Raw genomic sequence first — 115,964 nt, 5'->3', positions numbered from 1 at the left:
CATTATAAGTAATACCATTATTTATTCAGTAGTCACTCGATAATTTGAAATTCAAGGGACTGTGTTAAAATTATATTTATAGAGGTTTTCGATTTTCTGAGTGTATGAATAATCGAGGTAAAAAAATTAATTAAAATTATAATGAGGTGAAAATTGAATGTATATACATATATTATACATATTACATTTATTTATTATAAATACATATTATTATATTTAACAATTATTAATTGACCTATTTTTATTAAATTATTATATTTTACATATTATAGAAATCTGTTTTTTTTATTTTTATTTTTTTGTGATAAATAGTTACTGGCAACAATCTGGTCCATAGCGTTTTTTAACTTACTGATAGTAAGATTTTGATTCGAACTTAGAAGTTTGTGAAATAAAAATTCGAATTACAGAGTGTGTCCCACCGACAGACATTTTGAATTATTGAGGGGACCGGAATACATGTATTTTCTTTTAATGATAGAGGTTTTTTTCAGAAGACTTAGCCTCTAGTTAGATTTATGGAATTTTTTTTTTTTTTTGTTTTATTAGTTATAGGTAAGTTTAAATTTTAATTTTCAAACATGAAGATTGTATATGGCCGAAGACTTAGTGTGTAACTATTATGTCAATATGATTTCTATATCACTCGATTATATCAGAAACTTTAAAATATAAGTTATAAATTAAGATTCTTAGATTAACTAATCAATTTTTGGTCACATGTCCACCCAGATACCAACTTTGATGAACACACAATGAAAACTTATGTACCTAAAGGTGGAGAATTACTCCCAAAAAAATAATTTTCAACTATATGAGGTTATATTGTAAGTATAGGTATATCTGCTTTTTTTTAATCAATGTTATTAATTTATATTTTTCATATATTAAAACACTATGAAAAAATCATAATATTGACACGTGTTGAGCAATTTATCATACCTATGATTAGTTCACAAAGAGTCAAGATATTTTGAATTCTCAACTTTCAATAAAAATGGTAATATTTGGTAAAAATTTAAAGTTTAGTAAAGTTTAGGTTATTAACAATTTATTTACACCAAAAAGTTAAATTAATTTTGTCGAAAAATGGTTTTGCGTATAAATTCCTGAATTTTTTTTGGTCTTTCTGTCTCAACGCTTGAAAATTCTAGAAATTTTCAATTTTGACCTCTATAATGCACCAACAGGACTCACTTTCTCACCAGAAAAGATATTTATGTTGAAGATTAAAGCATTATTTGGCTTAAATTTCGTGTACAGACACCACTACACCAGACACCTTCCAAACAATAAAAAAACTCAAAATTATTGTAGAGTCAAGTATCAATACAATCTAATAAATCTCATAAAATAAATAACAATGAATTTACAAAAAAAAAATGTATTGTGCGAGAGACTATTACGATGTTCATTACACGTGTATTTAAATGCTCATGATAAAAAATTTAACTAATATCCATACATAGTAAAATATAGTTCTAATATATAATGAATCCTACTAAAATTAGATTTTAAGATATTGTTGTATTATGGGCAATTAAAAAACTTACTCGCCATTTGTAGTCTTTTGAGCATCACAGTCGATTATATTTATTTATAATACTAGTGGATTATCCGACATCGTAGATTTTGTTGTCCGTTAAAATTAGAGACTTTAGGATTACCTTTATGAAAACAATTATTTAAAAAAAAATTTTGATTCTCTTTAATCACCATAAATCTCAAAAAAAATTATGCAAGCACCACTTTAAAATACGAATTTTGGAAAATGTTTTCTAAACGTATACGGTGGTACCATGAAAATTTCAAGTTTCGAGCTATTTTTTTTTAGGCTCTACATTGATCAGTCAGTGAGTTAGTCAGGACTCGTTCGATTATATTAGTCATTAAATATTAAACTCATATTGATGTTTAGTTTTTCTTAAATATGGGTATGAATATACCATTTTAAGAATAAATAAATCAAATATAGGTACATTGGAAGTGCTCAAAAGTGACTTGTAGTATAGATATAGTTACTCTCAAACCTTTATTAACCGACGAAATATAAGTTATATATCATATTATCATCATGATTTTCGTTTTTTTTTAAATAATTTTATTTATGTCGTAGTTTGAATTATTTACAAAATGAACTGATCATAATCACGATTTGTAAGATAAAATATTAAAGCTGAAAAACTTTCCACAAACTGATATGAAAAGCCGAGCTATTAATATAGTAGTAAATCAACAAATTAAAATCTTCCTTTTGTAAAAAAGTTCGAGCCGTAAAGCAAATGTACATTGTACAAACTTATTATAATAAATATTATTAGGTATTATTTTTATTTATGTCTCGTAACTACCTGTGTTTTTTTAATAAAAAAATATTATGTAATATGCATATATTTTTTTTTACTTGAAATAGTACAAACTATCTATCATGTATGTAAATTTTATTATTATCTGAAATAGCACAAACTGTCGTGGTTTTAATTTTTTTAAGTGTCCTATAACTCCGTGACACTGATGCATACACCATTCTACGAGCTTAAATGTTTTAAATGTTGCCTATCCACAGTTCCTTTTTCCAAGGATCATGGTTTAATACAATATAGTAAATATGTCTCTTGATGTTTTTTGTAAGACATTAGACAGTGTAACTATAGTACCTAACCATGTCACATTGTGCTCATATTTTTCACATGGAGATTTTTGTTTTTCATGGTCATCGTGGGTGTGCACATGGCAGCCATAATTATTTAGACATTGTTACACACTTACACATAACTTTTCTATCCGAGCTCAGTGATTTATCTAAGTTACTGTCGATTGGTATCGCACAAGTCGTACGTTGTATCTACTTTAATTAAAATGTTCGAATTTTACAATAATAGTTTTTGAACGTACATCGGAAAACTATGTTACTCTAATGTAATAGATATTAAAATACTGCAGTTAACATTTAGTGGTTACTGGTTTAATATTTACTACCGTAACTCGGGGAGTTTTAAACTGGTGGTCTATCGTTCATAAATTCTTAGTGCCTGGCATGGGTGTCCCAAGTCATTTTTCTATATTTAAAAAATAAATGAAACATTTTTTTGTACGTTTTAAAAGTAATCGATGTTTACTAAATTGATGCGTTACAAATAATCCTTTGGAATAAACAAATTTAAAGTTCTAGGGAGATGCCCACCATGGGCACCATGCCTAAAGGCAATTTTGATAGTTACGTAGGGGTCCATGAAGTAGCTGAAAGTACCTAATCTAAAAACTGAATAAATTTAGAAATCAAAAACTGAATACTTATTTAACAATACATGATATTTAACTATGTTTTACATTTATATTGTGAACTTTATTGAATGAATATTTATTATTTTTTCGTAAACGCAAACAGTCGTCGAGCATAACGCAACTAAAAAGTCGAAAGACTTAGACAAACCGGTCGTTATTTGGAGTAGATGGTAGCGTATTTTTTCTTTTTCTTTTTCAGTTGACTGTTTTTGTGATTGAGATATAAGACACAGTTATGTCATGACAAAATGTACGTGTTATTGTTGTAGTAAGTACTATATTGTATTATAGTATATAGTAAATAAACGACCAAATGGGCAGTACCTACAATACAATATAATTTCATTGGGTGTCCCTCTATCAGTATAGTGGAGTATGTTTAGCTTAAATCGTTTATGAGATTTATAATATAATATGATCAAGGATGTGTGTGCGTCATGTGTGTGTCGTTTTGTATTGACGACAATATTGTCATTCTATGTATTTATTTTCTCGGAAACACATGTGGTGTGGTGCAAATACACCCTTGTTATATCTAATACAATATATACTAATACTTATACTAATACAATATTATAATATATGGTCACTATTATTCCAACATCTGATCAAAGATCGGAGAGAAACTGTAAATACGCAGCTGTGTGGACCATGGACGCATGGTTATAACAATAAAATATATTATGTTGTTACACTCCAAAGAATGGTGAACGCAATAAAAAGAACACTATTTCATTAAAGTATTCAGACGACGCAGGACGTCAATGGTGAAATTAAAAATTCTGCCATTGGTCACATTTTATATTATTTATTTTATTTCATTTTTATTAAATATATGGTCAGGCGCCTTTTTACAGTAAATATACAATTTGTACAGACCCAGTTAAATATGACTATCTTAGAAATAACAGGATAAAGTAAATAATAAATTAGTAGATACAATTTAAAACAAAACCAAGAAAACATTACATAATAGTCTTATTCTCTTGTTACTATAAATTTTCAAAACCCCATACCTATTATAAATGAGGAATCTGCATTTGCACTAGACAATAAGCGCCTCACTGGGGCTCATTTTAGATGCTATTATGTGTTCATAATCAACAGCAGGCACTTTTTGAATTCAGAACCTAGCAAGTGGGACAGTTAAGGTACTTGGTGCTCACGCATTTAGATTTTAGACACTAGACTCTGGAAGACGGAAGTTAACGCTCTGCAAAATACGTACTTACTTTGTTCAAGCAAGAATTATTATATTTTATTATTTTAAACATTTGGTGAAAATTTCAAGTGTTTACAGTGATTAGTTTTTGAATTACAATCATATAAAAAAATCAATTTGGTCGAAAACTGGTTTTACGTAAAAATTCCTGTTTTTCTGTCACTTTTTTTTTGTTTTTCTTGATTTTTTTGATAACTGTTGGAATATGTTTACTTTTGACCTCTATAATGTACCAAGGATATTCACTTTTCCATCGGAAACCACCCCCCAAAGTTTGAAATTGAATCATTATTTTTGACTAGTTATGCTGTAGGTACACAAAAAAAAAAAAAAAATACACACATCATTGTAAAACCAATACATTCATCACTCCGTTCAGAATCTAAAAAAAGGGTTTTTATTTTTGTATTTTTTAATGAAATTTATTATTATTTTATTAATTAAGTTGTTGAGAATGCCAAAATAGGCGTATTTTATCATGGTGTTGAGTATTTAGCTATGACTGTAAATATTTTTAACCTATAACCATTTATTATAGAATAAATTATTAAAAAATGTATTAGTATTAATTTTATTTTATTGTAATCAATGCTATAACCTATTTATTATTTATTTTCATATTTCTCAATAATTGCATTACAAATTTCAGTTATTTTATCATTAATTTTTTAAATCGTATTTTGCAAAATATTTTCATGCTTTTAGCAAATAATAATATCAACCAAGAAAACTATCTAAAAAAGCTCGAATAAGGGTCTTAATTTAAAAGGTTCACTTACCATAAAGGTATGGTTACGTCCCAGCAGTTACTCCTATGTCTATAAATAGTTATCAGTATTCAAATTTTAAGCATATTTTTAGACTCATTTTTACATAATTAAAAATGAATTACTGTCTAATAAAAAATAATTGCAAGCGAAGTATCTTAAATTGTACCTATGTTTAAAGTAAGATTTTTAATTCCCTAACTGTAGTTTATTTTTATCTATAATAATTCACTATATATAGGTAGTAGGTTCTATCAAGGAATTTGTTTACTCAAACTGGAATGAAAAACGTAGAGCACCAGGATGTTTGCACTATTTCATTAGCCTGTACATTTTTTTTTCACCTAGTTGAGCTAATGAATTTCTTGTACAGTTGTTTATAATATATATGGCCATATTGTAAATAAGGTCAATAATTAACACACTACCCGGTAAATTTGAATCATAAACACAAACAAATTATTGTGTGTGCAGTATTTTTTTTTCTATCAACTATTATTACTAAAAACTGTATAATATTAATAAAAAATAAAACAATTAATTAATTAATTTTTTATAATTATATATAAATTATTATTATCACCAATTTATTATATTGTAAATATTTTTAAACAATGATAAATACTTGTATTATACTAAGATTATTTAGATTTGTCTTATTACCTATTTGTACATAATTGATGATCGATGCAAAGTAATAAAAGTAATAAAAAGAAGTGTGTAAAAACGGGCGTATATCGATTGAGCCGAAACTACCTCTTTACCTGTAAAAAATCCATTGATTCCGCGGGTTATCGACTCCACCGAAATTAATTGCATCAGTTTTCATATATCTTAATCAATATAACCTATACAATTGTTGACATATTTTGTTACACGTAGGTATATTGATATTATTAGAAATGCATAATATTAGGGAATGCTCAATTCAACAAAGCACATTCTAATAATATATTTTTATTTACGCATATATTAAATTTAAAGATTCAAATTGATACATATATAATAATAAGAGGGCTCGATGATAATAAAATAAGTAAAAATAAAAATTATGAAAGAAAAAATAAATATTATATGGAACAATAGAACATTTTTGAAGAATATTTAAATAAAAAAATTGATAGATTTGAGTATATAAAACTGGCATCAAAGCACTATTCTGAAAAATAAATCAATTAATATATTATTAGGTATTACATTTTAATTACTATTTACTATTATTTATTTTATTTTTACTATATTATTTTTGCTGTTTTGGCGTTAGCTAAATACATTTTAAAACATATTATTATTTTACTATTTTAATAAATCTTATTTACGAGAATGTTTGAATTGTTTTTTTGAAATGTTTATATTTAATTTTAAAAAAAATATGGTAAACTAGGTGATCTTATACCTACACTATTGATTAAAAAAAATACAGTCAGTGGAATCAACATAAACAAATATCCACCGAAATTGATAGCTGGCGGAATTAATAAATAAAAAAGCTCTCTGGAATTGATAGCCGGCGGAATTGATATTAAAACGGTGGAATCGATAAAACCCCGTAAAAACAGATAAAAACTTTTCAAATCTATGTAAATGCATGTGTATACCAATTTATCATCCATCAATTTTAGGATAAAATAGGTAGGTAGGTATATAATTATTAATTGTTTTGATAAATTCATAACAATATACAATTAAGTAAAATTAATACCATTGTTTTAAAATATTCAGGAAATAATAAATAGTTAATAATATTATAATTGTAACAATTTTTTTTGTTTTTTTTTCATCAACTGTATACTATTTATTATTTATTAATAATAGTCCATAGAAAACACGAAAGAAGAAAAATGGAGATCTGGAAATGTTATTTGACAAGCCGAATATTAGATTATTTCTGAAAGCAAAACGTCTGGAGTGGGCTGGTCACGTTTGGCGAGCTGCCATAAATCTTACAAGAAATGTCTTAACAAAAAAATCTCCCCCAAAAAACGACCAAGAGGAAGACCTCGTCAGGGATGGTCAGACAGGGTAAATAAGGATATTTTAGATGTTGAAAACTCAAAATGACTGGAAGACGCGATAGACCGTAATGGATGAAGAAACTTGGTGGAAGTATGCAAAAGGCCTCAACGGCCTGTATAACATTATATTAAAAAAAGTTGATAGAAAAATCCAATGCTACATAAACAAATTATTTGTTTGTATATGAGATTCAAATTGGCTGGAATTCAATGTGTTCTTTTTCCGGTAGTTGGTATTATACAATATACATTATATTGTAAATTTTCACCCGTAACATATATTATTCCATAGACCTTGTACTACTAAGTACTAGTCAAGAACTGTGTATAACAAAAGCGTTTCGAATGGCGTGTAAACATCTTGCAGTAATAAGCCCAGCCCGACGAAAAAATGTAATTATATATATATCTATATATCTTAACGTACTACCCCGCACTATCATTTGACATGCGTTTTGAGTAAACGAGTAAACATATCATTTTTTAATGAGTAATATTTAGATAATTCATTTGACTTGCACATTTGGCCTATATCTATGAGTGAGTAGTAAATGAACATCAGAGTGAGTTTCCAAAAATCGTTGTCACGATACATTCGGCAACCACCGCCGGATGCAACTTGCAAGCGCACGCACATGTCAATACAGTGAAAAATAAAATATATTCCTATTTTAATATCTATAAATCTATAAAAACTACTTAAATGGTAGTAAGTTTAATATACTTCACGAAGTCCTATTGTAATCTCAAAAAAAATGTCGAATTTATAAACTTCTAGATTACTCCTTAGAAATAGCTTTTTTATTGATTTAAAATTAGATGTGTTCAAAATAAATAAAAATGTTATTATATTATGGAATTTTTGAATAAACCATTTGAATTTTAATATCTTTTAAAATTGAAAATTGAAAATCGACTTCCTAAAAGCCTAGATGTATTTTCAAAGAATTTATGTATTATATATTAAACAAATAATATCGAACATTTAGAAGTATATTATTTAATTTACCACTAATTATTGATCTAAAACGTATGAAAAAATATGTGTAGGTACTTTGTTTCCTTTTTTGTCAATTATCAATTATCGTATTAAATTTTGTTCAAATGCGGACCTGTTTTGTGCCGTGCCTAAGATTTTGGCATATCCACGTCACATAAGTTTTAGAACCTGTATGTGATCAATCACTGATCATACATCTAGTTCGATTAATGGCTCAACTGAACTTATTTTATTCTGTGATTATATGCGTGATATCTTTAGAATTGTGTACAAATTAGGTCGGTTCACTACCGTTCGAACTTTGGAAGTGCCGCTGATAACTTTATTTTAATTTTCGGAGGTAATGAAAGTTGACGCTGTTCCCAGTTAGAATAAGGACCACGCTCTGCTACCAAAAATGTGGTGCCATGTCTTTCCTACAACATATATTGGGGTCATCGGCTCCGTCCCCAACATATCACAACTCGTTTCCGTTGACCACCATATTGCATTGTAGATACGGCACGGCGCAACATATTATTGTTTAGTGAAATTGAATAGATCACATGAAGGCGTGTCGCGTGTAGCAAGATAGTGTGACGCAATATTAACGCAAACTAGGTTAGCGTCTCCCGTTTCTTTTGTTTATGTTGGCTTTACTGTTTTGCGTCATCAGACGTAGATTTCAATCTAGTGTGCATACGGTGGGTTTTATTGATCGTTTTATCGCACATATAATACATATATGTGTCTATTCGTAACGAAACACAGTGTGTTACTGTTACAAATGCAAAATCGTGTTTTGATGGATGGCTATACGAAATCATTAAAAGCAAAATTCATTGACGTAACTAAAGGGATGCTACCATAGGCGTATCTAGGGGGGCAGTGGTTGCTTGGAACCTCCAGTGAGAATATTAGCTATCCACACTATTTATCAAATTGAACTTGTGGCGAATAACAATAATTCTTAAATAATCACGTTTTATGAATATGTATATTAATTTTACAATGATGTATGTCTCTTTATTACAATAGGTACACTAAAAATAATACAAAATATGCTTAGATTTTCAATTTTAAGTGTAGTTTTTGATACCAAGTGTGTCAGTTTATACTTTTTAGAGGTAAAAATGAAAATCGGGAAGAACAAAAAAAAACAAGGAAAAACTGGAAGTTTTATGTAAAATCAATATTGGTTTTAGCTGATCTTCAAAACGAATAACATTAAATACTAGAAATGTTCACTAAAAGTATATTTATATTAGTATTTTCTGTGTTTAATTAAATCATAATATTTAAAACTATTTTGAATTTTTGACGCTATTTGAGTTAATTAATATTTTTGATATTTGACATTTTTGATTTTTTTCAATAACTAATATAAAACATAATATCTTATAAGTATACTATGGAAAAGTCCAATAAAAGAAAAAACTGTGCAAAATGGCACATATAGTAAAACGCGATTTGTGTATATACCTTTTTCATTGAGTGCAACTGCCAGCTATAGTGTTCCGAACCGATGCTCGTGATAAATATAAAGGTACCCGTACCTCGATATCGAAATAGAATAGCAGTATAGAATCATACCAGTCATTTTTAAGCTGTTATTTAAGTCGTAGTGAATGTGTAATCGTATTATGCGACTGTAGAGTAGATTAGGTTAGGTAGATATAAGAAATAGCTTGATAATACATAAGGACATTTGTCTACATGTTAGTATGTTAACAATCTGTGATTAACAAAAGATGAGAAATATTGTTTTACAAAAATCTTCAACTTTATACCTACCATACTGAAAAAGCTCTAGCAATGGAATTAGAAATCTTAAAACATAAATTTGATATTACATTTACTTAAAGTCGTTTGTCATTTTTTTTTTCAAGTTTGTATAAATAATTTGAAGGGAAGATAAGAAAGAATTAAAATTTTAAAAGCTAGTGACCGATGTCAAGTAAACTTCATAATTAATTCAATTTTTTTTTATGTATATATACCTATATTAACGCTTCAAAACATAAATATATTACAGATTCCTATATTGGATATGCTTTTTATAATCCTTATTGCACCACTAGTTTTATCAATAGGTAGATAACATGGACAAAACATGAGTAGATGGGTACCTCATACCTATAACTTATGTTACACCATTGGCCATCCCTATAATTATGTTCATAGGAATATAAAATTATAAGAAAAATGGTAGCAGGAATAATGGTGCCTAACCATTATTATAAAATACACAGAATATATTATAATAGGTACCAATCAAATATAACACAATTCAGTTGTTCTTCTATGAAATATGCATAGGCAATACTTATAATAAATTAATAGCTATTAACTATATAGATTAAGTTAATATTATATAAACGTGTAACTTTTCTGTTTATAATATATAAATATATAATGTGCCAATGTGCGGGTAATTAACTATAGCCTAATAATTAATTCGATAATTATAATTAAACTATTTAAGTATTAAAAGTACTTGATTAATATTTTATGATTTGTGAACTGTGTAGTGTGTATATTTATTTCCCATATTTTTTTATGTTATGATAGAATTGACAGATTTGGATGAACACGAGGAGCTTCAGTCTAGATACGTCAATGGGTATATTGTCTGGCAAAGTATCATAAGTACATTCAATTCGTCAATTGTAATTTATTTAACATAATTTTTTTTTTTATCAACATAAAGAAGACAAAATCAATTAACTTTATAAGAAAAATCTTTTAATTAGCTGTCTAACCTCTTTTACTGCAATGCACAAAATTAATTCTATATATATATTGGATAAGGATATTATATAAGGGAAGTTTATATAAATAGAAAAAATTAAAGAAAATTAATTTTAATAATCTTTTAATAATTTTAAATTTAGAATAAAAGCGGACCTGCAGATTCTAATGACAAAAACAAATTATTAAGTAGCAATAACTAGCAACTAGTGTGGAAATATTCAATACTTTAAACACCAACCATAAGTCATAAATTCGATGAGTGAACATGGATAATATTATATTTATTGTATCTATTAGACTATTTGAGTAAACAAAAAAAAAATATGTAGTATATATGGCCAGAAATATAAATATAAATTTTGAATGTGGTGGTGCTAGTTTAAAAAGGTTAGGTACAACTACATTTAAGTATAAGATTCTGAGCAAAAATTAATGTATTGATTTTGCAAAGCTTATTTATTTTTGTGTTTAGAATCACGTTAATTATTGCCGTTTTAGGGCAGTAAAAATACTTCAATTTTAAACTTTTAAGTGGTTTTTTGTAAAAATGGATCTAGGTAGTGATTGGTGGGTGGTGGGGATGAGGCAAAAGTAAAAAACTCTTGGTACCTACTTTACATAGTTTTAAAAAAATAAAAATAAATGCTTGGGCAAAAAGTTTGAACTTTAATACAAAAGTTTAGAAAAGATATTATTAAAGGTATCAGTTAAAAAGTATTAAAGGTATATAAATACGATTCATTTTGACAAAACTGACCAAAAACTATGACAAAATCATGAAAATTTGCAACTAAATAAAATTGTATAGTTAAACATTTTTAAAATATTTAAATTTAAAACTAGAATTGAAAATTAAAAACAAAGTTTCTCAAAACTAGTTCACACTAATCAAAAATCTAAAAAATATATGAACAGTTTTTTTTACAAAAATTTAAGTACAAATTTGTCAAAATTCAAAATTCAAATGAAGAATAATAATTTTACAAATTTTTTGTAATTTAAAAAATATTATTTTGCAAGCACTTGAAACTTTCAAATATGTTGTTAGATTTTAAATACACAAATACATTTTTTGATACAATTTTTCAAGCAAAAATCAATTACTATATTAATATGTAGGTACCTATTAAAGTCGTCAATCATTTTAATAGCAACAATATCATAAACTGTAGGCTGAGAGTTTGTCTTTTAGCAATTTTAGATTTTATTCATATTATATAATTTGTATATTTAGGTTGTACAGATTGTTCTTTGTGAAGTACGAAAAAAAATAGTTTTAAAACACTGTTATAAAAACATGAAAATGATTTGAAAATCAAATGTATTCTTATAATATAATAATATATATTAAATAAAATAACATAAACCATAAATATTTAATCAAAAGCTTTTATTTATATAAAAATTAATTTTAACACATAATCTCCTCGGTTTCAAAAGTTATTTTACATCTTGGGAGATCCTGAAAATAAAAAACAAAAATTAATAAAAATACTTAAATATAATTTTAATAAGTACATTTAAGCTTTCCGCCGAAAAAATCAAAAAGCAATAGATCTCTTACATTAACGATAAACAACATTGATATTAGAAACAACAACGGGCCTTATTATCTAGTAGTTAAATTATATAGAACCCTCACTTACAAATAATATATTGTAGCTATGAAGAATAAGCTAAATAGCAGGAATGTTATTGTTCAACTAGCTGGGAGAAGCTTGGGCTGCAACCCAAATGTTTTAAAAACTTCCACCTTAGGCTTAGTGGATAATGTAATGGAGTATTGCGCTCCAGTTTGGATGAGAACCCACTGTAACAAGGTCAACGTACAATTAAATCAAGCTATGGAAATCATGACTGCCATGATCTAAAGCAGGCAAAAGTGATGGTTACCAGTTCTCTCCAACATTTTTTTACCAGAATTTCGTAGGTGAACGGCAGTATCGTATATTCTTGAAAAAATTGAAAACAAGAAGTAGATACCTACTAGTTTATTAGTTTACAACAATGTTTTCTGTCACCTAGATAAAAGGCTTAAATCAAAACACCCAATATGGAACATAGCTATAGGCAAGTGTCACCCCTTCAGAAATGGTTAAAGCAATGCAATGAATCCAGAATTAAAAATAGCTTCCTATTTGACAGTCAGATTTTGAGGCGCCTAGACCAATTTATACAATGCTAAACAGGATCCAAACTGACTAGGGAAATGTAACAATCTATTACACAAATAGGTTTTTCAGAAGTATCTGCTTTCATATGAAGGAAAGAACAAACAGTGAAAGAATTAGTGCTGGAGTGTTCTAAAACCAAATTTTAAAGAGGAATTGAAAACATTTGTAGCTGTAATTTTGAAGTCATAGGTTGGATGCACAAGCTGATTGTGAACTTATACATTTTTCTAGCTTATACCTTTTTGCTTACACTACTATTTCTACCATGATTATAGTATTTTGTTCATTATTTTATGTTATTATTATTATTTATTTCTGTTATTTACTTTTATTTGAATTATGTGTATATTTATATTTATTGCAATAGTATTACTTAATAATTTTACCAAAGTCATAAGCAATAAAAAAATGACATTTACAATGTAATATTTATTTTATTAGTAACGGTCAAGAGGGGGTGATAGTGCGATACACTGGAATGTCATGTCTCTAAATTTTATGATTTACATGTTCTATCGCCCCACTTAAAATAATTTATAAATGTTATCGGTTTATACCCAGATTTCAATTAGAATTTTTCATATCATTTTTGATTTTAGTTTTTATTTAAATTAGTTTTACAATATTATAATGAAAATTGATATTTATTAATTTTATAGTATTAATAAAGTAATTAATTTTTCAATAAGAAATAACTACCTTTTAGTTTGCCTGTTTAAATTGTGACTACTAATTGGGAAATCTAAACATAATTTCTTAGAATTTTATGGTAATAATAAGATTTTTTTAGTGTAAAGCAGTGGTTCTCAACCGGTGTGCTACGGCACAATACTGTGCCGAGAGATCAACTAGGTGTGCGCGGGAAGTTTCTGATATTTGTAATTATGACAGTAATTTATTTCATTAATTTTGTGTTGAGTGTGAATCAAAAACTTGTGATATATAATAATGTGCCATGAACCAAAAAAGCTGGTGTAAAGTCTAAAGTTACAATCTTTTTGATTAATTTATCAAAAGATAATAAATATAGTAAATATAATTTGTATTTAAAAAAAAGTTAAGATTTGTGTATGCTTTCTGTATTATGAGTATAATGCATACTAAACGGAATTCATAAATTGTAAGTAGATAAATATTTTAAACATTAAAGTTATATGTATATTATTCATTTATATTATATATTTAGTATTTCCACATTATAAATATAATATTTGTTGTATTTCAAATTTCAAATATATTTAATAGAAGGTACTTAGGCAGTTAGGCAGGAAGAATATACCGACCTTAAAAATTCAAATGTATACTGAATGATAACAAAACTGTAATATAAAAAAGTTGTTAAGGAGAGGAACTCACGTTCTTCCATCAACCATTCCATCAAAAGACGTATGACTCTAAATAAGAGAACTATACAACTCAATTGCATCCCTCCACTTATTTTGATCAGCTTTGACCACTGTTAATGTCACTGTTGTATCAAGGTACTTATGGAGTTAAATATGATTCACCAGTTAATATTTTAAAATAGTTTTGGTTTATTAAATTTATTTTTCGAATTATGGCATATCAAATTGTATTAAAGAACTAGAAGCTATAAATTAGTAAGAAATAAGCTGAAATAAGTAATTTTTTAATACTTTTTAGAACATGCATATTTACAGTTTTCATATTTATTTTTAATATTTTCATCAATCAACTTGATGTAGTACATATATGATATTTAACAATAGCAGTCAATATTGAGCATGATTTACCAAACTTAATTAAAACTAATTTTATCAACACTGAAGGTACACTGTACTATGTCATCAAAAATCATTGAGATGGATGAGAATACTGGAATGAGTATACCCTACATCAGCAATATAAAAAACATTCAGGCCACAACAGCTGAACAGCCGACAATAATATTGATCCTATCCCTTTCACGGTATGACGAGAAATATGTCGAAATTACAGCATCTATACCTACCGTAAAGTAATAATATAATTTTGTATATATTTTAGGGACTAAGAAGTGTTAATTAAAACAAATAAAACAAAATATAATTACTTTTATTTATTCAAAAGAATAAAATTCAAATGTTATTGACAAACATAATATATGGTTTTTAAATACATATTGTATAGTATTTAACTTTCATATCATTAAATTAACTAAATTTTGTTAAATTTTATCTGACAGATGTTCTAGTTTTTGAACAATTCTTTCATATTATATTGTTTTTTGTAGTGTAGCATTCTAAGATTTATAAATTTTTGACATATTCATCTAAAGCGGTAATATTCATGGCTAGTCGATCCAAAATCTATATTAGTAGAATGAGAATTAGGAAAATAAAAATGTTTACTTTTATTCAAAATACATTTTATAGTGCTTTTATTAATAAGTAATTTTGATCTATTGTGGAGAAAAGTTCTTTTTATTAAAATTCATTAAAATTAAGATCTGTAATAACGTTTTCAGCTGCTCTACGTATAATTAATGAAACGGCGTTAGAGATGTTTATTATTTCCCTCTACTTACCGATGTTGTAAAATCCATTTTTATAAAACATCAGTACATTTCAATGGAAATCTATAATCGTGATTTATTAAATGTTAGAAATGTATAAATGTTTGACATTATTTGTAGGTATTTATGAAATCTGTTTAAAGTTCACTAACTGATAAAATTGTACAGCGTTGCCTTTAAATTGCCTATTATATAGTAAAACCAAATGCAGCACATGAAACAACCATATTAAATTATAATTATTTAACAACCCACACAAGGTACCTATAAGTTAAATAAATTTAAAGTAAAAAATAAAAATATAAAAATTAAAATAAGGTGTAAATAAATTAAGTTAATTTGTATAGTGTACATAATATATGTCTTACTATAATATCCTAATTTTTAATTTTTTGGTGGTGAGGATAACATTATAACCGACAAACCATTTTTTGATGCCTAGTACGCATTCCGGTATTCTTATCTATCACGATGTCAATAATACTTTAATAACAATTTATATTCTCAATACAGTGAGTACTGATGGCTTATTTTTAAATAAGTTTATGGCTGATAGAAAATTAGTGTAGATAAAAATAAGTTTGGAAACAATTACTGATATTTTACGAACAATATATAGGCTAGTAGATTTCTGAATAATATGATAACAACTGCAAAATATTTTAGTTGCATTTGATTCTAAATCTTAATAAATTATTATTATAGCAAGCACTTGTTAGTATAGGGTAAATTGTTAAAAATGTGCTATTTGATTACAATTATAAAAATATAATTACTAATATTTTAATAAATTGGTAATTAGGTACTGATAAAAATATTGCTTAAACACAAAAAGCAAAAATATAATATAACTGTGTAAATTACCTCAAATTCCACAATAGGATATGGTTTTGGCAAATTTTTGATTTCTTCAATTACTTGTTTGTGGTTTTCGGTCAAATTATCTTGATTAATCCATTTGTAGTACAAGCTGCAAATACGTGAACTCATCTCTTTGGCAGCAAAATCCTCAATTACCATATGAAAGTCATCTAGCATACATTTTTTAATATACCCAGATACTCGATCATTACGGCCAGTTCCTAAATTATATTAAAATCATATTAATTATAATTAAATTAATAGTACACACTGATAATAATTTATTATTCTAAAGAATTTACATGATTAATTTTGATGGTTAGGCTGAAACCTATTTGTAACATCTTAAATTAATTAAATAAAATAATATGATAGATAGTTATAACAATTATTACAACTATTAAATATTAATAATTATTTAGAAAATTAATAAAGAGAGGTATACAAACCATAAATCAAAATACAATCAAATACATCCTGTATGAATTTTTTTATATCTGTATACACAGCTATGCGTGAATCTCCTGAGGTACGATCAACAACCAACTTGAAAAAACAAAAAAAATATAAAAGCAACAGTAGGTACCTAGTGAAACGATAACCTGTAAACAAATGTCCACTCACATTCATTTCTGGCCAATTGTTGAACAGCGCAGAGATTATGTTAATAAAATTGACTTCATTGTTCCATTCAAATTTCTCTTTGGCTTCTAAACTCATTGTACTCAACAACAGCGGTGAACCAAAATAAACGAAATAAAGGTGAAATAGATAACAACTACAACAGTAAACCACAAATATAATAATATTTCATAGAAGTGATATATTTAAATATTTAGACAACGACAACTGATTACGCCGGTACCTACTACGTGACTGTGACTATCACAATAATAATAATTTGTCTGTGGTTTTATTATTGTAAATTGTTGCTCTTCCGTGGTGCAAGGACGTAAGGTTTACTTGTTACACGAACAAATGCGTGTCAATGATGATAGTAACTATAATAGGTATGCTGACAAATGGACTTCGAGTCATTGAGATTCCGGTAACCATTCTGATAAGAATTTATACCAGATTTTTAAAATTAAAAATATCCTTAGATGTGACGTCATATTTAATTTAATATCATATTCATTATTGTTATCATACTTATTATCTTTAAACTGGCACCAGAGTACCATCTAAGTGTACGGTAGTGCGGTACTAACACGGAACAATATAAAAGCGACATTGGATCAGCTAATCAGATTCTTGTTTACCTGTGATCTGAAATCTGAACCACTGATAAACGTAAAAACAAGCCTGCGCACCAACCTGAGTGTATACGCTTGTTTTACCCGAGTGACGGAAACACTGTCGTGTTCAAGGCCATAGTCACCTGATTTAGCCGACTCACATTTCATACATTGCCATTCCTCTACACCCTATGAGGGCGTAGCTGATACACTGTATTATATTGTATTATTCTACTAAAAAGTAATCGTTCCGAGATAATCAAAATATATAGTGGTGGATGAAAGGGGGAACGTTGGGTGACCCCAAGATTCACGAGAGCGATTTTTATATTTAATAGATACCTAGGTACATTATAACTTAATGGTAACATGCGTCATGCATAGCTAGATAACGTTAGATAGAAATACCTCTCTTGCTGTTCTGAACGATAAGCTACAGGATAATCACAGATTACATTACACACTTAATATACAATAATGTAATTTTGTCATGCTATATTTTTCATTTCATGAAAAAAAGTCATGGTATATTAGTTATGCTCTTTCACCATCTCATCATACGTGATGTGTCGTGTACTCGTGTCGCGTGAGGATGTGGTAACTTAGGTTATAATTGGTAACCATATTGACTTAAAGTTAAGCAGTAGTCAATTCTGGGTATACTTGTTTGCAACTTGGTTATTAGTTACCATAAAATGTATGTCCGGTCACAATGCTATTTAATCGACATTCGACAAGTCATACACCTGTAAATCGGGAATAGTGGGAATGGTTACTACTGATAACGGTTTTATTGATGAGGCATTGTTCAAAACTTCAGGAACGTTTCCTCATGGGTGATTAGTATAGAAAATGGATCCGTTCTATATATTATATGTTATGCTAACTCATGAGTTGAATCTTGAATATATTTTACTCTTCATGACACTTTGCAGTTTGATTTCATCTGTTGATTAGAAGCGGTAAAAATAAATTTCTTAAAAAAGGCGCTTACCATTGAATCAGCTAGCCTTTCTCCCTGGTTTAATTATCATATACCTAGTTGCATTGTGCGATTATTAAAAATCATTGGACCGGACGAGTTTTCGTTTGGAGTTAGAATAATTATAAAATACTCTTTATTTAATAATTCTAAAAAAATATTATGATTGTTTCAATTAGCGTAATTAGGATTTAATAGTTACATGACAAGGGGCTAAATTCTTAAGAAACCAAAGTTAAAAACATTAAATGCCCTCATACTCTCGTACCATGAGACATTTATGAGCATCACTAGAGTTAAGAAGTCACGGGAATTAGGTAGGGGGTCCTGTAAAATAAAAGTATGAAATGAACCATAGAGTAAAAGTGTATTTGACATTAACAATAAAATGTAAGCAATAAGATAGATATAATATATATATATATATTGTCATTATAGCATACACCTATGGTCAAAATGTGAATGTTTAAAAATGTCACCATCGATAATCTAATATGAGGAATACCATTCAATAGTAATTTTATTTTTTTATTTATTAACCCGTGGCAACATAGACCATTGGGAGAGGGGGTGGTACTGTAGGTTTTTTACAATGCCCGGGTGGGAGACTGTCAATATTAATTGTAGATCATTGAAACGATGTTTAGTTACATAAAGTTGATCTGATGTTTTTTTTTGATTCCATTTATACATGAATTGAATTATTCAAAGTAACTTCTCTTATATAACCATAAAAGTATATTACATAGGTAGGTAGCTAGATATAAAATTATTTTATATTTTATACATTAGACCCGTTACAGTTTTTATGAAACGATTAAGATTTCAACCAGGATTGGCTTGACAATAAAAATGTTTAAGGGGTGTAAACATTTACGCTGATGAATATTTAGAAATCATACTAATATACTGGGTGCCTGTGTAATGTGAAAGTGCTTAAACTCAAACTTTATAATATGATCACATTTGAAATGGTCCCAGCATATATATAAGCCTAATCAATGTGGTTCAGGTAGACAGGTAATAAGAAAATTAATTACCTTCTCTATTATTAAGAAAATTTTTCCGCATCAATAGAAATCCTCAAAAACGATTCATTACTAGGTAACAAACCTGAGTTTAACCTCTCAGCACTATATTTTATTTAACAATTTAATATGTTGTTGGTAGATAATATTCATCAGATAAAACTATCTACGATATTGTATTTAATTTTTTTTCTCTAGATCATGTACTGCAGATTTTAGTATTTATATAATCCAATATTATTGTTTTAACCAAGAGTAAACACTTGTTATATGTACGTATTTTCATTTCGTTTTGAAATATTTTTAAGTGGGATTTTATATATACTTTATAAATATTTGCGATTCTGATAAACATTTTATGTATAAATAATATAGAGAATCATAATTTAATATACAGGCCTTACCGGCTTCTCGGCAATGTGGCGTCACCACATACAGTGATATAATAATAATAATAATATATTATTATTTTTTGTTCATATGTGAATCGTACGCCGCCTACAGTGCAAAAAAAAATCCGTTCTATAATGCGAGATGGCAATCACCGTGACGATCCCTCAAAATTACCTTTTTTTGGGGTTTGTGGGTGTGTGTTTATTTTCGGATAAAGGAAAAAAATAATGCGTAGTATATTACTTAATAAATTATATTCATATACTGACACCAATGGGGTGTGTCAGACGCGGTATATATATATATTATATATATAATGCGCAGTAATATATCATTATTGAACAGGCACATGTATTATATGTATTGCAGCGCCGCTGTTATTGTTTTATAAGACATGTTTTTGATTTATCAGTTTCTTTATTTATTATATCTATATTTATTTTTAAACGAACAAATATAATAGGTGTCCACTACCCCTACATTTACAGACCCGAGTGGAGCCAAACAAAATGTGAATCTGCATGACACTTGTTCGAATCTTTTGTTCTCATGTGAATTGTGTATAGGCGCGTCGGGCGCCGTCGCATCAGCACCCTTACTGTTGCAGTGAATATTGTGGCGCCTTGAACACGGATAAACAATGTTTTGTTATTCTATATCCTTTTCATGAAAAACTGTACATTTATTTCTCATATAGTTTTTACAATATAAATATCAAACAAAAGTATTGGACATAATACACCCTAAAAGATAACTACTGACGATAATTACACACAATGTATAATGGTGTCCTCATTGTTGTGAAAGGGAGTGATCAGATTTTCTATAACTTTACCTGTATGGCTATAAAATAATATGTATTACAAAATACAGTACAGAGTACTATTGAAAATAAAAAATAATACATTCAGTATTTAAAGTACAATAATCTGTTTTTACGTGCCTATCGTAAAAGAGTCCATGGGTGATATTATTTTATAGGTACATACATAATAATATATACAACATCGCCGGGCCGTATCAACAAAAACCACCGGCCACACGCAGCCATAGTTGTCTGCGCGCCCACCACGAAAGTGGTCTGAATCGACTCGAGGATCCCGCTATACATATATAATATATCGCCGTAATAATCTAACACCCTAACCTATACACATACAGCAGTACTACTAGTGTATATAGGTATACACCTGTCATAAAAATATAAAACGTCCTCAAACGGTTTTAATTTTCGTAGTTATATATGACACATCACGCTGTGTCAGAGTTTTCTAAAATTACATCAACTGATATACCGCCAGAGATTAGTTATAACTTATAATTATTGTTAATTTACACGAATATTCTGAGGAAACTATCATTTACGGTTTCGATTCTTAAATTACCTCTGCTTTATCGTTATAATTTATAAGAGCACTGACCTGGTTGTTTTTACCTCAGTTGTACTAAACCACGTGAACACATCCTAATAAAAAATAGTGTAAGGTGACTAAGCTTATGGCTTAATAAACCCATAATTTAACCATGTAGTTAAACTGGTGTTCGATAGGACGAATACTCGTGATAGCTCAGTTGATTGCGCGTTATTGTGAATTATGATATCACTTGACGGATAGAAGTCGTGGGTTCGATCCCCAGCCGAAACCGTGCAATTCATCTAGTTCAGCTAGAATTATATAATTTGCACTAAAATAAGAACGGGGTATAATAATTTACCTTTTATGGTTGTGAGGAATAGTTAAGTTATTATATTCTTATATTGTATCAAAAATATTTCTTAATTTTTCGTCTAATATACGATATATATGTCATATTACATATAATATATTATATAGCATATTAAATATGATAATCTGACTATGTCCTCAGATAAAAAATGGTTAAAAAAATTGTTTTATTTTGTTTATTGTAATATTATAATTGAGAGTATGATACATTTTACTCATAATATAATATTAATGATCAGACCATTTTCAGTTGGAAATAAATAAATTTTTTATAAAAAAAAAAAAATTAAATCTTTGAATTCATTTAATTTAAACAGATTTAAACAAAAGCTACGTGAGTTTTATAAGTGGTTTATGCTCGCAAGAAAGATTTAAAAAAAAACATAATATGACACAAATTACAGTGTGATATACATTTTTCTTTTTAGCTGAAATATATTTGATTTGAAAACCTATTAACTGGTGTTTATAGTTATAAATTAAATAATATGACCATTGAAATTGAGGCGTGTGAAAAAAAATCCACCCTTAATTCCCGACCCGTCCATTTTTACATTCTTACAGCATAAATGCCGATATTGTCTGTCAGTTGTCTGTAGTATACGACGTACGTAACTACCTAATAAATAAAATAAATAATGAAATATCTTCTTTAAACCGTGTTACCGAATGATGGGCGTGCGAGGCGGCATGGTATCTGTTTTCGTTTTTATACGATTACGAATTCCTTAATTAAAAATGTACCTGCCTATATATAATATTATTATTTGAAAAAACAGGTTTTTCCACTTAAGCACGTTACATTCTAACCCTACTGCTCTGGACGTGTTTTTCCCGGTTAGGTTAGAAGGGTCCCCCTTCCCTTCACTTAATAGTCGAACGGTCGTCCACAAACGGTAAACAATTCAAGTTTATTAATTTAATACGATTCTATTCATTTACATACCTGCAGCTCGACCGCCATCTGTCTGCCTATAGTTAATTTGCACACTTCGCCATTTGCATATAGAACGATAGATTGGTCTGTATCTATATTATCCTTCAACTTTGTTATATTTACCTTTGACTAAATTATAAACTAACTTAGTTATTATGGTCGAAGATATTTACTAATATTATACAAAATAATCATTATAATAATGATACTATATAATAATGAATTCCAAGTTATAAAATACTAATGTAATGAATGTCATGTTATGCTTGCCTAATTATTTTATAAATCATTATCGAGTAGCTCCAGATTTACATGCTGTATTTAATAATTATGATAAGTGTTAAGAAATTAAATTCTTATGTAAGATTGTGGCTGAGTATATAGTGTCTTTAACCTATGTACTAACGTCGTTAGTTTTTCAATAATATAAAGCAGCTATAGAAATCCGTCGTAACCATTATTAATAAAAAAATAACATGGAATATTAAGTTTTAAACAATTACGAAGAAATAATCACGACGAATTCTGTCTTCTATATAATATAGTTCCATGTTATAATAATTTTTTTCTGAGAAAAAATGATTATATTTTGTCTACACAAAACAGATTTATTTTAAATGTGTGCTTAGACTATCACATTCTCGTCAATATCTGTCATATTATGTGATGACGCTATCCGTTGCTTTTCAATTGCTCTATACACACAATAATATAATATAGGTAAACTTATCAGAGTGATGGTGGTGTATAGGTATAATGAACAAACTTGCGTAATAGTTTTAAAATTATAATTAATTAATTCATAATATTTGTGGTCAAATGTTCAGAATATTGTACTATCTCCGATATTTAATAATTTATGGTACAATGAATTTTATTAGGTAGCTGAAATGATATAATACTAATATGAAATCAATTATTGTTAAATTAATTATGTAAGAACATATTGAATGTTTATAAGTTGTAGCAATTGCCATATTAAAGATGGCGTTGTATTATTATTATTGATAAAATTGTACAAATTACATATCTAACATTATTAATATTTTATATAAAATAAAATTGGTGTAATTATTCTTATTTATAATATATAATACAAATAATAATATCTCATTGCTTATAAATTCTTAAATATTGTTATTTAATAAGCATGAAACAATTTTATAATTGTAACTACATTACATAGATCTATAAAGAAATACTGAGTATAACACAGAGAGAGGTACAGTGGCCATCATTATTAGAAAAAGATAAAATACATCTATAAATATATAGATAGGTCCAATTATATTACACTGGTGTAGGTTATCTCTTTCAAACAACGTTGGAATTTGGAAATATATGATAGATTATGGGAGAAACGTAGTCCACATATTAATAAGTCTATGGTACATTATGATATATAATATATATAGTATGATCCAAGTGTAGTTATGACGTCGTACAATCCTATGCCCGTACAACGCCATTTTTTTTTTTTGGCGAGGAGAGGACGTGTAGACATATTATTGATATTTTATAGTACCCCATAGTATGACTATATTCAATTACAATAATAGAATATAAAGTGTACTACTAAACTTTGTAGCTTTTAAAGTCTTCTCTTTTACCATAATTAGGTATATTTATACATCCATACTCGCATTATACACGTAAACAACGTATGTATGATATTATGTAAGCTTGCGATGCAGTATAAATGTAAAATATATCAAAATATTTGTAATTATTACCAATTTATGAACGAGTATATATCTGAAAAATTTTAGGTGATTCCAGCGATTTGGTTCGAATAGCTGAAATTTATTTGAATAAATTATTAAAATTTAGTGGGTACGCATCTTATATTGTTCGGAGCCCTTTCTTTAATTTTGCAAATTGATTGCGGAAAACGTGAAGCAAAGTATTCGTTTACAATTGTACCATATTTTTAAATTTTCAATCATAAATAAGTAAATAACATTTCCCAAAATGAAAAATATATTCTTACTAACCCAGAGTAAAATTGCAGCATTTTATAAATTCAACATCTTTATATTTTTAAAATTAACTATAGAATAAATTATATTAATTTTATGTATTTTATGTATATATTTGTCTGAAATTCCATAAGTTTTAATTAAAAATTGATGGTATTTATAGAGATTTATCAATGTAGATTTTTTGGTCAATTCTAATTACAATTATATAAGATATTTGAGTATAGGTATAATAAATACTGCAAATTCAATGTAACCTAAGCGGTAAGTTCAATTTTTTATTTCAATTTTCAACACAGATTTTTGTTTCTGTGTAATATTTCGAAATTATATGAAATTATAATTATCTATTATACGGCGTATATACTGCGATTTAAAGCTAAGCCATTACACCTATTTTCTCTTTAAATAAAGTTTAAACTATTAAATAATGAAATTGATGATTAATTTATCATTAATTTATATATCATTTATTTTATATTAGATTTTTCATAAATATATTTTATATCACCTAATCAGTATTTCAATGTCTCAATGAAAAATCTTGATTATCATATTTAAGTAAATTATTTTCTCATCCTTTGTATTAACTTATACTTCATTATCTATTGTTTATACATATTTTGTATTTTATATAATTATTGTAGGTATATATTATTCTAGTTGTCCTTATATGCTGTTGATTATTGAATAAGCTTATTAATATATATTTAACCCATTGTTATTTTCCTCATAATTTTAACTGCATTTTAAATTGTACAATTTGTCCATAAATAAAAATTAAATAAAAATATTATGCTTATTATCTACCTAGGAAGTTGAAATTAAAGATCAACTCACAATTTTTGGTCCTAAATTTTAATATATTATTATGTAAATAAGATGTTTATTTTTAATCCATTAATTTTCTTCTTTAAATTAATAAAAAATTATTTCACCCAAAAAACATTATATTACAGATATAAATTTATTTGCATTAAACTCCGATTCACATATTTTCAATATCTAACAACTACACCGACATGACGATAACCAGTAGCCTAGGTCAGAAATATTTTATATAAGGTGGATAAGTGATGTATAAAAGGATAATATGTATTATTGTATATTGTATATATAATTACATAAATTATGCATATACATATATTATACATTAGTACATTACACGTTTATCTAATGGGTTAAAAAAAAAAGTTCAGCTATTCAAATAAACTTCGCGGGACCAAACCAAAATATTTATTTTTGGAAGTATTATTTTCATCTTTATTATATTATGCAAATACAAATAAAAACTTTTAAAAATATATCTTGTGACCGTGATTGATTTGACATCATAATAGTTGAATAAATTTATTACAACGGTTAAAATAAAAATTATTTAGGTAGGTACTTTATATTAAAATATAGAAATTATCTTTTTTTAACCATAATAATCATATAATATTATGATGGTGGTTCCAAAACAAACTAGAACCTAATATAATTTAACATTTATTTTCATATACATATGATGGTGTTTAGTATAATTATGTTCTCATCCATATAAATAGTATAATAATATTATTTTTTTTTCATTTTTTTTTTCATTAATTTATGATTTACGAACATAAAAATAAAATACATAAATTATATTTTTTTCAGTTAACTTCTTTCTAATTCTATGTGAAAAATATCCCTTATTTAGATTATAGATAGAACTCGTGACTTATTTAAATTATTTAAATTTTAAACAGGTTCATAAAGGTCACTTGATTGTTCGAGGACAACAATGTCATTCTATACTGTCACAGAATTTAGAAAACGTTTCTAAGTATATATATTATGATAGTAGCCCACAATAGGCTGACAAAGATTATATAATATAATTTATAGACATCCTACTATATCAATAGTTATTATAAATGGTTATTAAGACCTACAGAAGTAAAATTAATTCCTAATACTTATATTGTGTAGTAATAATTAAAATAATTTCAATTCTAATTAAATAGTGACTATAGTTGGTAATCGATAATGACGAAAAAATAACCTAAAATGGCAACCACGATGGCACGATAGGTATTCCAACCACTATGTTGAAATATATCGACAATCCCATGATGTAAATACTAAGTTTAAATTTAATACATGCATAAAAATCCAAAGTGGACAAAACATAAGCGGAGTAAAACGCACGGTATTATTATACGCGTCAAGTAGAAAATAATTCGGCTTTTTTAATGTTGAATTCATTCATAGTCGTAATAATAATAATAATAATAACGATACATATACACCTTTGAGTCCCACTGTCCGTCACGCCACCGTGATCGACCGGCACTCGATGTAATATAGAATGGTATTCACCTATTGGCGTATACATAATTTTTGTTTGGGGTTCGGGATCACAAAAAAAAAATATTTAAATCAGGTACCTGCACATTAAAATAATAAATAACAAGATATTGGTAATATAACATTAATATAACCACGAACAATTAAGTTTAAACAATAATTGTAGTAGGTACATAATTTAATTTTCTTTTTTTATTTATTACTTTATTAATTTCTTAAGCATCGTTATCAGCAATAGTCGTTCTACAAAATGTTATTCTTGTTAATTCTTTTAAGTTATGATTATTAATTACTGATTAGTCATTAGGGTAATAGTTTGCTATCTGTTTAATATGAAAAATAAAAATATGCTGTAATCCTAGACATATTTTTTATGTTTTCGTGTAATGTCCTAATACTATGAACACTATTTTATAAAATTATAAAAAAAAATTATGAAAAGATCTGATTTCAACATCACTTCTTGTGTATGCCCCTGTATACACTTTAGATTATAATATTATAATATAGGTAGAGCTACAACTGCATTTAAAATGCATACTAAGTGCTGAAGAAATCAATATTTATGAGTCTCAAGTGGTCAGTCCCCCTTTCTATTGATTGCATACTGATTGCGCAGTGTCAACCCGTCGCATACGTATCACTATAGGTGCTATAAATTACGGGTATGCGCTTTTGCTCCAATTTCACTTCGTTATGATGGTATCAATTATTTAGGTACAGTATCTCTATTCATTGTACATTGTATTCATTGTATACGAACTATATATAACAATAATAATAATAATATGGTTGCACGGTACATGATAACGCCACCCCCCCCCCCCCCCAAAAAAAAAAAAAACTACAAAAAAAAGGTCTAATCGGGGTAATACCCTTAGGACCCTGGTTTATGTAGCCATGTAGGTATGTAATTATATGCGAACTACTTATTTACAGCTGTAAGGCAATTCATTCAAAGTTCAATGGCATCTGTTCTACAATTCCCGTCTAAAAAATGTTGTGTTTGATATTTTGAAAAATATACAATAAGATACTTAGAATTAAAATTTAAAACTATAAGAAATAGATAATCAATTAAATAATCACAGTAACAAATTTATAATTACCAAAGAAACAAACATTCATTATAAATTCCATGAAACAAATACGAAATTAGAAGAAATCAAATTAACTAATTCAAAATTAATAGAAAATATAATATAATAAAAAATATATAATAGACTTTTTTAATAAAAATAAAACAATTTTATTAACCTATTTGTAGTGATGAAATTACCTAAACAGAAATTCCTAATACTAAATTTGCCTAAAAATGGCAAGGGAATTTAAGAAATAATGTGGAATTATACACCTATTCGCTTTTCCATAATAACGTTATATAATTTTATATTTTTAAAAAGAATATTATAAACAAAAAATTCGTATGCACTCTGAAATAAATCTTTGGCTACAATATTTAGTATACCCCAATAAATCTCCGACCACAATTAGGAAGGATTCTTATCGTTATAAGTTGTAACTAACCTCTTAAGAATAAAGTGAGGTAGTGGCGAGCTACTTTACGGACGTCACTGGTTGCGAGACGGACTGGCCGGTCAACCGAGAGTCACGTTTAAAATGCGGCACATGTGCGTGCGTGCATCAACGTACAATATATTCTTTAACTATATTGTCGTTCGGCCACCTGCCATGGTACTTATCGAACGCCCTTGTTGTAGTGTCGAATTACGTTTTAACATTCAGGCGGCCGGAGAAGCCCGAACACGCGCAGGTATCTATAGGTACGCGTTTGTGATTTTTAATGTCTTTTATCACATTATTTTGATGCATTTAATTATTATTGTTCTGATTTTTATGAAATCACTATAAGTGGTGATTGTTATTTGTTATCATATGATATGCATGACTAATTGACACAGTGTTTTACCTTTTACATTTTCAACAAATAAAAATAATGAAATAATAACAAATCTAGAGTTAACAGAGTTAATGATGTTAAATTTAAGTTATGTGTTTTAGGTCAAACAAGATTTATTTTATTATTTTTTTATTTATTTTATTTTCATGTTACATGAAAAAGATAACGTTTTACATCGTTCATTTTAAATACGTATTCCACGTATAACGACTATACCAAATAACCAATTTAAAACGTTGTCAGGTAAGACCTGGTACACCTAAGACATACAACTTAAGTCTTAAATATAGATATTGCTTCAATCATTTAAAATTCTGTTAATACTAGTTTTGTTATTATTTCATAATTTTTATTAGTTGATAATGTATCACTGTGTTAATAATTAATCATATATACCTACTCATATTAAATATTAAGAAATAACTATCACCACTGTTTATTTTGTAATGTACTCATACCAATTGATGTCACACTACTTTTTTTTTAGTTAGTAACTCAAACAAGAAAAATATGAGAAAAGTCCAAAATTTAAGATATTATTCTAAAAATAACTTAAATAAATGCAGATTTTATAATAGAAAAAATTATTTATAAATCTTCATTGGATCATCAGTGAGGTCATATAAGTGAGTAAGTAGGTGCGCATAATATACTAGTTACCTCATCCATTTCAGAAACACCTTGTAGAAGACTTAATATATTGTAACCAATAACCATTATAATCATGGAATTATTATACATTCATTTTCAACCAATTATTGAGTTATACATTTTGTTTAATTTGAATTTTAAAACTTTGAATACTACTCAAATTCGAATTGTTGTTCTAGAAACAAATTAAATCTGGGTTTGTAAAAATGTAATTTTCACTCATAAAAAATATAGGTCGGTAGTAATAATATTACCTAAAACTGTTTTTCCGATCAATTTAATTTTTAAAAATTGTACGATGTAACCAGAACTTTTTATACTTTTATATCAATTTGTTGGTGCATGACTATATGTCTATATAGATCATAGAATGTTTTTACCTATTTGATTTAATATATATAAACTTGTAATGATGAATTAAATATGTGAAGAGTAATTCTCCACGTACACATTGTATAATATACAGTCACCAAAATGTAGATACTTAATATTATTAATACATCCACAATAATAATAACAACTAGGAAAGAAGAAAGTAGGAACAAGTTCGAAGTAATAAGAAATAAGTATCCGCTAATTTTCATTCGTTTCGCATTGTATAATAGATGCAATGAATAATAATTTAATGTAGACTGCCATGGCGTGCATAATGAATTACATAGGTACACAATTTTTGTGCGTTTGATTTTTTACAGGTGCTAATATTGTGATATTCTTTGAAACCAACTATACAGGGTGATTTTTTTATCATGAACCACTCATTATTTCAAAAAGTATCAATGTTTTTTAAAATATTTTTTTACAAAGTTTCATATTGTTAAAAAAACAACGTTTTTATGAAAAAATTATATTTTTTAATATTTTTTATCCTTATAATTTTTTAAGTTTTTTACTTTTTTGAATGGCAACCTAGAGTTTTAATTTCATATTCCAAAGCAGAATATTTTTCTAAGTATTTTGATACGTAAAAATCGAATTTTGGACGAATAGTTCATGAGTTATAAGTATTTAAAGTTTAGACAAGCGGAGTAGTGGACAAACATTTTGCGGGGTAACCCCGTACCACTCCACTCCGCCAATCTAAACTTTAAATACTTATAACTCATAAACTACTCGTCCAAAATTCGATTTTTACGTATCAAAATACTTAGAAAAATATTCTGCTTTGGAATATGAAATTAAAACTCTAGGTTGCCATTCAAAAAAGTAAAAAACTTCAAAAATTATAAGGATAAAAAATATTAAAAAATATAATTTTTTTATAAAAACGTTGTTTTTTTAACAACATGAAACTTTGTAAAAAAATATTTTCAAAAACATTGATACTTTTTGAAATAATGAGTGGTTCATGATAAAAAAATCGCCCTGTAGTTTCACGCTGTAATATAAAAAATTTAATTAATACAATTATTTTTAAAATGTTTAATATAAATATTATAATATGTATTTAACTGAGATCAGCACGTAACGCGCTGCGCGTTCTCATTTTACGTAAACTCAATTCATACGTCAGCCGTACAATGAATTGAGATGTCCAATAAAATATAACAAATTGAAAATTACATTCATTAGTGCTTTATTGTTTTCCACCTAACTTAATTATATTAACTTAAGTGGCTATCGTATTATGTATATTGCAAAGAATATTTTACTTAAATATAATATAAATATCATTAGTACCATGCCTTTTAATTCCAAACTATAATAATTACACGTAAAATAAGAAGTTACAAGAACTTTGTGGAGTTACACTTTTATTTAAAAAAAAATTGTTTATGAGTTATGTGTTTCAGATTTGAAATAAATTGTAAGTAATTATTTAAAAATACTGGGTAATGACCAATATGATAACAATAAATTTAATTTGATCTATTATACATTATTAATATTATACTCGTTAATTGTTATGTACAGTAAAAATAATTAATTAATAATTACATACCAATATAAAATTATTAACTTTAACTCCTAAGTTAGGAATATGTTAATAATTAAAACATTTAATACCTAGTAAACGTAGAAAGAAACAACAAATGAAGACTGTACAAATGTATTGCAATGATCACAATATTATATGGTCGAGTAATTGTGAACATCATATTTTGTACCATTTTATTATATGTGATTGAGAGGGAGTAAGAACAATTGTCCTGCAGTATTTTGGATTTCACCTTAGTGCGTCCATTTTTCGAAATTGTATACCTTGTCTTAGTACGTCATCTGAGTTATCACTGATATTTTTGGTAGCACCTAACTGCGTCCATATTAATTTGTCATTTAATTCACTCTACCTAGATATAATATATATTCATTTTCAGAAATACTAAAACAATTCAAAAAAATAATCAAAATTCTTTTTTAATTCAATTTGTTAATCAAATTCAATATAAATTAAAATTATTGAACCAACATCGTTTTTATTCATCGTTTATTAATACTTTCACATAATATAGGTACATAACATGATACTCATTATCTAAATATGCAGGGCAGACTACAGACAACACACGCGTGGACATATATATATATATATATATAGGTATATAATATGTTTATGCATATAGTATACACCTAAGCTTATACCATACGTAAATTTTCAATTATGTGTAATATATGTAATAACTAATAACCAATAAGACGTAGGTATCATCGTGGGTGAGAACCGTCAACAGCAAACTCGAGTGAAATATAATCGAATCGTTGATGATAATCATGAATTACGGGATTGCTGATGATGCGAGGGAGGCAGTAACAATACGAGCTTTTATATCTTTTGTAACGGTGGTGGCAGCACTAACGCCTAAGTTTTCAAAAACGTAAGTAAGGAAAAATTGAGATTTTTATTTAAATTTTTTTTGTTTTCTATTCTATATTTTCTCATCTATAAATTTCAATACAATTTTATTTGTTGAGTCAAAAAGCTTAAAAGTTATTACAATATTCCTTATAAATTTAGTTGTAATAGTAGTTATTAAAAATCCATAAGCACTCGAGTTTTTTTTAATATGATGTTGCATATTCAGCATTTATGTAATTCACACGGCACTCGTAATAATTAGATACTAATATAATATAGTATAATATAACATAATATACTATAATAGATATTATTTACAAAAGTATCTATCATATATAATGACGATTGGTGGGAACTATCCATTGGTTTATAGTGAATAGACAGTTTTATTGAACATTATTATGATTTACTTAGTTAACAATAAATGACTATAAAAAAAAAATTTATTTATTGTGGATTACTAATATGAATAATAATACGAATGTATTTTGTAGTGATCTATAATTTGTATTGTTAATTATGTAAATAGTAATAGCGTACATTAAAATTGTCTACTAATTGCAGACCGATGGATAGCTGTTTCCATGAGTCGTAATATAATTATTACGTGTGCCGTGTGATGTGGCGTAAATAAATTCTGAATACGCGCCATAAAGTAACTATTATTTATGGTTAAGTATGGTAAAATGGAGGTCCCATACTGTTGAGGAAAAACCTGTGTATTAGCTGACTTAAATAAATTATCTAATTCTAACATTTCCGATTCATAAATGAAAGGCTATATAATAATATATAGCTATATATTATTATATATAGGTAGTGTATACCTAAACCTAATTTTATTTTATTTTTTTGCATTTTGAATTCACAATTTCAGAAAAAAATACGATCATCAATTATGATTTTAATATAATGCTTTAATAAATTACAGACAATATCATTGATTAGATTATATTTTGATAACAATATTAACAATTTAATTGATGTTTTAAATTTTTGGATTTTAACTTTTAAGACATGATTCAGGTATAATTGTACGAATTAACTATTTTTAAAATAAATAAATACATTATTACATTACATACAATTTCCAAACGAAAGATAGCTAAAATTTAACCATCACGCTTTAAAGAAGTTTAAATGCTTTCGTGCGATCCGCATTCTCCAAGATGACGGCTGAACACATATACCTACCTACCTGTATATAATATCATATTATATGTAATGTGTTGTCGATTAATTCTTCAATCTTCATATTTATACTCATATATTGTTTCTCCTTTGTTAATTTTAGGGCGCCAATGTTAATTATGGAAAATCGGAACGTCAAAATTCACCCTTGCATTTGACAGCTATTAATAGCCACATTGAGGTGTGCAGACTGCTGTTGAAATCCGACGCCCGGGGATATGTGATCAAACACATCAACCGTAGTACCGCGGCGGAAACGGCTGCTGATAATGGTATGTATTATGCGAATTGAATATATGTAATATGGGCTATACGGTTTACGACTATAACGTGTCTTCATATTATGATATATTTATGTTCAGGCCATTTTCACTGTGCGACATTAATCAACAACTATGTACCCAGAGAAGAAGTTACATATTACACAATACCGGAGTACACTGGCAGCAAACCAAAGTTGCCACCTCCATTGGCAGAAGTTTTTTTAAAATTTATTATGATGGTAATAATTAACAATAAAATGGATCAATATTGTATTGTTACGATTAGAGTGTAATCGTAGTGTCATCCATCCAGTGAAAGTAGTTTTTGAATTACCTTCCATTTTTCTGGTTGATTATAATGCATTAAAAATTGCCAATGTGTTGCAATTAATGAGCAGGTGTATATTTAACAAGACAGAAGAGCACACAAGTACAAAAGAAATGCTGTCTTTTAAATTTCATTATCTGGTTACTATTCTATTTGAAATTGCTAAACCCAAATAATTTAATATCTAAAGTAGGTAGGTAGATAATACGTTTATGTATTTAATAATATGTTAATTTTCCTCAGTGATATTGCAAGTAAAAATCAAACAGATCCCAAGGATGTGTTTATACAGAAAATATCCGATAACAATAATTATTGGGAACAGTTTTTTTGCGATTGCATTGTAAAGTTTTCCTTCAAGGATTCTACAAATTTTAAAAAAGTATTTTTTTTTATTTTAAAATTTATATTTTGAGCAGTTAATGCTATTTAGTTTTCAAATCAAAATGTTGAAGGTTTTATCAGTATGATTATTGACAATCAATTTCAATCATTTAGAACAATGGAGTCTTTATGTTTAAAATCTATTTATTTTTTTATTTTTTAACTCTACTGAATAGATATTTTATTGAATTAAATATCCTAATTTATGTTTTTCTATCAAAGTAATTCTAATTTTCTTTCAAAACTGTTCAATTGATTAAATAATTTTAAATATATTTATAGTCTAACTTATTTATGATTATACCAATGGCTCGATCCTCAATGATCTGTAACTAATAAACTAATCAAGTTTATCCATAAGTTATAACAATAGTAAATGTACCATATTAAACGTAAAGAAAAGTGGAGAAAGTGGATGTCGCTCTGCTGTACAGTAGGTTACAAGTGGATTACAGTAATGGATGGGTAATGATTGTAAAAAAAAATTGTGCCTATATATATATTTTATTTTTCACCAGATATTGTAAAAATATGTTAGGAGCCATGTATTTAATTTTCAAATCTTAGATTAAAAAAGAAAAAAAGAAAAACTTTTATGCATTTTCTAGCTTAAAATAATTTGCGAATTTTCGTGATTTTTACGTATGAAGTCAGCATTTAAATTTGATTGCTTGTAAAAAAATTGTGACTATGTATTTCTTTTATTTTTCAATTGCTATTGTAAAAATAATTTAGGAGCCTTGTATTACATTTTCACATATTGGATATAATAGGAAAAATTTTTATGAATTTCTAGCGTAAAATAATTTGAACATTGCCGTAATTTTTACGTATTTAGTCAAAATTGAACTTTAAATCCTTATAAAATAAAATTGTTACTATCTATTTCTTTTATTTTTCAACTGCTATTGTAAAAATATGTTAGGAGCTTTGTATTAAATTTTCAAATCTTAGATATAAAAGGACAATTTTTTATGAATTTCTAGCATAAAATAATTTACGAATTTTCGTGATTTTTACATAATATGTTGTCAAAATTCGAACTTTGAATGCTTATAAAAAAAAATTGTGACTATGTATTTCTTTTATTTTTCAACTGCTATTGTAAAAATATGTTAGGAGCCTATTATTTAATTTTTAAATCTTAGATCTAAAAATAAAAACTTTTATGAATTTCTATCTAAGATAATTTGAACATTGCCGTAATTTTTACGTATTTAGTCATAATTTGAACTTTAAATGCTTATAAAAAAAAATCGTGCGTATGTATTTTTAATATTTTTTTACTGCTATTGTTACAATGTGTTAGAAGCCTTGTATTAAATTTTCAAGCTTTTCTACCCAACAAATACATTTTTATCGATATTTATAGAAAAAAAAACTAAAAAAGTTGAAAAATTAAAATGTCAGTAAACAACTCAAAACAAATCAAAATATTTTGAAAATTTTATAAAATATATAAAATTCCTATACAAACATTCAGTGAAAATTTCAAGTATCTTTGGTCATTTGTTTTGAAGTTATACCAAAATAAGAAAATCGCTAAATGTGAAATCCAGTGAAAATCCAATGTTGTAAAAATTTAAATTTCAAATGCTCATAAAAATTTAATTTGAATTTCTGGTGTACTTTTTATTTGTGATAAAGATTGACAAACTTGTAAAGAATCTTGTATTAAGTTTTCAAATCTTAGATTTAAAAAGAAAATTTTTTATGAATTTCAAGCTTAAAATAATTTGTGAATTTTCGTGATTTTTAAATAATATGTTGTCAACACTCAAACTTTGAATGCTTATAAAAAAGAATTGTGACTATAAATTTATTTTATTTTTTAACTGCTATTGTAACAATATGTTAAGAGTCTTGTATTAAATTTCAAGCTTTTCTGCCTAACAAATAAATTTTTATCGATATTAATTTTAAAAAAACTAATAATGATCGAAAATTTCAAATGCCTATGAATAGTTCAACTTAAGTTGAAATTTTTTGAAAATTGCATGGTGGATAAAATATACTTATATAAACATTCGGTGAAAATTTCATGTATCTATGGTCATTCGTTTTAAAATTACATCAAAAACCAAAATCGATTTTGTCGAAAAATGAGTGTGCGTAAAATTTCCCGTTTTTCCCTTAATTTTTAGTTTGTTTTTCTCGATTATTTAGAAAAGTATTAAGAATTTTTTACTTTTGACCCCTCCAAGTACCAACTAGATTCACTTTCTGATTGAACGAGGTACTGAAAATCGAAGCACTTTTACTGTCCCAAAACGTGATGACAGACACAAAAAACACACACATCATGTTAAAATCAATACATTCATTGCTCAGAATCTAAAATTAGTTAACAATAGTTCTATTATTGATTTCTCTTTCAAAAAATTTATATTTTTTTTAAAAAATGTACAAGACAGTTTTATAGTAATTGTTACTTGTGTGTTTGTGCATATTATATTTGCATAGTTAGTTCTAAATAGTGACACTAGTATAAAGTAAATTAATACATAACTACTGTCTACTATTCGATTAGTATATATAATTTATATAATTAATCGTTAAATAACTAATTAGTTAGGCATAATATGATAATTGAAAAAAGTCGCATATCAATTTCTATTTTAACTAAATAAAATCCGTATTAAGAATTATTAACTAAGGTCCTTATTTGTGCTGTAAATGATGATGATTAAAATTATTCAATAATGATAAATTTGTTTAATTCTAGATGGTATCTTATATGATACAAGGGATGGATAACATGCCGCACCTTCATATTATACTAATATATTGGTTGGAAATAAACGTGCTCTGAGTGTGGAATCAACTAACAAACCATCTGTAACATGTTACATGTGGTGCATGCGAAGAAATTAATGCTTCAAATAAATGTCCCAAATGCAAGACTGTGAAATATTGTAACCGCAAGTGTCTACGCATTCATTCAGATATGCACAAAAAGGAATGCAAACGAATTCGCAAGGAGAATAAAGCTTCTAAAGAGACTACGAAATTAGCGAAATGCTTATCTAAACTAGGCATCAAATAAATTTAAGCCAAACAATAACTTAATGTAGTAGATAGGCATATTAAGATTACGCATTTATACATAAAATATTAGATTGTTTATAGGGTAATTTATAATTTATAACTAATTAGGTACTTAAAAATGTAAAATGTAGGTCATCGACTTATCGTGTTTGTACCGTACATATTTTTATTTGTCTCTTATTACTACTATTATCTTCTTACTGTATAAACACCATATTTTATTGCATAAATAATATTATTTTTATTATTTATCATGTCGAAATAGTCAAAAATTAATAATATGTAATATCCATAGATGTAGATAGCCTAGGCTAGGAAAATCTTATAATAAAGTTTTTTAAAAAAAATGCAGAATAACTTACCTATGTGAATAATATGTATTAAATAATAAATGGTTTTACTTTTATGCTCTATTGAGTATAATTAACATAATTTAGATACCTATATTAGTTATTTTTATTACTAGGGTTTGGAAGTTATAGGAGCAAAAAAAGGCAAAATATATAAAAAAAAAAATTATAAAATATGTATGAAAAAATGTGAAATATGCCAAAAAAATGTACTTATTTACCTATTTAAATTGTGTTACTTATTTATTAATATACAAACGAAAAAAATTCTAAATAAATCGATTTAAAAAAATTGTATTATTTAAAACTCTTTTATATAAAAAAAATTTAAAATATGATACGTTACTGATTGGCGTTTGAGATTTTATTGAACTTAAAAATAGTTAAATAAATATATGTTGAATAATACCTTTTAAGTTGTTTTTCGCTTTACTATAGCGTTGTATTATGTAACATTATTTAAAATTAATTGGTTAAGAATGAAAAAGAATTTAATTTTTGTAGAAAATATTAAATATGCTAAAATCTATAAAAATCGACGAAATATGCACTTTTTCTCTAAATTTATCGAAATATGCATTTTTAATTTTCAATTTTTAAACTTAACATTGTATAGCTCGGATTTTTAACTTGGCCTGCTATAATTTGAAAGCATACAGAACAATATGCAACTCTTCTAACTTCCGAAGCCTAGTTATTAGTAATTATATTACTAATAACTTATTACCATAATTTAGTCATCAGCTCATTATCTATTATATATCAATAATGATATTTTTAACCATACATTTGTCTTTGTCAAACGTCTCAAAGTTAATCTGTACCTCATTTTAAAATGGAAATTAATATCTTTTCAACCAATTTTTCAACTTGTGTTAAATAACCTCATTTAATTTGTGAGTTTGTAATCCATCATATAATTAATATGTGAATTTAATTAAATTGTATTGAAGTATCTATAAAATAATATACCAATTTTTGGTCATTGGTAAAATATGTGTATACCATCTGATAGATATTATTTAAAAAAATATTTATTGTGTAGGTACCACTTAGAAACAAAAAATTTAAATTTGTATAGTAGATGAAATTTCCAAAAAAAGCTAAAGATATATATCAACAGTGTTATATCATATATATATAGACGAATAATAGGATAATGAGCATAATATTATAGTTTAGTGATTATAGACAACACTCATTGTAATCTATATTATGGTAATTTTTACCAAATATTGAGTAATACAAAAAATATTTCATATTGTCAATTGAACATTGAATTAAACATTGGATTAAACATTTGGATATTAACTGTTGCATATTCAGCATTTATATTATATGATATTACACCTATACTGTTTATACTAACAATAATCATAAGCATAAGTACCTATCATATTACGATCGGTGGGGACTGTCCATCGGTTATTAGCGAATAGAAATATTATGTACGTCATTACAATTTATACTGTTAACAAATCATGCCTATATAATACGTTTATGTTATTATTTATATTAATAATACATAACATTAACTGATAAGATAAAATATGATTTAATATTTAGGTAGGTACTGTATTTTTCTAAAAACCAAAACTACAAATAGTAAAATTAAAAATCTATTGTCAAGGTTTTTGGTTAAAACTAATAATTGATAAATAATTGGTCTAGTAGGCATTAGCCTAGACATGTGTGTATAAACTATAAGGCGCCGCTGGCTTCTTAAAAAGACTACTAAGTGTATACAGTAATAGTAAGATAGGTAGATAGTATCTCGGTACTAGCAGGTATAATAATGGATTTCTTATGTTGTTTTTAATGTATGTTTTAGATTAAAATTCTTCGTTAATGATATAACTTCGACGGCGCGACATATTTTGATGACCCATGGGAATAGTGAGTATTGGTATGTAGGTATCTAATCGTATTGGATATCGTTTTTCTGAATTCATATTATGGGATATAATATAGGTACCCATTAGTTAAATACTTGAAGCACGCATTAAGGCGAACAAACATATGTGGCTATAATAATAATTAAATATATACCAGGTACCTACACATTCCTATTTGCCTTCGTTTTTACATTGAACATTATAACTTAAGCTATACCTAGGTATTTAGTATTTTACAAAGACAATAATATGTCGTTCGATAACTTTAAATAAACTTAAAATATGGTTGAGGAAATGATAAAATGTTACACTTATGTACAATCAAGTCCCGAATAGGTAAAAATAATCTAACAGTATAGGTACATTCATATATCTTTAGCTTTAAAATACTTATCTACACTTAACAGCCACAATTACTTACAACTTCGTACGCAGTCTTAGAACTTATTTCATTATTCTTAATAGGTACCTATCATATTTTAAGTTGATTTATAAAAACGTATTACATATTAGGTAAAAAAAACACTCAAATCTGTTTTTAAATGATATGTGATAAAGTTATCACATTTTTAAAATGTTAAAATAAAACCTGAGTGTAAACTAGTGTTCTCTTCCGTATTCTCTCGTCGGTTCTTACGATATATAAATTTTGAAGTGAATACCTACTGATGGTAGGTATGCAAAATATTAAAATTTACAAATGCCCATAACTTGCTTAAATTTAAAACATCCTACAAAGCAGATGTTTAAGCACAGATAATGTTCATAACCTTAAGTTTGATATTATAGGTAAATCCACTTTAATATCAAAGCTTATTCTCACAAAATTGTAATTGAAGAACAGTAATTTGCCAAGTTCGTTTTAAAGACAGAAACAGCGATGGCGAAACTATTCTTTATTTATTTATAATATACTATCTTCGATGAGAATCTTCTTTACAGAGGGTAAAAAAAAATTATAAAAATTTGATCTCCATTACATATTATTCACACATAATATTCTATTAATGGCGCTGACCGTGACAACACGGTGATAATCTTTATTTTTTTCCTACCATCTGTTTAGAAATTTCACTTCTCTGCGAGTACTTGCATCATGTACTTTTTATCTAATATTATATTATTCATTTTAATATTTGAAGCACGGAAATTTGTATTTAATAGTAACGAATTAGGTAGGTACCCACCATGAAAATATATATAGCAAATAGATAGACAGATATATGATAAATTCCCATAAGACCTAGGAAGTTTAGTCGCCAAGAGGAGAAAATTAAATTAATTAAATTTTGTCATTTATTATATGATAACACTCAAAAAATGAATAATGATAATCACAAATTATAAAAATAAACAAAATGGAAATCTAATTCGACGTGTATAAAATCTTTAACAATGGATTTCAATAACATATTAATAAATAATAGTGGTTAAGAATAAGTATATATTTTTATTGTGTAATTATTAATTTTTAAACTAGAGATATTTATTAAATATAACAATATTTAATCACAAATCACAAAGTAAAGTTTTTAATAACATACAATAATAATATAGCTACTAAGTAGTAAGAACATAGATTTAAATACTTTATATTTAATACCTAATTTATATACAATAATGATCTATAAATTCACTGATTTTATCATAATATATTATTTGGACTAATTGTAACAATATCATAGAAATATCATATTAGTTAATAATTTTGATAATATATACCTAATATAACTGTTAAACTGTTTATACGTCTATATGTATAACGTATAATATTAAATTTAGAACTAATTATAGTTTTATTTAACAGCTAACTCAGGATTATCTGCAATATTAATATTGCCTCTCACCGTGGTCGGTTTGTCAGTTAAAACTATTTTCACATAACAACTTGACAACACCGCCAGGGTAGACATCCCATACGAAATGCAGGAATCTACGGATCGTTCGCATGTATTCGTCGTCATTGGGTTTCACCCTCTCCCCACCACCGCATACCACACACACAAACGTTTATAATAGGGCATAGGAGATGAAGGTCACCGCGTGCATCATTGTAGGGTATATTTAAGCGTATATAGGATTTACACATATATAATGTGTATTGTATGCTTGTGGGACAATGTTTCATTTGGCTTTCAAATATTTGGTCAAAAAAAAAAAGATTATTGTTCAGCATTTTTAAATTACAAGAAAATAATCATTTATAGAGGGGTGCATCTCATTTTTTTCGGTTAGATGTGATTTTATCGATAAATGTATAAATGACCTCTTTTAGTCTACCTACCTGCGTATACCTGTTTGGTTTTCAATGCAGATAGTACATAAATATTTATGTCCTTATATAGGTAGGGGCATCAAATATATTGAAGTGTATAGGTACGTAGTACCTATATTGTGTGATATATTTTATTTTATTAGTTTTTTTTTAGCCCTGCTATAGCATATTATTCTAATATATTTATACCTATATTGTAATCAAGTTTAAATATTAAACATGCAATCTCAATCACACACATCTCTGTTATACAAATAAAAAGCATTTTTTAAGTATTTAAAATACATTGGTCAAAAAGTATGTAAATTCAAGTTATTGAAAACGTAACAAGAATGCAAATAACATAATCGATGCGTATTATTTTAGTTAGAAAATTAATTCTAAGCGTAATTCATGGATACTTATTATTTTTAGAGTCATAAATAAACCTTATAATATGAACAATATATGGTACCTATAGTAGGAGGGATAACGTTTTATATACAATTATACGTCACATAAATAGAGAGTAGATTGGGGCATTTTACATTTAATTTTCTACCCTCCGATCACAAAAATATACATTTAATTACAACTTCAGGTAGGCACCTATAATAGCCGAATGATACGTCTTTTCTTTCTTCATATACTTGTATATAGGACATATAGGTATGACTTATAGATTAGTAAAACGTGCATAACATATTTATAAGAATAATAATAATAATAGTAATAGTAATAAATTATACTTGTTATTCATAAATATTTTTTTATACCTATGTATAAATGCAGGGTTAATAAATTGTTTACAGCTATGTTATTATTTATTTATTCGTTTGTATTGTAAATAATATTATGGTTATAGGAGTTTTCAACGGCTTATGTATGTATTATCATTTATTAGGTATATATATATATATATATGTATGTATGTATGTCTGTGTGTGTGAGCGTGAGAATCGGATTTCTTACTGAAATAAATTAAAATGGGGCGGTTTCGGGTCGACTTTTAACTTCTAAGAAAACGATCCGATTCATCTTGTCATGCTAGTTTCCACAATCTCCAGCGTACCTACATTTGTGATTGACCCCCTGTAAACAAAAAAACATCGAAGGACAATAATATGGTAAGGAGAATTATAATAAATTGTTAAATACAGATACAATAATGTTAATCTTGACAGAGCACTTAAGAATGTGCCATCAAAATCAAATAACCATTTTTTAAAACTTATCTTGACAACGACGAGAGATAGAATTCCAATAATATAGCTACCCAACAGTATTTTTGTTAATGTATTATAATATACCTATAATACATAATATATAAAGCTGCGCGGCATACACTGATAATCCAACACACGTTGAACTCCGATAACAACGACAACTTTTGCGACCAGTGTTCGGAAACAAATTAATTATATTACGCAACATGTTATTACTTATTCGAAGGTACTGAAAATATAAGATAATTCTATTGGTTTTCAATATACGAAAAAACCATTAATTTTAGATGGATTACTATAGTAATCCGCGCGACCTACGCAGGGTTAAAATACACAATACCTACTTATGGTTAAAAAAAACCTAATATTGGTCACAAAGGTATTCACATCATAATAATTACTACCTATATAATGTTAGTAATTCAATTAGGTGTAGATAAACTAGTAATAATTTTTTTTCTACAATTTGTAGTACCACATTTTAATTATTAATTAATAATATGACTTCATAGTTTATAAGCACTATAGATAATTAAAATTAATAACTTTAATATTATACCAACCTAGACTACGGATGCTGTAGGCATTTATTAGGATTTTATTTTCTATTGGTTAGGTTTATATTAAATTCGTACCTACTAGGTAGGATAGATATCTATACGAAATTTAATGTTGCTGTTAGCAATTTTAAATTGTGTGCGGTACCTACTGATTTTACAGGTGTGTATTTTTTTTTCATGTCTGTGTACACAATACCAATAAGTATTCGAAACAATCCATTGATTTTCAACTTCAGTATCGTTTCTGGTGGAAAGTGAATATAAAATAGTTGTATTTTCAAAGGTTCAATATTAAAAATGACCACTTAAGTTCAAAAACAAGGGAAAACGGTTATTTTAATGCAAAATCGGTTTTGGCTTTTGGCATTGGTAATTCTAAAAACCTAACCGTAAATAAATGAAATTTTCACTGAATGGATTAGCATTTTCTATATATTATAGTGTATAAGATACACCAAATTATATACAATCAAAATGCTTAAAGCATTTGACTCATTTGAGCTCTTTATAGGTGAATTAAATTTAGCATTTTAATAGTTTTTAAATTGGTATACAAAATAGGTACATTTTAACTTTTAAATCGTTGATTTTTCCAGTTTTTGCCAATAATTAAACTGATTTTACATGTATTATACATCCGATTGAAGATATCGAATACAGATCCTTCTGTTTTGCATCGACGCCTGAAGTAGTGTTGTTTAATTTCTATAATATATATGTACAAAATTCATTTAATTACTTTCCAATATATATATATATATATATTAAGAATAAGAAAACTATTTTATTTCTTTGCTCTGTTAACTATTTATATTGAATGTGAGAAAGACAAATGGCAAACACGCCATTGTCATAAAGGTATAATTCAAAATATACCTAATATTAATTAATAATTAATTATTAATTTAGGTAATTTAAACAGTATTCGATAGAGAAACTAAAAGTCATAAGGAATTCAAGTGGAACTTTCCGCACCATACTATTATTACTGTTTAAAAGATTTTTACTGCACTCGTCATTAAAATTAATTTTGAAAGTAAAATCAGTGACCATTAATATACACAAAATCTGAATAAATAATAAACCAGTTTTAATCCGAAGTAAATGTTTTTGATTCTGATCTCAGCAGACCGCAGACGTCATAAATAACTGTTAAGTACACTCATGACTATATGATATCATAGTAGGTATATATCTAATTGGTCCGTAAACATCTTAAGAGAATGTATTGCGTACTTAAAATTTATATACAACACTACAACAGTTGATAAAAAAAAGGGTCAAGAATCCACCTTATGTATGGTTTTATTATTGTATTACCTACGTCTTCTTTGTAAGTTTACTGCTAATCATATTAGCAGTACAGAAATATAATTGAAGATATGTTTTGCTTGTATAGAAATATGGCTCATGTACAACGAGATCCAGATACAGTTATACATAGTTCGTCGTTTTAGAAGTTCTGCACATTGTAAATAGATATGAAACTTAAAATGAAAATCTAAAAAAAAATTATAGTACCTACGTGTGTAATGTAAAGGACTTATATATTTTATAATATAAGGTGTTAATTATTTCATTTACCTGATTTGTTACCTGCAAGTACCTAATAGGCAATGGTTTACCTTAAGTCCATATTTTAATTTTACGAATTGCGTCCCGTATAAAAAGGCATAAAAAGGTAAAATACTAATTGCGTCACGGGTTTTTCTTGAGCACGTCTGAATTGCGTCCCTATTACCTGTAATATCTTAAAAAGCGAAATTATCGGTTATTGTCAATTTATTATAGATTTAATAAAAACGACTATTTTAAAACTTTGATAATTTTATAGTGAGTTACGTTCTGTAGACAAACACAATTATTGTCGCAGTGCAGTGTAAACGGTTCCCTTATTCACACGTTTCACTTTTTTAAACCAAGTGTTTAACTTTTAATAACTATGGCGAGTGAAATTAAAATTATGTTTAATGAAAAACAAAGGGATTTATTTGTGATTGTTGTGTACAGATTTCGCTTCCACAAGTACTTAAAAAATAATTTAGAACGGTGGTGTTGTTAATATATTAAGCAAAACCAATATTTTTAACCTACATGTTGTAGTAACTATTACTACAGACAGTCCTAAGTCTGCATAAAAATGGAAAGGGAAATATTGTTTTATTTTATTCGGGACGCAATCAGTATGACCATTATCGTTTAAACGGGTAGGTTAAGTGGTTACCGGATGGTAGGTATCTATAATACGAAAACGAGGTGCACGCAGGCATGTCATAAGAGTAGTCATCGACTATTATTTATTTTTATTTTCTGGTGACTCTTGGATATTTTTGAAAATAAAGAGCAAAAATATAAATTATCAAACTTAAATATTATATTGTAGTTACGTGTCATTAAATAATACCAAATTTATAGCAATGTGATCTCAATGAATAGAATTATAAAAAATGTCTTTTTTTCCCCTAAGTTTATTTTTGAAGCCTTCATAGTAGGTATATTTTGCACGCTTATGATAGGCGGCTGTGCCTCATACTTTGATCACTTTTAAACTTAATGTTCCATTGAAAAATATTTTTCCTAAAAACAATTTTCATAACCTATATAGTATTTATATTAAATATAACGATACAAATGATATTACTTATAACTTATGGTTCTTAAATATAGGTATTAAATTTATTTATTTTATACTACCTACCTAGCTATTTATTATTCATTTTTTTATTTTTTTTTATCTGAAACTTCAGCAGCTATAGGTAAAGCCATTAATTTTTACAAATCTGAATATACAGCTTACTGTAATATTAAAAATTATATTACATAATACAAAATCCAAAAAAACAATTTTAACATACATACTAATCAATTTTAAACTACAAAGTTAGAAATTGTCCACAGATAACATTTAAAGTTACGCAAATTTCTATTGTGAACTTAATAGTCAATTATCTATACATTCTCGCCTTCAAAGAATAGGTACGTTGTAATTAATCATGTTTATTATATTTTAAAAACTTGATAAAAATGTAATCTATAAAAAAAAAATCTCCTAAGTTACATGGGTGACATTAACCAATACTATATAATTCAATTAGATTTATGTAAATATAAAATACAATATATTTAATATTACTAAGGTACGATGGTCAAGTTCACTTAGAAATTATGTTTATTTCAATCAACCGATGTTTCACACATCATAATGTGTATTTTGTTTATTGTCCTTTAGCTATTAATTATTTACCCTGTATGTTTATAGCAACCGGGCAGTAAAGGTGGGGAATGGTAAACTCCTACAAAAGATAGTGTTAACTCTTACAAAAGATAGTGTTAACTCCTACAAAATATAGTGTTAACTCCTACAAAAATATCAGTCTTGCAATATATTAACACATAAAATAAAAATGGTTTGAAAAATATAATAAAAATGTTAATAAAACAATAATCATTATCATTTACGTTTAAAACAAAATTTTTAAAATATAATAAAAGTGTTAATAAAATAATAGTCATAATCATTTAATCCTAAAACAAAATATGTTTGAAAAAAATAATAAAAATGATAATAAGACTATAGTCATAATTATTTAATCCTAAAACAAAAATTGTTTGAAAAATATAATAAAACAATAGTAATAATCACATACGTTTAAAATAAAAATTTCTATGTAGGAGATTACAATATCTTTGATTTTCAGGTAAAAATTTTTAAAGGTTATTAGTGTAGGAGTTTACATTTAATGATGATTCAGGTAAAAAGGTTATTCGTGTAGGAGTAGATTTGGCCGTAAAGGATGCCACACACTGCAGCGGTGGCGGTAAAATTGTGTCCCGCTTCATTTTGCCGTAACCGCCACCGCCACTGCAGCAGGGTGTGGCAACCGGCAACCTTTACACACCGATTAATTTCAAATTATCAATGACCTACTTATACAGGTGGATATTAAACTATTAAGATAACACTAGTATTCCATACCTAAAAAACGCTAGACATGTTGTCATTAGCCATAATCACATGTCTAAACAGCTTAAATTTCGATGTTCTATTAATGTAGACATTTGCAGTTGTGCTAACAAATATGTATGTAGGTATTTACCTATGCTACCTATGCAATAAAAATATCGTAAAATTAAAAGTATTCCCTTAAAAATATGTAGGTGCCTAATATGTTACTTTTATAAACTGTTTATTGTAGATATTTATTACATAGATAATATGTTATATAGTTTTTTATTTATTTACTATTAAGAACATTTTATAACATGAATGTTAATTTAAATTTTGTTCAAACAATAGGTACCTATGTACCTACATTTTGGTAAACTTTAAACATTTTATGAGGAAAATATTAATGGGATAACGTTGCACTCAATAATAATAATGAATTGCAGACTTCAGTATAAACGAAATATTCTGTTTTGAAATATTTTGCCACCAACTGATTATTACCATTACATACTCGTTGTTGTTTTATATATTTATCCTTCTATTATCCCTTAGTTTTATATATGTTATACTTAAACAGTTTGTATATGCGTTATATTATTTATCTCAATAATTAATGAACATGTACCTACATGTTTTTAAATATTCTATTATATAGTTTGGATAAAAATCAAATCATTTTCTAAAAAAAATGAGTCATATATCCATAGATAGTAATAAATTATAGTGCACGTGCATTCCAGTTATAGCTAGATTTTAAATAATAAAACATAGGTAGCTACAGCTGTGAATTTTAGTTAAACAAGCCAACAAGGTATGGATCTCATAGCATACTAAATAATTATTAAACGTGTTTTTTGTATACATTGTTTTTATTCATTATGCATTTAGAATAGGCAGGCATATATAATAAATACGACTTTAATATTCATTAAATCTTTTAAATGATGTTCTTTATGTTGTCGTAGGTATAGGTCTATTGACAGATTTTACAAGTAGCTTATTTGACTAGCAGTAAATTATTTTAATTCGTGTGTTAGCTAATTTTTTGTATTGTTAATACAAATATCTACATTGAAACAACAATTTGTAATTTTTTCAATATTAAATAATACTAAAAAATTTTATTTGGATTGTAAGTAGATTAGTTAAAAATGCTTTATTTTCTATTAAGTTTTAAACTTCCAATGATTGTTAAATGGCAGCAAAAGGTGTAGTCAACAGTCGGAGAGTTGGTGCGAAAACGTTTAACGCCGAGAGCAACCATGACTTTTGATGGATGTGTTTGTATTTAAAATAGGTATGTATAATCGTGTTTAATTCATTAGTTTTCAACATACATGTAGGTATGTATGTAGCTGATAATACCTATATACCTACTATATTCGTACACATTCAATAATACATAATTATTAATTAGGTTCAGGGATAATAATGTCTTGGGCATAAGTACTTAAATTAATCATAAAGTGTAGGATATAGATACAAACTGAGATAAAAAATTGATAATGGTCCTCATAGACCATAATTGATAAATTTGAACCCAATCTAAATGTTATCATTATCAATAAACGATTAGCCTTATTATTGACAAAGACCGATATTATATTAGTAAGCACCAGTATGATAATAAATACAATTATATTAAATTACAAGCTCAAAATCTAAAATAATATTTTTTAACCGATGATAAAATACTTAAATATAATGTTTATTTTATACGAAATGACACCGCATGCCTATATTTGGATAGTTTTTAAAAATATGATTGGAAAAAAACAATTTGTATGTTTATACACTAAACTCAAATATTGTAAACCTTGTATATATATATAAATATATGAGTGTTTTAGTTTACAAAAACTTAAACTGTTCGTATCTTCAAAAAAAAAAAAAAGAAGAAGAAGAAGAAGAGAAGTGTTCTCGACTATTTCTACATTTCCAAGCCGTTAAATAACAACGGGCGGTCATGTAGGGTAGAGATGTCGAATAGCCCTGGTACATAATTTATTATACAAGTGTATAATATATATTATTATAGTGTATACAGATGCCTTTATAACGTGGCCCCGCACAGACCGAAACATCATGACTGTCGACCATGTATTAATAATTCGTTTTTAACGAAACGTCGGCGAGCGTTTAGGTATATTCTGAGCGTAGAATAATATAAAGGTAGGCACCTTAAAAAAAGACCTGTAATGATTTCATTAGATCTAGACGCGATCGACGCCATCATGCCTCAGAACGATATGTTCGCTTTATGGATGAGCGGGTGATGGCGACGGCGATGGCGCCGCCTCAGGGTAGTCGCTTTTATTTGCAGCACCTACAACGGTCGCATATCGCAATATAATAATAATAATAATAATATTACTATAAGTATTATTATTATTATATTATTATCGCTGTGGCATCCCACTGATTTAAAACTCGAGAGGGTGAACACGATTTTACGATAAAAATCGTCAAATTACACGGGTTGTTTATTATTAATATAAGTCCTTTATTTGAGTGTACATATTGAACAAAAAATATGTGAAAAGAATTATTGATTAATGGTGTCCATCGCGCAGTGCGGATAAGTTGTCGACCGCTTCACAGTACAATAAATAATCACCCCGTGTATATATTTTCCACTGTGAGGGGATATGTGAGAAACAGATCTTATACATAATACATTATATATATATATAAACATCATATCACACAGAAGTTAAAAATCCCACGATGATTCTCTATAGATGATAACTGCAATGTATATAACGCGCTGAATACATCAAACGAAGACAGAATAATATGTTATATACGATAGATAGACTGTGATATTATGTATTATATAGGATACATAATTACAATAGTGATAATAATAATATAATACACGCACATGTTGAGACAGAATTTCAAGTATATAAAGACGCCACGGCTAGTGTTGCAGATGTCGAATGTGTCCGAAGACACGTTTCGCTGCAGGAAAAACGATCCCGAAGTCTGCATGTTCATATTGTATATAGTATATGCCTAATATTAATAAAATAGGCATTCAATGGAATTGACCTTTTTTTTAAACTAACATTTATTGAATAGATTTCAACGAATAACAGTTTGTTTGAATTTAAACTATATTATACTGTAATTTATATACTAACTATTGATATATGACCACTGCGGTTAAATAAATCGATAAATCTGTTTGCAATATGTGTTAGTCCATAACAGAGTATTTCTACATACTAAAATCTTTGATTAAAAAAAAAAATTGACATTTCATAGAATCGTTTTCCCGGATAAATAGCCTGCAGTGATCTTATTTTATTTTAAAAAAAAATGGATTATTTTTATAGTACCTTTACCTACCTTCTATAACACGACATTATCCAAAATATCATGTTTGAAATGTCACAGTTTAATAAAAATGGAATAATATGCCTATAGTTATTTAAGTGTTGTCTCAATAGCCTTGGCACTATGGCTATTCATATGTGTGTGTGCCTGTGTCTGTGTCATAAATAGATTTTGTATAAGTATAACTATAAATCATATTTATAATAATCAACTAGTGCATGTTAAAAAATCAGCGTCATTCCCAATCTCGCCCTCCCACCAATGACAACGAAATATATTGACAGTCAGTGTGTGGTTATTACCACATGTAAATTTCTTCACCTAGAAAAACAAATTCACAAATAACCCATTTCGGTTTTATAGTACATTTATAGAAAATTAAAATAGTAAAATAATATTTTTTCAGTATTCTTATCGCATCACCAGATATCGTTTACAAGTAAATTACTATTTCCAATTCCATAGTGATTAGTTGCACGCATCATTCTAAAATTTAAAAATAATAATATTACGTTTTTAAATTACTTTTTATTTTATTGACTTAAAAATAATGTATTGTGATCGGAGTTTATTTTAATTATCATAAGAATTGTGTTTCGATTAGTTATGTCTTACTGTATTTAATTATACTTCCATCGATAATTTTATAAAATAATTAGATTAACATAATATATAGCCAATATTATATATTTTGTCATTATAATATTACAATATTGTGTATGTGTTTTCCGTTTAGAACAATATGGCACATATGTATTTAATTTTGAGCAATAATTATAGTGAAAAAAAATATTGTTAACAAATTATAACTTCTATATTTTATATTAATGTGTTACAAATTTATTTTCATAGTACGTACGGTGTTATTCAGCGTTGAATAATTTTCAAGAAATGTGGAATTTTGTTTATAATTTATTAATCAAATTTAATATTTAAATGATAAAAACGTGTATGGAGAGACGGTAAATTGGTAATTAATAATGATCGACGATCAAAACCACACTACAACAATATATTATTATACTAGAAATAATGAACATTAATTTTAAAAAAACAAAAAAAAATAAATACATAAAAATGTATACGTATGTCATATATATTGTATAATAATACAATTTGTTTCTGTATTATATAAATAAGATAATAATAATATCCTGCACTTTCGTTAAATCGTTACAAACATGGCACATATATTATAGGTACTACATATTATTATATAGATATAATGCATTATTGTATTATATTTTACACGAGTTATTAAAGTGTATGTTATAGGTACCATCCCACAAATCACAACTCACACCGCCCTCCAACACCCAGCCATCAAACCCGCAGCGCCACTGTAGCTAACCCGCCGTCGAAATAAGACGCAGGCAAACAGGATTTCAACTACTGCTGGCATATTTTGGACAATCCCGCCGATGGGGGATAATCGAAATAGTGGTGGGGGTGACCACCTCGACCGCTGACGGGTCGGCAACCACGCGCAGTCGTCTCAGCATAATGCGTTCCGAGTCCGATACGTGCTGTTCTTGAACATTCGTTATTTCGTCTTCGATACCGACCGTTCTATTCGTCTACAACATTAATCGTCATGGATAATTGCGGTTCACCGCATCGGTCAGCTGCTTTGGACATCAACGATTTGGAGAAAATCCACATTTCTTCGCCGACCGATTCCGACGACTCTGACATCGCCAAATTCTATCACACCAATTCCGAGCCAGAGTTCTTATCGAGCACCACTTTATCGGTACAGTACAAGCTCCCACAGCGGAACCACACAATGGCCCACTCATCATCGAATCGCAGTTCAATGGATCGCATGGCCGCTTTCAACAAATCCGTTAGGATGAAGCACGGCACAACCGCGCTTGATATAATCGTTCCATTGAACCGTGACATAACCAGACCGTTGAACAATAGACCGACCACATCATTGAAGAGTGAAACGACCCAGCGCAACTTTACTACATCGTTGAATAATGAAACGGTTCAGCATGACACAACTACGCAGTTTAGAATTCCAGCGCAGAACGCGTTACCAGCTTCGTCATTGTATGTGCCCACGAGTTGGATGTTCCCGTCTATGCCAACGTCAGTCACCATTCCTGCGTCTTATAAGCCTCAGGTACCAACACTGCTGCATTCTAAGCTTGAATCTACTGTTCCATTACACAGTCCTCCCCCTCTGTATCTCTCACCATTACTATCCAACACTTCTCAAACTTCGACATTTTCTAAAATGTCTCAGTTTTCTACAACATCTTATCCGACAGCAACTAACACCCCACAGTCTTCCATGTCAATTTATTCAACCCAAACAAATTTACTGTTCTACAATTCCAGTTCTTCTTCACTGTCTTACACTCCTCAGTTTTCCACGATCCCCAATACATCTCAAACTTCTAAATATCATAAAAGGACTAAGCACCTCACACCACCCTATATTCCGCCATACTCCTGCCCACCCTACACCACCCAGTCTTCCATGCCAATCTACACCTCCCTATTTTCCTCGCTGACACACACATCACAAACTTCTGGGACGTCCAATACATCTCAATTTTCTACATCTTCTATAAGGTCTCAGTCTTCCACATCATCCTATAATTCAAGATATCTTACTCCGACTGACAGCACTGTGTCTTTTGTATCAAAATACTCACCTCAGACCTCCACGAATTCCAACACGTCTCAAAATTTTACACATATAAGATCTCAGTCTTCCACACCATCTTATGGTTTCCCATATTCCACGCCATCTTGCAGCTCCAAGCCCTCAATGTCAATCTACACATCTCGGCCATCTACAGAAATATACAATTTAACGACTTCTTCAGTTCGCATGAACTCGCGGTCCGCTCATTACAGCGCATCTCCAACTTATTCGCATTACACGTTCCCGCGGTCCTCGCACTACACGATGCCCGTTTCGGAAACGTACAGTACGATAACGCCGCAATCGTCTATGCAAAACTCGCTGTTCGAGAACGAGCCGTTGAACAATGTCTGGCCCACAAAAATCGGTTCCGTGATGCAGGCCTCGATGCAAAATATCTGTTCGGTGTTAGAAGCCCAATCGCAAAACTCATTGCTACCGTCCAATACCGTACCCTTGCAGAACGCATCAAAGCCGTCCACCACCACACAAGCAAGTGAGAGCGATTCGCTGCCATCCATTGCCCCACGAGCAAACGATCAGTGTGTCAATCTGAAGCCATCCAATTCGATCATGGCAGCATCCAATTCTTCTTCTAGTAACCGCAGCGAACAGTCAGCGGACAAATTTATGCCGTTATACATACATGACATCGAAAAAAAAGGTATCTATTACGACATTACGCAACAAAATATGAAAAAGGCGTGGGAATATTTTAGTAAGATGGAAATCGTTGATATCAAGCCAAATGGCGAAATCAAGTGCATCTGCCCAGCGATAAAATTCGAGGATTTGATCAAATCGTCGATCAACGATAAAATAATGCTTTTGAACCTATATTACCAGTTTCAGACTAATAGTAAGTATAAAATACACTATACAATCGCATATATAATATTACATAAATACCTATACTTGGTACTTTCTGTAACTTTTTTCTATCTTTAATTTATTCATTTATTTACCTTTATCTAAATATAAGAAGTCGATTATAATACGAATGAGTTTTGTGTGTTCGATCGAATATAGTTGCATATTTTGGCACAGTTTTCTTTTTTTCATACATACCTAATATTATATTACCTCCAATCTTTATTGGAAAACTCAATACTTGTCTATAATATATTATTAATTTTCTATCATTATGGCGGTCATAAAAACTTTTTCTGACTATTCTCCTTCGTTCTATAAATATTGTCCGGCTCAGATCAGTCATATTGTTAACTATATTTGTATAAACTCTTCATACAAAAAATGTTAAATCAGCTTTCTGTTTTTATTTTATTGATTTGAGTGACAAAATATATGGTAATAAATGATTTTACAGTAATTTAATCACTAATAATTTTAATTTTTTTTTTTAGATTTACTTTTTGAAACATCATATGATTATAACAGCACACCGCACAAAACAATCGTTACCGAGGGTATGGAAAATAACGTTCTTCAGTGGCTCATTTCCCAGCAAATGGAAGAATATGATTGGTTTTTCAATTCTCTCAGTCTTATCGAAATCGAAAATATAAATCCGACAAACATTCATAAATTTATCACGAGATCAAAAAGTAATAAGACTATTTCATTAGAAGATCAACTGAAAATCTGTTGTATGGCCAAAAAGATTAAAGAACGGCCAGTATCGTTGTTAGCTATTTTAATGGTAATTAAAATCTTATTTAATAAAATTCTGCTAATCATTTTCAGTTAAAAATTATATAAATATATTTGGATCAATTTCAGAATCTCCGAGAAGATAGAATCGATAAAAAACCATTTAAGAGCACCGTAATGCCCTTCATTATTGACATTTTACTGTTCCCTATATTCATTAAAAATGATGCATTCGAAGATGTGACAGGAAAATCTCATATCCACATAATGCGAATGTTGATAATAGAAATAATGGATTTGCTGAACGAGGATTGGGTGCCTGATATAAATAGCATCATGGAAGGTTTGCCAAACATTAAAATGGTAAGTTCTGATATTATGTCCATAAATCAATCACTCCAGGAATTCTAAAGAAAACACTTAAAGAAATATTAAAATATAAAAGAGAAAAATGCTACCTAAATAAGATAATAAGGTTAAGTTAGATAAAGTCAAATTTTTTTTTATGGCGTTAATATAAATCAACTAAATTTTTTTTTATATATTTATTAAGTAAATTTAATTAGTATTCACAAGTAGGTAACAATTATTATTTTTCAATAATTAATATGTTATAAGTATCAACTGATTGTTATTATCATTATTATTATATTAATATTATTTTTATTATTATTATTATTATTATTATATTATATTATTATTATTATTATTATTATTATTATATTTTTAACTGTATTTTTTCCTTTATAGATAACCTTCATACCTATTTACTTTAATTTTTAAATGCACTTTAAACATTTGAATAGGTACTAAATAGAAATATGTTTAAAAACTAAAATGCTCAACAATGTTGTATTCGCTGTGATTTAAATGTTTAATTTACTATTTATTTTATTTGTGCCTAAAATTGTTAAGTTAATTTAATTATTATTCTTATTAAAATTATTTGATCATTATTAATATTTAAGTTTTTTTCTCTTTATCTATCCAAACAATTTTGTATAACCTATTTACTTTAATTCAAAAACATTATTTATGTTTAAATTAGTTAATGGTCATTTTTATTTAAAAGTACACATTGTATTAACAATTTTAAATGTTAAAGTTACTTAAAATAATTTTATGATAATTTAAAATGAGTTTACTCTCATATTACCTACTATATAATTTGATATGTACTTTAAATCTTTACTTTTGAGTAGAAAATTAAAAATAGTATACAATACTATGGATAATGTTGACATGAATCAAAAGTCCCCCAAGTTCATTATGAGTCGAATTTTAGTATTCCTTACTCTAAATATATTGACTATTTTAACATTATAAATATCAATATTAATATACCAATGTATGATGTGGGGGCCTAGGTCTAGTAACTTTAGTTAAAGTTTTTCAAATTTATTTTCAAAACAAAAATTGAAAAATATCAGAAAATAGTAGAGAAACATACTACATTGCATAGCTAGGTAAGTTACATGATAGATATGAATTAGGATGTGTTCTAGGACAAATAGATATGGCAAACGACCGTTTATAAGTGGCTTTTAGGGCATGAGTCATTTAGATATTGGCTGTTTAAGCGTGAGAGAAAAATGTCCATGTTTTACAAATTCAATTTTTGTAGTTTTACATACACCTATGACAATAATATAACAATATGTCAATATATATACAATAGTTTAATTCATAAGCATACATTTAAATATTAAATATATTAAATATTTCTGTACAGTATAATTAATGAATTTTCAATTATTACATTACTAGTTAGTAAAAAATGTAATAAATAAAAATTCAATAATTATAGTGTACAGAAATATTTGGGTATATCTCTCTCAAAAATGACAAAATCTACTTTGTTTATAATCCTCTTATCAACATAATTCTTATTAACACATTATTTTTCATTTTTCATTAGTGCTATTTCTTGCTTCTAATTGACTACATATAATACACATATATCTTCAACCTGCTTGTAATTTTTAATGACACATTATGAAAGACCCAAACTTAAATGATTAACCCTCATTAATCTCTATGCTTAGTTTTCTATTAACAGCTTCAGAGTGATTTTTGGTTTTATTTTTATTGCTATAGGTATATATTATAATGGTAAAATAAGTAAATTAATAAAAGGCTTCGTGCCCAACCTATTTCATTAACGTCAGACAATCCATAATATTGTTATAAAACTATTATGTTTAGTATATGTATATTGTATATATACATACTTTTATACTGTTAGATATTTGTTCATAGATAAATGTAAAATTAAAAGAGCTGTATTAAATATTAATATAATTTTATCCTTGTGTCCATAATATGTATTTGCACCACTCGGCCGTATTTAAATGACTTCATGTCCATTTTTCCTTGTTTGATTAAGATGGAACCGCTGAATTTCTTCACATTGTATAAAATGTATACTGTATATACTATAATACAGGGTTATTCAAAATGATTCATCCGATTTAAAATGGCTATAAAATGGTTAATAATAAATTGTATCTTATCAAACTATATACCAATTAAAAGAGGGTATTACTAAGTTTTATGATATCATTAATTCATTATTTTAAAATAATCGCTTACGGTGATAAGTCAGTTTCCGCAAATATGTTGACCGGACAGAACAAAACATTTGGTATGTTGCATTTTTCAAAGTGTGAATCGATAATAACTGTGAAACGAGATTTTCGCCGTCTTTACGGGTTCGATGCACCAACTACTGAGAGCTTACGTCGATATGTACCTATAAGCAGTTTGAAGAAACAGCTAGGGTGTGTGCGCAAAGAAAAAAGCACAGGCTGACCTAGTGCATCCGATGATAACGTAGAACGAATTAGAGAGTTTTGTATGTAGTGTAACCAAAGCAGTTCACATGGAACATTTATAGATACAGTTAATTAAACTTGACATATTTTTCTTTTATTTAATGTATAACATATTGTTCTAAACCTAAAAAATAAAATAATGTAAGCACTTTAAATCGGATGAATCATTTTGAATAACCTTGTACTAAAAAAAAATTGGGATGCTTTATGAAAGTAGACCTCCTTAAGTTAGATGATTTTTGATGAGAAATTAGTGATAAGTTTTTTATATGTGTACTTAAAATTTACTATAAATAGAGAAGACGATGACGATGATGAAATGAATGTGTTTATTAGATTTGAGAGACAAGTTAGAAGTAAAATAAAAGACTTTACCGAATTAACTGTACTCAACATGACAGACAAAGACTTCAAAATTTATTTTTATTTTACAAGAGAGAGTATTGAGGTTATACACATATAACTAATGCCTATTTAATTAATTTATATTTTTATTTGATAAGTTTTGCTAGGTACTTATAATGTGTTGTTTTTTTTAGATTTAAATATTCAATTTTGGTCCTCTATTATTGTCAAATTCAAAATTCAAATGTTCCATTGAAAAAAAAATATTTGTGTTTTTATGGTATATGACTGACTGTGAAACACATTGGTTAGTTTACATTAAAACATCTAAAAATATTAAATTAATAAAGTAAGAAGTTAAATTATTTACTTTTAGAAAAATAGCAAATCAATTTAATCTATCTGATAGCACCAGTCATGATGTTATTATAAATTGTTTGCAACAAATGAACTCCCTTAATAGAGATTTTATACAATGACCAAGTGGCCAAAACATTGGAAATGTTACGTCATATGTTTAATATGTTGCACATATTGAATGTGGAAACATTCAATGCATTATGGCAAACTTCTTTTCCAAATGTTATCGGAGCTGTTTATGGCCGAGATATTGCCATATTAGCACCTTGAGAGAAGAGAAGTGTGATGCCAAAATTAGATAGGAATATGTTTTACAACTGTAAATAAGTTCCATCAGTATTGATCCAGATTTTTATAAGTTTTTATAAATAAAAAAAATGCATTTAAATACATTTAACATAATATTGCTTTCCAATCTAAATTTTTCCATTCCTCTTATATTATATGAATTAATTAAAATAATTTTTATAACGAAATATTACTTTTACTTTCTTGATTTTTATCAAGTAAGTATGGTAATTGAAATAAAAAAAGTCTGAATGTTTAAAACTTCAAGAATTTGTGTTGAGTAGGAAAATTATAAAAATATAACTCAGTAGTAGTGAGTAGGAGGGTATTTAAGCTAGCTTTAATATAAAATATTAATGAGAGAGATCCAATATCAATTGTTAATTCACTACAAAGTTTTATACTTGGAAAGGATAAAACACATTTCTTAAATATTGGTCGATAGTTCATAATATAGAAGTACAGGAATATACAAAATTATGAATAAAAATATATATTTTATTTTATTTACCCACTTAACATTGCATTAAGTGCTAATGTTAACTAAATTCGGTACCATCTAAGATTGTTATGTGCTGATTTTTGCTAAATTCGGTAAAGGTAGACTATTACAGTTAAATATTTTGGTTGAACTAGTTTTTACTTATTGTAACTAGGTAGTACTAATTGGCTACTAATGTAGTGTGGTCTTCCATTACTTTTCTTATTTCATATATGGTATGCGTCTACCCAATACAAGTTTAACCTTTTTTGAAATATTTATAAACTTTATAAAGAAATTAAAAATCTAGAAAATTTACATGCAGATCTCTGACTTGACAAGCGTTTTTATTTCAGGGAATTGTCAATGTAAACCATATAGAATATTTAATAAGATATAATATAATGAAGTTATCTTAAAGGCCGATTAAAGAACAAAACACAGTTTGTCCTAGTATCCTACCAAAATATTAAAAACTTGTCGCATTAGATTGATTTAAAAAAAAAAAGTGGGTAAGTGGGTACCGCTCTGCCGTACAGAGGTTGTCGAGTGGATCACTGTAAAGGATATATTATATTATATGAATTCAGTGATAAATCATTACATACAAAATATGACTCTGTCAGCCTATATTAAGTAGGTATATTTATTGATATTATTGTTTTAAAAGTAATATATTTTACTATAAGTAATACAAATACGTTGAATACAATTTTGCCGAAAACATTGCATTTTAAAATGCCGTTGTGTATTTAAAATATAATCACATACTTAAACAGTTTCAAGAGCCTACAAATAATATTATTAAATTGAAACAAAATAACTAGTAACTAGTAAAACTTCCTGGTTTCAATAGTGTACACTGTACAGGACTACTCACAAAAATAAGTCAAAATAATAGGAGTTATTATAAATTTACCTTTTGGAGGAGATATGGACTGTTTTTTTCCTAAAGGTATGATTGCTTCATCCATTAACTTATAATACTAATATTTATTTGCATTGTAGCCTGATTTTTTTGATAAATCATAATATTTTCTATGTTGAGTGCTTTAGTCTACACCATTTCTCATCACAAGTTTTAGGCGAAACGAATAGCACTTTTCAGTCATTTAATTTGAAATTAGCTCCCAGAGTTTAGATTTTTTACCTTTTTTTTTTTCTGATAAAAATTGAGTACTGTACGAGACACGCAATGTTATAAGAAACTTGGTAGATTCTACTGACCAGGTTCTGTCCATAAAAATAAATAAAATACATTTAAGACAAATTAAATATTTTATTTCAATGTTTTTATTGATCAGTGTGGAATATTCAGTATCGCAAGTATCAATAAAAGTGTTAGGTGTCAAATGTCCAAATATCAATTAAAGCATAACAATAATTCACATAAATTAGTTTTTTTAAACATATAATATATATTGTAACTTAGGTAGGTTATTTACCTTTATCTTCTTCAACGCTAATGTCATGATTTACTTCATTAGGAAGGAACAAATGCAGTTTGGTTCCCACGCGAATTTTTCGATTTTTTTTTTACCAAAATGTGTGTTTCACGACACTGAATACAAAAGTCTAATTCCAAAATTCTCGCAAATCATTATTTTGGAAGTTATAGCCATCCAAAGTTTGCGATTTTATGTTTATACGCATATACGCGCAACACTACTTTAATGCCGTGCACATCGCCAATATATACGCACGTTCGCTGTAGGTAAGTGACCTAGCAAGTAAACTGAACCTTAAGTAACACAAATGACTCATGTCTTAAAGTCAATAAACTTCACGGCTCCCGGAGCCTATCGGCTCCGGTCACCGGACTCGATGGCCAGATAAAATAAAATAAGTATAAGTGGCTCCCTTCGCCTGTCGGCTCCGGTCGCCAAACTCGAGGTCCTCTGGACCTCTCGTTGGATGGGGGCTCGGCCCCCAAACCCCCCGGGGCTTAAATAGCAAACCTGGGGGGGAGGGGGAGGGGGGGGGGGGGGCGACCCCTCCGGGGTCGCGGGGGGGAGAGCGTCCCTGCCCTGCGGGCAGCCTGATGACCTAACAAGTAATCTGAAACTAATTTAACACAAATGACTCATGTCTTTAAATTCAAGGGACCCCCGGTTCCCGGAGCCTATCGGCTCCGGTCGCCGGACTTGATGGCCAGATAAAGTAAAATAAGTATAAGTAGCTCCCTCCGCCTGCCAGCTCCAGTCACCAAACTCGAGGTCCTACGGACCTCTCGTTGAATGTGGGCTCGGCCCTCAAACCCCCCGGGCTAAAAAATCAAACTTGAATGGGGAGGGTTATTGAAAACAAACATTTTTTGCAATTTTAATTTTATTTAAATTTTTCAATATTTTATTAATCGTCATCCGTTCCTGTAGAAGAAGAGTCTTTATCATCATCACTTATCAAAACATCGTTTTCTTTTGAGTTATACAGCTCACCAGCAAGTTTAAAAAATTCCGTTAGAGGTTCAATGTTTAATATACGACACCTTTTCAAAAACATGTACTTTGCTAAATATCCACCATAAAACCGTTTTTTACGACAATATTGGGAAAGCGAAGCCTTGGCGTGACGCCACATTCCCTCAACATTATTAGTGTGTGCTCCGGTTTCTGGGTTTTTGAATTGAATGGAATGATTCACTGTTAAATGAACATACCCTTCATCCTCCAAACATTGATAACTCTAGTAAAACAAATTAACACAATATCACAACTCAGTACCACAATATCCCTCGGCACAGCCCACATAGTAAAAACTAAATCTACCTTCCAACAATCGCTGATAATTGTAGTCCCTGGCAAGATCCAATCATTGATTGCTCTTAATAGGGTATCTTTATCTCGCTTTTCTACGGGTATTAAAAAACAAGCCCCAGTTTCTCGCTGAACACCACCAAAAATCCACTGCCCCTCTACACGATGCCCGCGGTTATATTTTCTTCGACCAAATTTGGACTCATCAATTTCAACAACTTGTCCGACTCCACCTATTATATGAATTAATTATTTTAATACTATAAAAAAATGATTTATTTAAGTTTAAACTAACCTATCTTATTATGATTCGTAATCATAGCCTCGAAGACGACTTCTCTATGAAATGATGACCAATCTACAGCAGTATGTTGAGAAATTCGAATTTGTTTAACAATAAATGACAGTGACACGTTTTCTAACCACAAATATGCAAACGATACTATTTGGTATAACGACAAATGCGATTTATGAAAAAATGTATCTATGCGAATCGATCGATAATAGTCACATTTGTTTTTTTGTTTATTTATAGGTGCCCTACATCTCCAACTAAACCCGTCTAAAGAACGTATATCGCTGTATAATTGTAAATAATGACCATTTTTACATTTTAATACACCATCACGGGCTAACAAATTCCACGATTGCAATTTTTGTATAACACTCATTGAGACGGGGCCATTGGTTTTATGCTCAAATATATCATACAACTCAATAAAATTAATAGATGTCATTTTAAAATGATATGTTGTCGTAACTGTAACAAAAACTGTAGTGATCTGGAGTACGCTTGTAGGTACTAACATAGCAATCTTCAAAAAGTAATATTTAAAACGAAAATAAAACATTATCAGTTCTATTGCCTTTTGAAACTCGTTAATTAAAATTATAATGAGGTAGATATCTACATAAAACTAATAAGTTAAATATAACTTTTACAAAAATATAATTATAGGGTATAATCTAACATTTTTCATCAAACTACTTTAGATAATATTGTAATAAAATAAAATAACATATAAATGAGAGGCGAGAATACGAAAACGTAAGAAAGTGGGTATCTAAAGCCGGTTTGCGCGCATGCATGCGTAAATACTAAATACGTGAAATCGCAAACTTTGGATGGCTATAACTTCCAAAATAATGATTTGCGAGAATTTTGGAATTAGACTTTTGTATTCAGTGTCGTGAAACACACATTTTGGAAAAAAAAAAATCGAAAAATTCGCGTGGGAACCAAACTGCATTTATGCCTACAAATTTACCTTAAAAAAAACTATCCATATTTGTTTCAGACATCTGCCATTGAGTCATTTCATGTGAATACTGAATACTGATAATAAATTATAATAATGTTTTTAATTCAAATAACTAGAACATTGAATATTGTAAGTTCAAAGTTGTAAACTTATTTTTTGTCTTAGAAATTTATTGCATACCGTTAATTTATGTACTGTCGTCTGTCATAGTAATAACTAGTACCTACTACCTAGCTTAAATGTTAATAATTTTATATTTATATATTTTCGTTTTTCAATATTTTGAACTTGTTATTAGTGATAACTGATAAGACGTTAAAATTAGAGGGGTAGGCATCGGCATCAGTATAACTATCCATATCATCGATATGGTTCAGAAAAATGAAACCACTTTTATAAAATAGTTCCACCGGTTTGTAAAACGAATTTCTTAAATTTCACCGGTTTCAATGTTAAAGGGAAATATACACCGGTTTGGGCAAACTATTTCTAGATGATTCGATAGCACTATCACGATATCGAGTATCCCAAGAGCACGGTTTAAAATATATCTTATATATCTTATAAGGTATATCTTAAACCGTGCCCAAGAGTAACTTACTAATATCGTGTGGAATTTATTGTGAATAGTTTTACCGAACCGTTAAATCCGTGCGTTCCTTGATAATTATGATAACTCATCTGATTTTCCAACTGATGAAGCATCAGATTGATAAACAAGGAACACAAATTTTATATATCATTGCAGATTATGTTATCAGGCACTTGTTATCATATGTATATTATATAATATTTATCATGATAATTATATAATAAATAATAATGTATTTATGTAATTTTATTTATTTATTATTTAACAAAAATAACAAAATTGTTGATAAAACAAACACGACCTTATCACGTTAACGTCTTCTTATCATGTCATCGCCTAGCGCACCAGCCTATTTGGTAGGTTTGCTATCCGATACATCGAGTAGCAATCAGATTGTCCATCTGATTTTTATAATTAATCAAGGAACATCAAAAAACATCAGATTACTACACGGAATCCGTTTATGTTTGAGACGCGTTTGGGTTGCACAAACCGTTCAAGAAAAATATATTGGTATTAAGCATGATACCAATGTTAGGGTAGAATTTTAAGCTTATCAGAACCCATATATTATTATCATGTCAACAGCTGTTTGAACTTTTAATTGAATAGGTACAATAACAACATTGTAAATTTCTACAATTTGTTGTTCTCTGTAGTCTGTACTTCATCCATAGAATACAGATTAGACTTCATCAGTCTTCGGTGTTTTATTTTCAGTGCAGTACTAATTTTATTATTTTAGACAGTGTTTTCACGTACGTATTTTATTACAAAAAATATTATAAAAATTGTCTGAAATATTAAACGAGAATCAGTCGAAGAATAAACGGCAGAGAAGTAAAAACTTTAATGAACGTGAAAAAGAACTAAAACTACAGGGCACAGTGACTGTAGATTTATCGAATGATTAAAATTTAAAGAGCCGAAATCGGCCCATTAGTTTAATAAGCTGGTAACCTATATTTTAACGCCCCAATAAAACTATTGAACGTTTAACGAATGAATAAAATTTTAATCATTCGTTAGGGCGCTGACAGATCGTTAAACGTTTATCGAACGTTCATGTAACCCGGCATTAGAGTAATAAAACTATTATAAAACTATCATTGTTTCCTCTTCTGTCCAACTGTCCAAGTCTTATAGAGTATTTCTATCTATTGAGTAGCCGTTTAACATTTCTTATTCAAATTCCTATCGGATAAAATTAGCCTGTCTATTATTTCATTGCTCCGAAAACAGTGTCCTCGAATCACGATGACCCATCGAGCCTATCGAGTTGAAATGGGCATCAAACGAAGTTAGCAGTTAACATCTTATCAAGTAATCTCTATACTTGGTTTGGAATATCTTCTGATGCTCAACATGCAAACTTAAATATTCAAATACTGAATACTGATGCTCGACCAAGAGATTGGCTGTTTGAATAAAGTATACGTATTATAAAACATTTGAAATCTACCTACTAGCTTCTACTAACGATTTATATCAATGGTTCTAAAGTAAAGTTATTTAGTCATATGAAATAATGATGGGTTAATCAGACTGTCAAGTAATGTTATCAAAAAGGTTTAAGAATTTATGAGGTTTTATACCTATGGTTTTTGCAAAATGGTGTTAGATGTATAGGGACAATTTTTATGTTTGTGTTTAATGAGATGTCTAATATTTCAAATTTGTAATTTGTTAAATTTTTGTAGGTTTCATGATGACACACTGCAACAAGATATTGGTTTATGATGTTCATACTTTTATGAATATGTACTATTAAGATATATTTATCAGCTATTAAATTGGTCCTGGTGTAAGTAATATCTTCCAGTCTTGTGTCCAGTGTAGTTTCATTTGTGATATCCAGAATCTTGGTGACCAATTCCGAAAAAAAAAAATATTTTAAAAGCTCCAGTTGCCCAGAACATTAGGTATATTATATCCTATCGATTAAATTAAAACTTAATGATTTTGAACATTTAATATTTTTATTTAATTTGATTTATTTACATACTTCACAATTATAAATTACTTATTTTTCAGGGAATCTGTTTGGATCAGTTGTTAAAGTGTATTACTGTTGTCCAAGTAATATGAATGTTTGATGTGTCTATTGTGTCTGTCAGATAAATGTTGCAGCAGTATTGTTTTTTATATAATACAATATTTTATCCTTTTTTCTGTGACAGTAGTATAGACATTCCAATGTACTTTATTTCTAAGTAATGACTTTCTAAAGAAATTTTAATAAATTGTTATAAATAAAACTGAATTTCAATGCCTCAATATCTGTATTATACATGATATTATGTACAAATAGCTATACTGTATATTTTATTTAACTTTTTAAATTGTATTCAATTTTATCTAGATTCTATAATATGATAATTTATTTTTATACCATTTAATATAAACTAGTGTATTTTTATTTGTTGTATCTTATACCTTAATGCATGTAATATATAATAAATAATAGTTACAGATTAGTTTTAAATTTAATTGATACAACATACATATAAAGGTTTTCAAACTAAGTGATAATTTTATTCATATATTAAAATTAAGAGAGGATTGTTCTATTAAAGATAATATAGCTAAAACAATATTTGATCCTTTTGAAAATATTTTTAATACTTTGATGGTTTCTTAAATTATTTTAATAGTAAGTGATAGTTAGTTATAGTTTTATAGTAATTAGTAGTCTATTATTATTAGGCAATTGTCTCTGAATCCCCAACTTTAGATGAGGTCCTAATATAATTTATTTAAATTTTCTAAGTAAATTATTATAGTAGTTCATGCAAGTGATGATAGCAAGTGTAAAGATAAAATTGACAATAAAAACCAAGTTCAGAAATTTTATTTTTATTGTCTTCTTGTTATAACTCTAGTTATATTTTCAACTGAATTTGTTTTGTGACTTATTTTTAGTTAACAAATTTATATTATCATTGTCATTCACATAAGTGTCATGTGAAAGAATTATTTTTAAATTAAAGATTGTAAAAACTAGAGTGATTAACCCTGAAGATAGGACATATGGGTCTGTTAATGATATTGGTTATAGAAGAAGATATTGAAAATTATCAAAAAAAATGTATTGACCTGACTCTTATAATTTTTTTTAGACAGATTACCATTGTGTACAGTTTAATGTACAATTTGATACTTTATTTCTGATAATTTAATTTTTTAATTTTATATAGTAGAAAATATAATTATTTTTACTTTTTTATTTATTTAAAAGCTTCTCTAGATATGATCATCTAAAATTCTAAATTAAGTGTTAGGTAAAGTATTTTTTAATTTTTAATTTTATTGGTATTTTAACAGTAGATAATATAAAATTATTTTCAAATATTTACAAACTTTAATGATACAGTAGAAATAATTATGATTTTATATACTTTTATTTATTATACTTAAATATACTTTTTTTTTCTTCATTAAATACAAACCAGCTGAAGCATATTAAATTACTATTGAGATTGATAGTTTGTAATTATTGTTTGAATTTAACAATTTGACTTTACTTGACAAACAAAAGATGGTAAAAAAAATTGTCTCCTAGGGACTATTAGATTCTATGCTGACACTGAGTGATCTTTATAATATGAATTCTCTAATACTTAACATAAGATCTGGTTACATAAGATGTGACAAATTTTTGATTATCAGCAGCCGAGCAACATAATATAAAAACCTATAATGTATGCCAAGTGAAATTGTCAATCTGTGCTTGAATTGAATAGCACAATGTTTATTCATAAAATATTAAGATTTTTGATGTTGTTATCAATTTATCTCTTTCATAGAAATTTGTTTCTATCAATAAATTACCACTAGAAAAAAATCATATATTCTTACAAGATTACTTGAGTGTAAAACATTAAAATATATTTAGGTGTAACTATTAATATATTATGAAAGATTTTATACGTTTTTAAATAAAAAAGTAAGTAGGTAATATTGGTGACTGATAACATTTATTACTAATATCGATTTAAAAAAAACGATAATAAAATTTTGGAATTTTTTAACTGCACGTAAGCTGATAAATTTTCTAAATATCTAAAAAGAAGTATTTATCAAATTATAGAAAAGTGTTGCTGCGTAACAGCTGTAAGTAATATCCAATCACAACTTTTGTATATTTTTTAAAATATAACATCATATATTGATATATATAAATGCTATTGAAATGACATTAATTTAATTTAGAAAATGCAAGTATACTTACTCTATTAACAAGAGAGCATGTCGTGGACTGACGATAATCGGTTCTTACACGCATCTGACTTGGAAAAATTGTTTCGATGCTGTGTGGGAGGAGTTCTCTCGCTGAACAAAATATATGTACCTCATACAATTAGCAGATGAAGATGTGATTCTTTGTCTTGGTATAAAAGTTGTTTCCCAAATTTCAGCCGATTTAGATAAAACAGTAGGTACCGAATTCAGAATCCCACTCTTTAATGCAATAACCCAAACATACTTTTAAATTAATAATTACTATTGCAAAAACAAATTTTAAAACCAATACCTACATTTAAAATATACTATTATAAAATATGTATTATATTTTAATTGGTTACCTGTAAATGCTCCTTGCATAATTGTGTTTTAACTTAAGACGATTTATTAGATGCACAGACGTGAAGTTTATAGTTCTAGCTTCAGCTCTGCAGTCCAGTACTTTTCTAGGTATTATGGCCTCGTGTTCTATAACGGACAGCGCGCTAGCATAATAATAATATTGAAGGTAGATACATAACAACAGTTGAAAACTTGAAAATTCAAATAGCAGTTTGTTTTTGTACGTGACTAACTTATCCTCTAACAGCCTTACTAATTTTCATTGGTACCTATATTGCTCCCGTATTATCATAGAATATTATTAATATAATATAATATAATATTCTATGGTATTATCGTTGTCAATGAGGTTGATTCAGTTACTACAACAAACTATGTATGCGTAATAATAAATAATGATGATGATAATAAATGATGAAAAATAAGAATATTGGTATGTAATTATGTTATTTATTTTGTTATGTACGGTTTAAATTATAGTAATACTATTATAATTTATTATAACAATAGTAATTAATAATAATAGTATCTAGGGTTTCCAGCTACCTGTAACCTGACCTTTTTTCTGTTGTGTGTGTTTTATCGGCGGCGACGCGTAATAACACGTATAATATGTATAAAATAAATATTATAATAACAACGTAGCCGGCTGTAGAGCGAGAGGGACAGAAGTATATAGAATTATAGAAAGCGATAAAGAGTAACTAGTAAGAGAGATGATAGCGACTAACGCTTTTATTTTCGTTACGCACTGTTTTTCTGGGTAAGGGCCCCTCTGTTCACATCGCGCCATAAGAAACTACGTTTCAAAAATGTCGTCGGACAGGAAAAGCTTAAAAGAAGAAGTAATATTATAAAAGATTTCTACAACTGGGGCGACCAAAAAATAAATAAAAATGTTGTAGTATTATTATTATTAATATTATTATTATTATTTTAAGTTATTATTACCTATAGTGAAATTCAACGATTATGAAATTTCAATTAAAATTTAGTACATCAAAATAATTAGTGCACTAAGTTAAAAACTTAAAACAACACTTATAATCGCAACAGAGACGTCTCTGAGAGACCGTAAAAATACCGATAATACAGACAATACAGTACCTAATACATATTATTAGGTACACCCACCATACTTGAATATTTCATAATTATTATCGTGAACATTATTATTTTTTAAGTACTTAACTAATTAAAAATTGTTTGTTTGTATTCTATATAGGTTGTGAATCAATAATTTATTGTTTTACTTATAATAATAAATAAATATTACTTTTGACATAATATTATATTATTAGGAACATTAAACACATTGACAATACAATTATTTTAATATTTTATAGCACAATTTAAGTATAATCATTACACTATGAAGTATGAATCATAGTTAGGTATCAATTAAAAAGAAGAGTCTGCAGGTTAATTATAATTTATATTATTATCTATTGACTATTACTTCATTTTAATCATCATAGAAGTTTAATGTTTAAACATCACCATATCCAACAGTAAAAAAAATGGTATTTTCATGTTCAACAACTTAAAACTTAACGCAAAACACAAAATTTTATGTCATATCAATTTTTTACACAGCGGTGCATTAAATACCTATTAGCACGGCCGAAGCTATAGAAAACTAACAAAATAAAGATGACAATTTAAAATTAGTAAAATACAATTTAAGACTTTTTGAGTGAATATTGTAGGCCATTGAAATAATATTTAAATTTTATTAACATTTCGGGGGGGGGGGCTGCAGCCCCCTCAGCCCTCCCCTGGCTACGCCACTGATACCTATACATACATATAGTCCACTAGAAAACCGACATATATTGGTCCATCGAAACCAGATTGCAATCAGCATAACTCATAATAAAGTAAAAGAGTATTTTTTTTTTTTGATTAGTTATTAATAGTTATAACATTCCGTAAAAAAAATTAAGTGCGAGTGATAAATAGTCGTGTATGTATATATTATATGTATATTCAAAAGTAGAACAAAAAAGAATCAAGTAAGAAGACGGTGAGGACGTGAGGTTTCAAGGTGGTAAGTACTAAGTAGTATCAGTTCTAAGTTACTTATTTATTTCCTATAAATAAATCCTATTAATGGGTTTTCTCCCAGGTATTTAAATCAAAGGGGAATTGGTCGTAGATAATAAACCTAGCTAATATAGATAATAAAATAATTTGCTTTTGGCATGGGTAAGTTATACTCTGTTATACTTAATGTTATTCTATTTAAAAGTAAGATTATAATGTAATGGATGTCATATTTTAAATTTTTATTTTAAAGCGAGTTATAAGCATTACAATTTCAATGATCTCAGAATTCGTTTTAAATTAAAGTAAAAAAAAAACTAAGAGTCCTGAGATTATATATTCTTATTTTTCTCAATTATCTAATGATAACAATAATAATTTATTCGACAAAAAAAAAAAATAGCATACATACTAATTAGATACAATATACATACATAGTAATAAATTAGATTAAATTAGAATCAAAAAAATAATGATAATAATAATAAATATTTTAAATATTTTATCCCGACAAATTTAGAACCAATGAGAAAGCTGTATTTTCATATGGGTTTTATTTCGTGTACAGAATGGTAATATGCGACCGGGATACCGGGCCGCTGCTCTTACAAAACATAATTATTAATATTATTATTGTGAAATTATAATTTAAAATATTATCTGATAAGTAATAACAATAAGTATGTAATATTATTAAACAAAAAAACCCAGATTTCTGATTATTTTAAAATGTGGGACCGACCGTTGTGTTCGGGCCGTCCGGGCTTGTTGACGACTTACAAGTTTAAAAATAGAATAAAAAATAGTTATTACATGGGCCATGGCCCGTTATACCATCCATGGATAGGCAATAACGGATAAAATAATAATATTGTTATCATCGCGCTGTCGCTGACACATACACATTTCATATTATATTTTATTTTCGTTTTTCACCGTTTAAAGTATTAATAATGTAAAAATACTGATGAGGTTTTATTAATAATTGTCTCAATTATTATTTATTAACGTATTATAATTGTATACTATTCAGTATTCATATTTTATACTTTACGATTTTCAATAATGAGTGAAGAACAAAAAGCAATAGTTAACAAAAGGAAAGGAGGTGCAGAAAAAGCAAGATATAAAAACAAAAAGCTGTTGTTCGCCTCAGCAAAACAATGTTTGACACTAAATAAACTATTTAAACCGCAAAAACAATCTCTAAATAAAAAAGTAAGTAAAATAAAATGTATTTATTATGCTGTTCAATTAACAGGCAATAACTAATGTTTTAATTTTTTAAATTTAAATTGTACTTCATAATGTTTATTTTTTAAATTTATTATTTTTAAAGTATTAATAATTTCAATACAGAAATTATAAATATGGTTAATGAAAAATTATGTGTAGTAGTTACTATACAAGATTCAAAAGGGAAAAGGGTTTCAAACCATGTTGGAAAATATTTTAACTAAAAATGGACTTCACATTAAAAATTGTATAGGGAATGCTATAGATGGATCAGCAAATATGCAGGGAAAATATAATGGATTTTTTGCTTGGCTATCTAAATCATCACCCAATCAAGTGCACGTGTGGTGTTATAGTCATATTTTAAATTTAATTTTAGTTGATGCTACAAGTATAACACTACCAGAAGCTTCATTATTTGTTTTATTAAACGATATTGCTGTTTATTTTAAAAAATCATACAAACGTATGGATATCTGGAAATCAATCATTGGGGAAAATGACAAAAGACGATTATCAACGATTAGAAACACACGCTAGTGGTCCAAAGAAAAGGCATTATACCGAATTTTCGGAAACAATGGTGCCTTGTACATTACTCTAATTATAGCGTTAAATACTACTGAGTTGTCAGAATCCTTTAATTATGATATCAAAGTGAAGGCCAGAAATTTTAAAGAATCCCTTTTACAATACAAAACTATTTTAACAGCATTTATTTTTATAAATATATTCAAAATTCTTGGTCCATTATCTAGATATCTTCAGACCAAAGGTATAAATTTGATAAAGGCCCAGGAGTTAGTCAATTGTACATTTTACACAGTTAAAACAAATTTAATAACATTTTGGAGATGTAAAATTAGAAGCCGATAATTTTATAAAATATTTAAATGAACAATTTGATAAAAAACATGATATGGATGTATTAATTGAAAATTAATTTCCAAAAATAAGATGTCGCCTTCGCAAAAAATTATTTGATGAAAACAATAAAGATGAACCAATATTATGAATATTATGCCCTGAAAAAAAATATAGCGTTGAAGTGTATAATGTAATTTTAGATCAAACCATATCTAGTATAGAAAAAATGTTCAACTAATAAATCTTCTTTGTATAAGGATTTAAATTTTTTGTCGCCCAACAATTTTGAAGATTTGCAAAAACAAAATTTACCACCGAATGCTTTATAAAAATTGTATGAAGTTTTATGTAAATTTAATTCTGATATAAGTTATGATCAACTAAGACTGGAATTGCATAGCTTTATTAAAAATTGGAATGGATTAAAAAAATCATTACCAGAATCATTTGATATGCAATTAAATGAAAGTGAAGGTGAAAATTAAATTGAAGAAAATAATGTAAAAATAACACTGTTATTAAATTAGAATGTAAATCTTGCAAGAATTGTGTGGTATTGCTTGACCATTATTGACATTGCCGTGTACTCGAGTAAGTATACAGTTAGAATGTACAAAAAATGTGTATGTATTTTATTTTAAATACCTATCTAACTAAATTTGTATTCAAATTATTAATACAGGTAGCATGCGAAAGATAATTTTTTCTATTAAAAATAATTAAAACTCGTCTGAGAAATTCAATGGGTGAAGATAAATGAAGATAAATTGGACGCATTTATGATGATGGCAGTCGAAAAAAATGTTTTATTTAGTATTGATGATCATGATATTATTAATAATATGTAAAAACTAAAAGTGATTTCTTAAATAATAAACTATCTTATTAAAATCAAATTGATTGGAGTTTAAATGATATACATAACATTTACTTGAGATATACTCTAACTAACAAATTTTAAATTTACAATAGTTATTTTATTTTGTTATATATCAATTAATTTTAAAGCAAAATTGTTTTTACATAATATATATAAATAGGGCCGTTAGTACACTGAAGGCCTTTAAAATTATGATTTTCCCGGGCTGTTTTTTTCTCCCAGTCCGCCACTGTATTTAATTTATAACATAAATATTTAAAAGTCCCTTGCTTTTATAAGATTCCATGTAATAATAATCATATTTTAAAATAAATTATATGAATTATATTTGTTAATTTATTGCGTAATTATTATTATTAGTATGGTAACATGGTATAAGAGTTCAGCGTTCAGCTATGATAATGGTTGTAGAGAGCGCTTGTATGCGACTTTTTATCAGATTTGATAAAAACATTCGGCACCGCACCACCGCTCAGTACTGTGAATTGTGATAATGTGATCCATTCCATTCCATTCCACACGCCGTTGTGCAACCATTGTATCATTTGTGATTTGTATCTATAATCTATATCCGTGCTATATACACCTAACCTACACAATAGTTTTTGAAGGAAGATATTCTATCAAAGAAAAACTCGAATTTTCTTCTATTTCAAAATCTTTTCCAGGAATAAATATGCATTGTGAACGTCAAGTCCTAGATGAATCAAGTAAGTAGAATCAGATATAAAAAATATCTATGGATATAATAAATACCTACTAATTAACAGATAATAATTTACGTATTATCCATATAAAATGTTGGTTAAGAATAATAAATTAAAATATGATCATAATATAATTGATATTTATGAATTTACAGAAAATTATTTAAGTAGTATCGATAGTCTGATAGTGTAGCAACAAGTCTGAAATGCCATCAAAAAAGTTTGTTTTCACTTTTTCTGGGATCGTGGATGAATGGAAAACAATTCAATCACAAGAATAAACAATAAAATGATTGTCAAAAAAAAAAATGAATGCAAAACTCCTGGTTTTTAAATTTAAATTTTTTAATTTGAAGTAATATTTATAATTTATATGATTATACATACATATATTATGTTGATTGTTTATTTTAGATTGTATTATATTTTGTCAAAATCTAATTGTACTTCCATTATAGCTGAACATTTTTGGAAACACACTATAGTTTACCATGTTGTTTGTCATTCAAAAGTGCAAAAGTTTCTCCTGTTAGATATAACTATGTAGTAGTTGTTGCACAATGTACTGTTTGTTGATCACATTTGAAAAGGAATTATAGCTGAAAAACCATCGGAGAACTTGAGGTAATATTCTATTATCAAGGACTAAATTTGCTATTAGTTTTAATTTTTAATGTTAGAAAATATTGATTTTTAGAGTGCTAATGAATTGGATTTACACTGGCAATTATAACGAAGAACATACAATATCACGATTTTGACAAATTTTAGGAGTTACGATAAGTGCACAGCATGCATTGTTAAGGAAGGCATTTAAGGTTTCAATGAACAAGACTAGATAAAAAAAAAAACAAAAAGCCACAAAATATTGTAATTAAATAATGTTTATATCAACTATCCAACTATTGTCTATCGAATAAGAATATAATAATAATTCTACTAAATCAGATATAGTTTAAAAGTTATATAATTTTCAGCAATGAAAGAATTAGACCTATTATTAAATCAATTTGATCTGTGTGTTTTTAAATTTGTTTAAATGTTTTTTATTAACTCAACTTAACTCAATTTTAAATTATAACTTATTTGTCCTGACTGAATATTGGTTTGGTTTATTATATTAGTTATGTTAAGACATTAAAAAAGTGAGTTAGTGGGTACCTCTATACAATAGGTGTCTGACTATGTTTTAATATAATCAAACAACTTTAGAAACTGTATATTTTATTTAACTTTTTTTTTTGAATGCCTACGAATAATGTTTATAAAAGTTGATAAAATTTGCATTTTCTTTTGAAATTGTTATAAAACTAGAAAATAAAAATAAGTACCTAATAAACAAAATAAATTAATATTATTTGTGAGGAAGCTTATGATATATAACCAATATTTTTTTTTTATTAGATTTTGACTGATGTTTCAGAACAAATTAATATTTATTAAATTATAAATTGAAATGTGTATTGTGTATAGTTTAAATACTCAATAATCATATTATGAAGTTAATCAAATACTAATTTTAATGAACTGAGTTAAGTTATTCCATGTTTACCAATTGAATTAAATTTATGATCTGTTAACTATTAAATTCTAATTTATAGATCTTGTGTTCTGTTAACTTCACTTAATTTGAGTTATTAATTTTCATCGACTTGCCCAGTTTTCTTAAAAAAGTATATTGAGGTCATCAATAGTCTGTCTTAAAAGTTCTCAATTGTCATCTTCCTGACAATTTGCACATTCAATGAGTCTTCAAATCAATTTAATTATTTCTTACATATAATCTATGAGCTATTTATACTTTGCATATATTTTGATGAGTGTTCGTGGTTTAATGAATTTGTGATAAATTTTAGTCATTTAATCTACATTTTACAATTTTTTTTTTTTTGCATCAATTAAATGATAATATTTAGGTTAATCAAAACATTCAATTCAACACAGGTCATAATCTATTAATCAGGTACATACAAATATTCAAAATCAGTTTATGAACATGATATACGCTTGACATTGATAATCTAATTTCTTCCTGAGCCCTGATTTAAAAAATTTAAAGATGTTCAAATACATAAACAAGATTACTTTACATCAGTCATAGTAATTTTTCAAATTTAGAAAATTCTTGACAGGGAATTATAATTTTAAATGTTATCAATTTTCGAATTGCTCATAATATTAAGTATATTAAAATTTACTCAAAATATTAAATATAATATGCTCTAGCCGATGATGAGTAAACTTCATTAAAATCAACAATCTTTACATTTTTATATTGAACCATTATGTCAAATTGTCAAATATTGTGTAGACAACCATCATCAATATAATATTATTTAATATAGTAGAGAATAGTTCTTAACAACTAATATATTAAGATAGGTTAGACCAGTGAACCGAGATGTGCTGATGTGACTTAAGTGTTTTATATAACACCGTTACACATGAATGCAAGAAGTGTATTCTTAAAGTATTGAACAGGCTTACCCATATTAATGTTCTTGAATAATAATTATCATAAATTTATTATATGTATGTACAGTTAAAATAATATGTTCTAGATTTAATGTATGTACATTGTACATCAACAAATTACACAAAAATAATTGATCCTGTAGAAAGGTTTAGAATTAATATAAATCAGTAATGTAATAATGTCTGAAAATGTTTTCATCAAAAAATTAATTTATCTTAAAAATATTGTGTCAAACAATCCAATAATAATTATTACTTATTAATAATCTGAATTTAGTATAAATCTGTTTACAAATATATTTTAACTAGGAAAAATTATATTCATGTATCAAGCTTTAATATGTTTATTTACATAAAAATTAAAAATTAATAATTAACGTTTTGACAAATGGCACATTGATTTGGATCGCATCCATCAATGCTTCCTTGACATTTAGATATATTATCATAACCTTGTCTTTTTCTAATGCAATTTTTAATGACATGTCCAATTACTAAAATAATTAGTAAGCTGGTAAAACCCAGAAATCCAAAGATCACAGTTTTTGATATTACACAATAGTCATTGTTTTCAAAAGAAAAAATACTTTTATCTGAGGAATGTAAATTATCCCAGCGTATGGTCTTTAATACCGATTTTTGGGGATGATTCTGTAAATAAAATATATATGTATGTTATTATATTATCATATTTTGTACTACATAAAATGCCATTATTTATTATTATTCATCATATTTTAAATCACATTGTATTGCATATTATAAACTATATCTTTAGCTAAAGGTACCATATTGTATAGAGAGTAAGAAACTAGTTTTTATAGTTAGTAATCTCTGTAGGTAACTATTAAACCGATTAAAAAAATACTTTCACTAATACAATATACAAAATTTATACCATCTTTGATTATTATGATTTAAAGTCATAGAATTTAACCCTAAATGTTTGCTCACAAATGAATTTTGTATCGATTGATGAAAATTGAATATTTTTTTTACAGACTTACAGGTTTGTTATTGGCTACAGAAAATGAAATAGTTTTTATTATAATTATATTTATTTTTTTATCTTTCATGAAACATCCAATGCTGTTATGAGTAAACGGTAAATGAATTGTTCTAGATTAAGTACTCCTAAAAACTGAACGATCATACAACATGTCTAAAAAATATCATTTCCCACAAAACTTTTAAATATTGACTATTCTTAATTCTGTAATTATTTACAATATCTTATAAATATTATATGTGTTTTCTGATAATCGTTACAGTGGAGCCAATAGAGGCATAGAGTAGGTAATACTCTATGAGTGATTGATATTTGAAACATTATGCTTTAAACATTACACCATTTAGTTTGCAGATTATTTACAGCTAAAAACAAACAAAAATAATAACAACATTTCAAAAAGATTGGTGGCAAAAACATTATTCACTAAAAAAATATAAAAATGTTAAAGGGTACACTGGGGTACAGCGTAAAATGTAAATTTATATATATATATATAGTGGTGTATGAACACTGATCAGTGTTTTTTGTACCTACGTCGATTGAGCAAAAACAATTTTATAAAAATATTCCAAAAAAAAAAAATTAATTATGATGTACGTAAAACGATTTTTGAAAAGTGACCTGAAGATGTTGGTTTACCCGGTAAGAATTTTGGAGCCAGAATGCCCCTAATTATAATTCTTTTAAATTTAAGCAAAGAGGATGAATGTATTGGTTTTATAATGATGTGTGTTTTTTTTGACAGTCACCAACATTTAAGATAGTAAAAAATATGTATCAATTCTTGATATCAGTATCTTTTCTGATAGAAAACTGAATCTAGTTAGTAGACAAATTCACAGCAGTTTTTGAAAGTGTCTTGAAAAACAAAAAAGAAAGGCGGAAAAGCTGTTTATTTTGACGTAAAACCAATTTAAAAAAAATTGATTTTATTTTTACTCTCAAATATATAATAAATTATATAACTCAAAAACTATTAACTGAAAATACTTGAAACTTGAAAGTATCTCCAAATATTTATATATTAGCTTTTTTTAGCTATTTATAGATTTTTTAAATTTAGTTAATTTTTTTTTAAATTATTCTGGAAAAGAACTTTTTCACACAAAAAAAAAGCTTGACAATTTAATGCGTCTTTCCTTATAAGATTTTCTAATGAATTCTCAAAAACATTAATGATAAATTGGCTCGATTATTTTGTATATTAATTATATTATGCTTTATAATTAAAGTTTATAAAAATCTCAACAATTTCCAAATATTTTTCAGTTAGAAATTAATAAATATTTTTCTTATTGTAGCTAAAATTAGAAATCCTGATTAATGATTCCTCTTAAGTTTTTATCAAAAACAAAAGTGATTAAGTGGGTAATCCTCTGCTGTACATTAGGTGTCTAGAGAGTTACTATAATGGATGTGTTAAATTTTAATTCAATAATATTATAAGATCATTGTACCTCTAGCTGCCTACAATATTACTAATTAGTTTATTTTATGATATAATAAATTAAACTGATTTAAGTATTTTATTTTACTACTGGGCATATAGGTGTATAAAATTTAAATTAACCTATTCTAAAAGTTCAAAATACCTACGAAAAAAAATGTTATAAAAAATTATTGTAACAAAAATAATAGAATCTTAGATAGAGTTATCTTTGGTTTTAATATGGAATTCCGTCCAAACTTTAACTTAAAATAACTATAAAAAAACTGTGTTTAAATAGATTTTTGGTTACAGAATAAACTACTTATAAGGGACCTTATTTTTAAATTTTCAATCCTTTGCTATTTAAATTGAACATGTTATACATTTTTAAATACGAAACTATTAACAAATTTTCAATTTAATAAATGCCGTTGAATCTGACGCTTAAAAAAATAATCGTGCTTATGAATTTTTAATTATTTTTTATTGCTATTGTACCAATATATCATGAGGATTTAATTACATTTTTAAGCTTTTTGACCCAACCATTAACATTTTATTGAATAAAAAAAAAAAACAGCTCAAAACGAATCAAAATATTTTGGAAATTATAAAATAAACATATAGTGTAAATTTCAAGTACTTATCTATGTCAGCGTTTCTCAACCTGTGGTACGTGGAAAGCTCATACATGCGGTACGCTAAGAAAATCTCGCTTTATGAAGAAAACTGGAATGGATCATTTTTCGCATTAAATATTACTTGCTTCATCTGATATCAATAACAATTATTGTGAATATTTAATTTTCCGTAAATTGTGCATATAAACGTAACTCCGAAACTATCAAAAATGTTGTAATTCTTAGAGAAATAGTTTCCATACCTACATGAAATATGAAAATTAATGATTACGTTTTTGATGAGCAAAATAAAAACATTATTTGGTTAAGTGGTACACCATCAGTTTCAAACTGCAGTGTAGGTAGTTGAGACTTGAGAACCACTGATTTATGTTATTCGTTTTAGAATTACAACAAAATAAGAAATCGAGAAAATTTGAACTTCGGACGCTCATAAAAAGTTACTATAGAATTACGTTCAACTTTTTTTTAATTTTCTCGAACAGCATCTAGATTAGGACTTCTAATAGATTATAAAGAGTACCTACACAAAGTAGAACCAATAAATAAGTGCAACAAATTTATCAAAATCCCAACATTAATGCATACTCAATGAGTCATGAATTAAGAGATTGATTGTGAAATCCATAGGTACCTACATGGAAATCAAATTAAATTTCAAAGATAGCTCTGGAAGGAAATATAAACGGGAAAAGGCCTATAAGTAGTTGCCCTAGACAACGCTGGATAAATAGAATCCACAGTGATCTAACCAAATTCACATAGGGGATTCATTTTAGTGGACAGTACGGATAGAGTTGGATAGAGGCAAGTAACCTACAGGCGAGTCAAAATAAGTACTTTGAAGACCGTAAAAACTGATAAAAAGGAAGTCACAGTGTTTGTAGCTTATAAATTAAAAATTACTTGACCGATTATGAACATTTTTTAGAGAATAAATAATAGCTTTGACCCCATTCGAAAAAATTAAGAGTGCTATATTCAATCCGAAGTTAATGATTTGTCCATCTCCGTGGAAATAGTTCACAAAATGAGTAAATAGAGATAGTTACACTAAAACAAATATACAGTGACGTAGCACTAGATTTTATAAACGTTTATTATTCCTGGGTGAAAGTCTGGTTACATAGTTGGTATACTACCTAATGGCTTAAATAATAAAATAAAAATGTCATTTATACTACATACTGATTGTTCGTCAACGTATACATAAGGATACAAATTTGGATTCCTCAATACGTTCATTGATTTATCTACTGGTTTATCAACATTTCTATCTAACGAATGTGGATTGGACAATACTATTTGTATATAAATACAGAAAAATATGAGGATACGACACATTTTATAATACTACATTTGTAGAATTAGGCCTTGTTATAAACAATATATTATACTAAGCAACGAATAGTTGTTGAGTTCAGTAGTATCTATTTGTATGTTCTGAGCACCTTTTTTACAGCGGGCATTTCTACATGTTCCACCGTGTAACACAAATTCTCAAAAACCCTAATGTATGCTCTGAGCACCTTTTTTACAAAGAGATTTCTACACACGTTCACTGTGTAACACAAAATCTCAACAAGTATAACACATTATAAAACTGTGTACCTGTATCGTCTGTTACACAAAAATATTTTGAATAAAATTTCAGGTTTGATGCAAATTAATGTAAGTATATAATCATTAATAATTAATAATCTTTCTCCCCCTTCCACACTTATCAATTAGGTCACGTATTTACTTTTTTGCATTTTTTTTATTTTTAAATAATTTTAGGATAAAATGTTGTTATATATTTTAGCAATATTATGATAAACACTCTAACAATTATAACACTACTTTAACAAACGTAATTCATCAGAATGAAAAAAAAAAAAAATCGTTAAGAATTTAAAGACCGCTAGCTACAATAATATGATTTCGCCGGTTGTTTCAAAGTCAGTATTCGAAATTCGACCGTATGGCAAAAAAAGTGTAACAATTGGATTGCTTGTTAGCAAAAAGATTTCAATCGTTATATTATTAGAATGTAAAATAACTAAAAAGATTTTAAACCTTGTTCTAGAACAATGGCTTACATTAATGTGTGAAAATAATTACAATGCAATTATCGATAATCTGCAAACTCGATGTAAACGTGTAAGAATAACTGACAATTTAATTTATTCAGTTAATGTGAAACAGTCTTCAATTATATTACATTCTAATGAAAATTATATTACTATATTATTATATTACTATATCACATATCGATTTACACCGTTTGAAACAATTGTAACACTGTATTGATTTATATATTATTGAAAAACAAAAAAAATTGTCAAGTCATAAAAATACTTTTGATACAGCATATTCACTAATCATGGCAGATGTAAACGGGTTACCTTATTATTCAGAATTATGACTTAAGTTATAGTAATATGGAGTCTAACGATATTTCTTTTATGTATGAATTATTACAGTATCATTATAACTCACTATCAGATATGATATTGCAAGACTTAGTAGTCTAGTAACTATATTTCCCTTTTTATACTTATTATGTATGAATCTATAAATATGTACATTATATTTTGATATATATATATATGAATTATATCCTAAACGTAATTATGTCGAGGTTTACTACATTGCTTTACATATGTTTTATGTCAAGGTTATGTTTTATATTAATTTTACATGAATAACAATATTTCTGTATGGTACATTAAAATAATTATTCATATGAGTAGTGATATAATATACTATTATTATATATCTACCTACTATCAAGGAGGCGTGCTACAGTATTCTTTTTATCGCAGGCGTTGCCCACTACTATTACTATTATTATTGGTCTCAAATAATAAAAAAATATAGTCGCACATAATTTACCATCTCTATCAAACAATATAATTTTACACTTTCCGTTTCAGTGTGCTTCAACTGAAATATAAATTGAACACTCAATACAAAATAGCAAGACACTTTTAGAGGCAGTACGTAAATCCACTCAATATATTTTAGCTACAAGTTATATCTGAATAAATAATAATAATAATAATAAAAAAATGTCATTTGTTAGCTCATTAAATAGTAGTAACGAAGAATCGATGATCGAAAGTGATGTAAGTACAAAATAATATGTTTTTTATATAATTTATATTTATTAGTTATATTTTGGAGATGATTAAATACAATATTTTATTTTGTATAATACTGAACTATGTTGGTTCGGTATTATAGTTAAATATGTAAATACATAGGTGTAGCGTATATATTTTTACTAGATTTTTAGTTACCAAGTTTTATTTTTATTTCAGAACGATTATAATTATGAGAGTATGAATAACGAGGTTAAATTGGTGAAAAAACAAAACATACGTAGTAATAATAAAAAACAAGTAAAATCAAATAAAAACGAAAAACAATGGAAATTTTATGAAAAATCATAAAATGTTTTGTGTTTATAACTAAGGATTAAAAATACAACACTAAGTTTTCCATAAGTTTTCCTTCAAGTAGCTACAGAGAAAACTCGAAGCATCACTATAGGAAAAATTTTAAGTGCGTTTGAATTTTAAATTTTTACTAAATAGCGTTACGATAACGATTTATCCTCAAACGGTTTTAAATATTTGTTATTATTCAAAAAGTATAAGTCGTAGATACTTGAAAATTTTATCAGTTATTTAGATTGGCATTTTATTAATTTTCAAAATATTTTGACTTTTTTTGAGATATTAATAGACGACTGAAATTTTCAATTTGTCTGAAAATTTTTTTTTGAAGTGTCGATAAAAATTTTTGGTCCTATCAAAATACTTGAAAATTTAATACAAAGTTCCTCATAAGTTATTCTTATAGTGATTAAAAAATTATTAGAATACATAGGCACAATTTTTTTTTATTAGTATTTGAAATTTTGAAGTCAAATATTGACTTAATACGTAAAAATTACGGCAATTTTCAAATTATCTTAGATCGAAATTCATAAAAGTTTTTCTTTTTAATTCTAAGATTTGAGAATTTAATACAAGGCTCATAATATAGTTTTGCAATAGCAGTTGAAAAATAAAAGAAATATATAGCCACATTTTTTTTTACATGCATTCAAATTTTAATTTTGACAACATACGTAAATATCACGAAAATTCGTAAATTATTTTATTCTAGAAATTCATAAAAAATTTTCCTTTTATACCTAAGATTTGAAAATTTAATACAAGGCTCCTAAAATATTTTTACAATAGCAGTTGAAAAATACAAGAAATGTATAGTCACATTTTTTTTTTACAAGCATTTAAATTTAAATTTTGACAACATACGTAAAAATCACGAAAATTCGTAAATTATTATAAGCTAGAAATTCATAAAAAATTTTCTTTTTAAATCTAAGATTTGAAAATTTAATACAAATTCCTTACAAATTTGTCAATCTTTATCACAAAAAAAATGTCCACCGGAAATTCAAATTAAATTTTTATTAGCATTTGAATTTCAAATATTGACAAAAATTCGTCAAAACCATGAATATTTGCAAATTATTTTGTAGTTCAAAATTCATAATATTGTTTGTATTTATATCTAAGGTTATAAAATTTAACACCAAGTTTTCCATAAGTTTTGCTTCAAATAGCTATAGAGAGAATTTGAAGTGTCATTATAGGAAAAATGTTTTGAGCGTTTGAGTTTTAAATTTTTATGAAATTGCGTAATGATAACGATTTATCCTCAAATCAGGTATTCTCATATCTATGATAATATAAGGTATTATGAATTATGATAACTACATGATAACTACACTAATCGATTAACCATGCCTTATGCAAAATGCGACTTAATTGAAAAATAAAATATTTATTTCAAAATATAATATATGACAATATTAAAATATAATATATCCTAGACTAGAATCATCTCCGTTCAGAATCGTTTTTCGTATACAATGATACCTATCATTGCATTCAAATTTAATCCCATCCATTACAGTAACCTACTGTACAGCAGAGCGACATCCACGACTTACTCGCTTTTTTTTTTTTTTTTTAATAATCATATTACCTACAGTTAGATTAAAAAAAAAAATTATATTTTTTTTATAGATGGAAAGAAGCTGAATGTAGTCTTAAAGTAACGATAACCGATCAAGCAAAACATCAAGAACTTAAGAATAATTTATCAATCATAATTTATCAGAGGTTGTACAAACAATATGCACACGCTTTATGTCTGATCCAAAGAGGAAGATAGTAAGATCTAAATTATCAAAGAAATAATAATGTATTTATTAATGACGGTAGAAAAAAAATTGAATATATATATATATAAATTTTTCAGTTTAAATATACTTGTGTTATGAAACATATTTATACATCACTCACATTATATATTTATACATAGTATTTTATTTATGTATGTAAAAAAAAAAATGATTGTATATTTATTTTAAAATGTAATAAAAAGTAGTGTAGGTACATGAGTTAGTATCATGAAACGTAAAATAAAAAAAATAATAATATAAATTATATAATTGATAATAATACATATATACATTACGGATTATGTCTCGAGTGTTCAATCCATGGTATATCGTCTTTTTTCCAATCGTGTAAGACAAATCCGCAGGAAAAACATTCTACAACATCTTTTACTCCTCTGAATATGAAACCACAATCAGCCAATAAATATTTATTTTGAGGTATATTTGATGGTAATATATCATACGTTTTTAATCTGTATGTAAATGTTATGTATTCCGGATATGCTGGGAATGATTTGCTTCGTACTAAAGAAACTAATGAAGAAATGTCATTGCTAGTTTTTTGTAAGTTCATGTTTTGAAATGACATTGAAAATCAAAACGTATTACTATAAAAAATATATTCTTAAGAGATACGAAAATAAACATAAAACACAACTTGGTTTAATGATAGTTAATTAGTTACTAGAATGTAAAGAAAATTAATTTTGTCACTAAAGAATTACAGCTCTGTGTAGCCAACATGTGTAAGTAATAAAGTAATTGTAAATTGTTACTTTTAGTAGTCAGATTGTTACTTTTAAAACCAATATCTATTATAATTGGATTACAAAAACATCGTAAAAATTCGTTAACAAAATATCGTAGTATATTCGACCATTGTATAATCTAACGAACGTTGAAGTATTTCTAAACTCTATTGCATATCCGTATGATAATTTAAATTTAGATTTTTCAAAAATCTAAAAAAAAATTTTCATTATTTTTGTGTAACAGACGATATAGGTACACAGTTTTATAATGTGTTATACTTGTTGAGATTTTGTGTTACACAGTGAACGTGTGTAGAAATCTCCCTGTAAAAAAAGTGCTCAGAACATACAAATACATACTACTGAGTTCTAAATAAGTACTGTTAGAAACAAAACAATTGTTATAAAAATAAACATAAAAAACAAAATTAAACTTAAATTTGAGCTTCATAATTATTGGTCAGAGCCGTCAGAGGTATTCTAAAAATTTCGGATTTGTTTTGCAAAACAAAAAAATACGAGACATACCTATCAACTTAACTAGTTAACCAACATCAATATATTATTTTGCTTTGAAACACCTTTACCAGATACTTTAAATGTTTCTAGATTTTTTTTTTTTTTTTATGTATATTTGAATTGAATAATAATAAATATATTATTGTAACCGTCGAAACTAAAAGTAAAGGTTTGAAATAGGTAAAAAAAAATTAAAATTATTTTTTATTCATAGTTAACATACATTATTTAAATTAGGTATAATCATTATTAATACAAAATCCATTCTTTAAACATTTACCTACCTAATATATTCGTATATTTTAACACTAGAAAATACGAAATTGAAGAAAACAATGGTCATAAACTTTAACTGTTATTGTCATTTGTTGCTTTATTGGTTGTTAACATAGCAGGGAATTAAAAATTATTTGTTTCAGCAAATCACCGTTTATTATTACACGTATAGACAAACATTTTATAGACGAATTGACAGGTGGGTAAATCTATGCTTGGGATTTTACTTAAGGAGGTATTTAATTTTAATTGAACATAAAAATTAATGTTATAACTTATAATAAATTGCATATTATATTATTATTATTGTAATTTATCTTTCACAAGTTGGACATATCTAATATTCACACTTTTTTTTTTATTTAAACTGAAGTAGTCTTTGCCTGATCCACAACTATAAATAAAATTTATTTTTGATTTTGAATTTGATGGTTGTAACCGTGTATTACATTTTCCTGTTGATTCGTGTAAGACTTTTAAGGTTGATGAACTGATGAGTAATGTCTAACATTTCGAGGAGGTCATTTCCAGATATCCATCATTATGCTTTCAAAATATTTAGAAATAATTAATAAATATACATTTTATTATTTATCTGTAAACGAATCAAATGATTTATTTTTGATTTTAAAATACTTTGATGTAAGATATTGAAACATCATGTATGTATCTAACTATATTATTAAATCTATAGTATTTTTTGTTAATTTCAACTCAACTTGTGAGAAAATAGATTTTTTTTACTAATTATTTTATTGTTTATATTTAGGTATATTAACTTACTATCAGTAGACAAGAAGTAAATCCTATCAAACTGTCCGATGTACATCTCAATGGACTGCCACTCAACAAAACGGTTATCTAACTGAAAAATACGTGTGTCATGTGTGGCTCAAATAGATCATAAACTCAATAAAAATTATATGTTTTGTAAACGTATAAGTTGAACGAAAATCACAATGTTTAGTTGCCTATGCGTGTAATCTTAAAGATTAAATACTTATGGATTCTTATTATTTACTTTGTGATACGTGTACAATAATATTATTCTTGAAGGTTTACTCATTATTTGAAGAGAAAAAATTGTCTCGTTGAATTTATTTATGATGTGTTATGAACTTATGAGTAATAACTAATACTGTAATATACGTTTCAAAAATACTCTATTCTTCTATCTCTTACCTTTGACCTGTAACTTGTCACATTAAAATTTTCAGGGGAATTGTTCTTAACTTTATAATGAAAAAATAATAATATTTATATTGTTTAGGTAATATTAAATCTACTTACGTGTTTTGCTAGCTTCAAAAATCAATATTTAAGTGTTAAAATACGTTTAAAAAAGTAGGTAGGTATAGTGGTATAGAGTGTGGTATAATCACAAAACGAACGGAAATGGAGAATTAATTGCAAAGATTAGTATAATTATTAGATAAATCTATTGATATTATTGTATAAATATATCGTTACTTAGTAAATTGTTTCCTATTCGATCACCGGCTCTGCAAAGAATCGTTCTCGCCCTCTATCGAACAAAACGAGAATACTGATATATAAGATTACACTACAAGAGTGCGCTACTGGTATCGCAATTTATTCACATCTGTTGATATATTATTTTTTTTTTTATTCGTTTATGAATTATTTAAATTATTATGTGATCCATACAATTTTTTGATGAATTGGCTTATATTGATTTTAACGATGGAACATTTAGTCCCCAAGGCTTATTATAAATGATTAAAAATGTTGACAATGGTACTCGAAATGGCCAAGTCGTTAATAATATTAATGAATTTTATTAACAATTTTAGGTTTTCGATTATTATTATAATCCCAAAAGAGCTACGGTTATCCTTATCATATCAATCATACAGTTAGATATAACATCGAGCTATTTTAGTCGTTATCAATACATTTATTTTGTTTAATGATCAGTGTACGGGTGTCGAAGAGCGAAGATCAAGATTAACTGATGATGATGATTTCGATTTTTAAGGAAATAATAATCTATCAATTGCACATATTATAAGCTTATGAAAATTGAAAAATATCTAAAAAGTATTTTAGCCGACAAATATTTTGCCCAAAATGTATTTTAGGCGAAAAGTATTTTGGCTAAAATGTATTTTAATTGTCAAATTTGCCGAATACCAGGTAACTTTGAAAAAATTCACCAGATGTAATCAAAAAATCAACTGAGTATAGCTAAATCCACATGGTTAAAATATGGTTTATATTTTAATTAATTATTTATAATAGGAATGTGTTTATGATTGTCTTATCATGGATACTAAGCTGGTTGAATTATATTATCTATCTCCGATATTATATAATTTTATATTGTTATTGACAGAACAGTTTGACATAATATGTACTGTATTAAATAAGTTTAATTTGTGTCAAATTAATATTAGGTCCTATATTCTAGATTATAGCACAAATTCTACTCAATTTGACTAATTTTAGTATAAATTTCCAGACATGGATTGAAAACACGTATGGTTTTGTATGATTCTTCTGCCAAAGTCAACTCATTTTTTTTATATATATTATATATACCTTTTACAACAATATGGTTTTTTGTTATAGCCTTGCCCTTTGCACCATGTATTAATTACCTACGTTGAAAATATGATATTTTACTTAGTTTATATTTTATATCACATCTCCTACACGGGCCATGGCTATTTTTCTAGTCTTACGAATAATGTAATTGATAGTGATTTTTTAGACTAAGCTGTGGCGAAGCGTTTAAAAAAAATAAAATAAATAATACACGTCGATGAGACTCGAGATCACTATAATATATTATAAATTATAATATTATGTCGCAGCCTCGTCGACGAACACTACTGCCCACTCGTCGCCTACGCCTACTATAGTACTATTACATCTTACGAACGACATTTATATACCTACGCAAGTCGGCAACGATCGCGACGATAACGCCGACAAATTGAGTGCAATAATCTCGCGCAGTGTGTCGAACGAGAAAATCTCAGTTAATCTGGCTGTCTGAAAAATCTTGTACATTCATTATACGTCGCGCTTCACGAATATGTAATAACAAAATAGTATAACATGCAACTATTCTAATATACAGAGCGCGCGAGTGAACATTAAACGTATTAATTGCTTTTGATAATATTATCATCGTGTAACTAACAGAAAAAATAACGTTTCGCACATCCGCTTAACGCACGCACAATTATTTAACGTTCTGTTTTCCCTCAATTTTTCCGAAAACTACCTAGCAACGTTGCCTTTTGGTTTTCTATCAGAAAAACGTGCACAGCACATCGTACATATATACAATTATAATAATATGGCTCGACAATATGCAGCAGACTAGTTTATGGTACCTATGATGTTTAAAACAGAGTTGGATAAAGTAACATACTCGTATCTTAATGGTCACCCAAGTTCCTCAGCTAACGACCATAATCGCAATTTGCAGGGCTGTGTTAAGCTTTTTGGCGCCCGGGGCACTAATATAAGTTGAGAAGTCACCAACAGCGGAATCAGGGGCTTATTTATGTGGGTGGCCGCTTATTATGTCCTATCAGATGTAAATTTTATAACTCATATAGGCTGAATTGGGAATTTCAGTTGGAGAAAATACCACAGCCCCTCCCACCCCCCCCCCCCCCCCAAAAAAAAAAAAATCTAAATATGCCCCTGAGCGGAATATCAAGCTCGATGCACTCCTTGATATTATGTGGCACTCCCCCCCCAACACGATCCTGGCAATTTGGCTCAAATTCCTATTATTTTTAACTTATCGAACACAGAGAAGGGGAGATTGTTTTGGAGGGTGAGCCCCTTAAACGATATTGATTACCTATACAATCGATGTTTCATATATTTTTATCTTAAATTCATAAATTTTACTATTTTAATATGAATAAAATAGTAAGTTGTTCTTTATAGATATCTACTAAATTGCATACTATCATATTATTATATTATTATACTATTAGGCTTTAGCCAATATACCTAAGTTTTTCAAATATTATGAACACATTTTAAAGCCTTTTCTAAAAAAAATTAAACATTTATACCTGTTTAGATATATGTATAACTGCAATTTATAACTGTTTTATTTTAAATCTAAATTAAATTAAATAACCGTAATATCATTTCATTGGGCGTCGTTGTATGACACAACAGCGCATATTCAGCTCAGCGTGTGTCATCTTCGGGTAAAAACTATTTGATTGTACAAAGAAAATAATTTGATCGGCAAACTCAAACGAAATTATACCACACCCACACACATCACACGTATTCATTTTATATTCACGCACGAGTAAACACATACCACTTCACGTATACCAAAATGTCCCTTTAAAATTTCAAATTGACTTAAGCGCAGATAAATCCGTGATTAAAAAAGATAAAACATGAAGTTTTTATGTTGTGATAAATATTAGCTACAGGTGTATTATACTTATATAAGACTATACCTATAAGTATAATGCGAAATCATATCGACTGTGTCACAACGATAAATGCCTAATAACAATAAAATACATAATAATATGTGACACTTTTATTATATAAATTATACCATTTCAATTACAAGCTATACCTATTATTATAAGGCTTAGGTTGACGATCGTCGCACAGCATGATAATAACAATAACACTATAAACAAACATTAAAACGTGTAAAGGTACCTATATACAGGAATACGTATTCTGCAGCAGCGAGGATCATATATATACTTAATATACATTTGGGTATCGATCGATGTCCGCACTCGTAAATCATCTATATAATCATTTATTGATCATTAAATAAAATCAAACGACGCACACGTTGACAACATCAATGTTATGCCGAAACCCGTACCGTAATAACGATGGATAATAATAATGATGATGTTTAATACGATCTCCAGAGATGGCGAATGGAGGACGGCACCGCATTATATGGATTTATGTGTCACGATGTAAAAAAAAAAATGTTTATAGGTGTATATGTGGGTATATATATATATTATGATATTATGCGCATGTATATAATATATACAGGTATAGAATATAATGTGCGTATTATATACATATGAATATACACACATTATACATAAAATATAGTAAATATATGTACCTATATACTTATCTCAGATGCTGAAATGCATATAGAAACGCAATTACGGTATAATATAGCGGTTCCAAAATAAAAAAACCTGTATTAAAATCGATTAGTTGGAGTCGTTATTTTGAATAAGTTTCCACTGAAAACTTCGTTAAACGCTGGTTGGTCGTTGCAACATAATACCGTCGTGTCGTCATTTAGTTAGGTCGTACCTCTATAATATACGTATTAGGTATATGCGATAGTACCTATAAGTTTTGTATATTATATTTTACAGCCGATTATATCGTTAACTCGGAGTTCCATATAACAGGATAAATATCACTAATCTGATGTAAAATAATGAAAACCGTTTAAAACCTTGACGATAGTGTTACATGTTTTAAATATTTGTTAACTTGAACCTCAAGAAGAAGTCCTGTATAAACAGATTTTTTAAGTACCTAGGTAAGTTCACACAGATTAGTAAGTCAATGCTATTACGAAAATTGGATATATCAGATAACGAAATTTCGTAAAAAATCTTGGGCAAAAATTATGCTTTTTCAAAATTATAATCTTAACCAAGAGTCATGATTGTTTAAAAAAAGAAAATATATGAGCTTAGAAGATTAAATAGGTATCATAAACTATTATAGTAAAGGTACTCAACGTACATAGCGGTAATCGATTTGAGGTGGCCTCAAAAATGTTTAAAAAATGGTTTTAAGGTTTAAAATGTCAGTAGTAGTTAGAAACAGTTATGAACTTGTTTGTAAGTTACAGTTAAATTGTGTTGAAATTGCCTATATTAAGCCCCCCAAAAACGACGATTCAATAATTTAGCATTGGGATGTCCATAAAATAATAAATAATACATTTTCCTCAAGCAAACCAATATTTATAACCAAATTAAACATATAAGCAAACGTAATGTAAAAAATAAAATAACTAATGGCCTTTGCTGCCGAAGTTGTAAACGATCAATAAAAAAAAAAATTATAAATTCTGAAAATACGTTAAACGTTTGCCGCACAGTACGCTCGGCCGTACGTATTTTCAGATGTGGAAATTTATCATATTATAAAATTTAAATATGAAATCACAGTGGTAAAATCCGCGTGCGAAACATAGAATAACAAAAATTTACCTAAATATACATATATAAATAACTTATAACCGTTAAAGTATGAAACGCCAGAAGAAAAATTAAGCCATCGCATTTGATCGCGCGCAACTATACGGTAATATTTACGAAATTCCGCATATTAACGTCATATAGACAGCAAACACACATTCACACACACCCGTCGTTGGGATATACGAAATATAAATATTATTATGATATAGCATTCATGTGATTCCTTCGACGAGACGAATCTAACGAAATCTTTTCACACATCCTGCCAATTTTTTTTTTGTTTGTGATATTACATATTATACAACACACGATCGTCGAAATATTCGCGTGTGTAATATAATAATAATATATTAGTCTGTTCATATGCGGTTAGTGTGTAACACGCGTCCAGTTTACAAACTTCTATACAGCCGCACGCACAGACAAATTTATATTAAAAAAAGGTACCAAAACTAAGTGTAGGGCTGCTTGCGATGCCCTTTTCAATCATCAAGGGCAACCCTATACTGCAGCTGACATCTGCACAGCGTACAATTCAATATGACATGTTTGTACACAACTATAATAATATGTTTCATATGTAAGATTACGAATTATAATTACTTTTTTAAATTTTTTTATTACGATACTGGTAGGCGTGTAATCTGCAAACTCACCAAACACAATTTGTAGATAACGAGTTGAATTGGAACTATGAAAATCATAGCAACATAACTTATTACATTGCTAAAATAAATATAACAACTGAGAAAATGTTCATATTATTACATTATGATTACCTGTAGGTACATAGTCGATTTTATAGTATTGACTATTGAAATTATTGATTTATTGTTTATTTGGTCCAACAACAGCTGTTGCTTTTAATATTTTATTCACCCCCGTGGAATGTCGTAAAAATATAAAGCGAGGGATTTTTAGTTTCTTTTCAATAATATGTATTTATAGGCGTTTAGGTACTATAGGTACCTAGCATGGGCGTAGCATACCCTAATTAACAAGGGGGACTTAAGTCCTTGACTATTTTTTATTAAACTATGTTAAAATTGAATGTATTGAATTACAATATAAATAGTCATTACAGTTATATACTTATATAAAAAGTTAAAATGTACATAGTCAATCAATAAATATGCAATGCATGTTTATTGAATTATGACTCTGAAGTGAGTACCTACATTAAAAAGAGAAACAAAACAATTTTGAAAGTTTTATTTTATTATTACATTATATTATATTAATATTCTTAATATAAATAAACGTAGATTAATACAATTTACCAAGCTTTCAAATAAAAAACATTTTATTTTAATGTACCTACTCTTATGATAAATGTAAGTCAATTCTACGTTTATTTGTACTGAATATATTTAAAATATCTTCAGTTTTTATTTCTGAAGTTAAGTCTCGTTCAATTTGTAGAATAGAAAGGTTTGAAAACCGATCATTTGTCATTGTACTTCTGATCCATGTATTTATGCGCTTCATAACTGAAAAAGATCGTTCACATGATGCGGAACTTATTGGTATTGTTAAGGCCGCTTGAAGTAATTTGTACAAATTTGGAAACATATCATAATTTATAGTAGGCAAAATGTCATTTAAATCAACAATTTCTTTGTTTATACAATTTTTAGCAACCAACATTTCTGATTTTAAAGACATTTTATTGATACATAATATTTTCTGAAAACATAGATAATATAAAAATAAAATTTTTTCTTGACATTGAATATCCAAATTTGTTTAATTTGAAAAACTCACCTCATATTTTTCAATAAATATTAGACTGTCCTCATAGTTTAATTTAAAAAAATGATCAACAGCAATTCCAATATCTAAATTTTCTTTTGAAAACCTTTTTTCAAACCAACTGTTATGCAATCCAGAACTGTAAAATAAGCATTTATTTTCCAGTGCTCAGATTTTTCTTTTTTTTCAGTCATATTGTCATTCATGACTTTAGAAGAACACTGATTACCAGTTTTAGATAAAACATAATAATCTTTAAAATTTGTTAAACAAAATATATGATTAGTATATACTATTTTTAATTTTACGTTATTTTAAAAGCATAGACTATTAGAATTAGATAAAAGAAGACTAACCTAACGTAGGGGGACTGAACCACTAATTGGGGGGACTATAGTCCCCCTAGTCCCCCCTCATTCTACGCCCATGGTACCTAGCTTCCTATGTCACCCATCATAGACGACAAAAAAATGATTCTGTGTAAATGTGTTTTTTCTATGTTGCGCGTGAAGAAGAGAGAGTAAACATAATATAAGTGCACTGACATCCTCGTAATAATAAAATTGTAAATCTTTGTTGATTTCAATTGTTAAAATTTAATTTTTTGTGTTAAAAGTTTGAATTTTTTTTTTAATGTTCCTCTTATATTGTTTTTATTTTAATTTAAAAATATCCAAGTACAAAGTCACATTTTTCTCGTAAGCATTTGAAGTTAAAATATTCTGTCTTCTTAGCTCAGTATTGTTTTTCGTTTTCAATTATTATTAATTTACTTAATTCAATCGAAACCAACGGAGTCTATAACCTGCAGTACTGGGGATAACCAGCTAGTTTTAAGAACAAATCTTCATCTTCAAAATGTGAAAACAGACATTAAAAAACTCATCACTGAAACACAAATGAGTTCATGACTCCAATCATCAGATTTTAAAATCTTAATAAGTTTAAGTACTCCTAAAATATATGCACCATTGATATATTTTATACATCCAGGTATTCACACCTTATACCTAGCATTAAATCTTATAATAGTATATAAAAAATAAAATAACATCCAACCTCAACAAATTTTGATGCTTACAGTAATTAATTTAATTTTCCTGAAATTGATGACCTATCTATTGTCTTTATTTTTAACATTTTCGATGTTACTTTTCAAGTTAAAAATGTGTTCAATAAAATATGAATATCAATAACTTATTTTAGTTTTGTGATATTATTAAAGTCATTTTTAGTGTCGTTTCTGGTCATTTTGAACTATATTTAACGAAAGAAAAATCACGATTTTATAAATTATGGCGTTAATAGTTTATAAATGGCAGCATCTACCTCGTAGAGTAATAGATAAAAAATGTTTTGTCATTTAAACTTTAATCGGTTAGATTGTAGATATTACTGGTATTTAAAAATATTTAACTATTTTTATTTTATTTTTAGTTTATTTTAATAAAACCGTAGGCATAAATTCTTCAAAATAATTTTTTATTTTAATTTGTAATATTATATAGGTAGAGTAAGTATGTTTATAAGTTGTAATTATTTATACTGAAAAAAAATGAATAAGCAAATTTAACAACTGTAGCAATGTCATTTTTTTGGTCTTGATTACAATTTATTAAAGCACTTAATTATTTAATCTTTTTAAGGTATAGTCAGCTCCCAAGTACCTACTTAATAATAGATGATATCTAAATTTAGGCGGGAAATCCGATGTAAATTTCGTGTTAAAATTATAATATAATTCTTTTAAGACATTTATATATTACTTAACTGTAGTGTTCAAGTATATATTATTACACTAAAAATAGAGATAAGTACGACTAAATATACTTCTCACCTTCATCGTCCGCTGTATGTAGTAGGTATAGTGATTAGTTAGCTCTTAATTGAAATACGGCCTGTGTTTAAGCCACAACCTTCGTAATTATTTTTTAGTCTTAAAATACGTACTTTTGGCCAACCTAACATGGTAAGGGTATCTTAGTATAATATTTTCATATAACGGGTACTACCTTACTGTTTTCCACACACTCTACGCGTACTCAAAAGTCACAAACCGATTTCATTCATGAATTCGATATTTACAACGTCGATTTTCGTCCGTCTCCGGTTATCCTTGTCAATACATTATGTATACGCAATATATACGTTAATTTTTTTCATTTGTATATGCGTGCAGCTTGTCAATATTATGCAAATTATATACGCGTGTGTCATTGAATTCTTCACCTGAGGTCGTGACTATATTATGTTTCTAACGAATATCGTTGTGATTTTTTGGAATACAACCATAATAATAAATTAGTAATATCATGTACCTAAAAAATAATTATACAACGCATATAATATTTGTACTATAGAGGTATTATACCTATATATAATATTTACTATAATGTAGCTTCGTATGTATTAATCACTCGCACATAGCCGACGAACACTAAATTATGACAATAGGCATGCATTATACATATGGTGAAATATCGTGAAAAATGTTGTACCTGAATATATATTTTAATACATATTTTAATTAATACGCCTAGTACCCACTTGCGGAATTATATATTATATGAAATGCGATACACGAGTCTGGGTATTGCATTATAGCAGTTGTTTCAGTATTCGATGTCCAAAACAATGTATATATTATAGATGTATTATTTATAGTCCAATACTATAATATAACCTGTGCCGCAACTTGGTACATATTGATGGGTGTGCGACTAAATATATAGGGCCCATGTACAGTGGCGCCACAATGTGGGATGGTGGAGGTGGGGGCAAAGCTCCCGCGAATACGATTCAGACTCCTTCAAAAATATTCCTTATTTAGATGTAAGCCACTTATAAGTTATTTCAAATTAATAGTTTTGTTAGGTGTGCTGTATAGCCCCCCCCCCAGAAATTTAACCCTAGTTGAGACCATGTTCATGTACCAATAGCCAATAGGTCATTAAATACATATTGCTTGTTGTTTTTAGCTATAATATACATTATGTTATGTAGTTAATATAATATACACTGCTATACTGCTTGCAGATAGGTGGAGAGCATTGAACATATATAATATTAGGTGAGGACTGAGGAGCAAATAGTGGTAGCAGCACTTAAAACCAATTTCTTTCTTTCTTTTCCCAATAACAATGTTTATTGTATTTAAATTAGGAATCAGCCGTCACAACATGGCAAAATTGAAAAATTCATTATTTTGATATAATTTTGGTTAGGAGTTAGGACTTTGTTTTATATTATAATAAATAATTATTATTATTATTCTAAGGTATTTATTAGTTTCTATTTTTTGATAAAATAATAAGATAGTATAAGATACCACTTTGTGAAAAACCTTATAATAAAATATATTAAACACTATCTTAATGAAAACACATAATATATTATAATTTATAAAATAATAAATAATAATAAAATTGATTTCATTAAATATAGGAAGTTTTAGATTCTGAAAGAAGTGATGAATGTATTGATTTTACAATGTGTGTGTGTTTTTTTTTGTGTGTCTGTGTACAGCATAACTAATCGAAATAATGCTTCAATTTCAAACTTTGGGGGTGGTTTCCGATGGAAAAGTGAACATCCTTGGCGCATTATAGAGGTCAAAAGTAAACATTTTCCAACAGTTTTAAAAAAAAAATCGAGAAAAACAATCAAAAAAGTGACAGAAAAACGAGAATTTTTACGCAGAACCAGTTTTCGACCAAATCTATTTTTTATATGGTTGTTATTAAAAAACTAATCACTGTAAATACTTGAAATTTTCACCGAATGTTTATGTTAGTAGTATCTATATACAGTTTAATTTTCAAATTGTTTTGACTTTTTTGAGTTATTTATAGACCACTGAAATTTTCGATTTTTATGAGAATTTTTTTTTGAAGTGTCAGTAAAAAATTTTGGATGACCAAAAAAACTAGAAAAGTGATATACAAGGTTCCTTATGAGTTGTTCTTATTGTAGCTAAAAAAAATTAAAAATCGTAAGTCACAATTTTTTTTTATAAGCGTTTATAGTTAAAATTTTTACGAAATCTGTCGAAAACGTGAAAATTTGCAAGTAATTTTGAAGTTGAAAAATCATAAAATGTTTTGTGTTTATAACTAAGGATTAAAAATACAACACTTAGTTTTCCATAAGTTTTCCTTCAAGTAGCTATAGAGAAAACTCGAACCATCACTATAGGAAAAATTTTAAGTGCGTTTGAATTTTAAATTTTTACTAAATAGCGTAACGATAACGTTTTATCCTCAAACGATTTTAAACATTTGTTATTATTCAAAAAGTATAAGTCGTAGATACTTGAAAATTTTACCAGTTATTTAGATTGGCATTTTCTTTACATGATTTAATTTTCAATATATTTTGACTTTTTTTGAGATATTTATAGAGAACTGAAATTTTCAATTTCAAAAAAAGTTCCAAATAGTTTGGCTACTGGCCTCGGGGCCCATTGTTATGATTTAAGGGGGCCCGGGGGTTCTTTGCACCCCTAGCACCCCCGGTTGTTGTGACACTGAATTATAACTAGAACTGCAGGACTTGAAAAATGAATCTTGTTAAAAAAAAAATTCTAATAAAATATGTCGAAGAAAATTGTTGATATAATAATATACATATTATATACATTTTAAAATGTTGGTACAGTCTTCATGCCTGAGCATCAAAATATGTATCTACTAATAATGTTGCAGTGGAAATCTGTACTTGAGTAGGAATTTCTAGTACCTACATTTTTTATTTCCAATTTCTTAACGGAATTTAACATGGCACATATGTGTATAACCAATAACACCAACAGTATCTTCATACATTCTCTACTCAGAATTGATAATGATTACCTCGTTACATCATACAATAAAAGTCATAATCATAACGATATGATGTTGACGTATACCTGTATACTTAAACAATGAGTCTGTAATCCAGCGCTTTGTCTATATAATATGTATAACCTTGGTTTTACCACAAAATTTCTCAATCTACCAATGTCTGCTGCACGTATATAAACTAAAAAAATATTGTGTAATGCACGCGAAAAAAGGTTAAAGACTTGTGTTGTTTGCAAGAAAAAATAAGACGTCCTATAAATTATAGTAAGTCACTGCTGCAGCATTCTCTCGAAAGTCTATGATAGGTTATGGGTTAAAACTTTAAGCCCTAGCATTCACTATGGATCATATTATTAGAGAAAATCCCTATCCAACGATACACGCTATACACTATATACTATTGTACCTAGGTATATATCTTATAGCAACATAACATCATTTTCATTATAGGTACACATTACTACATTATGCATTAAATTATACGATGTAGTGTACTATACATAGTATTATTTAAGACGTAAATAGATATATAAATACATTGAAAAAATACCATCGAGACCAAGTCCACATTATTGGAAGAAATTTTATTATCAATGCAGTGCGCATACTGAATATTTTTAAAATAATATATTATTGTAATATTTTGGTTATATAAAATAGAATATAGATTTATTTATTGTGTTAATTAAAACTCCCGAACCACTAGTGATATTCGTTAACAAAAAATTATGATCTATTTATTTGATGATTGGAAGATTACGTAATTGGCAGGTAAATGTAGTCAATACCCAAGATTGTTATTCAAACATTATGACAAACATATAGAATTATAAAATAATAGTTGTTAATTATTGATGACCGCAATTTCAATCTAAAAACTGTGGGTGGTAAAGCCCTATATTTTCCAATTAATATTATGATCATAATGATAGATAATGTTTATTATATGATTATACAATAACCATTTTCGCCCTTCACACCCTCATTCAATAATCGTAATACTTGCTTTGTATACTGACATACGCTGCAGTACATGTTAATTAGTTAATATAATAAGGTCTATAATTAATCACACATGTAACAAATTATGAGGGTGTGGATTTAAAAACTGGGAGTTCTAAATGCACCTAAGTCCCAAATTTCAGTTTTAGTTGTACAACTAAAAAAATATTGATAGTTTACGAGTATTACAGGCGCGGATCTATGGGGGGGGGGGGTCATGGGGGTCATGACCCACCCCAAAAAATCAAAATTAAGTCCTTTATTTTTATTTAAAAATTAAAATATGCAGAAATTGTGTTTTTAATGTTTCACAGATTTTTTTTTCAAAAAAAAAATATATATAAAATATAATATATAGAACATATTTTATTTATATATTATATTATATAGGTACCTACAGGCTACAGCCTGCATTTAAACCAAATCACCACTTGTTCATAAAATCATGATTTCCAATAAACATATATTTTTTAAGAATATTAATAGTGTTTATAAACTGATTGACGATTGACGATAATTAATTAATTAAGAAATCGGCGGAAATATTATTTTCAACCCGTATAATAATAATATAAGGTAAACTTACCTACAGTCTACACGCGACACGCGTACGTCTATATATTATATAGGTACTTGGAATGGCGACGCAGCCACCGCTAATCACTAATTTGCGTTCTAATCATTTGTTACAAAATTGAAAATACCAAATACAACGTTAAATGTTTGACTGCTTATTGAATCATTTTATTTTGCTGTGAACGTCTGGGACACGTGCATCAGTCGTCGAGTACGAAAAAAACTATGGTGAGTATATAATTATAATTATTGTAATAATCGATACAATTCCTATTCAATTGAAGTTTCAATCGAGCATTTTATTATTCAAATGATTATAATGTATAAGCTAATAGTTTATATTAGGAGTCTACAACCTTTTTATGCAGTGGACCTATTATTTTCTAGAAATCTTGAGGGACACATCCGTAGTAAAAACATGTATTTTGTATAAAAATTAAGTTTATATAATTTATAACATGGTACTAACATATAATTGAATTATTTATTTTTCATTATTAAAATAAAGTACGAACTAATTCATAATATGTTTATAGCGATATCTTATAGTCGTTAATTATATTTGATTAAAATTATAGAAAAAATACAAGCTATACGTAAAATGTGATCCCACAATGCAGTAGCAATTATGAAATGTGTAGCAACAAATTAAAAAGTGTGCAATACTTTTATAACATTTTTAATATATCTTTATTTATAATGCAAATTCATTTTTTTGATTCATAAATCTTAAGTTTCTCGTCATATATCAAGGACTTTTATTTTATAATTATCATATTCAACGGCAACATGGTTGATTGTTAATACTTAAATAGGTTGTTACTGGTATAGTTTAATATTGGTAGCACAATAAAAAAAAAATAATATTATAAATATAATTTTTTATATTTGTTAAATGATAAAATATTTAATAAGTAGTAGTGATTTTGATTTCTGATATATTATTTATTCTATACCAATAGAAAATTACTTATAATCTATAGGTATACAAAAATAACTAAAATTATGTCATTCTGTATTTTATGTAGGGTGATTCATTTAAAAGAAATAGCGGGTCGGTAAGAAAAATAGACACATTCTTCAGTAAGAAGCCAAAACTTGGGTCTGACAATCGACAAAACGAGTCATCTATATTATCTACTTCGGTACCTAATTCTGACCATAGAAATAATTTGGCGATTGACATTCCGTGTACGAATACGTTATCTGCATCTAAATCTGAACAGAAAAACGACTCCCATATCAATTAACTGTGTCTTAACTATGTATTAAGTTTTTGTCTTTTCGTAAATATGACCCCCCTCAATTTTAGTTCTAGATCCGCGCCTGAGTCGAGTAATATATTGTTGAATTGCCATAAAATATGAAAACATCCTCGTAAAAACATGCATATTATAGTATTATGTGAATTACGAGTTAGATAGGTATGATTCCTATTTTCTATAATATAGGTACCTTTATAGATTATAAACACTACTAGCGTAGGTATGTGCAATTATTGGCAAGATGTATAATAGCGTGTATAATAATTATCATATTTTGTGGTTTGATATAAATATATGGTGAATACAAATAAACGTATTACTGCCGGAAACCTGGAACCGTTATTTAGTGTTTTTAAGATTCCAAACCGCATGATTGGAAACTGATTGTTTTAGAGGTTATTTCTATTCCAACAAAAGTCTTACATTACTCATTTTTTGTCATGAAAAAATTTTAAATAAAACGAATACAATTTAATATAGGGTAACGAAAAATAAAAATAAATATTATATATTCATTACTCAAATAAGTATTTCAAATACGTATAAATTATGTTTTGCATTTGGAAACGGATATAATATTAAATTTTGCTAAAATCATACAAGAAAAAATCAACAAATTTAAACTTAGGGGAATAATTATCACTTTAATTTGGGTACAGGATCACAAAACTATAAAAGGGAACGAAATGGCGGATCAAGCAGCAAAGTAAGCAGCACAACCAAACAAACATATACAACTTCTGGATATTGTAACTTATGATGACATCAAAACTCATATTAAAAACAAATTTAAAATAAAGTGGCAAATGCATGGGTAGATACAACTGACTTAACTCAGGGAAATGAAAAACACAGTTTTAAACTGGCAAGCCCCGAATCTCAGCAGGAGAGAACAAATTATAATCAATCGTCTCCAAATAGGCCACTCAAGGCTGACTCACAAGTTCTTTATGGCCAAAGAGGAGCTCCCTCAATGCACAGTATCTGGGGTACTGGGGTTCCCTAATAGTAAAACATATTATAACAGAGTGTAACCAATATTCCGACCAACTCAGAAAATTCAACATTTCAACCAACATGAATGAAGCATTAGGACCAGGCATCGAAATATCGCAAATAATATGTTAACTTTCCTAAGAAAAACTGACCTACACAATACAATAAAATTTAAGTCTTCTACTAACAATAAGGATAGTATTAATGTTAGTGGAAATCACACAAAATTAACACCATATTTATTGTGTAATTTTAGTTCTAGAAATTACTCATTATGTATTAAACAAAAAACTAATAACCTTTACTGTTAATGTTTTTAAGTTCAATATAAAAAATAAAACATTATTTTGATGAGTAAGCGCTTGTAATATAGTTGTTGTAACATCTAATAGCAGATCCTATTTTTTAGTATACTCTATGGAATTCAAAATACATGTAAATGTCAAATAATTATACACTAACCACTCACTAAAAAATAATTATGAATTTTAAAATAAAAGTAAATAGGATCTGACCTTTTGAGTTTTAATCGAAGTATATAGTCACTATACATCTGGTCTTAATTTGACAATTTACCTCCCGTCGGTGGAAATTAAATATTGTATCAAAATAATCGCTTGATTTTCATGTAATTATCATATTCAACAGACAATAATATTAAAAAAAAAAAAACTACATTTTTTACTAACTAGACGTCTGAACATGATTCATAATGGTCACGAAGACATTCGTAAAAGTATTATCTGTGTATGTTTTCTTCTAATGTTCTAATGTCAAAAATTAGTTAGTGTCACTTTGAATGAACTCTGCTCGAACTTTTAATTGGACACTTTATGGTTCATTTCAAGGATTAAGAAATCAATTGAAATCACAGAAAAATCCTTAAAATTATTCGTGTATTCGAAGAAATAATACTTCAAATATAAGAGAGTTGTATAATAACACAGCATTTACAATTTACCTAACTAAATACTATATTTTAGCTGTATGTTCTGAAAGTGCTTGTTGATAAAAAAATATCTCTATAACAATTAGGTAGGTATCAATAATACATTAATAATTATATTATACTATAATAAATTAAGCTGCTGGAGGGCGACGAGATGAGTGATCATAGTTATACCATTTATACCTATATCGGATAGCAAATCTAAAACCACGTGAAGGTGTTGGAGTGGATGAATGCGTACGCGTATTAAGGTCACGCGTGGGATCGTATATAATCGAATATATTTATGTAGAAAACAAATTACAAAATAGGGTTGTGTGTTCTACACTATACGAGAGCATCGGTCGTCATCGTCATCGCGGCCACAGCCGCCATGGTCTTTGTCGTCATCGACACGGCGTCTATATATGACGTATATACCCACCGCAACCGCCGCCGTCGCCGCCGCCTCTCATCTGGATAAGTATACACCGCGTGTCTTTCCCGTCTCCGTTTTGGCGGCATACACACACCGAAGATATACATATATGTTTAAGGGTTCAATAAAGCCGACCAAATGGTAATTATTACATATATAGTATTTTTTTTTACCTTTTTTTCACCTCTGCTTTTCTACAAGTGAACGTGTGCGTGCACGACTCTATACGACGAAGACGAGGAGGACGAAGACCTGTGCGCTTGCGTGCGCGCGAGTGTGTCTGTGTGACTGTGTGTGTAGCCGGTTTCCGCTGGTCGGCGTCTTCTTCTACCATACGAAAATAATATATATATATATATATATATGTATGTATAAAACTCCCCGCGCACGGATACATATACATATTTTGTGTGTGTGTGTGTGTGTGTGTGCTGTATAAAATATAATATTTATATGTATATATAGATAGGTATTGCGACGGGATTAGTAGCAGCAATAATATACATATGTATAATATATATGTGTGTGTGTGTTTGTTGCGGCGGCTCGTCTCGTCGTGTATCGTCGACGGCGGCAGTTGCATCACACCCGTCGGCGGCCCACAGAGACGCACGCCCGTCTATGAGTGTTTGTGTGTGTGTGTGTACGTATGTTACGGCGACGGCGGCGGAAAGGCGTGTTCCGAGTGAGAGAGACCCCAAGGCAAAAAAGTCTCGACCCGACCGGGGCACGCACACACAAATACGAATACATACACACAGACGCGACGCCGGCGGCGGGGCAGTTCCTCCCATAGGCGGCGGCGAAGTATATATAATATATATATATATATACAGTTGTGGTAGTACACACATCACGTAGGTACATATAATATATAATAATATTATAAAGTCTGTCGGTGCCGGTCCGGCGGCGGACGAAACGTTTTCCGTGTGTGTGTGTGAGCTGCGGGCTAGCTCGCTGTACACACTGCACACGCACACACACATTCATACATACGTACATACGTACACGCACGTCGTCTCGTTCTCTGGTTATAAATGTATGTGTGTGTGTGTGTGTGTGTGCGTGGAGGTACACGCGGCGGCGTTGTAACCTGTAATCAACGGGCACAGGGACCGTGTGTTCGCAGGCTGCGGCGGCGGCTGTATCTAACGTTGTTATTATTATCGTTATTATTATTATTATTATTATTATCATCGTCTTCGTCGTCGTCGTCGTCGTCGTCTTCGTCGTTGTATGGTCGTAATCATTACTATTACTATATACAATATATTATATACGTGCATGTATATATGTATTATATATAGGTGTATAATATTGTAATACAACTATCGCGTATATCTGGAGAAAAAACCTGTGTATCCGTCTTTGTGTGCGCGTGTGTGTGTGCGCCTGTGCGTGTCCGACACACAACGGGGCCGTATCCGCCGCTGAGGTGCAGTGGTGCATCAGCGTGCAGCGTGCGAGCGGGTCGTGTGGCTGTGGAGCGGTCGTGGCCGGCGCCCAAGTCGCTGTGGATATGTGACAGTGAGTCGGCGGTGCAGCGGGGTTTGAGCGCGGGCGCGGGGGGGAACCGGGCAAATTATACGGTAAACACGGACGGACGGACATCAGAAAAATCACGACCACTATAATATTATATAATATTATATCATGTAGAAGGTATATATCATACGTACGTGTGTGTGCGGGAGACGTGTTTTTTAGGTTCATTTTTAATAAAATATTATTTTTTACAAAAAACCCGGTTAATTTTCTTTTAGATCTCGATTTTTTGCTTATCTATACTACCATTCACTTTTTCAATTCGTATTTTCTATATTTTACCACAGAAGACAACGTCCACGCCTACATCGCGTAATACAGTATTCGCAATTATTATTATCTTAGTTATCCTGCCTTTTTTTTTTTTTTCTAATACCTAGTAAAATACTAAGATATAATATGTTATATATGTTATAGTTTATTATGGTTACATGGTATCACGTGGTGGTTAGTAATTTGTATACAATATTGATTCACATATTGTATAATAATGGCTTTAATATAATGTTACTGATTAAATTTTTTGGATAAATTGAGCAAACATTTCTCGTTTGTATTAAAAAGTTGTCTTTGGAACTTCAAATATTATATCATCTATATATCTTATGCTAGTTGTTATAGAAGACAAAATTAATTAATTTGTTAATTTATAAAATTATGAGAAAAAAATGATTTCACACAATGTTAAAATGCTCATACCACAAATATATTTTATACTAAATCTTGAAATTTGTTTTTTAGATACATTATTAGGTTCGATGGTATAATGTATTAATAGTAAGTACATCAGTTTATCACAAGTGACAAGTGATGTAATGTCAAGAACATCAAGGCAAAATGTTTATCGAAAAAATTAAGTACCTACATACATGTTATACCGATGTATCTACCCATTGATGGTGAATAAGTGCACTATCATACAGTATGGCAGTGTACACCTTATGAGATATATTATTTATCTACCTAGGTACATGAAATCGATATGATTCTTTGAGATCACCCATAGACATATTGGCATATAATAGGTAGGTTCCACTAATACAGTAATACCACACGATGTTCTAAACACTGGTAGCAACTAGAAATTCAAATTTCTGGACATAATGAGTATTACGTTTATACACTCGAATGTCCTCGTGTAATAATAATAAATCGTCCAGTAATGGTTGTGTAAAAATATATATATATATATATAATACGAGCGCATAACCTATACTTAGAATCTGATCATTATTATATTACAAGGTGTTCACGATCTATACACTCATTCGATGTCAGAAATTTGTAAATAGAAAACCCTGTACAGCTTATTATAATGGCTGTAGGCTAATTTATGCGAGTTTAATACATAGATAACATTATTAATATTGTGTACTATAAATTATTCGAACTACGATAATGATCTTTCATTAAAACATTAAATACCTAGCAGCGCGACTCACGTTAAGATCGATTTAATAATTTTAATACAATATTCTAATATTACTTATGTCTTATATTATGGTAACTATCTACTTATAATGTTCTGGATTTAAATCGTGCAATTTTAATTCAAAAATAATGCAACAACAGCCATTTAAAAAATTCATGTATTTATACACTTAAAAATGAATATGAAGTAGTTTATACTTGTATAATTTAATATTAATTTATGATTACTGTAAGGGAAATAGATTATTACTTAATAATCAAAATTCAGTTTGATTTATGTAGTTTTGAACTTTTCCATTTAAAAGTTCTCTACATTTTAAAATGAGAACGAATATGATAAAATTTTAAGAATATTTGTGAATATACAAATACGTTTTTTCTATGGTCACTTCTTAGTTGGCGTAGAAAGAGTGATTACAAAACATTCACGTATAACACAGTATTAATTAAATAAATCGAAAGTTATCTGTGGAAAAAATATGGTCTCCGGGGAATGATATATAAAATTGAATTCAATTGGCAATTATACACTTATACTTAGAATTTAGATAACTTTTGTTTCGACTTTTCGATAAGTGTGATCAGAATTTATTAAGTGGCTGAACATCTACAACAATAGGCAGCAGCCCTGCAGGGCTTTTTATAATCTTAATTTCTATCGCTATTGATCATTTGTGAATCAGAAGTATGAAGAAAGCATTTAGGTGTTATCTCAGATCAAAACCATAGAAAGTAATAACTACATAGAAAGACCGTAAATCAAAATAACGCATGCATGAAATTAATTCGTTACTTTATTCAAATAATAACGCGTTCTTTCATCAGTCATCAGCCATCGCCATTATAATATTATAATTTATAATATACACCTACCTATATATTTAATAAACGTATGTTTAAATAGGAGCCCGCATAAAATACATTGTACTAGGTCTTGTTGATAAGTAAATAAAATAATAATTACGGTGTAGGTAATACTGTAATAGTGACGTTGTACGTGTGGGAGCTTCTGTATAATTATTATTGTACACGTTTTATTAATTTTAAGTAATTGATTTTTGTTTCAAAAATAATAATTATAAGAGTACGCGAGCAGCGACCGCACCCGCTACTGCTTCGCCGTACCAACTCGTAAATATAGCAACTTTAGTATTTAGGTATACGTTGAGCAGTTAATTTAATTAGTCTTAATCACGGTTATGGTTATCTATAGCCGTGATTTTAACATTAGATGAGTAAATTGATCTATCACCAAAATTAAACGTTATATATATATGTTTTGTTAAATGTGATTTTTCAATATTTTAACTTTAAAGCGAACACTTTTATTGTTTGGATTTCCATTTGTAATATTTTTCTAACATAATATATAACTCCCTTATATATATATATATATATGCAATATACAAAATATATTTATATATGCAATATACAAAATATTTATTGTAATATTTGTTTGTCCATGATTTTTTACATTTAAAATTGTTTGTTCATCCATTCAAGTTTTTTGTTTAAATTTGTCTAAAAACGTAAAAACAAACTGTGAGAAAAAACCTAAAAAAATAAAAAACTAAGTTGATATACTTAATTTTATCATACAGATTATACTGTATAGAATAAAATTTGACTTTTTTTGAAGATCATTACAATTATTTAAATATATTGTATAAAAAAGGATAAATATGTATGGGTATACCTAACCTTATTTTTTTGAAGTTATTTCAGTTTTTTATTTATATATTATGTTCTTTGTATAAATACAAACATCATAACGACTAAATACTCAATTTTTGTTTTAACAACTTATAAAAAAAATAAACAGCTTACACTTTTATATTTTTGGGGATAGACGATACAAAAGTTCTTATAATTAATTGGAAAAGTACGAGTATTTGTCTCATTTATTTTGTTTTTAATAGAGAAAATCAATGGTTAATTTTTGTATTCATATACGTAATTAAAAATGTATAGGTATTTGTTATGTCGTGTTTTCTTTTATTTATATTTTTATTGAATAGAAATTCATTCATTTTTTTTCATTCAAAAATTATAAAAAATGGAGATTGTGAGTACTTTGATATGTAATAGTACCTATCTATTATAAAAATTTTTTATTATATTTCTCAATTATTGATATAAAATGTAATTTAAAAAAAATATCTTGTCGCGGGTAGTCGATAAAAGAGTGTGGCACAGTTAAGCAACTTTAATATAAATAACTAAATGATAAATTATTTAAACGATGTGCTGATATAGCATAAATTTATCAGTGTATAAAAAGTATTTGGGTGATTAAAAACTTTTTTGTTTTATGTATAATTTTTTGACTTATTCATAAGTGCTTATAGTAACTCAAAAGAAGTCAACAGTTTAAGTAAATGGGTGCTCCGTGAACCTTGCGTGCCTTCTCTTCAACTTTCTTTTTGTTTCTTAAGGTCTATAATGATTTACGAATTCGGGGGGGAGGGGATGAATGAACAATTATTTACAATTTATTACAATTTATCCAAAAACAATTAAACAATGTGAGGAGGTGAGCAACTTCATGTACGTTAATTTTTGTGGGATAGATCAGTAATTCCGGAAGTAGTGGCAGAAATCGGCAGGAATGGAGCACTATAAATATTGGCGTTGGAAAAAATTGATTCGTTTAAATTTGGGGGAGGAGAGTGTACAGTACAAGTATGTAAATATGGATGTTCAGTTGATTACGAATCCTATAAATGTATGTTTAATAATATAGAAGTACTAGTTTAATTATATGTTTATATAGAAATAATTATGAATATTATGCTATTTTATAGTAAGATTATGTAACGATTTGATAATTTATATTATTAGAGGAAACAGATCAGTGCAATTAATATAGATACCGTTGCAACAATAAGTCGTATATATTATCTCATCATTCGAGTCTTATTCGTTTGGTTCGGAAGCAGAACACGTCATAATTATAATAACACACACACACACACCCACTAATTACCTATAAAATCATAAAAAGACGTGTATAGGTATGGCTCCTTCAACTATTTAACTATATAATATGCTTGCTTGATATGTGTATAGCGGAGTGGAGTGTGCATTAAAAGCGCACGTCTGGTGTTTGTCGGACACATATACATAATTACAATAGAGTTGTCAGGTGCATATAATATATTATACCTGTTACCGGTGTTTTATACATATATGTACATATGTTTTTGTAAAACGCCAATCAAACATCGTGGTAATTACTGAAGCGGGGGAGTATATTCTGCAGACTGGTGGTAGTAATGAAGAATGACGAGACAGGTTCAGTGCTTATGGAAATTGACTCTATATATGTATAGGTACATAAAATATATAATAATAAGTAACAACGCAGGAAGAGGTAGTTGGTAAATATATATGTAATATGTATACATCAAAGTATCATACATGTAATATAATCGTTTCTATACACAGTCGTCTTATATTATGTTATGACCTGCAATAATGGCAGCAGCTCGTTAAAGTCTCTACGAGCCAAAACACATATATAGGTAGCTAAACAATGTATTGCATATTTAGTATAAGAGCCTAAGTGCTGAGGAAAATACTTTGATTATAAATGCATGTATATTGTGTTTATACGTTTTATAGTAATATAATAGGTGTGCCGGTGTGCGGCTATATGGTCTCGGTGGTGTATTAAATAGAAAGTGATTAGGAAAAAACTAACTACCTGTATATTTTCTTCTTCACATCAGACAATATAGGTGTTATAACTTAATATCATGATAATTAACTTGAATTTTAAAGAAGTATAATGGATACATACAAAAGTATAAAATAATATAATAAGCACCTCAAATTTTACCTAATTATGCCATTTAAGGTATAATAGACCATTGACTAAATATACACATATATATCAGGAACATAAAAAAAATGTATAGATATTATGAAAATTGTATAAATAATATAATAATAACAGTCCAAACAAATCAAGAAATTATTTTATAAATTGTGAACTTTTGTAGTACCTATAAATTATACATGCTTAATTATCCTAGATGATCTAATTGATCCTAGATCATTATACCCCAGCACTACTTCACTCATCTAAACTTTAAAATGTAAATACTCATAAGTTATAAACGCATTTAAAATTGTATTTCTGTGAAAACATATTCTATACTTTAGATGAGTGTGATATCAAAAATGTATAAATATTGTCACACAAAAAAATGATAAACTTATAAATGTATAAAGATAAAAAAAGTAAAATATGATATTTATTTTTTATTATTGTTTTGTAATGAATTAAAATAATTTTTTTTCTTTATTTGAAATATACAATCTATACCTAAGAGGCACAATAATTACATGTGGTAGAGAGTGAAATTATACATATATATATATATTTTATACATTAATACAACTAAAAAGGAGAACTATAACAATATCATATATATTTATATGAAACACGAAACGTGAGAAGCCATCCAAAAATAAAAATAATAATACCAAATAAAAATATTTTTCCGAGAATTTTGATGTATCCGTTAATTTTCTACAATTGTTTATCTATAAAAATGGAGACACTAATATTTTGTAAATCAACCCTGTGTCACTTCAATCCGTATATAAAATAATATAAATAACAGCTGCAGTATTGAGTAGAATATATATTATACTAAATAATCATACATTATATACCTTCGATATATGTCTATAGTATTTATATTATATCTGGCCAATGCTCGCGTTCCTCGTTAATGCATTTACACATATAAAATTATTACTATGTATAGGCGTATATTTAATATATATTATATGGAATAGCATTACGGTCCACCTGAGCTATACTTCGTGTATAATATAATACGTCTTGTCCACACGAAAAATTGTATATCGTATTCAATGGGTTTTATGTACAAATTAATTGATTTTGCCAGAGGGCGTGATCACCTTCATATAGGTATTACGCCGGACCCGGAGACAATAAGTGATGAAAGTGCTTGGCCTATAATTATAATGCCCGTAATTGCTTATAATTATAACTCCTGTAATTTTTCGATATAGATAATAAAAATGTAATGCCCAGTAGCATCTATATACCGCGTGTAACACATAAACATCATCTTCAACCCTAGCTAGCTGACGCCTCCGTATTTCGTCTACCCGCGGGTCAATTTGTAGAAGATAATACTGCATGATATGCAAATTTCTACATGTATACAAAATACAAATAAACGTAACTATATATATATATATAATATATATTTATGCACATGAGTATCGTATAGGGTAATTGCATTGTATATGGTACACGTATAGGTATGATGTATAATATAATATTATTATACCTAATAGTGCATTTGATTAGAATTATATAGTCATACCTAAACGGATTTACCATATTATGTATAAAACCGCACCTAGCTGTGATTAATTGCATGAATAAAAAAACCGCTGACAGCCGTAACTTCTGTTTTGTGAATTTTGCTTTTTTTTATTATGCCTCTGTATGGTTTTTGTTTGAAGATTTTAAAACTACCATTCGTTCGTGCTTATAAAAACGATCAATGGTTAGTAATTATATAGTACATGTTAAAACATTGTATTACTTTTACATTCATGAATGTACCGCTTGTATATTTTTAACCCTATTATTTAAATTTAAAAGTAGAATAAAAGAATTTAAAATTCTAGTAATATTGCATACGATAAAAACATTATTTGTCATTTATTCAGATTTTACCACATTATGGGAACTTTTATGAGTCGGGAATTATTTTCAATTTTTTTTTTTTTTAATTTCGTTTTAACAACTATAACAGCCACAATGTAAAATAAATAACTCGTAAGTAATATTGTAAATACCTATGTAAATTTTATGAATTTTTTATGGAATTTAATTATTTTAATAAGAATAATTGTTTGGTTGATGGGGGTATCTATGTCTTCTGAGTAAAAAGTCAATATACTGAATTTTGAAAAAAAAAAACAAGTGATATTTGCAGGTGGATGTTCTCGATTCTTAAGTATAATATTAATTCCAATTAATTTTTAGTTATACATATATATAGTGATCGCTGTTACTACAATAAATTACAAGAACACTAGGGAAAAGCTAAAAATTAAATGTATACATATTATAAACATATATTTTACAATGTTAAATAATAACACAGCATAATAAAATTATATTAATTTTTTTATCAATTATTTTATTGTACATAGTTAGTTTTATTATGTGTGCGCACAGTCGCTTAAAATCTTATTGTGATTATATGCGCATATTATAATAAAAAATTGGCTATAAAGATTACGACGAGCCGATACATTTTATTATGTTCGTCGATAAACTATGACCCGGCAGTGATGATACTTTATATACTTTATTATATCGGAATATCATTTAATGCGGTGTCCTATATAACATATACCTAGTATAATACAGATAACGAGCATTCGAATATAATGTGCCGTTACAGATAATCAGCGCATTAAATTCTTTCGCATTATCTCGGGAGTGGAAAAAAGGTCTCTGTCGGGATCAATTTTTTAAACTCTGGTCAGTATTTAAACCATCGGTATATATATATATATATACATACATCATTAAAGTGTTTTATGATACGCTGCAGCAGATGATGTAAATTGACTGTGTTAAATTGTCATATCATCGTATGCGTATAATAAAATTCATTCAATATTATTTCTCAAGCCAAAACTACAACAATCTTGTAGCCCAGTTTAATATAAATCATACGTTTTAAAAAGTATAATTTTTATTTTTGCATAAGTATATTTTTGATAATAATATTGAAAAGAGTGATTCATTTTTTATATAAACTGTCATTAAACGCGTAGAAAATAATTTCTTCGACTGATCGTCTGATCATCTATGTATATCAATAATTAACCGATATACCTATTATCTATACATTATTACACTCTACTATTAGTATTGAAGTAATGTCAAACCAGTTTTTTTTTTTTTTATGTGGTCGGTATATTTGCAATTTACTCCAGTACAGTTGATATATCTATTAACTATTTTAGACAATTTGCATCTAATTACAAAATATATATCTACATATAAGTATTACGAGAAATACTTCATATTCAGAGTGATTTTTTCATCATTGAACACTATTTCAATAGACCCTGTACCTATGTATATATCAATAATATGTTTAATCAGTATAGATCAATATTACTAATAAATTATGTGACTATTGTAGTTATCACTTGCTTATCCAGTATTCTTGTACAAGATATTCATAACATTTTATAATACGTGAATTTTAATAATTAATAATGCACAGTAATTTACTGAATAAATGGCGTAAAATCTTATGATACCATTTATTTATCCCTGAAAAGTGAATCAGTATGTCTAGTTTCGTCCTAGAATAATTTCATAATTTGAACAGACATAAAACATATGACGATACAATAGAAGTTATGTAAATATATGTATATAATATTTTATATGTTTATTGTATGTTATAAATGTCCAGACGATCAGATGAAAAGTATATATATATATACTACGTAATAACACTTTTAAATTGTTCCTACAAATAATTTCTGAAACTGTTATGTGGAAAAAAAGTGCGTGTTATTATTATACACATGTCTATAATACATCTTTAATCACGTGTTTAGTAAAGGTTTTTTTTCTGTTACCTAGCTATATATATATATATATACCAGACACTTGAGGAACAGGGAAAAAAATTTCAAACCGTATTTTAAGAACGATAAATTGCGT

The 115,964-nt window shown here is 27.7% G+C and overlaps 2 protein-coding genes, 4 long non-coding RNA genes and 1 pseudogene across 8 annotated transcripts; 4 read left to right on the top strand and 3 right to left on the bottom strand.

Annotated features, from left to right (window-relative positions):
* Positions 1-12,395: 12,395 nt before the first annotated feature.
* Positions 12,396-17,563, bottom strand: LOC107161294 (uncharacterized). Of its 3 annotated transcripts, XR_016189496.1 has the most exons (6): positions 17,438-17,563; positions 17,197-17,350; positions 17,022-17,118; positions 16,576-16,793; positions 12,669-12,832; positions 12,396-12,484 (listed from the first exon to the last, which is right to left on the bottom strand). XR_016189496.1 is itself a non-coding variant. In XM_015507651.2 (4 exons), the coding sequence occupies exons 1-4, from the start codon at positions 17,290-17,292 to the stop codon at positions 12,434-12,436; spliced, it is 462 nt and encodes a 153-aa protein (XP_015363137.1). In that variant the 5' UTR covers positions 17,293-17,450; the 3' UTR covers positions 12,396-12,433. The 3 variants fall into 3 exon arrangements, 2 of the variants coding, with proteins under 2 accessions (XP_015363137.1, XP_089072448.1); XM_015507651.2 differs by lacking the exon at positions 12,669-12,832 and having other exon boundaries at positions 17,197-17,450; XM_089216322.1 differs by lacking the exons at positions 12,396-12,484; positions 12,669-12,832 and adding an exon at positions 15,370-15,505 and having other exon boundaries at positions 17,197-17,451.
* An 11,247-nt stretch (positions 17,564-28,810) lies between these two features.
* Positions 28,811-37,844, top strand: LOC107161295 (ankyrin repeat and MYND domain-containing protein 2-like; annotated as a pseudogene).
* A 3,970-nt stretch (positions 37,845-41,814) lies between these two features.
* On the bottom strand, positions 41,815-61,420 carry LOC107161298 (uncharacterized). Its single transcript, XR_016189709.1, has 2 exons — positions 61,376-61,420; positions 41,815-43,364 (listed from the first exon to the last, which is right to left on the bottom strand). It is a non-coding gene; the product is annotated as an uncharacterized LOC107161298 (long non-coding RNA).
* A 565-nt stretch (positions 61,421-61,985) lies between these two features.
* LOC149060936 (uncharacterized) lies at positions 61,986-63,934 on the bottom strand. The gene is made up of 3 exons (XM_089217223.1): positions 62,982-63,934; positions 62,699-62,919; positions 61,986-62,615 (listed from the first exon to the last, which is right to left on the bottom strand). Exons 1-3 carry the CDS (start codon positions 63,535-63,537, stop codon positions 62,283-62,285), a joined length of 1,110 nt encoding a protein of 369 aa, XP_089073349.1. The 5' UTR covers positions 63,538-63,934; the 3' UTR covers positions 61,986-62,282.
* Positions 63,935-65,150: 1,216 nt separating this feature from the next.
* LOC149060935 (uncharacterized) lies at positions 65,151-66,846 on the top strand. Its single transcript, XR_016189568.1, has 3 exons — positions 65,151-65,971; positions 66,241-66,462; positions 66,575-66,846. It is a non-coding gene; the product is annotated as an uncharacterized LOC149060935 (long non-coding RNA).
* A 7,846-nt stretch (positions 66,847-74,692) lies between these two features.
* Positions 74,693-75,851, top strand: LOC149060934 (uncharacterized). The gene is made up of 3 exons (XR_016189873.1): positions 74,693-74,866; positions 75,019-75,487; positions 75,561-75,851. It is a non-coding gene; the product is annotated as an uncharacterized LOC149060934 (long non-coding RNA).
* A 7,462-nt stretch (positions 75,852-83,313) lies between these two features.
* On the top strand, positions 83,314-88,373 carry LOC149060933 (uncharacterized). The gene is made up of 3 exons (XR_016189548.1): positions 83,314-83,530; positions 85,508-85,654; positions 87,982-88,373. It is a non-coding gene; the product is annotated as an uncharacterized LOC149060933 (long non-coding RNA).
* The last annotated feature ends 27,591 nt before the right edge of the window (positions 88,374-115,964 follow it).

The sequence above is a fragment of the Diuraphis noxia genome, unplaced genomic scaffold (assembly GCF_037042655.1).
Source record: "Diuraphis noxia isolate RWA-SAM2 unplaced genomic scaffold, SU_Dnox_SAM2 contig0001, whole genome shotgun sequence".
Taxonomy (NCBI): Eukaryota; Metazoa; Arthropoda; class Insecta; order Hemiptera; family Aphididae; genus Diuraphis; species Diuraphis noxia.
This window is presented reverse-complemented; position numbering and strand designations above follow the sequence as displayed.

Coding starts and splice junctions, on each gene's coding strand:
- LOC149060936 (XM_089217223.1), bottom strand. CDS start 63,537: ATGTTTTATTTTCGTTTTAAATATTACTTTTTGAAGATTGCTATGTTA. Junction 62,920..62,981: donor TACGAATCATAATAAGATAG/GTTAGTTTAAAC, acceptor TTCATATAATAG/GTGGAGTCGGACAAGTTGTT. Junction 62,616..62,698: donor TTATCAGCGATTGTTGGAAG/GTAGATTTAGTT, acceptor TTGTTTTACTAG/AGTTATCAATGTTTGGAGGA.
- LOC107161294 (XM_089216322.1), bottom strand. CDS start 17,292: ATGAGTTTAGAAGCCAAAGAGAAATTTGAATGGAACAATGAAGTCAAT. Junction 16,794..17,021: donor TGATTGTATTTTGATTTATG/GTTTGTATACCT, acceptor AATATAATTTAG/GAACTGGCCGTAATGATCGA. Junction 15,506..16,575: donor ATCCTATTGTGGAATTTGAG/GTAATTTACACA, acceptor CTACTAATATAG/ATTTTGGATCGACTAGCCAT.